This window comes from Taudactylus pleione, unplaced genomic scaffold, assembly GCF_031769625.1.
Source record: "Taudactylus pleione unplaced genomic scaffold, aTauple2 ptg000977l, whole genome shotgun sequence".
Taxonomy (NCBI): Eukaryota; Metazoa; Chordata; class Amphibia; order Anura; family Myobatrachidae; genus Taudactylus; species Taudactylus pleione.
Window position 1 is genome coordinate 4,096,604 of NW_028285378.1, and position 144,179 is coordinate 4,240,782.

The 144,179-nt window shown below is 47.0% G+C and overlaps 2 protein-coding genes across 5 annotated transcripts in view; one reads left to right on the forward strand and one right to left on the reverse strand.

Moving 5' to 3' along the window:
• Positions 1-13,683, forward strand: part of LOC148454586 (CD151 antigen-like) — a 103,200-nt gene extending 89,517 nt beyond the window's left edge. The window contains exon 6 of the mRNA XM_088460738.1: positions 13,600-13,683. Coding sequence (XP_088316864.1) covers positions 13,600-13,605 — 6 coding nt within the window. The 3' untranslated portion in view covers positions 13,606-13,683. The remainder of the gene's footprint in view (positions 1-13,599) is intronic.
• A 21,983-nt stretch (positions 13,684-35,666) lies between these two features.
• Positions 35,667-121,052, reverse strand: CCDC14 (coiled-coil domain containing 14). Of its 4 annotated transcripts, none has more exons than XM_088460726.1 (13): positions 120,795-120,975; positions 117,665-117,720; positions 115,619-115,694; positions 113,133-113,205; positions 112,930-113,052; positions 112,519-112,686; positions 112,348-112,430; positions 97,101-97,545; positions 96,424-96,562; positions 96,022-96,095; positions 83,701-83,919; positions 49,829-49,961; positions 35,667-36,656 (listed from the first exon to the last, which is right to left on the reverse strand). In XM_088460726.1, the coding sequence occupies exons 1-13, from the start codon at positions 120,813-120,815 to the stop codon at positions 35,744-35,746; spliced, it is 2,523 nt and encodes an 840-aa protein (XP_088316852.1). In that variant the 5' UTR covers positions 120,816-120,975; the 3' UTR covers positions 35,667-35,743. The 4 variants fall into 4 exon arrangements, with proteins under 4 accessions (XP_088316852.1, XP_088316853.1, XP_088316854.1 ...); XM_088460727.1 differs by having other exon boundaries at positions 120,866-120,953; XM_088460728.1 differs by lacking the exon at positions 115,619-115,694 and having other exon boundaries at positions 120,866-120,882.
• Between the last annotated feature and the right edge of the window lie 23,127 nt (positions 121,053-144,179).

Sequence of the window (144,179 nt, forward strand, 5' to 3'; positions counted from 1 at the left end):
CCCGAGGACTTGAACCGAAGTCGCAAGTAGAGCTTACAGCTTTCTCTTAAATTCAGGAAGTCATTTCGGTTGCTGGAGAACTGATCAAGCAAATGTAATTTTGGTTCCACAACCGTGGGAGCAGGGGCACCATGAATCACCTCTACAGGGAGAGAAAGTGCCTGCACCTATTGTGTCAGAATCTGGATCTGTCCAGCCAGAATCTGAACCAGGTTCTGACCATGGTCCATGATGGAGGATCACAATACCCTGAATAAAGGCCGGTGATAATGTTAAGGCTCAGGTCAGATAATTGGGTATTAGTCCCACTACAGCCTTGAGGGCTGGTCTACCTTGGCTTGATGCAGCCGTGTAGCAGCCTTGAGGGCTGAAGATAACTGATTGGCTGTGGCCTATGGGCCAGTAGAATAAGGTGCAGCCTTTGGGCCAGAAGCAGCCATGAGGGCTGGAGGTGCCTGGTTGGATGAGGCCTGTGGGCCTGTAAGATGACATGCGACCTTTGGGCCGGTAGCAGCCCAGGTTGGTTGTGGGCTGAGGGCCAGAAGGATGAGGTGCGGCATTTGGGCTGGTAGCAACCTCTGTGCTGTGTCGAAGCTGGATTATTGGCTGAGACAAGATCAGTTTAAAATTGAATCGCAGTGACGCCATCTTGCGACTGGCCGCAAGACGCCATCTTAGAAATGAAATCGCAAGATGCCATTTTGCGAATGGCCGCCCAAGCGCCATTTTGGATAAACTTACACTTTAGTACATGTGGCGATATTACTATTAGCATCATGCGATTGCATCTTACACCATTTCTCATACACACACTAGTCGCATATTAGTGAATACATAAGATCCTGTATGAAAACGCCGAATATTAGCTTCATGCACACGCATCTGCCCCAAGGTAACTAGCATCTTTACATCAAACCCCACATACTCACACATTACATATTCACATACAAGGTTCCATAAGCTTTAAGGTATAAGATTTAAGTATGCACAGTTACTATAATTGCTATGAAATAAAGATTATTTTGTAACTAAGGTTTTATATGTGATAAGTAAGCCATGTTTGGTATTGTACTGATGCGTACTCTCTCAACAGTATTCCGGTAAAATCGATGTAGAGATCGCAACAGGCATTCTCAACTTATGGACCGCAGAGACTTCAAGCAACAAAATGTACATTATATGACCAACTGTTAGGATTTGCATGAGGCAGGAAACCAGAGACCACCAGTTGTTAGAGGCTGAAATGTGTCTATTTGAACCAACCTGTTAGATGCCTTGCAACATATACCATTGGTCCTAAAGGATTCCTTTAGGACCAATGGTATTAGCAACAAACTTCTCTACTGTGTTGTCTATTTCTAGGGGGGGGTATAAATATGTGTGCTCTGACCCTGGGTTTCTAGTCTTCGTGCTGAATGCTGATTGACGAGGGGTTTCTTGCTGATGCCTACATCTGGTCCAGAGCGCTGTGTATGTATAACTGTACTTGGGTCTGTGTAATTCCTTTGCGCAAAATTGTACTTATAACTAGTGTGCAACTGACTGTACTTTTACTTGAATAATACTTTGTGCTTTGGAACCACAGGTTCTAGGTCTGGAGTCTTTATTTACTGTATAACTGCGTACGCAAAATAGCGTCACCCTTAGAGGTTTATAGGCAGGGTTGTATAGAGGTTCAAAGGCAGTATCATTAGTTGGGGGCTCATAGTGAAGTCACTTACCCATTCACATGGCACATACGGTTATCGATATCTCACCAAAGGGTGGAGTGTTTACTTGCAATCACTCGGTGCTGAGAGATCGCTACCCATTTTCATGTGAGCCAGGGACGCTGACTAGAATCCAGGGACAAGAGAGGGAAAAGTTTGTTTTCCTTTGTTGATAGAATCTAACATTTAAAGGGGTGCCGCAGTATTGAACACACGGCTGAGTCGCAGTTTTGCGCACAGTAAAGACGCACTTTTGTGTTCGCAGCTAAAGGTTGTCATACGGTTGTGTGGTAGTCGCATTATTGTGTATGCGACTGGTCGCACAATAGCGTATACGTACTTCTGGTTGTGCTGCCACATGTTTAAACAAAGCCATTGAGTTTACATTATCAATTGTTGCTAAATATCTGGGTTAATGTGTATTTTTCTGCGCAGGAAAAAAGGTGTGTAACTGTGAGTGTTTGTTTAGGGTGTAACAAGGGACCTAAATGTTAAGGGTATCAAAGGACCCTTAAGTGCTAGGCGCAGGAGTTGGCCTAGTGACTCGGTAGCAGCTTACTGTTTACTTTACACAAAGCAAGTGTATGGTTTGTTATTTTTTGTTAGGGTTCGGCCCCCAGCGTGATTATAGCGTTCAGTAATCAATGTGTGTGATCTGATAGGCTTATTTGAACACTATAATTGAACCACATAATCTTGGCTAGATTGTGATTGTGAGCTGGTGGGAGAGTGGACGAAATCAACTGGAACACAAAGGGTACTTTGCTGCCCCCTAGCAGTTGAGAAGTAGTCAAAAAGGGATTGCTGAGCGGAAGCGGCCTTTACTTCCGTAGGTGAGTGGAAGCGTCTAGAGGTCCTCCATAAGGTTTGCGAATACGCCTTTTTTCCAAGGCGTTCGCAGGTAAGTGAAAGTATCTTGACTGTCTTTCACCAGTTTAAATCTTTATTGAAAAACGTAGGGGTTGTCTCAGAATGGAAGCCACGCAAACAATAGAGATGTTAGACAATGATGTGCTGCTAATGGAAGCGCCGCTTGGATCGGCCCGTCGTATTATGCATACTAAGTACGGTACTTATGCAATAAGGTATTGTGATGTATGGTTTAAGATGGCGATGAAGAGTGTTAGACCGTTTCCCAGAATTGGTAGTTTTGATAAAGATGTATTAGATAATGTCCGGGATCACATCAGTCTGATGCGCTCCCGAGAGAAAAAGGTCAAAAGACGCAAACTAGCGTTGCGAGCGCATTGCCAGAGAATACATCCACGACGCTGAATTGCAATGCGGGCGAGCCACATAATGCCGCGCACGTGCAACAAGGTAGCATTGCGGAAGGTATTGACAGCAGTTCACGCGCACCACCCCCACCTTATGTGGATGGAGGTGCAAGTACAGTTATCAAAAATACCCATAAAAATGTAACAAGCAATTTGTACCCTCTCTTAAGCAACTATAAAGAAAATGTTCATGATATGGATGATGAGCCTATTGTAATGGCTGCCATTTCCCATGCTGTACAAATGATAGATGCTACGCCACGACTATCACGAGTGGTGCCGCCATCTCCATCGGTAACAGCAAGGGAAGTGCTAACACCCTCTGCACCCGTAGAGGAAGTTGTTAATACCATACGTAGCAGCAACAGATTAAACCCCCAGCCAGGTAACAAGGTCAAAGGTAGCAGCGCTACTGGTCTGCATCCCATTCGGACAATAACTGTTCCGAATCGAAATGCAGATGCGAACGGTGTAGTGCCCACAAGTGGTAATGAAAAATTGGAAAAATTGTCCTTGGACAAGAGTAGAACTAAATTCCATCATAAATGATTTCCCCGAACCCAAAAAGGAACTAGCCAAATGTCAAAGATTTTTGAGGAATTTGGGTAGTTCTCATGAGCCAACTAATAAAGATTGGCGGGTGGTGTTAAGGGCCTGTCTACCACGCAATACCGACGTGACAAAATTTATCACGGATTGTGTATTGGATGGTGACATTCCCTTAACAGACCAAGTAAGCCAAGGTAATATTTCCCACATTGTAACTCAATTGGGTATATATTTTCCGGTAGTAGTTAACTGGAACAAAATTTTCGCCATAAAGCAAAAGGAGAGTGAATCTGCAGAAGAGAATTGCGACCGGGCTCTGCAGGCTATCACTCAGTACACTGGGATAGAAGATATTAAAGATAGCACTCACCACAGGGGAATGATAGTCACGGTACTCATGGACGGTCTTAAGGAAAACTTAAAGACTCAGGTTCAGACCTCACAACCTGGCTGGAGGGGAGTCACAATAGATAAACTCATAGAATCTGCCATAGAACATGATAAGAACATCTCAAAGAAGAGAGAGATCCAGAGCGAAAAACTAATGGCTGTCAGTATTCAAGCTCTGGAAGGAATGACAGTAACATCACAGCCAACAGACACACTTGCATCAACACACACACCTACACCTGAACAGTTATATGCCTTCACTAATCCCACACAACCGCAAACACAGCTCTATTCTACTAACCCTACACAACCACAGGTCCCACACTACTCACAAACTTCATATCCCCCACAACACCCTTATCCTCCATATCCCTACCCATAGCGACCACCTTTTCCTCCTGCTCAAACCTCACAACAACCCGTGTCTTCATCCGATCCACAAATATGTTTTAATTGTAACCAGCCAGGACATTTAATTAAAAACTGCAGAGTAACAAGGTAGGACCCCCAAACCAGAGAGTACCTGGATATCCCCATAAGGGATATGCACAGAGAACAGCAAATGTCCAGCAGACACCAGCTCCAATTGTGGCCGTTAATGCTTTATTGGAGAATGGTAGCCAACGCTAGGGGTCAGGTCATACCTGTAGTCTACAGATAGTCAAATTAACGGGAAGTACTAGGGAAGAACCGGTCATGATGGTTGATGTAGCTGGTACTGAATATCCTTTTCTTGTAGACACAGGGGCGACCAGGTCAGTGATAAAATCTCCCGTTAATTTACAAGTGAGCAACGAGACAGTACCAACAATGGGTGTAACAGGTAAAGTGGAACATTATCCTTTAACAAAGTCCACAGAGGTTACTATTGGGCTGTTGCATACCAAGCATTCTTTTCTTTTAGCTGCTGCGGCTCCTACTAACCTGCTGGGCAGAGACTTGTTATGTAAGATGGGATGTGTTATATATTGCACCCCTGATGGTGTATTTTTAGATTTCCCTGAGAGAGTTGCGCACGAGGTGCGGGATATGTTGGACACTCCCCGAAGGATAATGTATCTCTACCAGTTAAAATGAAAATCCGTCCCAGGTAGATCAAATGTTGTCCCAAATTCCAGATTCCCTTTGGACTAAGTATGGACAGGACACTGGATTAATGGCAAACGTAAGCCCCATAATGGTAAATTTAAAAAGCGGTAGGCAAGCTCCAAAAAATCCCCAGTACCCACTAAAACAGGAGGTAGAATTAGGGGTTTTTCCAATAATTGAGCGACTATTGCAACAGGGAATTTTAGTCCGTACAGCTAGTGTAGCCAACAGTCCCATCTTTCTGGTGAAAAAGAGTGGTGGGAGGGGTTATAGCCGGCTCCTTCGTGCGCATGCGTGAGACCCGCTACGACCGACAGTGCCGGTCGTAGCGGGTCTCTTTCCAAAGGGGGCGAGCTGTTGGTGTTGATTGACAGCTCACCCTGTTTGGAAGGCGTGCCGGGGGGGGTGGCAGCCCAAACGGAGGTGTTCCCATGGGAACGCCTGCTGTTTGGGGGAGGCCCCACTCCGGGGCTTACGACAAGTGAGACCCTACCCTAGGGTCTCATTGTAAACCCCGATGGTCGCGATGGTCTATGACCATCGCGACCATCACCCTAGCGGTCGTTAGAGCTGTGGGTGTAAACTCACAGCCTAATGACCGAAACAGAGGTGGCCGGTCAGGATGCAAGCGGCCGCCTAGTTGTTGAGCGACCGCTTGCATCCTCCGACCGCCTCTCAATGAGGGCCTTAATCTCTTCCTCAAAGCCCGATCGTGTCATACACACAGAGGAATCAGAGCAGGCTTTCCTTAATCTTAAGGATAGTCTGACAAAAGCACCTGCATTGGGAATACCAGATTATGAAAAACCTTTTGATTTGTATTGTACGGAAGCCGATGGTTGTGCTGCAGGTGTCCTTACACAAAAACATGCCAGTAGGCCCGTAGCATACTACAATGCCCAATTGGACACTGTGGTGAGATCACTCCCCACCTGTTTGAGAAGTGTAGCAGCTACCACTCTATTGGTGAGTAAAAGTGAGGACGTAGTATTGGGTCATGATATGATTGTATACACTCCCCACACTGTATCTGCTCTGCTGAATTCTGCTTAAACCAGACACGTTTCTTCGGCTAGGTTTACCAAATGGGAACTAGCTCTAATCGCACCTGCAAACATCACTGTTAAATGTTGCGGCACGCTGAATCCAGCGACATATTTATCATATGTACAACATGATGTACAAAGGGTGGAAGGAGACGAGTTGCTGGCGGGGGTGAATTCAGTGGACATAATGATACACATGATTGTATGGAATATCTGAATCAGACCTTTACTGCTAGACCTGACATACACGACACACCTTTTTAGAGAAGGTAGATGTGACTTTTTACATGGATGGGAGTTGTCATAGACAAACAGACACAGGTGAATTATGTACAGGTTATGCTGTTGTAAATGACACAGACATCATAGAAGCTAAACCTCTTGGTCCTCCTCACTCAGCCCAGGTGGCAGAGTTAGTAGCACTAACTAGAGCGTGTGAACTGGCAGCAGGCAAATCTGCTAACATCTACACTGACTCGAGGTATGCGTTCAGGGTGGTGCACGATTTCGGGGCTCTATGGCGTCTGAGAAATTTTATGACAGCAGCAGGCACACCAGTTGCACATTCCCGACACATAAAACATCTTTTAGGAGCAATCCAACTGCCTAAAGCGATGGCAGTAATCAAGTGTAAAGCCCATACATGTGAGGATGATCCGGTGTCATTGGGCAGCAACAGAGCCGATGAAGCTGCAAAATGGGCAGCAGGGTTAAAAATGTTTTCTCCCACTGAAAAAATTATGTCTTTCCAAACAATTGATATGCTGAAATTAATTGAGATGCAAAATGTGTGTTCAATTCAGGAAAAGTCCATTTGGAAGTCCTCCGGGCTCTGGAGGCATGGAGAAGGTAAGCCAGTAGCCCCCAAGGCATATTACCCCAGCCTGGCTGAGGCAGCACACGGTCTGACTCATCTGGGAAAGCAAGGTATGTGCGAGTTGGTGAGAGCATACTGGTGCGCACCAGGTTTTTCTTCACAAGCAGAAAAGAAAGCAATGTCCTGTCTGACCTGCTTGAGGAAGAACATAGGGAAAGCGATCCCTACCATACCGTCCCACATTTCACCGACTGATGGACCTTTCCAGGTGATACAAATTGATTTCATCCAATGACCACCCTGCAGCAATCTTAAGTATGTATTGGTGTGCACTGACGTATTTTCTAATTGGGTTGAGGCCTACCCAGCGGCCACTAATACTGCTGCGTTTACTGCCAAGAAAATAGTTCAGGAATTTGTATGCAGGTACGGTATCCCTAAAATCATTGAGAGTGACAGGGGTACACATTTCACAGGTGATGTTTTTCAAAATATGTGGAAGCTGATGGGTATTAATAGTCAACTTCACACCCCCTACTGACCGCAAGCCAGTGCCAAGGTAGAGAGGATGAACGGGACTATTAAAAATAAGCAAAGTAAAATCATGGCAGAGACTGGACTAGGATGGCCAGAAGCGTTACCTTTGGTCTTACATAGCATAAGGACCACTCCTAGACCCCCTCTAAATCTGTCCCCATTTGAAATACTGTTCGGTAGACAACCTCATTTGATTATAAGTCCACAGGAAGCCTTGAAGGGTAACAACGAGGTAACTGTAAAGTATCTTATATCAATGAGTAAGTAGTTAAAACAACAGCAGCAGAAACTGAAATTGTTGTCCAATGATATGCCTGAAACTAACTGTCATGATGTTGAACCAGGAGAATATGTTATGATCAGACATTTCTTGTGTTCAGGTTGTTTGACTGATCGGTGGGAAGGTCCGTACCAGGTGCTGCTGACAAGTACTACATCTTTGAACGTGGCTGAGAGAGATACCTGGGTCCATTCCACTCACTGCAAAAAGGTCAACCAACCGGTGGAGAAACGAGTCGGAGACAAGGCTGATAGCATGGACCTGTCGCTCATGAGCTTGTTCTGGGAGAATTGAAAAGGTTGCAGTGAGATACCTGAACTAACAGAAATCTGCAGGTCTTGTTGTGGCAATGGACGGGCTTGCTGTGTACATTTTCATGTTCTCTTTTAGAGTGTTCACCATCCTGGTCGGTTCGGGAATGTCCAGTTTCTGTGAAGGGGGACTGATTGTGGAGAGGGGAGTTGATGGCAGTGCTGATGGAGTGGAGTCAGAAGGAGTGCAATGCCAATCAGGGGAGTATCTGACCAATCTTAGTACTGTTATTGTTAAGAGAGCTGTTATTCCAGATACTCGCGGAAGGTGTGGAGGTTTATCGTTTGAAGATTCCTGTATTTGTGAGCTTTGTGGGTCCCTAGTTGATGAGAATTTTATCCAACGGTGCCAGCCTAAATATAACCCTTACTGGGGTGGGTATCCTTTAGAGGATTATCATAGCATGGTAGGCAAAGTGTTAAATCAAACTGATTGCTGGGTGTGTTCACATGTGCCACAGGGACAGCATAATGTAGGGTTAGTGCCATTTCCACTGAATATCACAGAAATTTTAGAATTACAGAAAGGGAAGACATTGGATGGAAAATTCCTCTCATCCAAACCACCTCATTTCAAACTCTATAAATTCCAAGTAGATAGATCACTTTTGTGTTTAACCATAACCAACCCCAATAAACCCAGGAGTTGGGAAGTGACAGGGAATAATCAGATGATGACCTTCTCACAAAGAGCTGATAATGAGTCCATAAACCATGGTCTGATACACTCAATTAAATCTAGTGGGAGACATTTTAGGTACTGGTATACATTGAGTTCCACCAAAGAAATTATTGGTAAGGTACCAGATGGTTATTGTGCTAAAATAATACTGCCAGAGAGTTGCATGTACCATATGGAAGACCCAGAAATAGGATTGTTTGCAAGGGAAATGTGCTTACCATTCCTTATGTTCTCCCTGATAATGTATATTTTATATGTGGAAGAAAAGTGTATAAGTGGCTCTCCCCGAGTTCTGAAGGTTTGTGTTACCTGGGAAGAGCAGTCCCAGAAGTTATGACCCTCACACATGTTGAAATGCTTGGTATACATAAAAACACACCATCACCATATCTTCGCATGCAATATGAACACAGAGGCAAACGAAATATGATACCTGGTGACATACATAAAGCCACTCAGTTAATTAGTGAGACAACTGGCTTTCAAGTTTTAGTAGCATTGGATCCCACCAGGATTGCTCGGGGTACATTAAATTTTAGATATATTCAGGAACTTGCTAAATTAATAGATAATATCACAGAGATGTACGATGACACATTCAGGTATACAGGGAGAGAATTGCAAGCGTAGAAGAAAGAACTGGTGCAACACAGGCTACTTAACTGCTGTTACTGGATTGTATTGCATAATGTTGGCCACCCAATTTGAAGTAAAATGTTGCACCTATGTCACCAATGATACCTGCGACCCTAAGGAAGTGATAGACCGGAAGATGGATGAAATTCTTCAGCTAAAATGGGAATTTTGTAAGAACCATAATGCTTCAGTGGCTGAAGTAGGGGAGAAGATAGAAGGATAGGTTTCATGGCTGAACCCAGTGAAATGGTTATCAGGTCTAGGGGAATGGGTCCAGGAAGTGATCGCCAGCATAGGCAAATTCTTAATCCTTATACTGATTGTCATCTTAATAATTGGCATATGTGTCCAGTGTGTTCCTATTGTGTTGAAGTGTGGAAAATGTAAAAATAGAGAAAAATGAAAGAACGAAATTATGATGGTGGTCAGTATGAATACTGAGGTAAATACAGAACTGCAGTACAACCCTGAACTAGGAAATACCATCATTTAATGTTTTATATTTAGACAAGCATAGAATATATTATTGAAATGTTATTTTAAAACACCTCAGATAATGTAAAGTCTCAAATTTCCCCTTCAAGACTGCCTTTATAGGACTGGTGTATCCCCACACCTTTCATATGATCTTCCAAGATCCGTGGTGTGCGTATAATAGTAGTTTTATGTCCCCACTCAGAGACACATAATTGATGGATTAAGAACCACCTTGTGCCATCCCATAATAAAACTAAATAGTATATAAATGTAAGCCTAAAGATTATATTTTAAAATCATATTGTGATAGCATGTTGTTCTCTATCAAAGGGTGGACTGTCAAAGCTGGATTATTGGCTGAGACAAGATCAGTTTAAAATTGAATCGCAGTGACACCATTTTGCGACTGGCCGCAAGACGCCATCTTAGAAATGAAATCGCAAGACGCCATTTTGCGAATGGCCACCCAAGCGCCATTTTAAATAAACTCACACTTTAGTACATGTGGCGATATTACTATTAGCATCATGCGATTGCATCTTACACCATTTCTCATACACACATTAATACGCACAATTGCGCAGTTAACTAGTCGCATATTAGCGAATACATAAGATCCTATTTGAAAACACCGAATATTAGCTTCATGCACACGCATCTGCCCCAAGTTAACTAGCGTCTTTACATCAAACCCCACATACTCACACATTACATATTCACATACAAGGTTCCATAAGCTTTAAGGTATAAGATTCAAGTATGCACAGTTACTATAATTGCTATGAAATAAAGATTATTTTGTAACTAAGGTTTTATATGTGATAAGTAAGCCATGTTTGGTATTGTACTGATGCGTACTCTCTCAACAGTATTCCGGTAACATCGATGTAGAGGTCGCAACAGGCATTCTCAACTTATGGACCGCAGAGACTTCAAGCAACAAAATGTACATTATATGACCAACTGTTAGGATTTGCATGAGGCGTGAAACCAGAGACCACCAGTTGTTAGAGGCTGGACTGTGTCTATTTGAACCAACTTGTTAGATGCCTTGTAACATATGCCCTGTACTTTAGGACCAATGGAATAAGCAACAAACTTGTCTATTGTGTTGTCTATTTCTGGGGAATATAAATGTGTGCTCTGACCCTGGGTTTCTAATCTTCGTGCTGAATGCTGATTGACGAGGGGTTTCTTACTGATGCCTACATCTGGTCCAGAGCGCTGCATTTGTATAACTGTACTTGGGTCTGTATAATTCCTTTGCGCTAAATTGTACTTATAACTAGCGTGTAACTGACTACTTTTACTTGAATAATACATTGTGCTTTGGAACCACAGGTTCTAGGTCTGGAGTCTTTATTTACTGTATAACTGCATACGCAAAATAGCGTCATCCTTAGAGGTTTATAGGCAGGATATCAGAAGGTATAGGCAGGGGTGTATAGAGGTTCAAAGACAGTATCGTTAGCTGGTTGGGCCTGAGGGCCAGTAGGATGAGGCGCGGCCTTAGGGCTGGTAGCAGCCTCTGGGCTGGTTGTGGCCTGAGGGCCAGTACTAACAGTCACTGAAAGGAGTCATATCCAGCCTTTGAGGCAGACTCCAAGCTGTGCAGCAGCCTTGAGGGCTGGATGAACTTGGCAAGTAGATGCTAGGGTGTGCTGAGTGCCACCGGGATGACACTAGCGGTTGTACACTGGGTAGTGTACTCTGGATGCTGTAGTGTGCACCGGGATGACACCAGCGATCGTACACAAGATTGCATACTCAGGGCGCTGAAGTGCGCTTAGTGCCGCCGAGATGACACCAGTGATTGTACACAAAATTGCGTACTCGGAATGCTTAGGTGCACTTAGTGCCGCCGGGATGACATCAGCGATAGTACAAAAGACTGCATACTCAGGATGCTGAGGTGTGCCCATGCTGCCTGGATGGCACAAGCAGCAGGAGACAGGAATGCAGACTGAACCACTCAGGTGACACAAACGGCTGGTAATACTTATGGCAGATCGTGCCACCTAGATGACACAAGCAGCTGGTACAATGGGGCTGACTAGACACAGGTAACTCGACTAAAAACAGGAGACCACACTGGAACCAGAAACACGTGGAACGCTACGGGGAATATCCAATTGGGCGCAAGGTTTAGCGAGGTAGAAACCTTGCGCCCAATTTAGAAATACAGCGGGTATGCGTGCTCCCGATACCCGAGGTATTCAATTCCAAAAATACTGATCCCAGGGTTTTGAGTTCTGAAAACCCGAAGGTGTGTATTTTTTACTGAAAAAAAAAACACTTACCTTACAAGGGGTCTCCAGTAGTCTCCGCGGCTACCAGCGGCCTCCCCTCTCTCTTCTTACCGGAGAGGGGGCTGCTGGGAGTCCCAGGGGCTGCTGTGAGATGTAGTTCTCCCATCACCCATATCGGGGGCCACACTAGCTCTGCGGGGGCACAGTGACAGTGGGACACACACTCATACACACTTACATACACCACACACACTGACATACTCACCACTGCTGCAGAAGAGCCAGCTCCCGACACAGGATGAAGAAGACAGCGCTGCTGGAGGTAAGTAATTAAGGACTAATTAAGCTAATTGGATACTTCCAATTGCTTAATTAGTCCTCAGGAGGAGCGCTGCAGGGGTGTCAAAGCAAGTGTCGGTGATTTAACCTAAAATCAACGATTTTAGGAAGAATCACGCTTGCTCAGGAGGTGCGTGGAAAAAAACTCCTGACGCATGTTTATTTAAAAACCACGCACCTAATAGAATAGCAAAAAAAACGCACCTGCAGGAAAAAGCTAGCAGGTGCTGTTTTTTTGCTAATCTCGCAGCCTATTGAATATGCCCCTATGACCGGCATGGAGGGAAGGGCTGGCTGGCATTTAACAGAAACAGAGCCCAACCAGAGCAAGTCTCCCTAATGACAGACCAGTGAGCACCTGGGCTGTGCACAGACAGGAGAATCACTCAATGTGCACCTGATAGTGCACACAGACAGGCAGTAATTAGTGCAGAGGCTCAGTAGCAACCAGGACTGGAACTGCAAACAATATGCTGCTAACCACAGATCCAAACAGGAGGAAGGAGGAGACTTCAGCGAACGCTTGCCCGGCGTTCACCCCGCACAGCATCGGCAGCGCGCCGGCTTGTGACAGATATTTAACTAATATGAATATTCATTACTGAATAGTGCTATAAGATTTATGATGGACATATGCGCATGCATCCTATGAATAAAGACACCGAACGCCGGCACAACACAAGTGTTTCTGCGAAACAAATTTAATATCCTCCATCTCCTGTATCGAGCATGAGTCATGTATATAGTTATAATTATCTAAGATATAATCCAATTGTAGCGTTCTGTGCCAGCAAATGAGTTCATGCTGTGAGGATATAACCTACGGATTAAGAGTAGGCAGATATATATGTGCCCTATGATAAAGGACATCCAGTGCTGGTATAATAGATCATTTCATTTACACATCATTGTACCAGGAGACAGATTAGGGTGCTGGGATACACCTACCAACTCCTCCGCTGTCTTCTCTTATTACAGCTACATGGCAATGAGTAGATATTGAAGACTTGTAGGCTGAACTCCAAAGTCCAAGTAGATACAAACAGCTTGTATATTACGGTTGATGTGGATACTGATATTATCAGGATAGCTTGGCAACATTGTTTATAATATGTGGTTACAATTTTTCTGATTAATTTAGAAACATTATTGCAGTCCACCAAGCTACAAGATAATTCAATTGAACTGTTCCTTTTTCCCTTTCTCCTCAGAGATAATACGATTCGGATTAATCAAACGTGTATACAGAAATAAAGCACATTTATTTATATAAATAAATGTAAACACACAACGGGACCTTTGTTTTAATACACAGCTTATTTTTGAATTTTTGTCTTGTCAACACAGTATATGTAAATTAATGTTTAGGAACAATGTGTTTCTTGAAATATATTTAGCTGTCTGTCAATATATTTTACTGTATATACTTTACTATATACTCCGGGTAAGTATCCTCTGATTTAGAGGAGTGTACGCGGCCCCCAGCTCTCCAGAGCTAGGACCGCTGTTCACTCACCACCTCTCATTACCTGCTGGTATACTCAGACACGCGCACGGACCTAACTCTGGTAACAGGGATAGTGTCCGTGAATGCGTAGTCCAGAGCACCGCAGTGCAGAGTGATCCCGTTGCCAGCCAAGCCAGCCACCACCGTACCATTGCAGCATCACCCCGGACCACGTACACCATCAATAACCAGGACGCTTGAACACTTCATTGAGGTATCTTCTATTGAGAATAGCGGGACGCCGCTATATCTCATTTTCTGAGATCATAGACATTGTATACATCCACACGAAATAGAGGTGTAATACAGGTATCAGGTTGGCACATGACTTAACCCCTTCTATTGTATTATATCAATAGATCAACGGGCGATCTCTCATATTGATTTTGCACGGATTACCACAAGGCGTACAGTAGGGTATACAGTGGTTTTTTGTACTTACCATATTGTATTGATTCGCCTTTGCTATTGATATATTTTTATATATACATACATTGTTGTACTTTACTGCATGTATTTTTCTGAGATCAAGTAAATTATTATATCTATACTCATTGTGTTCAGCATCACTTCCCACACATTGTATATGTTTATTAGATTGGTCAGGTAGAGATCTCTGCTACATCCACTACAATACATTTAATGTATCCTTAGCCTTTCTAGTTCTAAGAAGATATAAGTTGTGCGCAGCACTTTAACCCACTTTTTTCTTGTTTGAATATATGTTCAGCATTTCAATGGACAATACGGGGTTTCCAAGTTATTACAAATAATTAATAATTATATTACACTAGTGCAGCAATCTCCTTTTTTTCTTTTGTTTAACAAGTCTACTGTACAACAATAAGATACTTGTGATTAAAACTATATCATGTTATTTAAACCATGTAGTTTGCACTGAAGCATGCAATATGATTATGGGCAACAGATCTTTAATCTCATAGACAAGTACTCGAGTACTTAGAATAGCTAGTGTTCCAGAAGAAACTGTAATGTTCTGGTTTAGTTGTGGACCCGGGCTGGTGACAGGAGCAGATACAGAAGTGGATTTAAATAAAAAGGTAGAATCTTTAATGAGTGATTTAGCAGACATGGGAATGGCAAAAGTAAAAGTCCAGGTTTAGCACTAAAGTGCACTTGAAAACTGTAGTGAAGATAATGGGAGAATGTCCAGATAGCAGCAGATAAGAACAGTCCAGTATGCAGGTTAGTGAGCTGAAAAAACACAGGCAGAGGTGATGAGTCCAGCTGGGAGCAAAGTGGAGGCAAGGTGCAGGGTGTCAGCAGACTCAGGCACTCAGGCAGGGAAAAGGTAGTAGAGGATGCAGGATAGTCCAGCGGGTTTTTGGAGCTGACAAGCAGGTTGGCAGCTAGCGTTTTCACAGGTAACAAGAGGTGAGCACAGAGAACTCCCTCTCAGCTAGGCTGAGATACACGTTGCACTGGCAATGAAGGAAGGCTCTGAACCTTCCTAAATACCCCATGCCGCACTATGACTGACTGAAGGGAGCACATGACTCACCAAGATTGGGCAGTTGAATCACATGGTCAGAAGGCAAGATGGTGGCGCCCATGCCAAACGGAACGGAAACAATGCCAGGCCCTACCAGCCCTGAGTGACAATGTGCCAACACAGAAACACGCACAGCCAATGCCCCTCGCCAAACACCAGCGTCACCGCCAGACACCCCCCACCATAGTGACCTCACATGCAATACCCGATGACCACCATGCTGAGAAACCCTGGCCGTGACAGTACCCCCCCCTCCTTTTGGGTGGCCTCAGGACACTCACCAGGCTTCTCTGGATGAGCAAAATGGAACTTCCTGATGAGTGCAGGAGCATGGATGTCTCGGGCATTGGTCCAACAGCGCTCCTCCGGACAGTAACCTATCCAATCCAGCAGGTATTGCAAACGTCCTCTGCGAAGACGGGAATCCAGGACCTGGGAGACCTCAAATTCGAATCCTCTTTCCGTCTGGACTTGGGGAGAAGCAGGCAGAACTCTGTGGAATTTGTTCAGCACCAGGGATTTGAGTAAGGAAATGTGAAAGGAATTCGGAATTTTCAGATATGGGGTCAACTGTAGGCAATAAGCCACAGGATTAATGACTTCAATGATGGTGAAGGGACCGATAAAGTGTGGGGCAAACTTCATAGATGGTACTCAAAGACGAAGGTTCCGGGTGGACAGCCAGACTTGGTCTCCAACTTGCATGTGTGGTACCTTCCTATGCTTTTTATTGGCCTGGATTTTATAACGGGAGGATGCCTTCACCAAGTCAGCATGCACCTGAGTTCAGATGGCAGCAAAATCCTGCACCGTATCTTCTACAGTTGGGACATCTAAGACAGGCAGGTTTGAAATTCCAGAATGCGGGGGTGAAGACTGTAAATGATCTGAAATGGAATTTGATTTGTTGAAGAGTAATAGGAGGCATTATGTGCGAACTCGGCCCATGGCAGCAATGCAGCCCAATTATCTTGAGACGATGTCATAAAAATCCTCAGGAAGGTCTCTAGGTCTTGATTAACCCACTCAGTGGAGCCATTGCTTTGTGGGTGGTAAGCCGTGGAAAAATTTTATTTCACCTGAAGAACACCTGAAGGTTCTCCAAAACTTTGCAGGAAACTGAACACCACGGTCAGAGACTATCTCAACAGGAAGACCATGAAGACGGAATATGTGTTGAACAAACAGGTGAGCCAAGTCATGGGCAATAGGCAGCTTCTTTAGGGATATGTAATGGACCATCTTTGAGAATCGGTCTACTACGACCCAGATAGTAGTGAACCCTTGTGAGTTTGGCAGATCTGTGATGAAGTCCATGGAGGGATGCATCCATGGACGTGATGGGGTCGGTAGTGGCAACAATTCACCAGCCGGGGCCTGTCAAGAAGATTTATGCTGGGCACAGGAGGAGCATGAAGAAATTAATTCAAATACGTCCATTTTCATGGATGGCCACCAATAGTTGACCTTTAAAATCTCCAAGGTCTTCTGGGTGCCAGAATGCCCTGCTAAGTGAGAGGAATGTGCCCAAGTGAGGAGCTGCTTCCTTAACTCCGGGGCCATAAACGGTTTCCCATTAGGTGGCTGGACCTGTAAGGTGGCGAACACTCTTGACTCCAAGACAGGGGTATTGTGTTGATTCTCTAGTTTGTCATCACAGAGGAGGGATCTAGATAGAGCATCTGCCTTTTGATTGAGTAACCCAGACCAGAAGGTCAGAGTGAACTGGAACCTGGCAAAAAATATTGCCCATTGGGCCAGATGAGGACTTACACATTGAAGATTCTTGAGGAAAAGAAGATTTTTATGGTCAGTAAACACAGTGAATGGAAACTTTGCTCCTTCCAGCAGATATCTCCATTCTTTTAATGCCAACTTCACTGCCAGGAGTTCTTGTTCACCTATGGTGTAATTTCTTTTGGCAGGCGAGAATTTCTTGGAGAAAAACCCACAGGGATGAACTCGATTGTCCTCATAATGCTGGGATAGGACTGCTCCCACAGCTTCTGATGACGCGTCCACTTCCAAAAGGAAAGGCCTATCCAGATCTGGCTGTCGAAGGACTGGAGCAGAAATGAAGGCCTGTTTTAGGAGCTGGAAGGCAGATTCTGCTTCAGGTGACCACAGGGCAGGATTGGCACCTTTACGGGTCAGGGCTGTAATGGGAGCCAGTAATGACGAGAATCCCTTGATGAAGCATCTGTAGTAGTTGGCAAACCCCAACAATCTCTGGATGACCTAGGATGATTTCTTGAGAAGCCTTTGGTATCACTAAGAACCTTAAAGACTCAGAATGAAGTGCTCCAATTTGGACTACAACTGGTTGAGTCTCCTTGGTGACTATTCCATTCGTTAGAGGACGTCCATCTACAGAGGTGAGGGAAATAGCTTGATTGAGAGGTGTACATGGAATCTGTAATTTATTGATCAAGCTGGAAGTCATGAAATTTCCGGCTGCTCCAGAGTCAAGAAGAGCAGTAACAAAGACAGGTTTAGGTTTGAGATCTAAAGCTAAAGTAATTTAAAATCTTTAGTATTTGAGAACGGGCTCATAACGCCTAACTTGATTCCCCAGGGGTCAGTTAGGATTTGGCATTTCCTGGTTTACGGGGGCAAGAGACTACCAGGTGACCTGACTCTCCGTAGTACAGACAGAGGTTTTTTTGTAATCTTCTCAGCTGTTTCTCTTTGGAGAGGTGGGTATGATTCACCTGCATTGGCTCTTCATCTGTAGGGGAAGGAATAAAATGGGTAGGAAAGGAAGGGGTTAATGACCTTTGCCGGTCAGTTCTGTGCTTTTCAGCCTGACGTTCTCTGAAGCGCAGGTCAATTTTATTACAAAGTGAAATCATGTCGTTTAAGTTAGTAGGAAGCTCCCGGGTGATCAGGTCATCTTTTAGTCAATCTGACAGGCCATGCCAAAAGGCTGAGGTGAGGGCTTCCTCATTCCATTTCAGTTCTGATGCCAAAATTTTAAACTGCACGGCATATTGGCTGACAGGATGGATTCCTTGTCTCAGTGTCATGATGCTAGACGATGCTTATACAGTACATCCAGGTTAATCAAAAATCCTCCTAAATTATGACACAAAGCCTGCGTAGTTATCCAGTAACGGATCTGAACGCTCCCAGAGTGGTGAAGCCCAATCCAAGGCCGGGCCTGACAGTAGAGAGACAATGTAAGCCACTTTGGTTTTTGCAGTTAAAAAGTTATCAGGCTATAGAGTGAAGTGTATATCACACTGATTTAGGAATCCGCAACAGAGTTTAGGATTGGCGTCGAACTTGCTTGGCATAGGGAGATGTAAGCGGGGAGGCAACCTGCCTCCTGTATTCCCAGATGCTGAAGCAGATGTAGTTGCTGGTACTCCAGGGGTGGATAAGGAAGTTTGTAAATTATCCTGTTGCTTAGACATCTCTTGCAGAAATTGAGCCATTTGATGCTGCATAGTTTCCGGGTTTTCTAGACGACCAGAGATGCATCGGAACAAATCCACTCCAGACTCCTGTTCCATGGCCGGATCCATGAGGCCAGTGCAAACTGTAATGTTCTGGTTTAGTTGTGGACCTAGGGTGGTGACAGGAGCAGATACAGAAGCGGATTTAAATAAAAAGGTAGAATCTTTAATGAGTGATTTAACAGACATGGGAATGGCAAAAGTAAAAGTCCAGGTTTAGCACTAAAGTGCACTTGAAAACTGTAATGAGGATAATGGGAGAATGTCCAGATAGTGGCAGATAAGAACAGTACAGTATGCAGGTTAGTGAGCTGACAAAACACAGGCAGAGGTGATGAGTCCAGCTGGGAGCGAAATTGAGGCAAGGTGCAGGGTGTCAGCAGGCTCAGGCACTCAGGCAGGGGAAAAGGTAGTGAAGGATGCAGGATAGTCCAGCGGTTTTTTGGAGCTGACAAGCAGGCTGATAGCGCGATGTGTTTTGGATAATGTTTATAAACCTTACTTATTATAAGAAGAAATTAAATAATTCACACCAATACCAACTCTAAAATAAATAATAATGTTTTACTTAAAAGCAAATTAATTATACATGTATTATTGTCAAAGCAGACTTACAACTTAAAAAAACATAGGTTCAGCAGCAGTAACAAAATGATTATTTGCAATGCCTAGCATAGACTCACAAGGTGACAATCAGCCCTGTTTATACTTACAGCCCAGCGCCCCGCGACTCTCTCGACCTACGATCTCTCCTGCTCAACCCGACTGACCAACCCCTCCCCTATTTGATCAATCTTTTATACTTTTTCCCTCTCTGCTACTGACATATTCTAAAATGATGAATATTAATTAATTAATTCAATATTCATACGCACTAAACATTTCACCGATAATATGTTTTAATCATAACAAAACCTATAATCTCCTTTCTATGTTCCCAAAATACTGGTGACCGCTTATAGGCCAAGGCTATCCCGATTAGCTCCCTTCTTGTTTATACGGATCTGGAACCTACTGTCTCCTAGTCTGTTCATATTCAACTAACCCATTATTCTCTCTTACTAAAGAAGAAATGGGTTTCATCAGTTCTGATTTATAGCTATTTCCGTTATAACACTTATACCTTTAGATTAAACAATAATAACTGTTGCTTCAGACACACACCTGCCTACTTTAGAGAGAGGGTAGACCTCATCTCTAGGCCTGAGGCCATTTGACACATGTGACGGTCCTCCGCAACTTACAACTAATATATATTCTGAATCCATTCTATATACTCTAAATTGCAATGAAAATAATGAAAGACATAAGCATGCATATATTCGTGAATTGCTGAAGGAATATGTACAGTCACATATTCCGGCGTTATCAGGTAGTGGAGGATGCAGGATAGTCCAGCGGGTTTTTGGAGCTGACAAGCAGGCTGGCAGGTAGCGTTTTCACTGGTAACAAGAGGTGAGCACAGAGAACTCCCTCTCAGCTAGGCTGAGAAACACGTTGCACTGGCAATGAAGGAAGGCTCTAAACCTTCCTAAATACCCCATACCATGCTATGACTGGCTGAAGGGAGCACATGACTCACCAAGATTGGGCAGTTGAATCACACGGTCAGAAGGCAAGATGGCGGCGCCCATGCCAAACGGAACGGAAACACCGCCAGGCCCTACCAGCCCTGAGTGACAATGTGCCCGCACAGAAATACGCACAGCCAATGCCCCTCGCCAAACACCAGTGCACCGCCAGGCACCCCCTGCCATAGTGACCTCACAGGTAATACCCGACAACCACCATGCCGAGATCCCTGGCCGTGACAGAAATGGTTAAACAGTCGGATCTTGAACTAACCAAACAACAGAAATTATTTGTAATATGTGCCCTAATTTTTTAGGAAAAATATAAATATAAAAAGGAATTTGTCCTCTACCATATTATATTATAAAATTAAAAAAACAGCTAAAGATCTGTGGCTCATATTCAATACAGATCAAGAGTTTCCCACCTTGCCAAATTCTAAATTACACTGAAGTGCCAAAAGTCATGACCCAATTTAGCCCGGCGAAGTGCAGTAACTCGACGTGGCAAAGATTACAAAAGTGGACGGAAAACCTCTGGAAAGATATTGATCCATGCCATCTGGATAGCTTCCCACAGATCCCTGATATTTGTACTGTAGGTGCAGGATCTTGGGTGAAAATAGACCTCTCCACCACATCCCATAAATGCTCAATTAGGTTCATGTCGGGCTAACATGGTGGCCACACCATTCGTCGGAACTCTCCAGAATGCACTTGGAATATTCCAGCAAGACAATGCACCACGTCATCATTCACAAATTGTCCAGAATTGGTTCAATCATTGTGGTACATGAAGTCAGCTGACCCAACCCATGCCACGTGAACATTCCCCACACCATTATGGAACCACCACCAGCCTGCATGGTGCCTTGTTGACAACTGGGGTCCAATTTAAATGTAAAATTTTTTAAAAAGTGGTCGCGGGGTTTTCAGCTCTGAAAACCCTGCGCTGCATAAAGGAAAAAAAAGAATTCTGCGGCTCTGGGAGTACCGGGGGCTGCTGGGAGGCTCCAGGGGCTGGTGGGAGGGACAAGGGCTGCTGGGAGATGTAGTTCTCCCTGCACCCATTCCGGGGAGGCACACAGTCACTGGGGGTGCCACACAAACCGGGGGTTACACACACTCATGTACACACACACTCACACATACTGACATACTCACCCTGCTGGAGAAGACCCGGCTTACAACGCTGGATGAAGAAGACAGCACTGCAGAAGGTAATTAACTAAGAACTAATTAAGCTAATTGGAAACTTCCAATTGCTTAATTAGTCCTCATAGGGGGTACCACCAGGTTGCCAGAGCAAGTCCAGCTGGTTTTTCCTAAAATTAATGATTTTAGGAAAAATCACACTTGCTCTGGAGGTTCGTGATTAAAAATATCCTGGCGCATAAAAAAAGGAAAAAATTTGCACCTATTTGAATAGCAAAAAACCCGCACCTGCAGGAAAAACCTTGCAGGTGCAGGTTTTTTGCTATTCTCGCACCCAATTAAATATGCCCTTAAGTTATTTATATAGAGCGCACATATTATGTGATGCTTTACAAAGAATACTTAACCAAGATGCGACCACGCCAGGCTGGGCTTTCCCTGTTATGATCGCTTCTGATGCCGGAAGTTTATCCTCCAGCAGCCACCAATCTCAGAGGGACCTCCCACTTCCTCTTCCCCCACAGCTCCACCACCAATTTATGCCGATCATTGTTGGCCACAATGATCGGGCATCCCTGACTACTTCTGCAGTGCAGCCGTGACTCCTGGTAGCCGCAGCTCTGCCCACAGTGTGTCTCAATCACTGAGGCCACAGTGAATGGGAAATTCAAACACACTCCCCACCTGGTGTTGGCAGTGGCTCCGCCTCCAGAGTGTCCCAATCACTGCAGCCACAGTGATGAAGCAGTCCAGCATCTTCCAACTGCAGTGCGCCCACGGCTTCACTCTGCCCCCAGTGTCATGATCACTGCTGGCAGTGTCTCTGCCCCCCATTCTGCCATCCACTCTGTCCTGCCCCCCCTCCCCTGCTTTTCCACAGCCGCTAAATTCCGCCCCCCTTGCTCCATCACCACCACTGACACTGTAGTTTTTTTATTTTTTTAAATTATAACTATTCAATTTAAAAAATATCCCCAAAATGAAAGTTTTATTTCATTAACACAGTATGTAAATAGCAATTTAAACTTGATTAAAGCATTTTGTTTATATATACACAGTCGAGTCACATTATTATGACCACCTCCTACATTTGACGTTGGCAGCGCATAGCCCATGAAGTATGTCACATGCTGTGCGCTGGCTTGGTGGGTATATAAGGTGTGCGATAGGCCATCTGCACACATATCACTTGTTGTCATGGGTAAAAGGGGAGATTTATCAGAGTTGCAAAAAGGGATGATTATTGGCTTTCGAGCCAAGGGTGGCAGTATTTCTGAAACAGCGCAGTTTGTAAACTGTTCACGTGCTGCTGTGATGAAAGTGTATCATGACTGGACAAATGGCGCCATTACGAATAACTGGCGTGGAAACAGTGTCGTCAATGCGAGAGGTGAACATCTGCTACAAAGGTGCGTTTGGGTCGACCGACATGCTACAGTGGAGCAGCTCACCATCAAAAGGAACCTGGGGGCCACCAGACGTGTGTCTAAAATGGCAGTTCAGTAAACCCTGCTGCGTATGGATGGTCACTGCATCTATGCTAACGAAGGTGCATCGGTGGAAAAGGCTTCAATTTTCACGCCTGTATCGAAATTTAACCTCCACTGATTGGCGAAGGGCTGCATTCTCTGATGAGTCACGTTTTCTGCTTCATCGAACGGATGGACGTTGGAGTGTCAGATGAGAAACATCGGAGAACAAACACTATGCAACCATTGCTGGAAGAACACAACCTGGTGGTGGCAACGTTATGGTCTGGGGAATGTTTTCATGGCATTCTCTCGCCCACTCATCCATGTGGAAGGCACTCTCAACCAATTTGGTTATGAATCCATTCTTGCAGAGAACGTACACCCATACATGTCGATTGTCTTCCCTGAGGTGGATGGGATGTTCCAGCAAGACAATGCGACATTTCACACGGCTAGAAATGTCCGACAGTGGTTGGACGAGCACGACCAAGACTTCCAAGTACTTCCCTGGCTCCCTAACTCCCCAGACTTGAACCCAATTGAACATCTGTGGAACTCCACCATGCATCCTCCAGCAGCTGTGGGATGCACTGCAGTCAGCATGGCTCCAGATATGTGCCAAACTACCAGCACCTTATTGAGTCACTCCCAGCCCGTCTAGCTGCTGCCCGTGCTGCACACGGCGGTTACTCTGGCTATTAGCTGGTGGTCATAATAATGTGACTCGACTGTGTGTGTAAATATATATATATATATATATTAGAGGTGAGCAGGTTCAGATCTCAGAGATCCAAACCGCCCTGAACTTAGGGGATCCGAGTCAGATCCGAGCTGGCTCGGGTTTTCCCGCCTGACTCGGCATCATCCCGCTGTCGGATTCTCACAGGTTTTGGATTGTATAAAAGGTCCCACGATCGCCGCCATTTTTCATTCCGGCTGTGGAGAGAAAAGAGGGAGCTGTGTTGTGCTGCTGTGCATAGGGGCTGGCTACAGTTGTTTTGTCACTCAGGGGCTGCCTGCTTAATGCCCATAGAGGCTGGCTCTTGTAAGGTTGTCCTGTCCATACAGGCTGACTGGCTGTTGTCCATAAACCATATAGGGGCTGGCTGGCTGTTCTGCTATGTTATCCAGGGTGTGCTCCGTCCATCAGGGGTGCTCTTCACCCCCAGTGTGAAAAAAATAAAAATATATTTTTATTTCTGTGTGCATTAGCCACACTTCTTATCAGCAACGTAGGTGCACAGGTGTGCTGCCTGTGTCATTTATCAAAGGGCTGCTGAATGATTCAGGGGTCCTCTCCCCCCCCCAAAAAAAATGTAAATAAAAAATATTGTGTGTGCGTGCTAACAATCCGCACTTATCCACAACGTAGCTGCACTAGGGGTGTTGCCCTAAAAAACAAATTTTTGCGTGTGCGCATTAGCCACACTTATCAGCAACGTAGGTGCGCAGCGATGCTGTGCTGCCTGTGTCTCATTTATCAATGAGCTGCTGCCTCGTTCAGGGGTTCTCCCAATGTGAAAAAAATAATAATTTTTTGTGTGTGTTAGCCACACTTATCAGCATTGTAGGTGTGCAGGGGTGCTGTGCTGCCTGTGTCTCGTTTATCAAGAGGCTGCTGCCCTGTTCGGGTGCTCTCCCTCCCAAGTGGCCGAAAAAAATGTATTCAATCAATTTTTTTTGTATGTGTGTGCATGTTAGCCACATTTATCAGCAACGTAGCTGCGCAGGGGTGCTGTCTGTCGTTTATCAAGAGGTTGCTGCCTCGTTCGGGTGCTTACCCCCCCAAGCGCCCCCCAAAAATAATCAATTGTTGTTTTTTTTTGTGTGTGTGTGTGCACGTTAGCCACAATTGCTGGTACCTCGTTTGGGTGCTCTCCCTCCCAAGTGCCCCCCAAATAATAATGAATCAAAGTGTTTTTTCTTTCTGTGTGTGCGAGTTAGCATCACAAACGCCTCTGCTGACATTTGCATAAACAATTTCAAAGGTGAAAATAGAGGATATGGTTTAAAAAATGGAATAAAGCAGCTAAAACTGATTATAGTGTTCCAACTCCCTACCCATGGCCCCTCTACCTGAATTTCAGTGAGTCAGAGGGGCAACTCCATGCAACCATATTCCAGAGTGCAGCTGCTCCACCTGTAGCCCAGATCAGATGATGTGTAGGGGGTGTGGTGATGATATGGACTAAAATGTAGCTCACATCCACTAAAGTGGACAATGAATCCCCAATCTAACAGGGAGTGCAGCTGTAATTTATACACAACACAGGACAGGATGACAATATAGGCTTGGGTGATGATATAATCTGGGGTGATGTATACATCATCTTTTTCACACAATATTAATTTGTCCTCGCTGAAATCCACCATTACAGGTGCCTCTGTAATATTTGCACGTACTTGACAGTAAAGGTCTTTCTTGTAGAATTTGTAGTTAATTTTGATGGGCATCATCTTTTCCACATTTTGGGAAAGTAGGCTCCTAGGCCGATCACTGACCAGGTTCCCAGTTGTGCTGAAAACTCTTTCTGAGTACACACTGGAAGGTGGGCAGCTCAAGTAAAGCAAATGCAGTTTTGTATATGGGCCTCCAAGGGGTATATTTACTAAAGTTTCTAAATATGAAAAGTGTTCATGTTGCCCATAGCAGCCAATCAGATCCTGTCTATCATTTTCTTGAATGCAATAGAGAAATTATATTGATGACTACAATCTGATTGGTTGCTATGGGCAACATGAACTTTTCATTTTTGGAAACTTTAGTAAATATACCCCCAAATTGCCTCTTTTTCCTGCCAGTAGTTATTTACATGCATCTCTTTCTCTTCAGATCTGTGTCCGTTGAGAAGAAAAACAATGTCTTCATCCTTTGTGGGATGAAAATCCACTCCCAGTAAGCAGGCATGGCGCTCAAGACTTGCCAAGAAAGACACAACGTAAGACTTAAACCTTAAATCTGAAATGTGCATTTAATCCTCTGTTCCACTTGTTCACATATCTGATCTGGTTAAGTGGACAGTGGGAACAACGGCAGTTTGAAGGCCACTAAGTAACTATGTTTTTTTTAATGTCCCTGTACAGGTTGGGAAATGCCTTTACGGAAGGTTTGCAAAGGATTATTTAATTCAGTTGTTTTTGGAAAGCACTCTCCCTGGTCCCCTTCTGGGATGAAAATCCACTCCTAGCCGCAAAAGCAGGCGCAGGATTCTCAAGAAAGATACAACGTAAGGCCTTAAATCAGGGGTAGCCAACCTCGGTCCTCGAGAGCTACTAACAGTTCACATTTTCCAGACCACCTAGCTGGTGCACAGGTGTATTCATTACTCACCAACACATTTGGAAAGATCCACAGGTGGAGTTAATTACACAGGTCTGCAAAATTTAAGGTATTAAAAGCTTTTTTTAATAATAATTTTATATTCTTAATTATACTCCTGTGTACATCAAGAAATAGTATATTGAAAAAAATTACCACATTTACCTATAAGGCATATATTTTTAAGAAAAAACAAGAAGTTTAATTGTTTTTGACATATTTATTGTGAAATACAAAGAAGTGTAGATGATATCACTGTTTTTGTCTTAATTACATAATAAAATAACAGTAAAATCAAATAGAAACAAAACCATAATTATTGAAAAAAATCGTAAAAATAACTTGTTTTTTTGTCTTCAAACTTCGTTTTCTCGCTTTTCGCTTATAAGCTTTTTCTGTGTTGTCTCTGTGTATCATCCAGCAGTAGTCAGCCATCATGCTGATGTCCCAACGACCCTGGTATCTTCTTTCTACATCTTTAACGTCTTGGTGGAAACGTTCACCCTGTTCTTCACTGTAGTCTCTAAGATTATTCGGGAAATGCTCAATATGGGAATTAAAAAAAATGTACCTTTGAACTCATATTGCAGGAAATGTTTCTGTAACTATTAAACATTTCCCTGATAATTTCTATATAGTTTGGATCCTTGACATTGCCTAAGAATTTTGAAATCACTTGTTTGAACGAAGTCCACGCCGAAAGTTCCAGAATATACATTACATGCCCGAAATGTTCATTTTCTATTAACTTTCTAATGTCAGGGCCTATAAAAATGCCTTCCGGGAATTTGGTGCAAAGATATTTGAAAGTTTCTCCATCTTTAGGCAGTGCTTTTACAAATTGTGGTGTGTACTGCATATGTACTGTGTGTGGTATGTGGTGGTAGGCAGGGGTTAAAATGAGCCGGCACAGGGCAAAACTGTGTTGCATCTGTTGTATTCGGTTCCACCTGCGCCAGCTCACCTTGTAGTTGTGTGTGTGTGTGCAATGTTCCTTTAGATAGTATGGGGTTTAGGCCCTTTGTAAATTTCAGCTCTGGGCCCATGTGGACCTTAATCTGGCACTGGACATGGGGGGAAGTTTTTTGACGAGAACTGAATTACAACGTTCTATACTACCGACTAAATTCATTTAAGACAATGTTTTATAATAAATGTAGGCAGAATACACTTATTACTTTAAAGAACATGAAAAAAAAATGACATTCATAAATACATGTTTTGCAGAAAAAAGTGATGTGCTATGTAAAATTGGGAGTGATTTTCGTGTTCAGAAGCCAAAAATCTATAAATTATAAATCTATAAAAATCACAAATTCGTTAAACAAACCTTTTTCATCGCAGACCTGTTATTTATTACACTTGTGATTCCGTGAGACCTGGAAAACCTGCACTGTTGGTAACTCTCGAGGACCAAGGTTGGCTACCACTGCCTTAAATCACAGAGCTTACGCTATGTTTTTTTAATGTCCCTGTACAGGTTGGGAAATGCTGTTTCATGTGAAAAGCACTACTAGAAGTCTTCCTGGTCCCCTTCTGGGATGAGAAAATCCACTCCCAGCAGCAGGCATGGCCATCAAGGATTTTTCTAGGGCAAGGACTGATGTGAATGTGTCAAATATTTTTTTGTAAACACATCCTCCCTTCTCCCTCATAAATTTTCTTCAGAATCAAAAAAATTAAATAAAATTTACTACCAATCAACCCTTCCTGTCCCTGCCCTGCCTTCAACTACATACATACTGTACTCCAACTCCCTCAGGCCTCTCTTGCATAATAAAAACGTTTGTTTCCTGATGTGCCATGTTGGAAGTTTAACTGCTACGTTTTACTGCCGCATAGCTTAGTCAGCCAACTAGCTTGGTGCAAATTTTGGGCCTAAACTGGATGAAAACAAAATAGTGAGCTGTGACGTGGTCAAAATTGACAGGAAACGAGTGGAAATAAATGTTATTGAGGTTAATAATACTGTAGGAACAAAAACCGGCCCATTTTATGTTATTTTAGCTGTTTTTATGATTTTTTTTTTTTAAGGAAAAATCCAGATCCAAAACACAGAGGTGAGGTTTGGAAAATACAATTCCAAAACAAAAATACGGGGGTCGGCGCACGAGAGAGCACGCGAATATACATATTCCTTTGGGCTAAGGCTGTGTTATACTTGCACTTAAAGGTTGTTGTGACTGGCTGCGGGCTTGATAATGGTCCTGGTGTGACCGAAACGTCACTATCTATATGCTGTCATAACCTGCTGCTATTGTGCTACTCTAATCATGGAATAAAAGTAATTGAACGGCTATGTCTTCTTGGTTAGTGCGTCCTTCTGGAGAGAGAGAGAGAAAAATCAGGTTTAAATAGCTGTTATTTACATAATTTTGATTTGATGAAAAATATTAGCCAGTTAAATAGTTAATAATTCAGGCCATGCAGAAGTGGAGTTTACAATAAGGGGTCGGCAATAAGCAGGTCTCCAGCTGTTGTTGAACTACAAATCCCAGTATGACTTGCAACAGTTTTAACATGGCCATATAGCAAAAGTGTGGCAGGGCATGCTGGAATGTGTAGTTCTACAACATATGGGGAGGGTTTGCACTTATTGTCTACCCCTAATCTACAGGGTTGATATAGCAAGTAGTGAATATGATAGGTAAAAGGTGAATAGTAGCTACAGTATGGGCAACTTCTACACTGGTCCACTTTCACTGCTTGATACATCAACACATAGGGGTAAATTTACTAAGAATCGTGTTTTGCCTGACTTTGTGATTAAACACAGGTAGGAACAATCATACACAGGGGCTTATTCTTAAATAAATTCGGAAATTTACTAAACTCCTGTGTTTGACAGGATCTCATTTTCCTATGATGTATGCCACTACCCGTGTTTCACTAGCCTAATGGGGGGTATCCACTAGACGATAAAGTTGAACGATAATGATAAAATCGTTCGAACATAGTTTGAAAATTTGGTCTTTTAGACATCTATCATCGTGCAAACATGCTGGTCAACCTGATGATATCGTCAGGCTCAGCATGTTTCCAGATGATGGATGACCCTGCACTGAACGTCTGCTCGTTCAGTGTAGGCTCATCACACGACTGACAAACGACTGCACGATTACAATGTCGTAATCGTGCAGTCGTTTTCAGATCTTGTAGTGGATGCCCCCATTACACTCCCGAAAAAGCAGCCTGCACATATCAGTGAAATAGTTGCAGGCTGCTTGTGTGTATTAAAGAATAAAAGAAAGGGTTCATTTAAAAAAAAAAAAAATGCACCAAAATTAAAACTAGGGGTGTAATGCCACAGCCAGGTGACCCTTTCACTGGGTCACCCCGGTCAAAGCATTAACACCCCAAGCTAGTCTCGAAAAGGAGAAAACTTAAGCGCCCTAAGGACTGAAGTCCCACGGTGCCACCGGAGGAACAAAGGGGGCTTTACATGGAGGACTCCGAATAAATGTCCTAACGTAAGGCAGCAACGCACTCCACCTCCGAAAAAGTACAGAGGGGGCAGAAACCTGAATCTTCAGGGACGAAAGGCGAAGACCCAAATCCAGGCCCACCTGCAGGAAAGAGAACCCGGGAGAGACGAAAAGGACCAAGGGTTAAAGGCCCCTGGCCGAACACCAAGAAAAATAAATTCTCCAAACCCAGTGATAAATCCTAGCTGAAGTGGGTTTGCGGGCACGAAGCATGGTACGAATTACCAACCTGGAACTACCCCTGGCCCTCAGGACAGATGTCTCAATAGCCACCCTGTCAAAGCAAGACAGGCCAGATCCGGATATAAGTACAGGCCGTGAGACAGGAGATCCAAACGTAATGGAAGACACAGAGCAGCGTTGATAGAGAGGGCCTGAAGATCCACATTCCAAGCTCTCCGTGGCCAATCAGGAGCCACAAGGATCAAGGTGTCACCCTCCAGTTTCAATTTGCAGAGGACCCGAGGAATGAGTGAGATCGGAGGGAATATGTACATGAGACGAAAGACCCACCGAACTCCCAAGGCGTCCACGAGGAGAGTTCCCGGATCCCTGGTGCGAGAACCATATCTCGGCAGCTTGTGGTTGTGTCGAGACGCCATCAAGTCGACGTCTGGAAGGCCACAGCGATGAACCAGAATCTGAAAAACATCTGGATGAAAAGAACACTCATCCGAGCCTAAGAAAGTACGCTTCCCAATTCTGGACTCCTGGAATAAAGACCGCCGACAGAGCTGAAAGATGGATCTTTGCCCACCTGAGAATGCAACTCGCCTCCTTCATGGCACAGAGACTGCGAGTGCCACCCTGATGGTTAATGTAGGCAACGGCAGTCGCGTTGTCGGACTGAACCTGGACCGGACGATGTAGGGAGGAGCGGCTGTGCTAAACAGAGCCCGAAAGACCGCTCAGAGCTCCAGAGTGTTGATCAGAAGACAACTCTCCTGAACTGTCCACCAACCCTGAAAAGACTTCTGGCAGGTTACCACCCCCCACCCATGCAGACTTGCGTCAGTGGTAAGAAGGAAGGGCCAGCCCCTGTCCCACTGGGACCTCTGGAGCCACAACAAGAGGGAGAGCCATACATCCCGAGAGAGGATGATGGTCTGCGACCTGATCAGGAGATATGAACGGTTCCATCGGAACAAAACCTCCCTCTGAAGTCAGGAGTGAAACTGGGAATATTCCACCATGACGAAGGTGGAGACCAGGGAGCCCAAGATCCGCATACAGGAGTAAATGGACACTCTCGGTGGTGATGTAAGAATTTGCGCACCTTGACCAGAGGGTCCTAAATCTTGTCTTCCGGAAGGAAAACATTGAGTCTAGTAGGGCCCCCAGGTGGAGTATCTGCTGAGAGGAGGACATTCCCCAATTTATAATCCACTCGTAAGATTGGAGCAGATCTATCGCCAGACGAAGATATTCACCGAGAACATCCGGAGACAGGGCCAGGTTAAGATCATCCAGGCAAGGGAGAATCCTAACCCATCAGCAACGTAAAAGAGCCGCCATAACTTTCGTGAAGATACGAGGAGCTGTGGACAGACCAAATGACCGGGCTCAAAACTGGTAATGTCCGCGCCCCCCCTCCCCCCCCTTGGACTGCAATCCGGGGGAAGCGCTGGCAGCTTAGCCGGATAGACACATGCAAGTAAGCATCCTGAATGTCTAGGGATGCCATGAAATCTCCCTGGCTCCAGCTCCAGAATGGTAGAACACACAGGAGATTCCATGTGAAACCTGGGGACCCGCAAGAAGCAGTTGATAGACTTCAGGTTCATTATTGGCCGAAAAGACCCATTTGACACTTTGGAGGTTAGGTTAGGTGTCAAGAGCTGCCTCGTCCAGCTAGGAAGCCACTTCCTTGACATGCGCCACTAAGGACAACTGGTTCCTGGAAGTACCAGAGGAGACACCCACCTCTAGGGTGTCCGTCCAACTGCTGATGGCCTAAACCACCAAAGCGGAGGCCATAGCTGGATGTGCAATAGCACCTGCATGGGAATAAATCACCTTGTCGCTTGAAAACTGGGGCCTTGAACCTAGGAGTCGGCTCCTCGTCCTTAATCTGCAGAACCAGTTTAACTGCCTTAATCCAGGCCTCTACATCTACTTGAGATGAGGCTTCCCCATGTAAAGCAACAGACCCGACCTCCTCCAGGTCTGAGGAAATCTCTGAAGCATAGGTTAATTTAAGGGGTAGTACCTTCCCTCCTGGATTGTCCTCGTTTGGAAGTACGGTCCTTATCCAGCATCTGCTGGAAGGAGGCGGACACCTGCGCCACACCCTGAACTGACTGGGAGAAGGAACTCATCCATGGCAGTTCCAAAACAGGTGGCTGCAGATTTGACTGCAGAACCGCTGTCGGGTGCGGCCCCATCGGAGGATATGCTGTCAAACGATCAGCAAGCTACGTCATTACCTGTGACAGCGAGGTAGCTCAAGCGGGCTCCTGGATGGACTCTCTTGTTGCGCATCTGTGCAGCAGCGAATATAGAGACCATCCTGGACTGGATCCTGCAGAGAGAGACCAACAGAACAAGATCTATAGGTGTGTAACACAGTAGCTCCCGTCTCCTTAAACACCTCTTTAGGTGTTTTGCCACTGGAATACATAGTACAATCCAAGGCAATCCCCACACACAAGGCTGTAGTAACAGACGTGTGCAACAAGAGGAAAGTGCAATGAATGTAAGGCCGCGCACAGTAATAATAATAAGTGGGGCATAATAAAGAGGTCACAGTGAATCACTCACCCTGTTAATACAAGTTTTAATTGCCAGCACACAGATACTGTACGGTGTTAAACAGGACAGAAAAAATGACAGGCAAAGGGATATAAAATAAAATACCTTTCTATAAGAACAAGCACACAGTACATTCAATGCAAAATAGTATAATGGGTAGTGAGTGCTCAACAGTCCAAGCCCCAGTCGGCTGCAAGGAAATAAACTGGATAACCTAACCTGGGAGGGAGGTATACAGGGAGACCAGCTCTCCAGAGATCAAGCTTCAGCCAGCTGATGTACATAAAATGGCCGCTCAGGAATCTCTTGTGGGAGGGAGAGGAACAACCCTCTGGTGGGAAGCCTCCGTTGAGGACTGCACCAGGTGCCCGGGGGAGGCACTAATGGGGAGAGCTCACCTCCCCTACGGACATGGATCCCCCAGGGCAAATGGTCACCGCTATGCAGTGCCCAGTTACCTTTATATGCTCTGGTAGTAAAGCGGGAGTGTGCGCGGGCAGCCCGGCCCCCTGGTCTCCAGCGTCGGCGGGTGAAGCTGCAGCAATGCGGCTTGTCTGGCTGGGGTCCTCCTTGTGTAGCCACCGGCGCCGGGAGTTGATGGGAAGACAGCCTGAGCGTCCTATAGGACAGACTGCGCTGCCCGCTCAAATAAAGTAAAAAGAAAAGATTAGCGGCTGCAATGGCAGCCCTGCTTCAATGTGCCCGGCTCCTGCCAGCACCACACTTGAACTGGAATGCCTGGGGCTGGGTGTAGGGAAGAAGGAGGCTGCGCTGCTCTGAGTGCAAAAGATTAGCTGGTGCCCAGTCCTCCTGTACAGCCCTATACCCCAGCATTGTCCCGTATGGACAAGAAAACTTATGAAAACATGGGGTGAATAAACAGATAGGGCCCAGGTTGGAATCAAACCCATGCCCTAAAACTGTAATGCAGCAATGCAACTCACTGTGACATCATGCTGACTGTAAATATTAACAGCCCTTCCAAAGAGCTCATCCTTAGCACTGGCCTAGAATGTAAATGTTCCTATATTATATACAGGAGACTGACTCAGCATCACTGGATATGCTTGGAGTCTCTTGATTGAAATATCTGCCATGTTAAATAAATCTCATTTATATACAGTCAGGTCCAGAAATATTGGGACATTGACAGAATTTTCATATTTTGTCCTCTATTCACCACCACAATGGCTTTGAAATGAAACAAACAAGATGTGATTTAACTGCAGACTTTCAGATTTAATTTGAGGGTAATTACATCAAAATCAGGTGAACGGTGTAGGAATTACAACGTTTTCTATATGTGCCTCCCACTTTTTAAGGGGCCAAAAGTAATGGGACAAACTAAACAATCCTAAATCTAACTTTCACTTTTTAATACTTTGTTGTAAATCCTTTGCAGGCAATTACAGCCTGAAGTCTGGAACACATAGACATCACCAGACGCTGGGTTTCATCCCTGGTGATGCTCTGCCAGGCCTCTACTGCAAATGTCTTCAGTTCCTGCTTGTTCTTGCGGCATTTTCCCTTCAGTTTTGTCTTCATCAAGTGAAATGCATGCTCAATCGGATTCAGGTCAGGGGATTGACTTGGCCATTGCATAACATTCCACTTTTTAGCCTTAAAAAACTCTTTGGTTGCTTTTGCAGTATGCTTCAGGTCATTGTCCATCTGCACTGTGAAGCGCTGTCCAATGAGTTCTGAAGCATTTGACTGAATATGAGCATATAATATTGCCTGAGACTTCAGAATTCATTCTGCTGCTTTTGTCAGCAGTCATATAATCTATAAATACAAGGGAACCAGTTCCATTGGCAGCCATACATGCCCACACCATGACACTACCACCACCATGCTTCACTGATGAGGTGGTATGCTTTGGATCATGAGCAGTTCCTTTCCTTCTCTTCTCATCACTCTGGTACAAGTTGACCTTTGTCTCATCTGTCAATAGGATGTTATTCCAGAACTGTAATGGCTTTGTTAGATGTTGTTTGGCAAACTGTAATCTGGTCTTCCTGTTTTTGTAGCTCACCAATGGTTTGCATCTTGTGGTGAACCCTCTATATTCACTCTTGTGAAGTCTTCTCTTGATTGTTGACTTTGACACATATACACCTACCTCCTGGAGAGTGTTCTTGATTTGGCCAACTGTTGTGAAGGGGTTTTTCTTCACCAGGGAAATAATTCTTCTGTCATCCACCAAAGTTGTTTTCCGTGGTCTTCCGGGTCTTTTGGTGTTGCTGAGCTCTCCGGTGCATTCTTTCTTTTTAAAAATGTTCCAAACAGTTGATTTGGCCACACCTAATGTTTTTGCTATCTCTCTGATGGGTTTGTTTTGATTTTTCAGCCTAATGATGGCTTGCTTCACTAAAAGTGACAGCTCTTTGGATCTCATATTGAGAGTTGACAGCAACTGATTCCAAATGCAAATGTCACACCTAGAATCAACTCCAGACCTTTTACCTGCTTAATTGATAATGAAATAACGAGGGAATAGCCCACACCTGTCCATGAAATAGCTTTTGAGTTGATAGTCCCAATACTTTTGGCCCCTTAAAAAGTGGGAGCAACATATTGAAACTGTTGTAATTCCTACACCGTTCACCAGATTTGGATGTAATTACCCTCAAATGAAATCTGAAAGTCTGCAGTTAAAGCACATCTTGTTTGTTTCATTTCAAAACCAGTGTGGTGGTGAATAGAGGCCAAAATCTGAAAATTCTGTTAATGTCCCAATATTTATGGACCTGACTGTATGTACAGCATTTTGAGCATTGCTTTTCTGCTAGACTTTATTTGCACAATATTACTTCTGTGAACATTTTCATCCATGTCCTCCAGTGTCTCGTGGTGTATAACAACTTATGTTAGGATTGTTATATTCCTATAGTAATTGGCCTGAGAAAGTGATGGACAAGGTTACTGCCATTATCAAAACCTGAATATGCAGCACTCCATAGGAAAATAAAAGCAAAGTATATTTCCAAATGACGATAGTTCTTCAAAACGATTGTCTACCAATCCCCATTTTACAACAAAAACCATTTGTGCAAGTCACACATTATTTTATTATAAATTAATTTAAACATTAAAACGCACATGGTTTGCACACTGTATAGTACTACTTTTTAACAGTACTAATTTGTAAAGTCTGCTGCAGTTTAGCAATATTGGCGTCCAAAGCAGCAAGGCCGTTTCTAAACTCATGCTCATCGTGTGATGTAAAGGTGGAGAAAGAGGAGACTGTCCAATCTGATTGCCCAGTTCTACAGTCTAACAGTGAGTGGTTAGTCTGCTGCTCATCGCCGACCTCCAAATTTCTCATCTGCTGCAGGATAAGTGGATATGTCCGAGAATAGTCTTTAGGTAGAAAGGCAGTTTCGATACAGGATTCCATGGTCAGAATTTCAGAGTGAACCTTGGTGATTTGATCTAATGTGTCTGCGATATTTGTTGAATCCTTTGGGACCTCAGGGCATTTTTCTAAAGTGCTGAATATCTCATTAGTATAGGCAGTCTCACTGTCTCTTCGCACATTACAAATCTTAGGCGGGGTACACATCCTCCCCTGGGATGAAACAAAGTTTCCGTTATGAGGGCTGCTTGCTATGGGTAGGTATGTAGTTTCATCTGGCTTATACTCATCACTGGTTAAATAACATGATTCACTCCCTAATTCCAGACTTTGTTTTTGGAGGTTACAAGGAGGTACTAGGTTCTGAGTTTTTTCTGATCTCTGATTAGAAATGTGAACTTTGCCTACTGTAAAATCACTGGGGTCAGATGTTACCCCATTACTGTACTTTATTTGGGCTGTTGTAGTTGGAAGATGTTTATCAGTGCTAGTGAACACTTGGTCAGTCTCTAATCTATGCAGATAGTTCATTATAGAAGAGCTGGCAGGACACTGGTCATGCTGGAGCTGTTTTTCATAGTTGTCCAGTACATCCTGCGTCAGATTGCTCTCACGTTTTGGCTTAGGTTTTTCCTTGCCGAGGTCGCAGAGAAGTTTGGCCATACTGGCTTGAAGAGATCTGTAACGACAGAAACACATAAGAATCAAGTCTGTAGATTATATGGTTCAATAACAGATGAGAATATAAAGATAATTCACAACAACTAGTCAGATTCTGCCTTGTTTTCAGTACAAGTTAAAAATGAAAACAGTTATCAGACTGATTGCTATGTTTACATCACATGTGCAGCTTGCAACCAGTTATTAAATAAGCCTCTTAGAGCAGAGAAAAAGTGAGTACACCAACATATACTAATTTTCCTGTGAAATAAAATATGATTTTAGTACTTACCATAAAATCTGTTCCTCTGAATCCATTTGGGGGGACACAGCTGTACCTCAGGGTATATAGGGTGCTAGTGCAGAACAGGACACTTTCAAAAACATAGGCTTGTCGAATGGTTGCAAATTAGACTGTTTCGAAGCAGGCCAACTTCTCTCATCATAGAAGACCAAAAGAGTGTGGGTCTTGTGCAAGGAGGTATTTCTCTAATTACATCCAAGATATTATGAAAGTGGACACCTCAGACTGATCAGGCAAAAAAGCCGGCATTACAATTTCATGAAGAGATTAAATATGTGTTTGGGTTGACCAGGAGGGTTTGGTGTAAACAACCTGTATTTGTAAATGTGAGATAAGGAGATTATAAAACAAAGCTGCCAGCTCTGACACACTCTTTGCTGATGAGACAGCTAACAAAAAGTAACTTTCCAAGTGAGCAATTTCAGCTCAATTGACTAAAGCTGAGTACACACTGAGAGATACATTGGCCGATCAATTGATCGGCCAATGTATCTGCTGCCCGTCGGGTAGTGTGTACCCGAGATATGTCGGTGAACTTCGGCGTTCACCGACATATCGCATTGGCTGTGCTGCACAGCCGATGGACAGATATGTCTGCAGACCGCCCGTACACGCACACAGCGGCAGCCACGAGGAGGGGGGCGGGACATGCCCCGCTGCTGCCAGGACACGCCCCCTGGTCACCGGGACCCGCAGCAAGACACAGATGATGGCCATTCAGTGTGTATGAACGACCATCATCTGCAGATATATCTGGAGATCACTCGTTCTGCAGATATATCTGTCAGGTGTGTACCTACCAGGAAGCTTGAGTGGAGACTACAGCATAGCAGCGAGTACCTACGAAGTCCTTAGGGTCCACAGGGATACCTTGGGGTATAGGCATGGGCTTGTCTATGGGTTAAAGCTGTCATCCCAGGATGCACCAAGCCCCCTCCTATACCCAGCCGCCTCAGTTTTAGTAGCAATACATAGGCCGGAGGAGGAGAACAAAAAGGTAGAAGAAAGTCTGGAACACACAAGAATCACATTGTGACCAGAATAACACCCTACAGAAGCACAGGGCATCAGGGCGGGCGCCCTGTGGACCCTAAGGACTGGGTAGAAACAGGGATAACAAAAGGTAAGTTCTTACTATATCTCGTTTTCTACTCCAGGGTCCTTAGGGATCCACAGGGATACCTTGGGGATGTCCCAAAGCAGTATCCTTCAAGGGTGGTGATGCTCCTGAGCAGAAACGAGAATCCGCCGCCCGAAGGAAGCGACCTGAGAAGCAAACATGTCAAAGGCGTAATGCTTGACAAAAGTATGGATAGAGGACCACGTAGCCGCCTTGCAAAGCTGAACAGCCGAGGCGTCATGTCGAGCTGCCCACAAAGGACCCACAGACCTCGTAGGATGCGCCTTCACAGAAGGTGGCACTGGATAACCCACCTGAGCTTAAGCTCGGAGATCGCCAGGCAAATCTACTGCGCCAAAGTCTGCTTATTGGCAGGAAAGCCATACAGGACAAACAAGGAGTCCGATTTTCGTAAAGAAGTGGTATGGTACACATAAATCCGCAGCGCCCGTACCACATCCAATGAGGACTCACCAGCCGAGAGATCCGAGGAAATAAAGGCCAGGACCACTAGTTCCCCATTAATATGGAAACTAGACACCACCTTAGGAAGGAAATCAGGGCGGGTCCGAAGAACCGCCCGGTTTAAATGAAAAATCAGAAAACGGGCGACAAGAGAGAGCCCCCAAATTCGACACTCTTCTGGCCGAAGAAATAGCCAGAAGGAACACTATCTTTGTTGTAAGCCATTTCAACTGCACGGAACCCAAAGGCTCGAATGGAGTACCTTGGAGCACCCTCAGAACCACAGCCAAATCCCAAAGGAGCCACTGGAGGAACAAAGGGAGGCTGGATGCGAAGGACACCCTGCATAAAGGTGTGGATGTCAGGCAGCGTAGTAATCCTACGTTGAAACCAAACCGACAGGGCAGAGACATGCACCTTCAGTGAGGCGAGGACCTAGATCCAAGCCCGCCTGTAGGAAAGCCAGCACTCTGGATATCCGAAACTCCTGAGGATCGTACACTCTAGGGCGACACCACTCAAAATAAGTATGCCACACCCTGTGATAAATTCTAGACGAAGCCGGCTCCCTATCTCGGAGCATGGTATTCACCACTGATCTGGAGAAACCCTTAGACCTTAAGAGGGAAGTCACAAGAGCCACGGCGTCAAAGACAGATGACTCAGGTCCGGGTAGAGGCAAGGACCTTGCGACAACAGGTCCGGGTGTTGAGGCAACAGCAATGGAGTGTCAATGGACAGACACTGAAGATCCGAGTACCAATGCAGTCTGGGCCACGCAGGAGCCACCAGCAGGATCTTGCCTCCTTCTTGCTTGAACTTTCAAAGTACTCGAGGCAGAAGGGAGAATGGAGGAAAGAGGTAAGCGAACTGGAAGGTCCACCGTAGACAGAGCGCCTACCTGGAGAGCCTCTGCATCTCTTGTTCGTGATCCGTACGCCCACAGCTTGCAGTTGTGTCTGGAAGTCATGAGGTCTATTTCGGGAAGGCCCCACTTGTCCACCAGGAGTTGAAATACCTCCTGGGGAAGTGACCATTCCATCGGATGTACATCGTGACAACTGAGGAAGTCAGCTTCCCAGGTGAGTACTCCTGGGATGAACACTGCCGAGATGGCTGGGAGATTGCCTTCCGCCCAATTCAGAATGCTGGATACCTCCTTTAGAGCCGCCTGACTTAGAGTTCCTCCTTGACTGTTCATGCAAGCCACCGTGGTGGCGTTGTCTGACTGAATTTGCAAAGGTTTTCCCTGCAGAAAGAGTCTTGCTTGTTGCAGCGCTCTGAACACTGCCCGAAGCTCCATTATATTGATCTGCAGGAGCGACTCCTCTGATGTCCACCGGCCCTGGAAAACGTGTGGGCCCGTCACAGCACCCCTGCCCCGCAGGCAGGCATTCGTTGTTAGAAGGACCCAATCTGAAATCCAAAACGGACGTCCCCTGTTGAGATGAGACTGTTGTAACCACCAAGTCAGAGACAGGCGTACCTCCGGAGAGAGCACGATCATCTGTGTCTTTATCAGACGGGGAATTCCGTCCCATCTGGAGAGGATCAACATCTGCAGAGGCCTGGAATGGAAATGGGCATATTCCACCATGTCAAACGTCGACACCATGGAACCTAGTAACCTCATTGCCGAGTGAAGAGACACTCGACGACTCTGTAGACAATTGTGTATCCTGGACTGCAGCAGGGCTATCTTTTCTTCCGTCAAGAAGATCCTCTGCTGCTGAGAGTCCAACATTGCTCAGAGAGCAAGGGAATAGATAGATTTAAGGCACACTTCCACCTTACGGTCTGTAGCGTCCGTCAGAGAAGACATTGACGGCATAGGTAGAGTCGCGCTCTTTACTAAGCGCGTCACATGAGAATCCACCTGAGGGGGAGATTCCCATTTAGTGAAATAATCCTCCGCAAAGGGGTATGCACGTGCCAAGCGCTTTTGAGGCTGAAACCGGAGATTTCCACTCCTCCTCCAAGTGATCCACTAGCTGACCAGATAGGGGAAAACTGCTGCAGCACCTCTAACATCCTTAAAATAAACATGTGTAGGTGTTGCAGGTAGGTTGTCGTCTGTAATCACCATGGCCGTACGGATAGCCCGTATGAGAACTGGAATATATATTTTGGACTTAACCTTCGCCCCTAATTGAGGAGTGTCAGTGTCAGACAAATCCAGAATCTCTCCATCATCAGACGACCCGTCATCATCATCAAACTGTGTAGATGGAAATGACAGTAGCGGTCTCTTAGCAGGCCTTGGATCCTGCTCTGTAATATTCTTCTGTCCCAGAACCCCTAATACGGGGGAAGGGACAACTGCATGCTGCGCAAACCCTAATTGGGGAAACGCAGGGGGGGCTGCTAACCTATTCACAAATTCAAGGCTTGTGCAAAGGAAGCCCATGGGAGTTCCTGTGCGGTGCTGGGTACAGCAGGGGCACCAGGAAGGGTCAAACATGCAGTACATATACCATCCTGAAGTACCGTCCCCTCCCCCACACCTGCCTTACGCCTACAGCAGGAAAACAGGAGAGGTGCACCCATAGACACAGAGTCCTCAGTGGACATATTTTTTATGTGACCTTCCCACCGTAATAAACACTTGAAACTGTGAGGTAACTTCCCACCCTGACAGTACTGGCACCGAGAGGGCTGAACAGGAAAAAATAAGGATAGTAAAAATGGCTGATAGAAAGTTATCAGACACACAGTGCTAGCATGATAGTCACATACAATGCAGAAATTGCCTGGACTAATTGCACTTCAACTACACAGACCAGCATTCCAGTAGTGATAGCGCTACACACGCTGACCTAAAATTATGGAGGAAAGGTATGTAAGGGGGACCCAGGCTCCGCACAGGCACCAGCTACAAAGCGCATCCAAGATGGCCGCCGGAGTAAGCAAAGGAGGCGGGCCCGGGAGAGGATCGTTCCCTCAGCCCGTCAAGCCTCTGTGGAAGGTGCTGAGAGCAGCAGGGGGGTTTCTCCTGTACTAAACAGGGAGGCCGCCTTCCCCTGGCAGGCCATTAACCCCCAGGATGCAGCTCCGATGGGTAATATATCGGTAGCGGTATTAACCGTCGCTGCCAGCATCGGCAAGTGTTTATGCACTTGCCGATGCAGACACCCCTGCCGGGTCCCTACGCTAACTAGGTTGTACACACTAGACATAGTCTAGGGTGTACCGGCCTTAAGAAAGACAGGAGTCTCAAATCAAAAAGAACCAGGAACTCCATTCTTTGTACACCATACAAGGTACACCGTCCACACACAGTGATAATCTAAAAGAGGTTTGTTTGCAAGTCTACATGATAGTCTGAATGACCTGCTCTAACAACCCTTTTGTTCGCAAGATCATGGCCTCCACAGCCATACTGTCAAATCTAGATAGGTCAAGTCCTGATGGGAAAAAAGGGCCTTGACTTAGCAGGTCATTTTTACTGGCAGCCACCACAGACACTAACTAGGATTTAGATATAAAGGACTGTCATGGTGTCTTTTAATTACACCAACCGGTCTTGAGATAGTGTACAGTAGCAATGCAATTTGTGGTTTAGCTGAGAGGTCATCATGTCGAGCTCTAGCTGTGCCAACCTTCTGTTATTTGCTAAAAAATTCTGGGTGAAAAGACCCCTCTCCAGGGTGCATGGTATGCCAACTGAGGAAGTCTACTATGCAGAAGTCCACTTCTGGAAAGAAGACGGACAAAATGGCTGGAGCATGATGCTCTGCCAAATGCATGATTTTGATTTTTAGACTCTGACCACTGTATTGTTGACTGAGCATCTGTAGACGACTTGATTCAATGGTCTCAGAAGCGTAGCAGACAGGACACCTCAGAGGAGACTGGGTGGGGTGAGATCCCTTAATGCAGATTGTTTGCAGGCTTGCATCCTTGGTGCTTGCCTGACCACACATCTTCCTTTACATGAACCGTTCTGGAAGAAGAGCTTTGACCCTTGTAAATTAACCGTTCATCCTGTCTGACTGTCAAAAGGACTGAAGTCTTCACCCTTAGCGTTTGGGTGTATTAACAGGAATTAATTAACTTTCTCCTCAGTGACTTAAGATTTTTGTTCAGTTCTGGGACAAAAAAACACTAATCCGCCATACGGTAACACCTCCAGGGTCTTTTTTAACTCTGAATTTGCTTCTGGGAAAAACATAGAAAGACCCAGGTCAGTATCAAGAATAAAGTCACCTAAGTATTCTGATGCTTTCTTGGTATAAACCAGTGGCGGGGAGCCTTTTTTCTGCCGAGGGCCATTTTGATATATACAACATTATCTGCGGGCCTGGTGCAGGCCACACCCCCTCCATGTGACATCACATGGGGCGGGGGCACAAATGCGGTCACCTTACTATAGCAGTGGCGGGTGCTAGGGGGCACTGGGGCAGAGCGGATGCCGGGCAGTCCTGTGGTTCTCATGTTTAAATGTGTGTCCTTAGCAGTTTTTCCTCTTACCTGATATATGCATGCGCAGACATGAAGAGAAAAAAAAAAAAATAGGAGAGTTACGGTAGACTTACCTTTGTTAACTCTTTCTTTGAAGTCCATAGGGTCCACAGGGGAGACAATGGGGTATAGGTGGTCATTAGGAGGACCAGACACCAAAACTTTTCTGTTCCAGGATGCTCCTGTCCTCGCCCCCTATACCCCACCCAGAGCCTGAGGCAATTCAGTTTTGTCACAAAGCCCAAGGCAGGAGCAAGATAGGAGAGAAGGAAGACTGGTACACTTAAGATACACACTCTCACATAATAGAGAAGGAAACCAGTGACCAAGAGAAGAAACCCATAGAAGCCAGGTGCGTCAGGGCACCTTCAAAGAGCATTAATGGTCAGTTTACCATAACTCTCGTTTTCTTCTTCAGGGTCAATAGGGCTCCACAGGGGAGACAATGGGGGATGTCCCAAAGCATTTGTTCAAGGGCGGGGACGCTCCAGAGCTGAGAGGAGAATCCGACATCCAAAGGAAGCATCCTGAGATGCAAATATATCAAAGGCATAGAACTTAAGAAAGGTGTGGACAGAAGACCACATGGCCGCCTTGCATAGTAGTTCGGCAGACTCATCACGGCAGGCTGCCCACGAGGGACCCGCAGAGCGAGTAGAATGAGCAGATACTGTATCCAGCACAGGAAGGCCAGCCCGTATGTAAGCCTGTCAAACAGTCATGCGAAGCCATCTGGCCAGAGTCTATTTGTTAGCTGGCCAGACCTTCTTTTGGAAACCATATAGGACAAAGAGGGAATCCTCTGTGGAGTAACCTGCGCACTCGTTGCTGAAGTGCAGAGATTTTGTCTGCTGTCAGGAAGAATTTCTGAACTTGAGAATCCAGAATGGTTCCCAGATGTACCATCCTTTGGGAACGGGTCAGGAAAGACTTTTTCCAGTTGATCAACCAGCCGTGTTTTTGTAGAAAGGCCATGGTTATCTGAAGATGGCGGTGAAGAACCTCTGGAGAGTATGCCAACGACAAGAGGTTGTCCAAGTATGGGAGTAGTCTTACCCCCTTACGACGAAGGTCGGCCGCCATAATGGTCATGATCTTGGTAAAGACCCACAAAGCTATAGCAAGCCCAAAAGGCAGTGCTTGAAATTGGAAATGTTGCTGTAGGTGTAGGACTACAAACCGGAGATATAGCGGATGAGAGGGCGATACAGGCACATGTAGGTAAGCGTCCTGAATATCCAGAGACACCATAAAGTCCCCAGGTTTCATAGCGATGACAATTGAGCTGAGGATTTCCATGTTCAGAGACTGGAGATTGTGGGTAGGCCGATGAAACCCATTGGGCTTCTGAACCAAAAAAAAGGGTAGAGTAAGAACCGGTCCCTCGCTGTGACAACGGGACCAGCAGAATTATCAACCCCGAGTGCAGCAAGGACTGAATGGCCATCTGGAGGAGCAGGGCTATGCTCGAGTCTGATAGAGGACCTGTGTAAAAGAACTGCTGGGGGGGGCCGTTTCAGGAATGAGAGGGCGTACCTGTGAGAGACCACCTCTTGTACCCAGGCATCTGTGGTGGTCTGACGCCAGAACTGGGTGAACCGAAAAAGTCTGCCTCCCACCCTGGGATCCCCAGAGCTTGTCCTCGGATTTGGCAGCTGGACGTCTAGTGGCCCAGGCCTGCTTGATCCTGGGCTTGGAGGCATTTGTGGTAGCTGACTACCGTGGAAAGGACTGACCTTTAGGTTTTTCCCTGGGGACAAAGGACCTAAAGGATGACATCTGAGGCCTTGGTGTAGATGCTGAGGGCAGGAAAGCAGTCTTAGAAGCTGCCAAGGTAGCCACAATCTTGTCCAACTCTGGGCCAAACAGGATCTCCCCAGTGCAAGCCAGTGATTCCAAGGCCTTCTTAGAGTGCGTGTCAGCCTTCCATGAACGAAGCCAAATGATACAGTGGGCTACCACAGAAGTAGCAGATGCCTTTGAAGGTAGGAGACCAGTATCCAAATCAGTTTCTCCTAAATAGTAGGCTTCATCCCTGATGTGCGAGATGTAGGTCAGCTGTTCCAAAGAAGCATCAGAGGGAAATGAGTCCTCAAGAGCACAGGTTCTCAAACTCTGTCCTCAGGACCCCCAAACAGTGCATGTTTTCCAGGTCTCCTCAGAGAATCACAAGTGAAAAAATTAGCTCCTTCAGTGGAACTTTTAAAATGTGTCGGTGAGTAATGAATACACCTGTGCAGCTTCTAGGTGACCTGGAAAATGTGAACTGTGTGGGGACCTGAGGACTGAGGACCTCATTCAGAGTTGATCGCTTGCTGCAAGCGATCGCTCTGAATGAGGGCGGCCACTTACTTTAAGTGCCGCCTTCTGGTCGATCGCTAGGCTGTGGGTTACCACCCACAGCTCTAGCGACCGACCAGGGTGATGGTCGCGATGGTCATCACCATCGCGACCATCGGGGCTTACGACCAGACCCTAAGGTTGGGCCTGGGCTCTCGTAAGCCCAAGGGAACTTCCTGCTCTGTTTGAGCAGGAAGTTCCCCACTGACATCAATTATGTAAGTGGGGCCAGCCCCAAACGGCAAGCGTTGCGACTGGAACGCCTCCGTTTGGCCGGGCACGACCCCGGCCCGCCCAGCAAACGGGGCGAGCTGTCACTCAACATCGACAGCTCGGCCCGTCTGCTAAGAGACCCCTAGCAACGGAGCGCCCGACGCTAGCCGGGTCTCCCGCATGCGCACGACGGAGCCGGCTCCGTCGTGTGAATGCTCTGTGGGGACCATCGACCCGGTTGCGAGCCCATCGGCGCTTGTGACCGGGTCTGAATGAGACCCTGAGTTTGAGAACCACTGCTCTAGAGCATCTGCCCAGCTCTAAATGGCAGTAGCCATGGCTGGATTAGTAATAGCTCCTGTAAGAAAATACATAGATTTGACGCAAGCTTCAATCCGTTGATAAGGAGAATGCTGTAGAAACAGGTAAAGTAGAGCTTTTAACTAGACATGTCATGTGGGGATCCACAACTGGGAGAACTTCCCATTTAGCTCAATCAGCTGCTGGAATAGGATTACAAGAAACCAGGCGTTTTGGCAACTGGAACTTTTTACTTGGAGTATTCCATGCCTCGCTCATGAGTTCAGAAAGCTGATCAGAGTGAGGAAACTCCACCAAAGCCACTTTGTCGCTTAAAGAGTGTCTCTTTTGCCTCAGGAATGGGCTCTGCATCTTCTATTTGAAGAATTCACTTGAGAGCACTGACTAGTGCAGGTACATTCAATTTGGACTGAAACTCCTCCACCCGAGGGGGACTCAGTGAGAGATCTGCGTCTTCTGCCTCCCCAGATGATACCTCAGAATCTGAGAACAGTAAGGATAATACAGCACGTTTAGTAGTTTTACTGGGTAAGGGCCTCTCACTTTGCAACATTTGTTGAAAAGCTGTAGAAGTAGCTGCTAGACATGGAGGAGGCATAGGAGTTACTGGTATCGGTGGGTGTACCTGTTGTAGCAATCCCATAGAGGGAGCTACCGCTGTGGCTGCTAGGTGTACTGCAAATTCTGCCAACACCTGTAAAAAGGAAGCCCAGGGGGGTTCCTGAGCAGGGGCTGGAGGGGCCGACGGGCCTGGGGCAGTATAACAAGATGCACATAGACCATCTTGAATTAAATCCTGCTGGGTTAATCCTGCTGACCAGGACCTGTAAGAGACCAGTATAGGAGCAGCAGCCTGCTTGTTACCCTTGCCTTTGCTAGACATAGCTGCAAGGACAGTATAACACACAATACAGCACTGAGCAGCGTGCAACAACACGCAGTAACAGCCTTCACAAATACAGGTAGATGTGAAGTACAGTGAACCCCCTATACACCAGTATCCCAGGGTTATTGTGAAAGAAAGGGAAAGGTATAGCTGACAGAGAAAAAAAAAAAAAAAGACAGCAGCGCTAGCACAAGTCACATACAATGCAGAGTATGAAATATAACTGCAATGGGCACTAGATTCAACTACACAGACCACAGTGGCTGGTAGGAAATACTGTAGCACTGTATAACCTGGCTCCTAGGAGAGGTATACAGGGGAGACTGGACCCAGCGTTTCCAGAGACCTGTGACTGCTTTGAAGAAAATGGCTGCCGAGCAGGGGGAGGATGGAAGAGGAGCAGCTCAGGGGTGGCAAAACCGCAGTGGAATGGCGCCTTGAGCTGTGGGAGGGGTTGCAGGGAGAGGGCTGACCTCCACTATGCTGACATCAACTACCGGGTCCCGGCCTCTGTTTATACCCTGCACCAGTATAATTGTATGCCCTGGTGATCTAGTGGAGTCCCGGACGAACCAGTGTCTACATGAGCACCTCCAGGTCTGTCTCCTGAGACCGAAGGTAAGACTGCACATAGACGCGGATTCCCGCGAGCGGGGACCCGCCTTACCTGTCCCCCTGTGTCCCGGCTGCAGTCTGGGGTCCTCCCATGGAGTCACGCTGGCCAGGCCCCCCCGTAAGTACCAAGCCTGGGGCTGGAACTGCGGCACCGCAAAGGGGTGATGGGGCAGCAATGTTGGCGACCAGAGAACTGCCTAGCGCTGCCTGCTCTTCAGTAAAACCAAATAAAAGAAAACATTAAATAAAGCTTGGGCTGCTTAAAAGCAGCCCCACTGTGTAAACGGTGATCCAGCTCATGTCGGACACCAACGACAAACTGAATTGCCTCAGGCTGTGGGTGGGGTATAGGGGGGGGACCAGAGCATCCTGGGACAGAAAAGCTTTATCTGTTGATGTCCAGTCCCCCTAACCACCACCTATACCCCACTGTCTCCCCTGTGGAGCCCTATGGACCTTGAAGAAGAAAAAAAAAAAAGTTAAGTCAATAAACTACAACAAAGACCCAGGACCGGATTATAGGTGGGGCGGTCACCCAGGGGCCCCTAATGCTGCAAACATTGACAGGAACCTGGCCGACTCAGCTGCATCACACAGCACATTCATTCACTGATGGACCTGACCGTCACTGACTATGGAAGCCCAGCCCCTCGCTGACGTAATGGCGTGCTTTACGGGTGTATGGGTAGGGGGCGGGGCCTAATGCCTCTATCACTCCTTGTCCCTCCCTCCCATATATCAATATTAATAGCCGGTATGCAGCTTCCTCACATTCATAGGGAATTAGTATCCATGCATATATGTCCTCAACTAAAATAGGAACACTATTCAGCCTCAAGTGTCCAAATGTTTGCACCAATGTCCTAATGTTCAGACCGCTGCTCGGGTAAACAAACTGTCAAAAGAGAACAAGGGGTGCTCCATAGAGTAAAAAATATTTAATTCAAAGTACACATTAAAAATTAAGGTGTCTATGTACTAAGCAGTGATAAGTGACAAAGTGAAAAGTGATAAGTCTGTGATAAGTGCCAGCCAATCAGCTTCCAACTGTCATCTCACAGGCTGTGTTCGAAAAATGACAGTTGGGAGCTGATTGGCTGGCACTTATCACAGACTTATCAATTTTCGTACAATTTAGTACATAGACCCCTAAGTCTCCATGAGCGGATGTCGGAGTGTGTTGTGAACCCGAGATTCAAGCAGCGGAGATGATCCAGTTCGCCAGTGGAGTATTTATCATTTAAACCATGGGGTAACCAGTCCATCCTCTTTAACACTTGATTCGTGTCCACATTACCTTGTCTGCATTATTTTTTAGTGTGTACTTTGAATTAAATCTTTTATGCACTGTGGAGCGTCCAGTTTGCTCTCTTTTGACATATAGATATCTATATCAGGGTGTCGGAGCGATTTTATGCTGGGGGGCAATCTAAAATCGTTCCTGCGCCTCTCTTACCTGTTGCTGGGCTCGCAGGGATTGTAGCAGTGGCCGGTCAGGTGCTATGCTTTATGGCAATAGGCTGCACAGCCCCTGCACTGCACGGAGGAGGGCTAATGTGTGGTGTTGTAACTTAAACACCGCACATTAAGCTGATGCGATCTATAGCGGAAATTAGCAATTCTGTACCACACATCTTCATGAATAGACCCACAGGGAGAAGTGGTTAGGTGATTTTGGCAGGAAACGAACAGCAGCAGCAACTGCCAAAGTGGAGAGCCAGGAGCCCATTGGTGGAGAGCCGGGAGCGGCAGAACGTCAGCTATCAGTGCCGGAGCCCATGCTCTCAATGCAGGTGTTCAGTTGAAGACCTCTAATGTAGTGAATTAAATGTAAAATATCCTACTTAGAAGAAAAGCTGTGCCCTACTCTATGTGCACAAATTTAAAACTTAAGTATTTCCAGGAAATGGGCATAAAGGGGGGGGGGGGGGGGGGGGAGGAGTCGCAGACCAACAAGTCTGTAGTGTAGTTGTGCCCGCTCCAGCACTAGCGCCCTCTATACTCCAAGATACAGCAGTGACTCCTAATATAAATGGAAGATCAGATGCGAAAAAAAATAATTAAATCGCCCCCTAAGAATCTAAGGTAGCCCTAGATCCATGAGTTCAGTATTACTCAGTAATAGACTGAAGCTCCTGAGACATATTCAGCACAGTGCACCGATAATCTCCATGGTTTCACCAGAGTTGCACTGATATCACTGGCCCTACACCTTTGTAAGACCCAACCAATTCATGCATCTGTGCACAGTGTCAGTCTCTGTGGGCTAAGGTAGACAAGCAGAGTCTTATAAAATTGCAGGAGGCATACAACACTGAACAGCAAGGACACTGGCGGAAGGTTCAGTTAGCTTTACTTTAATTATTACTAAACGTATAGTTAAAAAGAAAGGACAATAGACAGTGCAGATAGAATGATTTAGATTAAATCTTATAGATTAAAGGGTTAGGGAAAAAAATAGTCTACCGTGTAATTTCTCGGAGTCGACTGACTTCCATATCGCGCTGCCTCAAAGATATCTCCAGAATCTGATTCTCTTTTTCTGAAGCCTCCAACTTAAACTGGACCCTCTTCATCTTCCCCGCAGCCTCTTCTACTTCTGAAAGAAAGATAATTTTCTAAATTTACCAACACACTCTCTACATTACTCAACCAGAGATCTGTATTTACACATTGAAAGTACAATAAAAATGTATTGTGATACATGCTCGAGTGACCATGCTTTCATTATTTACCAGAGTTTCGTAGCACCATACATAGGGGATAATGAGAGATATGGTAAGAACTTACCTTTGTTATCTCTCTTTCTTCGAAGTCCATAGGGTCCACAGGGTTGACCTTGGGGTATAGCTGGATCTGGATCCACGGGCAACACGCAGTTAAAGCTTTAGCTCCCAGGATACACTGGGTCCATCCTCCTCTATACCCCGCCCCCGAGCCACAGGCACCTCAGTTGGTAAGTAGCCAAGGCCGGAGGAGGAAAACAGAGAGAAGAAAGACTAGAACACCCGAGAATCACACTCACAGAAAGGGAGACTGAAAACCGGTGACCAGTAACACAGCCCATATGAAGCCAGGTGCGTCAGGGCGGGGTCCCTGTGGACCCTATGGACTTCAAAGAAAGAGTTAAAGGTAAGCTCTTACCATCTCTCATTTGCTTCTACAGGGTCCATAGGGGGTCCACAGGGTTGACCTTGGGGATGTCCCAAAGCAGTTCAACTAAGGGCGGGGACGCTCCTGTGCAGAAAGGAGAATCCTGCGCCCGAAGGATGCATCCTGAGAGGCAAAGGTGTCAAATGCATAGAACCTCAAAAACGTCTGAATGGAAGACCAGGTGGCTGCCTTACACAGCTGAACGGCAGAGGCGCCACGGCTAGCAGCCAAAGAAGGACCCACAGACCGAGTGGAATGAGCCTTAACAGAGGCTGGAACAGGTAAACCTTCCTGTGTATAAGCCTCACAAATAACAGAACTAAGCCAACGGGCTAAAGTGTTTTTGTTGGCAGGCCAACCCCTCTTGTGAAAACCGAAGAGAACAAACAACGAATCAGACCTCCTAATGGAACCCATCCAGTCCACATAAACTCTGAGAGCCCGGACAACATCTAAGGAAGCCTCTCCAGCCGAAAGATCAGGTGACTGAAAAGCTGGAACAACAATTTCCTGATTAATGTGGAATTTGGAAACTACCTTAGGCAGAAAATCAGGACGAGTGCTAAGCACTGCTCTGTCCTGGTGAAAAACCAGAAAAGGAGGGCGACACGAAAGTGCCCCCAATTCTGACACCCTCCTGGCTGAAGCAATTGCCAGGAGGAACACAGTCTTGAACGTTAGCCACTTGAGCTCCACAGACTCCAAAGGCTCAAAAGGAGGACCCTGCAGGGCCCAAAGAACCACCGCCAAATCCCACGGGGCCACAGGAGGCACAAAGGGTGGCTGGAGTCTTAGAACACTCTGGAAAAAGGTGTGCACGTCCGGTAAAGTAGCAATCATGCGTTGAAACCAAACCGACAAAGCAGACACATGCACCTTCAGTGAGGAAAGACGTAATCCTAAATCCAAACCCGACTGAAGAAAAGCCAGAATCCTTGAAACCCTGAACACTTGGGGATCATAGTTTCTGGACTCGCACCACTGAAAGTAAGTGTGCCACACTCTGTGGTAAACCCGTGCGGAAGCAGGCTTGCGTGCCCTCAGCATGGTGGTAATAACGGAGCTAGAAAAGCCCCGGGACCTTAGGATGGCTGTCTCAAGAGCTACGCCGTCAAAGACAGTCGACCCAGATCCGGGTGAAGGCAGGGCCCTTGAGACAACAGGTACCGCCGCTGAGGTAGAAGGTACGGAACGTCGATGGACAGACTCCGCAGATCGGAGTACCATGGGTGTCTTGGCCACGCTGGGGCCACCAGTACCAGAGTGCCTCCGTCCTGTTTGAACTTGCACAGGACCCGAGGTAGCAGGGATATCGGAGGGAACAGATATGCCAACTAAAACGTCCATTTTACCGACAGAGCGTCCACCAGGCTGGCGCCGGCGTCCCTTGTCCTTGACCCGTACACTGGCAACTTGTAATTGTGACGAGAGGCCATCAGGTCCAGCTCTGGCAGCCCCCATTTGTCCACGAGTGGTTATAATACCTCTGGATGAAGCGACCATTCCCCGGGATGCACGTCGTAATGGCTGAGGAAGTCCGCTTCCCAATTGAGGACTCCGGGGATGAAGACTGCCAAAATCACTGGAAGGTAGCACTCCATCCAAGTTAGGATGTGAGACAACTCCGCCATCGCAGCCCTGTTGCGAGTTCCTCCCTGGTGATTGATGTACGCCACCGTGGTGGCGTTGTCGGATGCACCTGTATTGCCCTTCCTTGAAGAGCGGTGCCGGACGACTGTAGAGCCCTGTACATGGCTCTCAGTTCCAGAATATTGATGGGAAGAGCGGCTTCCTCCGCTGTCTAGCGGCCCTGAAGTGACAACGAGCCTGTCACCGCCCCCCAACCCCGGAGACTGGAATCCGTCATGAGCAGAACCCAGTCCAGGATCCAAAAGGGGCGCCCTTTGAGGAGATGGGCTGTCTGCAGCCACCAAGCCAGGGACAGCCGTACCTCCGGAGCCAACACCAGCATCTGAGACTGGATCCTGTGTGGTAACCTGTTCCATTCCGATAGAATCAGCCTCTGCAGGGGCCTGGAATGGTACTGGGCAAATTCCACCATGTCGAATGCCGACACCATGGACCCCAGAACTCTCATTGCGGAGTGTACCGACACTATGCCACTGCTCAGGCAACTGTGTATCCGTAGCTGTAGTGAGGAGATCTTTTCCGGAGTCAAAAAGATCCGTTGCTGACGAGAGTCTAACAGGGCCCCCAAATGAACCATCCGCTGTGATGGAATCAGGGAGGACTTTCTCCAGTTTATCAACCATCCGTGCGCTTGCAGACAAATGATTGTCAGGTGGAGATGTTGAAGCAGTACCTCCGGGGAGCTCGCCAGCAAGAGGAGGTCGTCCAAATACGGTAACAGCCGTTCACCTTGGCTCCGAAGGTGGGCAGCCATAACTGCCATCACCTTGGTGAACACCCTCAGTGCTGTGAAGAGACCAAAGGGTAGAGCCCTGAACTGGTAGTAATGGTGTAATATAGCGAACCGCAGATACCACTGATGTGAAGTTGGTAGGCATCTTGGATATCCAGGGAGACCATGTAATCCCCCGGTTCCATCGCCAGAATGATGGAACGCAAAGTTTCCATCCTGAACTTGGGAACTCTAAACTTGTTCAGAGACTTCAAATTGAGGATGGGGCGATGGGAGCCATTGGGTTTCTGCACCAGAAACAGCGTAGAGTAGTACCTCTTCCCACATTGAGGCTGTGGCACGGGTACAATGACCCCTGCAGTCAGCAAGGACTCTATAGCTACCTGAATCTGCAAAGCCTTGGTTTTGTCCTGAGAAGGACTCGTGCAGAAAAACTGATGGGGCGGTCTATGCCGAAAAGACAGGGTGTACCCCTGGGAGACCACTTCTCGAACCCAGGCGTCTGGTGGTACTTAGCCAGCACTGGGCGAATTGAAGTAGTCGGCCTCCCACTCTGGGGTCCCCAGAGGGAGGCCCGTCCCATCAGGCGGACTGCTTATCTTCCTGTTTGGAAGAAGGGCGCCTAGCACTACAGGCTTCCTTTTTGGGTTTAGAGGTGGTCTTAGCCACCGACTGCCTCGGGAAGGATTGACCTTTTGCCTTACCCTGAACCTGAAAGGAACGAAAAGCCGAGCTCCGGACCTTGGCAGGTATTGCAGCTGAAGGCAGGAAAGCTGACTTGGATTTAACCAGAGTATCCACTATTTTGTCCAAGTCCGGACCAAATAGCAATTTTCCATTAAAGGGTAAGGCCTCCAGGCCTTTCTTTGAATCAGCATCCGCTCTCCAGGACCTCAGCCATAAGAATCGGCGGGCAGACACTGCTGCAGCCGATACTCGAGAGGTCAGCAGACTAGCATCCAAAGAAGCTTCTCCAATGTAGGAAGCAGCGCCTCTCATCTGTCCTAAAAACGCTCTCTGGACATCCGGAGCATCGTCCGGAAAGGTATCCTCTAATGCGTTGGCCCAACCGTCAATGGCCTTGGCCACCCAGGAGATGGCCATGGACGGGCGGGCCACCACCCCTGAGAGGGAGTAAATGGACTTTAAGCAAGTCTCAATTTTTCTGTCCGTGGGATCCTTCAGCGAGGATATAGATGGTAATGGCAGAGTAGCGCTCCCGATTAAGCGGGTGACAAGGGAATCCACCGCCGGTGGAGTTTCCCATTTTTTACAATGTGCCTCAGGAAAAGAGAATTAGCAGCCAACCGCTACTGAGGCAAGAATCTCTTACTGGGCGCCTGCCAAGCCACTGCCATATGATCCGTCAATTGATCAGACAGGGGAAACACCACAGAAGCCACCTTAGCCTTTTTGAAACTAGGATACTTCGACTTAGGAGCTGGTGCCTCATCCTCTATTAGAAGAATGGCTCGCACATTAATGGACGACTTGGTATCTACCTCCTGGACCGAGGTGTCCGTGTCAACATGTATCTCCCCATCACCCGAGGACCCATCAGTGTCTGATAAATTCGCCGCCTGCACCATTAGTGTGCGTTTTGACGCCCTTGAAGGCATGCCACTCTGCAACATTGACTGAAAAGCCGAAGACGCGTCTCTGGCAGCAGTCCAGGGAGGTCCCCAGAGTCCGGCTAGTAAGGAGTCTGGTCTCCCGCCACAATCCCCAGTGCAGTACTGGCGTCGCGGCGCCAGCGGAGAGTAGGAGCGGCAGCGTGGACGTCTGTATAGACAGTCCGTCACTGCCGCTCTGAAGAGCCAAGTCCAACAAAAAAAATGTATTAACTGACTCTAAAAAAAAAAAAAAAAAGCTTTTTGGGGGCTGCTCCTGCAGCCCCCTAAACTGAGGTGCCTGAGGCTCGGGGACGGGGTATAGAGGAGGAATGGACCCAAGTGTATCCTGGGAGCAGCTAAAGCTTTAACTGCGTGGTGCCCGTGGATCCAGATCCAGTATACCCCACGGTCAACACTGTGGGCCCCCTATGGACCCTGAAGTAGAAATCCTAACAACAGGGAGACTAAGGCACCACTCTAGAACACTTCCGGTGAGTGGACCCAACCTAATGGCCACATTTTAAAAGAGCCCCCCACCCCTGTGAGAGACAAACATCTGGGGATAAGTCCTGGCAAAGTGCAAATATATACACTGGCTTCCAGCTAACCCTTGCCAACAGCTGAAAAACGGACGACCATCTGAGAGGACTACAGAACAGTACTACCCTCTGTGGCTACCGCGCTGGCCGCTGCTCACAATTTGGGAAAACGCAGACAAAAGGGTGGAGGGATATACAACCCCCCCATCCATATACGTGCTCAATCTGTTGCCCTCTCTAAGGTAACCAACAATTCCCTGCTCCAAGGCTGCTGACTCTGACTAACACCACGCTCTCCATCCCCTCTACCGTTCTGGGTGTAATATACAGCAATTCGGTGTCTATATCTACAAGTGGCAACGTCGTCTAATTCACATACCACATTTCTATTATATTATCTCTATTTCTCATTGACAGACCTTTAGTATCCATACACGAAACCATGGAGAAACAGGTTGGGAGAATGCCTCGTGGTCCTAAAGGCTCTCAGAACGTCAAGTCCAAAGCTGGAGAAGAGATAAAGCTACAACTTCTGACTCATCTCACTCCCCAGCCTCTCCCAAGGGAGATGACTCGGTAGATGCATTATTCGACACTACCAAATATAGCTCTCTGTCTGTGAAAAGGGCCAAAGAAATATCTGAAATAATCTCCCCTCTTCTGGATATTAAACTAGCCCCTCTGACAGAGGCAATCAATTCTGCCACCATGCAGATTTCACAACACACTAAACGGTTAACTGAGGCCGAAGATCGTATCTCTACCCTGGAAGATTATTTACATGAGGCCAAATCACAACTGCAATCTCAAGACTCAAACCTAGCCGCTCTAAATGACAAAATTGAAGATTTGGAAAAACGCAACAGAAGAAACAATCTTCGCCTCATTGGTCTCCCGGAAACGGTGCGATCCAAAGATCTTCTTTCCTTGGTCTCTAACTGGCTCCGAGACCCTGGGAGTCACATCAGTACCGTCAACATGCATGGTAGAACGGGCACACCGTATCGGACCAGAACGCCAGTCCTCACAACAACGACCCAGACCAGTCATTTTTAAGCTACTAAACTACCTTGACAAGGTGAAACTTCTGGAAGCATATAGCAAACAAGTTAATCTCTGCTATGATGGATACAAATTACTTCTTTTTCAAGACTTTTCTTTCCAAGCATCATCAAGACGACGAGAATTTTCCCCAGTATGTAAGGAACTCTTCTCGAAAGGAATCCGTTTTGCCCTACTGTATCCCGCAAAGCTACGGGTTATAAACCCCGGAAAGCCATACTACTTTGACTCCCCGACACGGCAAAGACCTTCCTTACTTCTTTGAATTCTGCTTCTCCTGGTTCACAGATGGATGACAATGACTGACCACATAGAAGATTGATAAGTATCGTTTAGATATCTGTCTTTTATAGTTACGTTCATGCCTATAATATTGCTATTGCGGCTTAATACGGTATTCTTAATATTATTGATGTTGTTGAGATACAATGTTTTATATTTACCCTGGGTAATTAAGTGGAGTGGGTCCATTCTCTCACTCGTGTTCTTTTCTCACTACTTACTAATTTTCTCTAAACAAGAAATTTTTCTTTTTATGTAATGACGATATTTGAAATAGTCCTTTTGGGTTAAAAAAAAAATTGTAAAAGTTTTGACAGGTCACAATTTGTTTGAATTACTGGTAACATTACACACACTGAGGTACACAATTATATATCACAAAGTTTAACGTTCATGTTTCTTAAAATTCTAAACGACTTTGCTAGCTGGGACGGGCGGATCGTGTTTATAATGTGGCTTCGCCCTTCTTACTTCCATAGACTGGGTATTGGTTGATGTCAGTGACACCTGATGGTGCTGTTTCTGACACAGTTGCCAAAAATACTTTCAAACTAGTCTCTTGGAACGTGGAAGGGTTGAATACCCCAATTAAAAGAAAGAATATTAAAACATTTAAATAAATTTCGCCCTGATGTGGTGTTCTTGCAAGAGACACATTGGAAAGCGGATGATCCTAACACATTAAAAGACACCTGGATTAGTGAATACAAATGCGCATCTTTTGTCACAAAATCCTGTGGCGTACTTATTTTATTTGGCAAATCTTTACATTAAGAGATTAAAGATGAATGGATAGACTCTGAGGGAAGATTTATATTCTTAAAAGTTGATATTGAACACAAAATGTTTACTTTGGCCTGTGTTTACGCCCCTACAGGCCCAAACGCCACCTTTTTTTCAGACATATTTGTTCATTTACAGTGCTGGATAGAGGGCTTTTTAATTTTTGGTTGCGATCTAAATGCTATTCTTGACTCTTCCTTAGATACCTCAGGTGGTCCTAGACAAATGGAATTCTCGTAATGCTCCACCCACATTATCTTTAATGATTGAGTCACTGCAATTATTAGACCCATGACGATTTTTACACCATCTTTCTAGAGAATTTTCTTTTTTTTCACACCCACATAAATCTTTCTTTAGACTAGACTATTGGCTCATATCAAACTCATTGTTACATAGTGTCAAAGATTCAAAGATCGCCGAAATCCTCCTCTCTGACCACACACCCATTAGTCTCACAATATATTTAAATTCACCATGCTACAGCTATTTCAATTGGAGATTTCCTGACTACCTAGCCTCCTCTGACGACATTAAAAATCATCTACTCCAATCTTTTCATAATTACACACAAAATAACCAAGCTCATACTGAGAACAAAAAGAGATATAGTAAGAACTTACCTTTGTTATCTCTGTTTCTACGAAGTCCATAGGGTCCACAGGGTTGACCTTGGGGTATAGCTGGATCTGGATCCACGGGCACCACGCAGTTAAAGCTTTAGCTGCTCCCAGGATGCACTTGGGTCCATCCTCCTCTATACCCTGCCCCCGAGCCACAGCACCTCAGTTGGTAAGCAGCTAAGGCAGGAGGAGGAGACTAAACAGAGAGAAGGAAGACTGGAACACACAAGAAACCATACTCACAGAAATGGGAGACGGAAAAACCGGTGACCAGCCACACAGCCCATTTGAAGCCAGGTGCGTCAGAGCGGGCGCCCTGTGGACCCTATGGACTTCCTAGAAACAGATAAAGGTAAGTTCTTACCATCTCTCTTGTTTTCTACTTCAGGGTCCATAGGGGGTCCACAGGGTTGAGCTTGGGGATGTCCCAAAGCAGTTCAACTAAGGGCGGGGACACTCCTGTGCTGAAAGGAGCACCCGGCATCCGAAGGATGCATCCTGAGAGGCGAAGGTGTCAAACGTATAGAACCTCAAAAACGTTTGAATTGAAGACCAAGTGGCCGCCTTACACAGCTGAACAGCAGAGGCGCCACGTCTAGCAGCCCAAGAGGGACCCACAGAACGAGTGGAGTGAGCCTTAACAGAGGCTGGCACAGGTAAACTCTCCTGTGCATAAGCCTCACAAATAACTGAACGAAGCCAACGGGCTAACGTTTGCTTGTTGGCAGGCCAACCCCTCTTGTGAAAACCGAAGAGGACAAACAATGAATCAGACTTCCTAACCGAAGCAGTCCGGTCCGCATAGATTCTAAGCGCCCGGACTACATCTAAGGAAGCCTCACCAGCTGAAAGATCAGGTGACTGAAAAGCTGGCACAACTAGTTCCTGATTAATGTGGAATTTTCAGACCACTTTGGGCAAAAACTCAGGACGAGTTCGGAGCACCGCACTGTCCTGGTGAAAAATCAGAAAAGGAGGGCGACAGGAAAGCGCCCCCAACTCAGACACCCTCCTGGCAGATGCAATTGCCAGGAGAAAAACTGTCTTAAACGTTAGCCACTTGAGTTCCACCGACTCAAGCGGCTCAAAAGGAGGACCCTGCAAGACCTGTAGCACCACCGCCAAGTCCCAAGGAGCCACAGGAGGCACGAAGGGAGGCTGGATCCTGAGAACACCCTGGAAAAAGGTGTGAACATCTGGCAGTGTGGCAATCCGTCGCTGAAACCACATGGACAAAGCAGACACATGAACCTTCAGAGAGGCAAGGCGTAAGCCAAGGTCCAAACCCGATTGAAGGAACTCCAAGATTCTGGAAACCCGGAACACTTGAGGATCATAGTTTCTGAATTCACACCACTGAAAGTAAGTGCGCCACACCCTGTGGTAAATCCGTGCGGAAGCAGGCTTGCATGCTCTAAGCATGATACCAATGACCGAACTGGAGAAACCCCTAGACCTCAAGACGGCTGTCTCAAGAGCCACGCCGTCAGAGACAGCCGACCCAGATCCGGGTAAAGGCAGGGCCCTTGAGACAACAGGTCCCGACGCTGAGGAAGAAGGTATGGAGCGTCGATGGAGAGGCACCTCAGATCGGAGTACCAAGGACGTCTGGGCCACGCCGGAGCTACCAGCACGAGCGTGCCGCCGTCCTGCTTGAATTTCCGCAGAACCCGAGGAAGTAGGGATATCGGAGGAAACAGATACGCCAGGTGAAACGTCCATTTCACCGACAGTGCGTCTACCAGACAGGCGCCTGCGTCTCTTGTCCTTGACCCGTAAACGGGCAACTTGTGATTGTGACGGGAGGCCATCAAGTCCAGCTCCGGCAACCCCCACCTGTCCACGAGTAGCTGAAACACCTCTGGGTGACGCGACCATTCCCCGGGATGCACGTCGTGACGGCTGAGGAAGTCCGCCTCCCAAATGAGGACTCCGGGAATGAAGACTGCCGAGATCGCTGGAATGTGACACTCCGCCCAAGCAAGGATGTGAGACACCTCCGACATCGCTGCCCGACTGCGAGTTCCTCCTTGGTGGTTGATATATGCCACCGTGGTGGCATTGTCGGACTGCACCTGAACCGCCCTTCCGTGAAGAGTGGGACCGGACGACTGCAGGGCCCTGTATACTGCCCGCAGTTCCAGAATGTTGATGGGAAGAAGTGCTTCTTCCGCAGACCAACGACCCTGAAGCGACAACGAGCCGGTCACTGCCCCCCAACCCCGGAGACTGGCATCCGTCGTGAGCCAACCCAGTCCGGGATCCAAAAGGGGCACCCCTCGACCAGATGAGCTGTCTGAAGCCACCAAGCCAAAGACTGCCGAACCTCCGGGGACAACACCAGCATCTGAGAGCGGATCCGGTGAGGTAACCCGATCCATTCCTATAGAATCAGCCTCTGCAGGGACCGGGAATGGAACTGGGCAAATTCCATCATGTCGAATGTCGACACCATGGAGCCCAGAACTCTCATAGCCGAATGGACCGACAGGCGGCAACTGCTCAGGCAACTGTGTATCCACAGCTGTAGGGAGGAGACCATCTCCGGGGTCAGGAAAATCCTTTGCTGACGAGAATCCAGCAGGGCTCCCAAATGAACCATCCGCTGAGATGGAATCAGGGAGGACTTTTTCCAATTTATCAGCCACCCGTGCACTTGCAGGCAAGCGATCGTCAGGTGGAGATGCTGAAGCAGTACCTCCGGGGAGCTCGCCAGCAACAGGAGGTCGTCCAGATACGGCAGCAGCCGTTCATTCTGGTTCCGAAGATGTGCAGCCATGACTGCCATAATCTTTGTGAATACCCTCGGTGCCGTGGAGAGGCCAAAGGGTAGCGCCCGGAACTGATAGTGGTGTTGAAGGATAGCGAACCTCAGATACCGCTGGTGCGAAGGTGCTATCGGAACATGGAGGTAGGCGTCCTGGATATCCAGGGACACCATGTAATCCCCAGGCTCCATCGCCAGAGTGATGGAACGTAACGTTTCCATCCTGAACTTGGGAACCCTGAGGAATTTGTTCAGAGACTTCAAGTTGAGGATAGGGCGATGAGAACCATTGGGTTTCTGCACCAGAAACAAAGAAGAATAGTACCCCGTCCCTCGTTGTAATTGAGGAACGGGAACAATGACCCCTGCTTTCAGCAAGGACTCTATAGCTTCCTGAATCTGTAAAGTCTTGGTCTTGTCCTGAGAAGGACTCGTGCAGAAAAACCGGTGGGGCGGTCTGTGCCGAAAAGACAGGGCGTACCCCTGGGAGACCACTTCTCGAACCCAGGCATCCGTGGTGGTATTGTGCCAGCACTGGGCAAATAGAAGAAGTCGGCCTCCCACTCTGGGGTCCCCCAGAGGGAGACCCGTCCCATCAGGCAGAAGGTTTATCTTCCTGTTTGGAAGAAGGGCGGCTGGCACTCCAGGCCTGCTTCTTGGGCTTAGAAGCGGCCTTGGTCGCCGACTGCCCCGGGAAGGACTGACCTTTGGCCTTGCCCTGAACCCGAAAGGACCGAAAAGCAGAGCTCCGTACCTTAGAAGGTGCAGAAGCCGAAGGGGGGAAGGCAGATTTAGATTTAGCCAGAGTATCCACTATTTTGTCCAAGTCCGGACCAAATAGCAGTTCTCCATTGAAAGGCAAGGCCTCCAGGCCCTTCTCTGAATCCGAGTCCGCTCTCCAGGACCTCAGCCATAAGGATCGGCGGGCAGACACCGCTGCAGCCGATACCCGAGAAGTCAGCAGACTAGCATCCAAAGAGGCTTCTCCGATGTAGGAAGCAGCGTCCCTCATCTGTCCCAACAACGCCCTCTGGACATCCGGAGCGTCGTCCGGAAAGATATCCTCCAAGGTGTTGGCCCATCCCTCAATGGCCTTGGCCACCCAGGAGATGGCCATGGATGGTCGGGCCACTGCACCTGAGAGGGAGTAAATAGACTTCAAGCAAGTCTCCACTTTCCTGTCCGTGGGATCCTTCAGCGAGGATATAGACGGCAATGGCAAAGTAGCGCTCCGTATTAAACGGGTGACGTGAGAATCCACCGCCGGTGGAGTTTCCCATTTCTTACAATGTGCCTCAGGAAAGGGGTAATTAGAAGCCAACCGCTTCTGAGGTAGGAATCTCTTACTGGGCGCCTGCCAAGCCACCGCCATATGATCCGTCAACTGATCAGACAGGGGAAACACCGCAGAAGCCACCTTAGTTTTTTTTAAAACTAGGAAACTTCGACTTAGGAGCTGGGGCCTCATCCTCTATCAAGAGAATGGCACGCACCGCCCTAACCAGTGCTCGCACATTAATGGACGATTTGGTATCCACTTCCTGGACCGATGTGTCCGAGTCCGTGTCGTCATGTACCTCCCCATCATCTGAGGACCCCTCCGAGTCCGATACTTGTGCTGCCTGCGCCATTAGTGGGCGTTTTGATGCCCTGGAAGGCATGTCAGTCTGCAACATAGACTGAAAAGCCGAAGACGCGGCCGCCAAATTTTGTACGGAGCTGGAGAGCACATCCACCCAGGGTGGAGGAGCCGCCAGAGGGGCCTGGAAAGGCACCACAGACTGCTGCGTCACCGGGGAAGCCTGTACATACATAGGCAACCCCACATAAGGTCCAACCGACTGAGACCCTGGGGGGCTGCGCAATAAGTGCGGAACACCCGGGGAATGGGGGATGGCCGGCTGGGACAACGCCCTAACAGGAACCGCAGTCGGTACCGACAGACGGTCTGCAATAGACGCCAGCACCTGAGAAAACATCGCCCATGGTGGCTCCTGCGCTATAGGAGGTTGTGAGGGGCCAGGAATCACCTGGCACCGTCTACACAGGCCATCCAGTGACAAAACCTCCTTATCCACTCCTGCAGAACTGCGTCCACAAGAGACCAACATCGGAGCCACGGAGTGCTCAATCTCCTCGTCCGACATGACAAAATATATTTTACAAATAAATATATCTGGCAACAGAGCCGAAACAAGCACACTCACCAGTGTGCTGAACAACAGCCCACAATATGGTACTGTGTAGCGTACAACTGTATGTGAAGGACCTCACAAATACGTGATTTATATAGGTCTGTAGAAACGCCCCTCCCCCACAAATAAGCACAGGCAGCACTAGCAAAAGTCACATACCATGCAGAGAAGATATATTCACTGCACCTTTCCACTATAATCAACCTGCCCAGATTCAGTGTCTGGGAGGGCTATAGTGCTGTGTACGCTGTCCTTGATCAGGGGAGAGGTACACAGGGGGACGGGTCCGCGTGCTCCCTGCGAGAATCTGCGCTGCCACAAGAAAATGGCCCCCAGAGACCTCAGAGGAGGAGTGGCCAAGTAATTTGCAGCTCAGCGACGCCAGACTACGAGCTGAAAGGCGCACTGAGCTGAGGGGAGGAGCCGCTATACAGGGAAGGCTTTCTCCCCTGGCTAGCCATTAACCCCCGGGTTGCCGGCAGCCAGCTTGCCAAGAATTAACCCTGGTGGTCTAGTGGACTGACGGGGTATTCCTCATTAGAGGGGGAGCCCGCCGCCACCGCTAGCGGCCCCCGGTCTGTCCCCTAGAACCGGGGGCAAAGGACTGCATAGTCTGGCAAGACCCGCGAGCCGCCGCTAATCGGCGACTCGCGGCTTACCTTGTCCCCGGCAGCAGTCCAGAGAGGTACCCAGAGTCCGGCTAGTACGGACTCTGGCCTCCCGCCGAGATCCCCAGTGCGATACTGGCGTCGCGGCGCCAGCGGGGAAGAAGAGCGGCAGCGTGGGCGACTGTATAGACAGCCCTTCGCTGCCGGTACAGAGCCAAGTTACAAGAAAAAAAACTTAACAGGCTCTTTTTTTTTTTTTTTTTAAATAAATGAAAAAGCTTTTGGGGACTGCTCCTGCAGCCCCCCTGCGCAGGGTGAGCCGACTCCGGCCGGGCACCAACTAAAACTGAGGTGCTGTGGCTCGGGGGCGGGGTATAGAGGAGGATGGACCCAAGTGCATCCTGGGAGCAGCTAAAGCTTTAACTGCGTGGTGCCCGTGGATCCAGATCCAGCTATACCCCAAGGTCAACCCTGTGGACCCTATGGACCCTGAAGTAGAAATTAACCTGTTTTGGCAAGCGTCAAAGCCAGTATTGAGAGGTCATTTACTGTCCTATGTGGTTTCAAAGAAGAAACAATTCCGACAGAGGCTTTCCCAAGCCACCCGTGAGGTAACAAAGGCATACTCAAATTTATTGAGTAACCCCTCAGAGGCTCATAGATTGCTATATAAAGATGCTAAATCTGTCTATGACACACTATGTACTGAACAAGCACAACTCCGTTCATCATACCAGAAAAATAATTTTTTCAGATGGGGTAATCGCCCAGGGAAGGTATTAGCTGGTTGGGCGAGGCCCTCTAATGTTTATAAATGTATATCTTCCCTCTGGAATGCTCAGGGTGTGACTAACTGACACAGTACACATTAACAAATTATTTTGGGAATTTTTTGAATCTTTGTATACAGCTCCTTCTGATTACCCTATTCAAGTTTTAACATTTCTGAAACAAGCAGAACTCACAACACTCACTACGGCAGATAGATAATTACTCATATCTCCAATCACTGAAATGGAAATAAACACTATTATTTAGTCTTTACCCACCGGGAAAACACCAGGTCCTGATGGCCTTTCGGCCTCTTATTACCAAATCCTCTCTTCCCAGATACAACCCTATCTCTCTACACTATTCAACTCTATTCTCACCGGCAACCCTGCTCCACCAGATTTTAACACTGCCAGAGTAATATTGATTCCCAAACCGAACAAAGATTCAACACTCGTTTCCTCATACATGCCAATTTCCCTGTTAAACCAAGATTTCAAAATCTTTACGAAAATTATGGCCTCTCGTCTACAGTTGATATTACCTAGACTATTGCACCCAGCTCAAACAGGTTTCCTTAAAAACAGACTGTACATAATGTTTGCAATTTACTGGCAGTCATGCTCCACACATAATTAACTAGAACAAGAAAACATCCTTATCAGCTGTGACGCTGATAAAGCGCTTGACAGAGTGTCCTGATTCCATCTAACCAGAATTCTCCATCTTCAGGCCCTGAGTTCCTACATGTATTTCACACAATATACCAGACACCAATGGCTTTCCTGATCATAAATGCTCAAAATCGTTATTTTAATTTATCCCGAGGCACGAGACAGGGATGCCCACTGTCCCCACTATTAATTTGGTGCTTGACCCCTATTTCGACACTTTCTAAAGAAGGATAGATGGCAAGGTATCCGACTGAAACCTTTAGAAATTAAATTTTCGGCATTTGCCTATGATATACTGCTTTACTTCAGGAATGCACGGGCCGCTATTCCTCATCTATTAAAGATATTAGAAATGTTTAATTTGATATCTGGATTTAAAATTAATTATAATAAGACAGAAGAACTAGCCTCTTTTCCATCTGCAAAATTGAGATGGGGTACCTCCTTTCCATTCCACTGGGCCACTGCTAATTGTCTTACCTACTTGGGCATACAAATTCCTAATCACCCTTCCAAAATATACACTCCAAAACTACTTGCCTCTTTTTACCAGAACTTATTCTGACTTTACAAAATGGGCCCATCTACCTCGGACACACACAGGCCAATGTAATTTATATAAAATGATCTGTTTTCTGAGATTCTTATATGCACTACAAATGCTTCCTATTTACCCATTCTCAGATACAGGAGAAATATCCTTCACTAACTATCCCATTATTTCAATTCTTACAAGCAAATAGTTATATTTCAACTATCCTTTCATCCTTAACTGATGAAGACAGAGATTGTTGGTTGGATGGGATGGTGCGACGTAAAACGAGGACTTCCTTTACCACCTCTCTTATCTACACTCACTCCGGTCCAAACAATTAGTTTCTATTTCCTTACACTGAAATGCATCGAAAAATTCTACATAGATCCTATTTCAAACCCAAATTAAAATTCCTTATTGACAACGCTCCCAACTCTAACTGCTACAAATGTGGATCACCAGAAGCAGATATTGTACATTGCTTGTGGACTTGTCCACAGGTACAGACAATATGGGAATCGCTTCAAACCTATGTCACTGGTGAATTAAAAATCCAATTCACTATCAATAAAACTTGGGCTTTCTGGGGAATCTATCCCAATACACACTCTAATACCTTGACAAAAAGCAACTGCATCTTGCTTAATAAGTTAGCTGCAGCCACAAAGAAAACCATACTTTCCCAGTGGATTACTCCTGAACCAATACCCATCTCACTAATGTATCCTAGGCTTTCATTCTTATTTTCAATGGACTGGACAAACACCACAATACAAAAAGAGAAATTAGCAAGGAAATTTTTCGACATCTGGCTTCCTTATATACACACCCTATCAGCTACACTAAGAGAAGCCTCACATCCTGGTATAATATGGAAATACTGAGCTCTGGGAACCCTTTTTGAAAATTTAAATCTCCTTTGGAATTGTTTTTGAGTAACTTGTTTAACACCGATTTTGCAAATTTTTTGACGATTATATATATATGACCCGCTTATATTTGTTTTGAATGTTTTCAACACCAATCTGAAAATATAGACCTGTTGTTCTTTCTATTATGATGTAACATTATTGTTATATTGACGTACTTTGGTTGTGTACTCTGTACCTTGTGATAAATACCGGTCAATAAAAAATATTGAAAAAAAAAAAAGAAGTCCAGGAGCAGAGCATTTTGTACCTAATGTAACGGGTCATGTTGGAGGGTCTGCATACGGTACTGGCATACTTCATATAATTGAATGAAGGATGAAAGGAAAAAAAATTACCATTATTGATAAAAATCTGCTGCTATCTACCAGGATGCTGAAGATGAAACAAGGGTGGACATTTCAGAAAGACAATGATCCCAAACACACAGCCAAGGACACTCAATTGGTTTCAGAGAAAGAAAATACAGCTGCTAGAATGGCCCAGCCAATCACCTGACTTGAATGCAATTGAAAATCTATGGCAAGAACTATAGATCAGAGGAGCCGATTCAGACCTGCTCGCTAGGATGCGTTCGGTTGTAGCTGGCCGATTGACGCTTTCTGCGCACGAGTACACATCGCAATGCAGGTCAAGCAGCTTGTGGGTTGTAACAGGCCACTAGAAACGGGGGAGTGTCTCAACGCAGTTTCAGAGGCGTTCATAATTAACAGGCAGCGTCATTGTACACGTCACCTGATTGAAATACACACTGAAGTGATCGCAGTGCTTGCGGCAGGGTATAGTCAACCTCAAGCGCTGTGATCGCATCCGATGGTGCTCAATGTACCAATGGTTTCATGCACTTCCATGAGATGACGTGCGCAAGTGGGCGTTTTATGAATGGCTGGTAGGTGTCTTCATTCACAAAGTGATCGCACGCCAAAACATAGCGGGCGTGCTAATGCCTTGCTGTGTGATCACCTGCCTTGTGCTGGATTTGCATATGCAAGGTGCGAGCAAACGCATCTAGCGAGCGGGCCTGAATGAGCTCCAGAGTTCATAGAAGAGGCCAACAGAACCTTCAAAATTTGAAGATTATTTGTGTGAAAGAATGGGACAAAAATCACACCTGAGCAATCCATGCGACTAGTTTCTCCATACAGGAGGCGTCTTGAAGCTGTCATTACCAAAAGTAAAGATTTCAATATCTCAGTCATGCTAAAAATATTCCGTATTTCGGAATATTTGGATATGGGAGACTCAACCTGTACTGATAAAAATGTTGATGTGTTCATGTTCAATACTTATTTTACCCGCTGTATATATATCAAATATACTATATAAAATATACTATATAAAACACCTATATACTTACACGCACACTAATATATATATATATATATATATATATATATATATATATATATATAGATATATATACACACACAGAATTTTCATATTTTGGCCTCTATTCACCACCACAATGGCTTTGAAATGAAACAAACAAGATGTGCTTTAACTGCAGACTTTCAGATTTCATTTGAGGGTAATTACATCCAAATCAGGTGAACGGTGTAGGAATTACAACGGTTTCTCTATGTGCCTCCCACTTTTTAAGGGGCCAAAAGTAATGGGACAATCTAAACAACCCTAAATCTAACTTTCACTTTTTAATACTTTGTTGCAAATCCTTTGCAGGCAATTACAGCCTAAAGTCTGGAATGCATAGACATCACCAGACACTGGGTTTCATCCCTGGTGATGCTCTGCCAGGCCTCTACTGCAAATGTCTTCAGTTCCTGCTTGTTCTTGGGGCATTTTCCCTTCAGTTTTGTCATCATCAAGTGAAATGCATGCTCAATCGGATTCAGGTCAGGGAATTGACTTGGCCATTGCATAACATTCCACTTTTTAACCTTAAAAAATTCTTTGGTTGCTTTTGCAGTATGCTTCAGGTCATTGTCCATCTGCACTGTGAAGCACCGTCCAATGAGTTCTGAAGCATTTGACTGAATATGAGCATATAATATTGCCCGAAACACTTCAGCATTCATTCTGCTGCTTTTGTCATAAGTCACATCATCAATAAATACAAGGGAACCAGTTCCATTGGCAGCCATATTTGCCCACGCCATGACACTACCACCACCATGCTTCACTGATGAGGTGGTATGTTTTGGATCATGAGCAGTTCCTTTCCTTCTCCATACTCTTCTCTTCCCATCACTCTGGTACAAGTTGATCTTTGTCTCATCTGTCCATAGGATGTTGTTCCAGAACTGTAATGGCTTTTTTAGATGTTGTTTGGCAAACTCTAATCTGGTCTTCCTGTTTTTGAGGCTCACAATGGTTTAAGTCTTGTGGTGAACCCTCTATATTCACTCTTGTGAAGTCTTCTCTTGATTGTTGACTTTGACACATATACACCTACCTCCTGGAGAGTGTTCTTGATTTGGCCAACTGTTGTGAAGGGGTTTTTCTTCACAAGGGAAATAATTCTTCAGTCATCCACCACAGTTGTTTTCCGTGGTCTTCCGGGTCTTTTGGTGTTGCTGAGCTCTCCGATGCGTTCTTTCTTTTTAAGAATGTTCCAAACAGTTGATTTGGCCACACCTAATGTTTTTGCTATCTCTCTGATGGGTTTGTTTTGATTTTTCAGCCTAATAATGGCTTGCTTCACTGATAGTGGATCATCGTTTTGAGAGTCGACAGCAACTGATTCCAAATGCAAATGTCACACCTAGAATCAACTCCAAACCTTTTACCTGCTTAATTGATAATGAAATAACGAGGGAATAGCCCACACCTGTCCATGAAATAGCTTTTGAGTTGATAGTTCCATTACTTTTGGCACCTTAAAAAGTGGGAGGCACATATAGAAACCGTTGTAATTCCTACACCGTTCACTGATTTGGATGTGATTACCATCAAATTAAATCTGAAAGTCTGCAGTTAAAGCACATCTTGTTTGTTTCATTTCAAAGCCATTGTGGTGGTGAATAGAGGCCAAAATATGAAAATTCTGTCAATGTCCCAATATTTATGCACCTGACTGTATGATATATAGATATATATATATATATAGATAGATATATATATATATATATATTCATTCTATCTATCTTCCCTCTGGCATGAGTGTGCACCCATGCACTAGTAAAGGAAGGCGGCACTCCGATTGGTGAAAACGATGAAAGTGTATTCAAACAAGCGAAATCATCATGGCAAATACATGTGTCGGCATTACAAGGCACATAAACTGTTTATGTCCTGATGAAAAGGCCTATGTCCTGATGAAAAGGCCTATGTGCCTTGGAACGTCGACACGTATTTGCCATGATGATGTCGCTTGTTTGAATACACATCTTTTTCACCAATCGGAGTGCCGCCTTCCTTTACTAGTACATGGGTGCATACCCATGCCAGAGGATTTCTTTATACATTACCATTAGGAGGGCACCCGCTTTTTTAGCTGTACCATCCTGAGTGGCGGACAAATTCTACTATTAGTTCAATATATTATATATTTAATACACTAAGGGTAATGTGGATGGATGGATGTATTATATTTTTTTATATAGCATTCTATAGCTACTCACATTTAGGGCCCGATTCAGACCCGCTCACACGGTTGGAACCTGGAGATTTGCCAGATGTAATACCACACGGAGGTCCCTGGAGAAAAGCTACTCATAGGTTTGGGAATACTACAAAGAAAAGCTGGCTTCCTTGAAGGTCTGGTGAGCTCATTCTGATATATTTCCGGCTAATATACTACTGGCCAATGTAAGGATTACATGCACCCCCTGTGAGGAGTCATGGAACGGTTTTAATAAAGTCTGAAGAATTTTAAACATACATCTAATGATTTGGATTTGAATATAAACTATGCTTCCCGATATGTGCTATAGTACTTTGTGGAGTGATGGAATTTTGATATGAATTCTGTTTCTATAAAGGGAGGTGTACCTTCTTGAACTGTGTGTTCCGGACAAGGATATTTTATGGGCAGTCGGTCTCTGGAAATTATAGCAGCAAACCATAGATTAAATCTCTGAAATTTCTACCTCAGGTGTGGAAAATGCGTATGAAGAGGAATATGAACAGCGCTGGCAGCGCTGTTCATTTTCATTCTTTATATTTTGAGATTTGCCAGCAAGGTTCCCACCTCGTAATAGACTTGAGAAAATATGAGCAGTTGTTTTGGGTGTATTTCTTGGGCCATGCTGCTGCTAATTGTCAACTTACCTCTGTACATATGCAATGTGATATTGCTTATGTGAATCGCAGAATATCTTTCTTTGCTTAGGTAGCCTGTACTGCAGACCAACAGACTGAGCCAAATAAACAAATGTGCAAAATCACTGTAGAGAGCAAACGGGTAGAGGCTCTGAGATTCTTGTAGCCTGCTGAACCCCTCAAAACATCAAGGAAAAACTGATGTACCCTATATACACGGGGATACTCAAAATTATGTTACTGCTGAAGTGAACATAGAAACAGTGTGGTCCTAGTGTAGTCACTGTGGGACTAGTTCCTTCTTTGATGTGTGATGCTATATTGGGAAGAGATTTTTCCCACTTCGGGAAGCTGTGGAAAACCCAATTTATTACAGAAGTAAATGACCCACACCAATTTGATAAGGTTGCCGATAAAGTGGCAGTGGGAATGTTCCCAGAGTCTGAAGTGTTCCCTTTTCCAAGCATAATTGGGGAGTCAGAAAACAACGAGAGCAGCAGTGGAGCTCAAAATGATGTACCCCCCTAATGAAGTAGAAAATATTGTTGAACCAGTTGACTGTATGCCTGATCTTGAAGTAAGAAAAGAGATCTTTGCCTCGGAGACATTAAAGACCCTACTCTGGAAAAGGCTAGAGAGAATGTAAAAGTGTTTGACGGAAACCCAGTAGTGTCATACCCACACATGGCAGTATATAAATAGTTTTTCTATCAAATGTCTAAAAAGATAGAAAAAAAAAAAAAAAAAAGAGACAAGAGATAGTGGAACAATTGATAGCTCATAAGGCATATAGAAGAAGGGTGATGGATCTGGCTCATGGTCACATAACTGTGGGACATCTAGGGGTAGAGAAAACCTCGGAGAATTTTGTAGCGCTTTTTGTAGACAGGGGGCCATATAGATGTATCTGACTACAGTGAATCCCGCCCTGAGGCCACATTATAGAAGTCGACTTGCCCATTATTGAGGTCCCGTTTGAGAGAATAGCTATGGATTTGGTTGGACCTCTAATAAAGTCAGAGCAAAACACAAAATCAGGCGCTCCAGGAAAAACTGAAAAATGCAAATCTAAATGCAGCTCACCACTTATGGGGTAGGCAAACCCCAAGAAAACTTACAAGAAATATAGAAACAAATGTGGGAGCGCTTAATGATTTGTTGCTGTAGCACACATGTAAATAATGAAAAAAATAAACTCACATTTATTGTCTCAATGACATAAAATAAATCAATAAAATTATTTGAAAGATGTATCTATACAAATCAGCAGATAAATCGATCACATAAAAAATAGGATAGGAAGGTAATATAAAACGGTAATGGAATATGATTATAGATACGAAATATGATATGTTCTCATAATAGAGTGAAAATGTCTCAGAGTAGTCCTTGATAACCTCTGAAGTTTATTTGCAGAAAGTAGTCTTACACTTAGGGGCATATCCAATTACCCGCGGGACATAGTCCCGCGAGTAATTGGGGCTTGACAGTCCCGCGGCGCGGGGTTAAGCTATTCAATAAAATAGCTGTTTCCCCGCGCCGTTAACTCCTATGTCGCACGCGGGAACACACTGTTTCCGCGAGTAACGCGGAAACAGTGTGTTATAGCATCTAGCGCGAGCCCTATTAGGACGGCTATACGCATATTTTACCTCGCACCTACATGAGGTGCGATGTACAGGCCGACAGCGGGGACTCGCGCGCGGGGTCTCGGGGACAACCGCGCGTGCAATCCCCGCTAATTGAATTACGTCAAGCGCGATAATTAGCCGCAGGGTTTAATTGAATATGCCCCTTAGTCAGTTATTTGATCATCCAAAAATAATATAGGCAACAACTGTATTAGAATCAGATAGCCATCAAGACATTTGAGAACTATCTGATTCTAATACATTAAGCGCTCCCACATTTGTTTCTATATTTCCTCTAATAAAGTCTGCCTAGGGTCATACGTATATTTTGGTGGTAATGAATTACAATACGAGATACCAGGAAGACATACCATTGCGCAATACGGCAACAAAGCCAATTGCGAGGGAACTAGTACATGTCTTTACACAGAGTGGGAATACCTAAGGAAATACTAACTGATCAGGGTACCCCATTTATGTCATTAATCATGAAAGAGTTGTGACGCCTGTTTAAGGTTGCTAATCTGGGGGACCTCCAAGTATCATCCTCAGACTGATTGTTTAGTGAAGAGGTTTAACAAAACTTTAGAGAATATGCTAAAGAAAGTGGTGAAAAAATGAGATATGGTAAGAACTTACCTTTGTTATTTCTATTTCTACGAAGTCCATAGCACAGAAGACCTTTGGGGTATAGACGATGGCGGAGACATCGGACACCTCACAGTTAAACTTGTCATCCCAGGATGCACCGGGGCCCCTCTCCTATACCCCACCCCCAGACCAAGGCACCTTCAGTTACGTAATAAGCCAAAGGCCGGAGGAGGAGAACAAAAGAGAGAAGAAAGTCTGAAACACACAAGAATCACATTCAGAGAAGGAGACGGAAAACCGATGACCAGAGAAAAGCCCATCTGAAGCACAGGTGCGGCAGGGTGAGAGTCCTGTGGACCCTATGGACTTCGTAGAAATAGAGATAACAAAAGGCAAGTTCTTACCACCACTCTTATTTTCCACCTCAGGGTCCATAGGCCTCCACAGGAGGACTTGGGGATGTCCTAAAGCAGTCCCGTTAAGGAATAACGTTAATCTGCCGCCCAAAGGAAGCATCCTGAGAGGTGAAGGTATCAAATGCATAATACCTCACAAAAGGTATGGACAGAGGACCACGTGGCCGCCTTACAAAGCTGAACAGCCGAGGCTCCACGGGGAGCTGCCAACGAAGTACCCACAGACCTAGTAGAATGAGCATTAACAGAGGGCGGCACAGGAAGGCCCTCATGAGTGTAAGCCTCAGAGATTGTCATACAAATTCACCTAGGCAAAGTTTGCTTATTGGCTCGCCAACCCTTCTTGTGGAATCCATAGAGGACAAACAATGAGTCAGACTTCCGAAGGGAACTGGTACGGTCCACATATATCCTGAGAGCACGTACCACATCCAATGAGGCCTCACCTGCCGAGAGGTCTGGAGAGTTAAAGGCCGGTACTATAATTTCCTCATTAATGTGGAAACTAGACACTACCTTAGGAAGAAACCCAGGGCGAGTCCGAAGCACCGCCCTGTCCTGGTGAAAAATCAGAAATGGAGAGAGCCCCCAAATGAGACACTCTTCTGGCAGAAGCAATAGCCAGAAGAAACGCAGTCTTAGTCGTAAGCCATTTGAGGTCCACTGAGCCCTGGGGTTCAAATGGATGGCCCTGGAGAGCCCTAAGTACCACAGCCAAATCCCAAGGAGCCACAGGAGGGACAAAGGGAGGTTGAATGTGAAGGACCTCCTGTAGGAAAGTGCGGATATCAGGAAGAGGAGCAATCCTTCGCTGGAAACACACAACACACTGAAAGGGAAGAGACATGCACCTTCAGTGAAGCAAGGTCCAAACCTACCTGCAGGAAAGCAAAAACTCTGGATATCCGAAACACCTGGGGGTTGTAACCTCTGGGACGACACCATTCAAAGTAGGTATGCCACACCCTGTAAGTCCGCTTCCCAGTTGAGTACTCCTGGTATGAACACTGCTGATATGGCAGGAAGATTGCCTTCCGCCCATTTCTGAATGCGCGACACCTCTGTCAGAGCTGCCTGACTTCCAGTTCCTCCTTGAAGGTTGATGTAAGCCACCGTAGTGGCGTTGTCTGACTGAACCTGCACGGGCTTTCTGTGAAGTATGAGTATGGCTTGCTGTAGAGCCATGAAGACCGCCCGAAGTTACAATATGTTTATTGATAGGGCAGACTCCTCTGCAGTCCACCTTCCCTGAAAGTGTGGACCTGTCACTGCGCCCCAACCCCGGAGACAAGGGTCCGTCGTCTGGAGGACCCAGTCCGGAATCCAAAAGGGGCGCCCCTTGGTGAAGTAACCCATCGGAAACTACCAAGTCAGAGACAGACGCACCTTTGTTGTGCCTGTTGGTCCTGTTCCAAGTGCTCTCACACTGTCTGCACCACTGCAGCTATTCTTTCCTGCATCTAAGAAACATGCTCCATAACAGTTTAATAAGGCAGGGTTACCCATCCCATGTCTCTTTTGCAATATCAAGCAATCCCCATGGGTGTATCCCATACAGCAAATCAAAAGACAAGAACCCCGTGGATGATTGTGGAACCTCTACAGGGGAGAGAGCACCATTGTTTGTATCCTTATCCGATGTGAAGATCCATCCCACCTGGAGAGGATCAATGTCTGCAGAGGCTGGGAACGAAACTGGGCATACTCTACCATGTCAAAACCACGGAGCCCAGCAACTGCATTGCCGAGCGAATCGACACTCGGCGACTGTGCAGGCATCTGCGTACTCGCGTCTGTAAAATAGAGATCTTGTCCTTGGTCAGGAAGATCCTCTGCTGTTGAGAGTCCAACAGTGCCCCGAGATGGAGCATCCTCTGGAAGGGAGTCAAGGAGGACTTCTTCCAGTTGATAAGCCAAACTTGAGTCTGCAGCACTTAGATTGTAAGCTGTAGATGGTGGTGAAGTACCTCTGGAGACCCAGCTAGCAGCAGAAGGTATCGTTGTTTTCTGACTCCCCAATTATGCTTGGAAAAGGGAACATTTCAGACTCTGGGAACATTCCCACTGCCACTTTATCGGCAACATTATCAAATTGGTCTGGGTCATTTACTTCTGTAATAAATTGGGTTTACCACAGCTTCCTGAAGTGAGAAAAATCTCTTCCCAATATAGCATCACACATCAAAGAAGGAACTAGTCCCACAGTGACTACACTAGGACCACACTGTTTCTATGTTCACTTCAGCAGTAACATAATTTTGAGTATCCCCGTGTATATAGGGTACATCAGTTTTTCCTTGATGTTTTGAGGGGTTCAGCAGGCTACAAGAATCTCAGAGCCTCTACCCGTTTGCTCTCTACAGTGATTTTGCACATTTGTTTATTTGGCTCAGCCTGTTGGTCTGCAGTACAGGCTACCTAAGCAAAGAAAGATATTGTGCGATTCACATAAGCAATATCACATTGCATATGTACAGCGGTAAGTTGACAATTAGCAGCAACATGGCCCAAAAAACACACCCAATACAACTGCTCATATTTTCTCAAAGTCTATTACGAGGCGGGAACCTTGCTGGCACATCTGGCAAATCTTAAAATAAAAAGAATGAAAACGAACAGCACTGCCACCCCTGTTCACATTCCTCTTTATACGCATTTTCCAACAACAGTTATTAGACATTACATAATCACTGACCCTGGGGTTGAGTTCAACCTAAAGCCCTATAGAATTCCAGAAGCCCATTGGGAATCAATGTATAAAAACAAACAAATGTTAGAATTAGATATAATTCAAGAGTCATATATAGTGAGTGCTCAAGCCCCTTTGTACTCTTCCCGAAATCAGAAGGGACACTACGCTTTTGCAATGATTTCCGTAAATTGAATAGTATGTCTAATGCCTTGTGTATATGAACTTGTTGAAAGGCTGGGAACAGCACAGTACTTAATCACTCTAGACTTAACCAAAGGTTACTGGCAAGTGCCACTGACAGACAAGGCAAAAGAAAAAAGAGCTTTTACTGCATCGGAGGGTCTGTTCCAATACAAGAGGTTGCCATTTTGATTACAGATAGTCCCCCCACCTTTCAGAGGATGATGGATAAAATTCGAAGGCCCCATTATACAGTATGCTGCTGCTTATCTCGATGATGTAGTCATCTATAGTCCTGATTGGAAGTCTCACTTGCCCCAGGTACAAGCAGTGTTGGACTTCATCCGTGATGCAGGATGGACAGCCAACCCAAAAAGAGTGTTGCTTAGGGATGGAAGAGGTGAAGTATCTTGGATACACCATAGGCAGAGGTTTAATAAAGCTCCAACTTAATAAAATTGAGGCAATACAAAATTGTCCATGACACCTAAATAAGGTGAGCTTTCTTAGGAATTACAGGGTATTCTAGAAGATTTATAACCAGTTTTGCCACCATTGTTGCCCCTTTGACTGACCTTACCAAGAGTAAACAGTCAGTTATAGTTAAGTGGAATCCTAAGGCAGAAAAGGCTTTTCATGCATTGAAGGTAGCGTGCACTCAACCAGTATTGATGACACCTGAAATTTGTTGTGTAGACAAATGCAACAGATGTAGGGATAGGTGCTGTGTCTTAAAGCAAAGGAGGTAAAGATCATCCATTTAAGTAGGAAATTGAGTATACATGAGAGAAATTCTACCACTGTCGAAAAAGCAGCATTGGCAATTAAGTGGGCATTAGAAACACTGAATGTACTACCCTTTATGGCAAAAATGTATATTGATTACAGGTCAAGTTTCGTTGAAGTGAATGGCTGAGAATATAGAGACAAAATGAGAGAATAATTAGATGGTTCTAGGCATTGCAACATTTCAGGTTTTCAGTAGAGCAGAGGCCAAAAAGCCAGATGCTTTGTCCTGTCTTTTTGCTTATGGGCCACAGACCAAAATAATATGAGATATGGTAAGAAGTTACCTTTGTTATCTCTATTTCTACGAAGTCCATAGGGTTCCACAGGATACCTTGGAGTATAGGTGATGACGTCAGGCATCGGGCCCCATAGAGTTAAGTTTTCAGCCTCCCAGGATGCACTAGGGTCCCCCTCCTATACCCCGCCCCCGAGCCAAGGCATCTCAGTTACGTACCAAGCCATAGGCCGGAGGAGGAGAAGGAAGAGAGAGAAAAAAAGAAGATCTGGAAACACACACACGAATCACATTCTCACCAGAGGGAGACGGAAAAACCGGTGACCAGAGCAAAGCCCATCTGCAGCACAGGTGCGACAGGGCGGGAGCCCTGTGGAACCCTATGGACTTCGTAGAAATAGAGATAACAAAGGTAAGTTCTTACCATATCTCATATTTTCTACTTCAGGGTCCATAGGGTATCCACAGGATACCTTGGGGAAGTCCCAAAGCAGTATCCTTTAAGGGTGGGGACGCTCCTGTGCTGAAAGGAGAATCCGCCGCCCGAAGGAAGCATCCTGAGAGGCGAAGGTGTCAAACCTGTAATACCTCACGAAGGTATGGACAGAGGACCACGTAGCAGCCTTGCAGATCTGGACTGCAGAGGCACCACGTCGAGCTGCCCACGAAGGACCCACAGACCTAGTGGAATGAGCCCTCACAGAAGGTGGAACCGGCAGGCCTTCATGAAGATAAGCTTCTGAAATTGCCATACGGATCCAAGCTGCCAAAGTTTGCTTTGAAGCAGGCCAACTCTTTTTACGGAAGCCATATAGGACAAATAAGGCGTCCGACTTCCTAAACGAAGAAGTGCGGTCAACATAAGTCCTTAAGGCCCACACAACATCCAAAGTGGCCTCACCCACTGAAAGGCCAGGTGAGTTAAAAGCCGGCACAACGATTTCCTCGTTAATATGAAACCGGGAAACAACTTTGGGAAACAATTCAGGATGAGTGCGCAGCACTGCCCTGTTCCCATGAAAAATCAAGAAAGGGGGTCTACAAGAGAGAGCCCCTAAATTAGAAACACGTCTGGCCGAAGCTATGGCCAGAAGGAAAACAGTCTTAGCTGTTAGCCATTTAAGATCCACTGAGCCCAGTGGTTCAAACGGCGGTCCCTGGAGAGCCTTCAGGACCACAGCCAAGTCCCAAGGCGCCACAGGTGGAACAAATGGCGGCTGAATTCGCAGAACACCTTGCATAAAGGTGCGCACATCAGGGATTGTAGCAATCCTATGATGGAACCAGACAGACAGGGCAGAAACCTGCACCTTCAAAGAAGCAAGGCGAAACCCATGGTCCAGTCCCGCTTGTAGGAAGGCTAGCACTCTAGCACTCTAGACAGACGAAACTCCGGAGGTGCATAACCTCTTGGTCGACACCACTGGAAGAACGTATACCACACACGATGGTATATTCTCGCGGAAGACGGTTTCCGAGCTCTTAGCATGGTTCGCACTACAGAGCTGGAAAACCCCCTGGACCTTAACATGGCCGTCTCAACAGCCATCCCGTCAAAGACAGCCGAGTCAGGTCCGGGTGAAGACAAGGACCCTGTGACTGAAGGTCCGGTCGTAGCGGCAACCACAGAGGACTGTCCACGGACAGACCCTGAAGGTCTGAGAACCAGTGCCATCTGGGCCATGCGGGAGCTATCAACAGGAGCGTCCCTCCTTCCTGTTTGAATTTCCGGATTACCCGAGGAAGAAGGGAAAACGGAGGAAACAGATAAGCGAACCGGAACCTCCACCGGACGGAGAGCATCCACCAGAGACGCCTTTTCGTCTCTTGTGCGAGACCCGTACACCGGCAACTTGTTGTTGTGCCGGGACGCCATGAGGTCGATCTCTGGAAGACCCCACCTGTCCACCAGCAGTTGAAAAACGTCCGGGTGCAGGGACCATTCCCCCGGATGAACGTCCTGGCGACTGAGAAAGTCCGCCTCCCAGTTTAGCACTCCCGGGATGAATACTGCTGATATGGCCGGGAGATTGCGCTCCGCCCATCCCATGGATTCGGGACACCTCTACGAGAGCCGCCCGACTTCGGGTTCCTCCTTGCCGATTTCTGTAGGCCACGGTGGTAGCGTTGTCCGACTGGACCTGCACTGGGTGACCTTGGAGAACCCGATGTGCCTGCTGGAGAGCATTGAACACCGCGCGGAGCTCCAAGATGTTTATTGGAAGCTCTGTTTCCCCCTGAGTCCACCTGCCCTGGAACAAGTGTGGACCCGAGACTGCTCCCCAGCCCCGAAGACTGGCGTCCGTTGTCAACAGGACCCAATTCGCCACCCAGAATGGACGACCCTTGTTGAGATGGATCGTCTGCAACCACCAGGCTAGGGACAGGCGAACCTCCGGAGTGAGAACCATCGTCTGGGATTTTAGACTCTGAGGCAGTCCATTCCATTTGGACAGGATCAGGTGCTGCAGAGGTCTGGAGTGAAACTGGGCATATTCCACCATGTCGAATACCGACACCATGGAGCCCAGTAACCTCATCGCCGAGTGCAGAGACACCCGGCGGCTCTGCAGACAACTGCGCACCCTCAACTGCAAGGCAGAGATCTTTTCCTCCGTCACAAAGATCCTTTGCTGTCCAGAGTCCAATAAGGCTCCGAGGTGCAGAATCCGCTGAGACGGGATCAAGGTGGACTTCTGCCAGTTTATCAACCAGCCGTGCCGTTGCAGTACCGCAATGGTCAGGTCCAAGTGGCGTAGAAGGAGCTCTGGAGTTCCTGCCACCAACAGAAGGTCGTCCAAGTACGGCAACATGCGGACTCCCTGCAGTCGCAGAGAAGCCGCCATGACCGCCATCACCTTGGTGAAAACACGTGGTGCTGTCGCCAGGCCAAAAGGTAACGCCCGAAACTGAAAGTGGTCGCTGCGGATCGCAAACCTGAGGAACTGTTGATGGCGCAAAAGAATAGGGACATGCAGGTAAGCGTCTTGTATGTCCAATGACACCATGTAGTCCCCAGGTTCCAGCGCCAGAATGATGGACCGTAGGGTCTCCATCCGAAACTTCGGCACCCGCAAAGACTTGTTGAGAGCCTTGAGGTTGAGAATCGGACGATACGACCCATTGGATTTCTGCACCAAAAAGAGATTGGAATAGAAACCCTGGCCCCTCTGGGAGAATGGAACAGGCACTATAACTCCAGCCTGGAGCATAGTGTGCAAGACCTTCCGCAGCTCCGTGGCCTTGTTCCGGTCTGATGGTAGACCTGTGGTGAAAAATCGAGCCGGGGGTCTGTGCCGGAAGGAGAGGGCATACCCGAGGGAGACCACCTCGAGAACCCAAGTGTCTGTCGTGGTGACCGACCAACACCGGGCAAACTGCAGCAGGCGGCCTCCCACTTTGGGATCCCCCAAAGGGAGGCCCGGACCGTCAGGCCGCAGGCTTGTCATCTGGCTTAGGGGCCGGACGTCTGGTACTCCAGGCTTGCTTCCGGGGCTTGGCCGATTTTTTGGGACTAGTCTGTCGGGGAAAGGACTGCGCTTTAGGCCTACCCTGGGCCCTATAAGGCCGAAAAGGACGACATACCTGAACTGGAAGGAGCTGCAGCAGACGGGAGACATGCCGATTTGGCTGCCGCCAGTGTGGCTACAATTTTGTCCAGGTCCAGACCAAATAGAACTTCTCCATTAAAAGGCAACGCTTCCAAGCCCTTTTTGGAATCAGCGTCCGCCTTCCAAGATCGCAACCATGAGGTGCGACGAGCAGCTACAGCTGCCGAAGAAATCCGAGACGCCAGGGTACTGATATCCAAGGCCGCTTCGTTGATATAAGTGGCCGAATCCCGGAGATTGCCGATCAACTCTGTCTGTTCAGCCGAAATCGAAAGACGCCTCCAAAGTTTCAGCCCAGCGCTCCATAGCTCTGGCAACCCAACAAATGGCCAGAGCCGGCCCAGCTGCCCCCCCCCCCCCCCCGCAAGGGAATAAACGGACTTTAGGCAGATCTCCACCTTGCGGTCCGTAGCATCCTTCAGGGAAGACATGGAGGGCATGGGTAATGTGGCACTACAAACTAGGCGTGTCACATGAGAATCCACCTGTGGAGGGGATTCCCACTTAGAAAAATAATTATCCGCAAAAGGATAGGCCACCGCCAAACGCTTCTGTGGCTGGTACCGTTTGCCAGGCTGTTTCCACGCCTCCTCTAAATGGTCCACCAACTGACCCGAAAGAGGAAACACTGTGGCGTCACCCTTAATATCCTTACAAAAAGGCATATTTAGATTTGGACACCGGAGGATCTTCGTCCTCAATCACCAAAGCTGTGCGGACTGCCCGAATAGGTCCAGGAATATACACCTTGGACCTAGCGTCAGCGTCCTTAGTATGGAGAGGTTCCTGGTCCGAAAGATCCAGAATCTCCCCATCATCAGACGTCACATCGTCATCCTCATAAGGAGCAGACAGAGACGCCACTGGCCGCAACACAGACTCCCCTTGTAACACATCCGACAAGTGCTGTACAGAACTAGTCAGGGAATTAACCCAAGCAGGCTCCTGAGAGACCTGGGGAGGGGAAATAGGGAGACTTTGGGGTTCCATCAATTGCCTCGGGAAACCCTGCATGGGTGACGACACCACTGATTGCTGGGACAATCCTATCTGTGAGATCGCAGGCTGCGGAGCTAACTGGCCCACCAGGGTTGTAAGCGCTTTGGCGAAACAAGCCCAGGGCGGCTCCTGTACCGGTGCTGTGACAGTAATTAGCCGCGCCAATAAATAACACTGCCGGCATAGCCCCTCCGCGCTACCCTCCCCCTCCGCTATAGGTACTTTACACGTAGTACACAGAAGCTGGAGAGGAAAGTCACTCTCAGACATGATGGTAAGTATGTGACCCCCTCTCACCAATACTTGTTAGTATAGCGAGAGACCACCCTGCAAGCACCGCACGGGCTTTAGCAGAAAGAACAGGGACAGTGATAAGGCTGACAGTAAGAAATTAAAAGTACAGGCAGCAGCGCTAGCACAGTCACATACAATGCACAGAAAATTAAATCCTGCACTATCAGCGCTGATACTCAACTACGCAGACACAGAGTCTGGTTGGACACAGCGCTGCATACACAGACCTGACCAAGCGGAGGAGAGGTATGCGGGGGGACCCAGACCACGATGCCTCCGTCTTAGGCTTCCAGCAGCGTTCACCATGCGTTTATTGAAGATGGCTACCGAGGAGCATAGAGGAGGCTGGCCTGGGGGAGGAGCGCTGCCACAGGGCCAGTCAGCGTGTGCAGAGAGTGCTGTGTGCAGCGGGGGAGGCGCCAGCTGTGAGACAGGGAAGGCGCGCTCCCCTGGCATGCATTTAACCCCTGGGACGCCGCAGTGCTACCGCTCTGCCGCAATCCGCTGTCCCAGGGGGTAGTGGAAGCGCAGGTTAATACCTGGCTCCACGCTGCAGCCAGTCCCCAGGGAGCCCCCTGCCTGGGGACTTTGGCCCATGTTCAGCAGGGTCCCACCGCGGGACCCCTGCTGCTTACCTGTTGTCCCCCTTAGATCCGGCCATGGCCCAAAACATCTGGGGTCACCCCTAGCTGATCAGTACCGGCGTTCTGGTACCGGCGGGGGTGTAGGGAAGACAGCACGGACGTCAATACTGACTGTCCATGCTGTACTTCCAGATGTGCAGCCACAGCTGCAATGAAGAAAACTTCAGGGGCTCTTCTAAGCCCCCCTTCTAGCAGGTGCATCAGACTCCGGCCGGGCACCAAACGAAACTGAGATGCCTTGGCTCGGGGGCGGGGTATAGGAGGGGGACCCTAGTGCATCCTGGGAGGCTGAAAACTTAACTCTATGGTGCCCGATGCCTGACGTCATCACCTATACCCCAAGGTATCCTGTGGATACCCTATGGACCCTGAAGTAGAAAGAAGGGGGTGATATGCAACCAAAACTTTGGAAAGGTTGTCAAGGGGAAATATATATGCCCCAGGTTTTTAGCTTCCGTCTGGTAGACAGAAGCTGATTAGTAGTCTTGATTACCAGACCACCTGCAAGAGGCTGATAAAGAGTGTGTCAGTCTCTATTGTCAGTCACTCACTGCCTGAAAAACAGGTCAGGGGCCTGTTGAGAGAGACTGTGATTACTGTAAGTGCTTGCTAAGTACTTCTGTTTTGTGAGATGGAGGTTAGGTCCCACCACTCAGAGAGGGAATAATTTTGATTAGTTTGAGTCGGAAAGATCAGGATTTACTTTTCTGCTTTATTTTAGTGCTGCTAATAAAACTAGCTGCCAAGGCCCTGAACTGGTGTACTACTACTTAGCTGCTGCAGGACAATTGCAACCATTTACCTAGAAGGCAGCACCCTTACTCTGATCTTGTCACAATAAACGGAAGTTACATAACTATGTAGGAGACTATAGGAAAGAGATTACAATCTAGAGGGGATTTAGGTGGACACAAAGAAAGGAGAGGAGAACAGCAGGAAGAGGGATGGTAGGCTTGAATTAGGTTTGAATTAAGAGCTAAGTTTTAAAGGCATGTTTAAAGTTTGGATGAAAGTCTAAATAGGTGAGGGAGGGCATTCCAGGAGTTGGGAGTAGCACCATATATAAAAGGGGGCTGTGACCTAAATATGAACAAACGCCACACAAAACAGGAACGTACCCGTTTTCATTTTAGCATAGGTTATGTCATTCTGCTGCCTAATTTTAAGTATTTCTTGTTCCTTTTCTTGGATGATTTGTGTCAACTTCCCATTTTCATCCTTTTGGAAGTCGATAATTCTCAGATGCTCCTCATTTTTACACTGTAGAGACCGGAGACATGTCTGAGACTCTTCCAGTTGATGTTGTAGTTTCTCATTCAGCGACTGGAGTGTAGTCACTGAAATAGAGGATAAGAAGTTACATGGCTGCAGCTCACGTGTGTAGGTTACAGGTCAAAGCTTAAAGTCACTTAAAACCCAATTAAAATAAACAAGAGATATGGTAAGAACTTACCTTTGTTATCTCTGTTTCTACGAAGTCTATAGGGTCCACAGGGTGACCTTGGGGTATAGCTGGATCCTGGATCCTTGGGCACCACGGAGTTAAAGCTTTTAGCTGCTCCCAGGATGCACTTGGGTCCATTCTCCTCTAAACCCCGCCCCCGAGCCACAGGCACCTCAGTTGGTAAGCAGCCAAGGCCGGAGGAGGAGACGAAACAGAGAGAAGGAAGACTGGAACACACAAGAACCATACTCACAGAAATGGGAGACGGAAAACCGGTGACCAGTCACAGAGCCCATATGAAGTGAGGTGCGTCAGGGCGGGTGCCCTGTGGACCCTATGGACTTCGTAGAAACAGAGAGAACAAAGGTAAGTTCTTACCATATCTCTTGTTTTCTACTTCAGGGTCCATAGGGGTCCACAGGGTGACCCTGGGGATTTCCCAAAGCAGTCCAACTAAGGGCGGGGACGCTCCTGTGCTGATAGAACCCGGCGCCCAAAGGATGCATCCTGAGAGGCAAAGGTGTCAAACGCATAGAACCTCAAAAAGGTCTGAATGGAAGACCAGGTGGCCGCCTTACACAGCTGAACAGCAGAGGCACCACAGCTAGCAGCCCAAGAAGGGCCCACGGACTGAGTGGAATGAGCCTTAACAGAGGCTGGAACAGGTAAACCCTCCTGCATATAAGCCTCAATAATAACAGAACGAAGCCAACGGGCCAGAGTCTGTTTGTTGGCAGGCCAACCCCTCTTGTGAAAACCAAAGAGGATAAACAAAGAATCCGACTTCCTCACAGAACTAGTCCGGTCCACATAAACCTGGAGTGCACGGACAACGTCTAAGGAAGCCTCCCCAGCCGAAAGATCAGGCGACTGAAAGGCTGGTACAACAATTTCCTGATTAATGTGGAACCTGGAAACCACCTTAGGCAGGAAATCAGGACGAGTGCAAAGCACCGCTCTGTCCTGATGAAAAGCCAGAAAAGGGGGACGACAGGAAAGCGCCCCCAAATCCGAAACCCTCCTGGCAGAAGCAATTGCCAAGAGGAAAACAGTCTTAAAAGTTAGCCACTTGAGCTCCACTGACTCCAAGGGCTCAAAAGGAGGACCCTGTAAGGCCCGAAGAACCACCACCAAATCCCACGGGGCCACAGGTGGCACAAAGGGAGGCTGGATTCTTAAAACACCCTGGAAAAAGGTGTGTACGTCCGGCATAGCAGCAATCCTGCGCTGGAACCACACCAACAGAGCAGACATGTGCACCTTCAGTGAAGAAAGACGTAATCCTGAATCCAAAGCCGACTGAAGGAAAGCCAGAATACGCGAAACCCGGAACACCTGGGGATCATATTTTCTGGCCTCGCACCACTGAAAGTAAGTGTGCCACACTCTGTGGTAGGTCCTCGCGGAAGCAGGCTTGCGCGCCCTCAGCATGGTGGTAATAACGGAGCTAGAAAAGCCCTGAGACCTCAGGACGGCTGTCTCAAGAGCCACGCCGTCAAAGATAGTCGACCCCAGATCCGGGTGAAGACAGGGCCCCTGAGACAACAGGTCCCGCCGTTGAGGTAGGAGGTACGGAGCGTCGATGGACAGGCTCCGCAGATCGGAGTACCACGGCCTTCTGGGCCACACTGGGGCCACCAAGATCAGTGTGCCTCCGTCCTGCTTGAACTTGCGCAGGACCCGAGGCAGCAGAGATATCGGAGGGAACATGTATCAGACTTGCACCTGATCCCTTGTCCTTGACCTGTACACGGGCAGCTTGTGATTGTGATGGGACGCCATCAGCCCCCACTTGTCCACGAGTAGTTGGAATACCTCTGGATGAAGCGACCATTCCCCGGGATGCACGTCGTAACGGCTGAGGAAGTCTGCCTCCCAATTGAGGACTCCCGGGAAGAAGACTGCCGAGAGAGCTGGAAGATAGCGTTCTGCCCAAGCCAGGACGCGGGACACCTCCGACATCACAGCTCGACTGCGAGTCCCTCCCTGGTGATTGATGCACGCCCCCGTGGTGGCGTTGTCTGACTGCACCTGAACGGCCCTTCCGTGAAGAGCGGTGCCGGACGACTGCAGCGTTCTGTACACTGCCCGCAGTTCCAGGATGTTGATGGGAAGAATCGCTTCCTCCGCCAACCAACGACCCTGAAGTGACAAGGAGCCTGTCACAGCCCCCCAACCCCCTGGAGACTGGCATCTGTCGTGAGGAGAACCCATTCCGGGATCCAAAAGGGGCGCCCCTCGAGGAGATGAGCCGTCTGTAGCCACCAGGCCAGGGACAGACGCACCTCCGAGGACAACACCAGCATCTGAGAGCGGATCCTGTGTGGCAATCCATTCCATTCCGAAAGAATCAGTCTCTGCAGGGGCCTGGAATGGAACTGGGCAAACTCCACCATGTCGAATGCCGACACCATGGACCCCAAAACTCTCATCGCTGAGTGCACCGACACTCTGCCACTGCTCAGACAATTGTGAATCCGCAGCTGTAAGGAGGAGACCTTCTCTGGAGTCAGAAATATCCGTTGCTGACGAGAGTCCAGCAGGGCCCCCAAATGAACCATCCGCTGTGATGGGATGAGGGAGGACTTCTTCCAGTTGATCAACCACCCGTGCGCCTGTAGACAAGCGACCGTCAGGTGGAGATGCTGAATCAGTACCTCCGGGGAGCTTGCCAGCAAGAGGAGGTCGTCTAGATACGGTAGCAACCGTATCCCCTGGCTCCGAAGGTGAGCCGCCATGACCGCCATCACCTTGGTAAATACCCTTGGTGCCGTGGAGAGGCCAAAGGGTAGAGCCCTGAATTGGTAGTGGAGAATAGCAAACCGCAGAAACCGTTGGTGCGATGTTGCTATAGGCACATGGAGGTAGGCGTCCTGGATATCCAGGGAGACCATATAATCCCCTGGTTCCATCGCCAGAATGATAGAATGCAAAGTTTCCATCCTGAATATGGGAACCCTGAGAAACCTGTTCAGGGACTTCAAATTGAGGATGCGGCGATGAGAGCCATTGGGTTTCTGCACCAGAAACAGCGTAGAGTAATACCCCATCCCACGTTGAGATTGTGGTACGAGTATAATGACCCCCGCCGTCAGCAAGGCCTCTATGGCTTCCTGGACCTGCAAGGCCTTGTTTTTTTTCTGAGAAGGACTCGTGCAAAAAACTGGCGAGGCGGCCTGTGCCGAAAAGACAGGGCGTACCCCTGGGAGACCACTTCTCGCACCCAGGCATCCGTGGTGGTATTGTGCCAGCACTGGGCGAATTGAAGAAGTCGGCCTCCCACTCTGGGGTCCCCCAGAGGGAGGCCCGTCCCATCATGCAGAAGGCTTATCTTTTTGCTTGGAAGAAGGGCGCCTAGCACTCCAGGCTTGCTTCTTTGGCTTTGAGGCGGTCTTGGTTGCGGACTGCCTCGGGAAGGACTGGCCCTTTGCCTTGCCCTGAACCCGAAAGGAGCGAAAGGCCGAGCTCTGGACCTCAGCAGGTGTCGTAGCTGAAGGGAGGAAGCCTGACTTGGATTTTGCCAGGGTATCTACTATTTTGTCCAGGTCCGGACCAAACAGTAACTCTCCATTAAAAGGTAAGGCCTCCAAGCCTTTCTTTGAATCTCCAAGACCTCAACCACAAGGATCTGCGAGCAGACACTGCTGCCGCCGAAACCCTAGAGGTCAGCAGGCTAGCATCCAAAAATGCTTCTCCAATGTAGGAAGCGGCATCCCTCATCTGTCCTAACAACTCCTGATGAGGCGTGTTACATGGGAATCGACCGCAGGCGGAGTTTCTCATTTCTTACAATGCGCCTCCGGAAACGGATAATTGGACGCCAACCACTTCTATGGCAGGAATCGCTTACTAGGCGTCTGCCAGGCCACCGCCATGTGATCCGTCAACTGATCAGACAAGGGGAACGCTGCAGATCAGACAAGGGGAACGCTGCAGAAGTAACCTTAGCTTTTTTAAAACTAGGATACCTCGACTTGGGAGCGGGTGCCTCATCCTCAATCAGAAGAATGGCCCGCACATTGATGGAAGACTTAGTGTCTACCTCCTGGACTGAGGCATCTGAGGCTGAGTCATCCTGCACCTCACCATCATCCGAGGACCCCTCAGAGTCCGAAAAATGCGCAGCCTGCGCCATAACTGAGTTTAGACGCCCTGGAGGGCACGTCACTGCGCAACATCGACTGAAAAGCCGAAGATGCTGCCGCCAAATCTTGGACAGTGTGGGAAAGCGCATCCACCCGGGGTGGAGGAGCTGCCACAGGAGCCTGAAACGGCACCACAGCCTGCTGCGCCACAGGGGTGGACTGTATATACATTGGCAACCCCGCATAGGGACCAACAGGCTGAGACCCCGGGGGAGTCTGCAATAATTGTGGGACACCCGGGGAATGGGGGATGGTAGGCTGGGGCAACGCCCTAGAAGGGACGGCAGTCGGGACCGATAGACGGTCCGCGATGGACACCAGCACCTGGGAAAACATCGCCCATGGTGGCTCCTGCGACATATGAGGTTTAGACGTACCAGGGACCGCCTGGCAACGTCCGCACAGGCCGTCCTGTGACAAATCCTCCCTATCCACTCCTGCAGAACAGCGCCTGCAGGAGAACAATACCGGAGCCACGGAGTGCTCAATCTCCTCCTCAGACATGACAGACTATATAATTAAATATACAGTTATGACATAGGAAGAAAACGTGCGCACTCACCAGTGTGCTGGACAACAGCCCACAATATATCCCTGTGTAGCACACAACTGTATGTGACGGACCTCACAAATACGTGATCTATTTAAGTGAGGTCAGTAGAAACACCCTTCCCCCGCACACCTGTAGGGCTTGTAGGAGAAGGAAAGGGATAGGTATAGGCTGACAGTAAGTAGAAATTAGCACAGACAGGCAGCACTAGCAAAAGTCACATACCATGCAGGAAGATATACTCACTGCACCTTTCCACTACAATCAACCTGCTCAGATTCAGTATCTGGGAGGGCTATACTGCTGTCTACACTGTCCTTTTGCAGGGGAGAGGTACACAGGGGGACCGGTCCGCGTGCTCCCTGAGTATCTGCACTGCCACTGGAGAAAATGGCTGCTGGAGACCTCAGAGGAGGAGTGGCCGAGTATCTGCAGCTCAGCGACGCCAGACTACTAGCTGAAAGGCACGCTGAGCTGAGGGGAGGAGCCGCTAGACAGGGAAGGCTTCCTCCCCTGGCTAGCATATTAACCCCCGGGTTGCCGACATCCCGCTTGCCGCGTTATTCACCCTGGTGGTCTAGTGGTCTGGCAGGGTATGCCTCCAATGGAGGGGGAGCCCACGCCACCGCTAGCGCCCCCGGTCTGCCCCCTAGACCGGGGGCATGGGACTGCGTTTAAAAGGAACCCGCGCACCGCCGCTAATCAGCGGTGCGCGGCTTACCTTGATCTCCCCGGCGTCTCCGGCAGCAGTCCCGGGGAAAACCAGAGTCCGGCTAGTACAGACTCTGGCTTCCTCCGCCCCGATCCCCAGTTCAGTACTGGCGTCGCGGCGCCAGCAGGGAGGAGCGGCAGCGTGGGCGTCTGTACAGACAGCCCATCGCTACCGCTCTGGAGAAAAAACCGGTAGTAAAAACAAGAGATATGGTAAGAACTTACCTTTGTTATCTCTGTTTCTACGAAGTCCATAGGGTCCACAGGGTTGACCTTGGGGTATAGGTTGGGAACCAAATCCGGGCACCACGCAGTTAAAGCTTTTAGCTCCCAGGATGCACTTGGGTCCACTCTCCCTATAACCCCACCCCCCAGCCAGAGGCACCTCAGTTTGTAAGTAGCCAAAGGCCGGAGGAGGAGAGAAAAAGAGAGAGAAAACTGGAACACTCTAGAACCATACTCACAGAAAAGGAGACGGGAAACCGGTGACCAGTAACACAGCCCATATGAAGCCAGGTGCGTCAGGGCGGGCGCCCTGTGGACCCTATGGACTTCGTAGAAACAGAGATAACAAAGGTAAGTTCTTACCATATCTCTTGTTTTCTACTTCAGGGTCCATAGGGGGTCCACAGGGTTGACCTTGGGGATGTCCCAAAGCAGTTCAACCAAGGGTGGGGACGCTCCTGTGCTGAGAGGAGAATCCGTCGCCAAAAAGGAAGCATCCTGAGAGGCAAAGGAAACCAATGCCTAGAACCTTAAAAAAAAAGGTTTGGACAGAAGACCACGTGGACACCTAGTAAGGCAAAACAGCCGAGGCGCCACAACGAGCCGCCCACGAGGGTTACATGACCCGAGAAAAAACAAGCCTCAACGACAGAAATGCCTACCTATGGGTAGGCCCCTGAGGAAGACATACGAGGCCATCCAGCCAACATTTCATTATAGGCCGGCCATCGTTTCCTGTGAAAACCAGAAACCGCAGACCACCAATAAGGAGTCCGATTACCATAAGGAACTTGAACGGATCATATAAAGCCAAAGAGGCCGGACCACAGTCAATGAGGCCACACCAGCCGAGAAGACTGGGGACTGAATGGCCGTACCATAAGTTCCAGAATAATATGGAACCTAAAAACCACTCTAAGAAGAAATACAGGGCGAGAGCAACTCACACCCTGACATGATGCCCTCCAGAAGAGGGAGCCACATGAGAACGCTCCCAATTCAGACACTCTCCTGGTTGATTTAAACACCCTGAGAGAGAGAGAGCTTAAACAATAGACCATGTAATGGCTATCACAACCAGCAGTTCCATTGACTGTCCCCGGACGGAACAAAGAACCACTACTAACTCCCCAGGAGTCCCTAGGGAGGACAAGTGGAGGCATAATCCAGAAAACACTCCAAAGGATGAACTGGATACCAGAGCGGAGCAATTCCATATCTTAACCATACCGACAGTGTAGAGATCCGCACTGTCAGGAAGGCCAGGCCAAGGGTGAAACCCAAGCCAGCCGGAAGGAATGCCAGAATATCTGAAAATCCTGGACACCGGAGGATCGTATCGACAGGTACGATACCATAAGAATTATGTGTGTGCCACAGTCCGTGGCAGATCCCAGCAAAGTCTGGCCTATCTGCTCTAAACATCTCAATGAAGACAGAGCCAGGGAAGCCCTAGGACCACAGTAGGGGCGCAGTCAAAGACAAACGATCCAGGTCCAGGGAAAAACAAGGACCCTGAGACAACAGGTCCAGATAGTGAAGCAGTAGGAACGGAGTATCGATGAGGAGACTCCGAAAATCTCAGTACCAGTGATGTCTGGGACGAACTGGAGCCCCCAGAAGGAAAGCCCCTCCGTCTCGAATTAAACTTCCGAAGACCTCGAGGAAGAAGGGAGACCGGAGGACACAGGTACACAAAGTGGAAGGACCACTTCACTGACAAAGAGTCACTGAAGGTAGCTTCAGTACTCCTGGAGCTGGACTGTAACACCGGTAATGTGTGATCAAGTCAGAAGGCCATGAGGATCAATCCCCTCAGGGAGGCCCCCTCTGCTCACCAGGAGTTGAAACCTCTCTTGGAGAAGAGACTAGTCCCCGGGATGCACGTCGCAACAGCTGAGGAAGCCCGCTTCCCAATGGAGAGCTCCGGGAATAAACACTGCAGAGTTAGCCAGGAGAAGACCCTTGGACTATGCCAGAATGGATGACATACCTGACATTGCCACCCAACTACCAGTGTTGCCTAGATGGAAGTCACTGTTGTGACACTGTCGGACTGAACCTATTCAGGTTTACCGTGACATATGGGTTAGGCCAGAGTGAAGGTCCAAGACAGCCTAAAGCATCAACAAGTTAAGTGGCAGGACAGAAACGACAGACGTCCAACTGCCCCGAAACGAATGCGGACCAGACACTGTCTGTAGCAAAGAACACCCTGGACGAGATGGCCATAGCCACCCGGACAGAGACCAACTCGCCTCTGGAGAAAGTATCATCGTTCGAACATCGATCCGATGGGAAAAACTCGATCCATCTGGAGGGGAGTCAATTATGGCAAGGTCTGGAATGGAACTGAGCACATTCCACCCTACCAAAAGGTAGACACTCTGGTAGACCGCGCATCACAAAGAGTAATGACATATGTCGAATGCGTAGATATCCGCACACTCCAAGTTGAAGAGTGGAGATCTTGTCTTACGCCAGAAAAATTCTCAGAGTCTGAGAATCCAGCAGTGCTCCCAGATGAAGAAAACCCTGTGAGGGATGTAGGGAGGACTTTTTCTCCGTTGACTAATTATCTGTGCCGAGAAGAAGCCACGGTTATCCTGACCTGGCGGTAAAGTACCTTGGTGATCCTGCTAAAAGCAGGAGACCGTCCAGAGAAAGGAGCATTCGGATACCCTGAACAGGTGAACTGTCAGAAAATCCATAAGGCTGGTAAACCCCGGTGGAGTTGAGGACAGTCCCAAAAGGCAGAGCCCGAAACTTACAAGTGTTGCTGTGGCACAGCAAACCTGAACCCCTGCTGATGAGATGGCTCTGTACGTACCCGTAGGTACGTATCCTGAATACTCAGATATACCCTAAAATCCCCAGGTTCCAAACGTCGGATGATGGAGCATGGACGATTCCACCTGAGTCCAGGCACCGTTGGAATCTGATTCAGGGATTTGAGACAGAGTATAGGCAAATGAGGACCAGTCGGTCACCGCCCCAGAAAGAAAGTAGAACAACCAGTCCCTCACTGAGATAGTGAGGTTGGCCGAAATAGCTCTGCTTACCACAAAGACTGTATAGCTTTCTGGGACTGTAAGGCCCTGATCAGGTCTGAAGAAGGGCCCGTGTAACAATGCCTGTGAGGAGGCTGCCTGAGCAATGAGAGGCCGTTGAGAATCAGTACCTCACTCTGGAAATTCCCCAGATGTAGACCTGTCCCGTCAGGCTGAGGGTATATCCTCAGGTGTAGAAACAGGGTCGTCCGGAAGTCCAGGACTGCTCGGTACTGGATATGGTGGCCCCCATGGAGGCCGACAGCCTAGGAAAAAAACAGGCCTTTAGGCTGACCCTGAGGACAAAAAGACTTAACAGAGTTAGTCCGAATGTAGTGGGAGTAGCTAAAGACGGTATCTCCCCATTAGTGATACTGCCAATGATGCAACGATCTTGTCAAGGTCAGGACCAAACAAGATCTTCCCCATGGAAGGAGTGTGCACCTCTGCTTTCCCATAACGCAGCCATAGGGTACTGCGGCGGATACAGACGCCGCCGAAACCCTGAAAGTTAGAAGACCGGCATCCCATGAGGTAATCCCACATATGACCACTGCATATTTTATGTGAGCGGCAAAAGATATTTGAACCTCAGGACGTGTTGGAGGGGAAAAACGTCACAAAAGCATCACCCTGCGATGGCCATGGTAGGACGGGCAACAGGCCCTGAAAACGAGTACATTGATTTCAGGCAAAGTTACCACCTACGGATCCGTAAAATCCGTCCAGGCCGGGATGGGAGGCGTATTAATGCCTGTAACCCGATGATTAACATACAAATCCATCCCAGAAGGGGATTTCCATTACTTGTGAGGACCCTCAGGGAATGGGAAACAGGAGGCCTTTGTGACTCCTCGTATCTGGCGACAGCCAGACTCCCGCTATGAGATCCACCCGCTGGGCAGAAAACGGGAGATGTATGATACTGGTGCAGGATCGACATTCTCTATATCTAGAATGAGCCTGGCTACCAGCCCCAAAGCAGGGATAATAATACTTGAAATCGGCTCCCCCCATGTGAGAGGGAAAGAGCCGAATATACCATCCAGTTCACGGCAGAGCCACTGGTCAGTAACCACAGGGCATATATCACGCCAATTAGTATTTCTATAAAACAACATCCACCAGGGTGGCCGTTGTGGTAATCCCTGCAAGGGGAATGACAGACCGATGTGGTATCGGAGGTAATTCATGTACTGTGAAAAACCCCGGCGGGGAGCGACAGTCTGTTGCACAGGGGTAAATTGCAAGAAATTGCAAGATACCCCGAGTTCAAAAGGGCAGTATGGTGAAGTAACTCCAAGCGAGTGACGACAATGGGGCCCGCCCGGCGATCCTCAAAGGAGAGGATCCTGAGAAATAAACCGCCCTTTAAGGGGGTCGTGCAAGGGGCCCGCCACCAGATGGCGCCGCATACATAAACCTTTCTGAGTTAAAATCCTCCGCACTAATTCCTGCAGGCTATGACTTGCAGGATAGCAATAATGGGTGCAGTATCGTGTGCAATCTCCTGGTCAGATATATCTGACTATCTTGACGGAAATATTAAGCAGCGCCATACCGGTCCTGACTGACGCTAAGATTAGCTGCAGGGACCCATTATCAGCGTATGCAACTCACAGTTCCATCTAAAATATGGCAACGTGCAGCACGCAACAGTATGTGACAAACCTCACAGATATTAACAAATATATATATGTGAGGTCTCAGAACCACCCCAGGTACACCTGTATTAGGGCAGATAAAGAAAAGGGATAGATATACACTGACAGGTGAGAGAAAAAGCAGACAATCAGCACTAGCAAAAGTCACATACAATGCAGAAAAATATATATACATACATAAGCATGACATATAATATACTGCACAATGTCGCTACATTCAACTGCCCAGATTCAGTGTCTGGGAAGGCTATAGCGCTGTGTACACTCACCCAAATGGCCAGGTACGCAGGGGGACTGGGCTCACTGTCCTCCTAGGAGTTCTGCAGCACCACCGAGAGATAATGGCCGCTGGAGACCTCAGAAGAAGCGTGGCCCGCGCAGGAAGCAGCTCAGCGACGCCAGACTGTAGTATTGAAAGGCGCGCTGAGCTGAGGGGAGGAGCCGCTAGACAGGGAAGGCTTCCTCCCCTGGCTAGCAATTAACCCCCCGGGATGCCGGCTCCCGCTGCCGCTATAATCCCTGGTGGGCTGTGGACACGCGGGGTATGCCTCCATGGAGGGGGAGCCCGCCGCCACCGCTAGCGCCTCCGGTCTGTCCCCAGAGACCGGAGGCATAAGGCTGCATATTCACACGTGGATCACCGCAAGCGGTGACCACGCGACTTACCTGTCCCCGTCGATCCGGCAGCAGCCCAGGGATTCCTCCAGAGCCCGGCTAGTACAGACTCTGGGGTCCCGCTGCGATCCCCAGATCTGTACTGGCGTCGCAGCGCCGGCGGGGTGTAGGAGCGGCAGCTCAGACGTCCATTGGACAGTCTGATGCTGCCGCTCTGAAGAGTAGTAAAAAATAATAAAATAAAACTCTTTTAAGCTTAGGGGCTGCTAAGCAGCCCCCCTGCAGTAACGGTGACCCGACTCCGGCCGGGCACCAACTTAAACTGAGGTGCCTCTGGCTGGGGGGTGGGGTTATAGGGAGAGTGGACCCAAGTGCATCCTGGGAGCTAAAAGCTTTAACTGCGTGGTGCCCGGATTTGGTTCCCAACCTATACCCCAAGGTCAACCCTGTGGACCCCCTATGGACCCTGAAGTAGAAAATAAATTTAACTAAGTTAAAAAATAAAAAGTTTCCCGACTCCGGCCGGGCACCAGCTTAAACTGAGGTGCCTGTGGCTCGGGGGTGGGGTATAGAGGAGGATGGACCCAAGTGCATCCTGGGAGCAGCTCAAAGCTTTAACTCCGTGGTGCCCGAGGATCCAGCTATACCCCAAGGTCACCCTGTGGACCCCTATAGACCCTGAAGTAGAAAGGACAATAACTGTCCTGCTCCTTTTCTTACTGTGCTAACGCAGACAGTTTATTTATAACCCCTCTTGGCTCATTCAGTTGCTTAGTTATATGCAATTTGGTGTTCTCCAAGGAAGCTTTCCATGACTGACTACATCAGAGACATCATACAACAGCAACATAGAAACCGCTCCCAAGAGAGATCTAGGTTGCATCAATAACTGAGCATTGGGGTCATGCAGTAAGAGTACTTTGCAATAAATACATTGTTTATTTCTATGGTTAAGGTTTTTGATTTTCTTTCATAACTTCGCAACAACACAAAAGAGAACAGTTGTGTGGATGCAGAGATTCCCCAATAACTCACATTCGTAGTTCTGCTCGTCAGATCTCATTACCCTCTCCCGATCTCGAAGCTGCTGGTTTAAAATTCGTAGTCGCCTGAAAAATTGTTACTTGAAATAAGTGATTGGCACAATGGTTTACTCTGCTTTATTATCACTGAAAAATCCTTGTATCCAATGTGACATATCCTTCTTTTACAGTAATAAACACAGTATATCCATTACACACACCTACTGGGTCAGATTAAGTTCCCCAGAAGAAAACCATTTTAAGGATATCATGAGATTTCATACCGCCAGCAATAATCATTGTAGACCAGTAATCTTACTTAGTACAGAATAAAATGTAGCTGTCACACAGACTTGGTTAAGCACATAATATTAAGTCTGTGATATAACATTTGGTTGTACTAAAGATCAGTTACCTCCGAAGCTGAGCATTCTCACTTCTCAAGGGCTGCAGAGCAATAGCAATCTCCGCATGTACATTGCTGCTTCCGACTACATCAGGCAGCACAGACATGTGTTCCAACTCCTCAACCAGTCGCAGCGCCTCCCCGTCATCTGTAAGCACAGAGAATTGGGAGACAGAATTGACATAATAAACAAACTATTCTTTGAGAAAACAAAGCTACAGAAATACAATGAGGCTTCCCTCCAGAATAATTGTTTAAGCCCTTATTTTCCTGGGACATTCAACAGCTTCTTCTAAAAGTCATAATTTGCCTTCCACATGAGAAAAGTTGCCAGATCTGCCATATAACATCTCAGTTGGATATCAGAAAGGTCCTGCCCTACCCATCATATTGTTTCACTTTCTGTCTGTGTTGATATGCAATTCCCACCTATTTCTATTGATCAACTCTCTTGTAACAGCCTGAGATCCGGGACAGTGACATAAGGTGCTTTGGATGAGTAGGATCACAAAATAGAATGTTTGATGAAGTGTCATATTGCTTCATCTAAATTATTCCCGCTTGTATTGGCTTACAACCTTCTCATACCCAACGTTTACATATGACTTCACCCAAATAAATACGTTTATAATGCTATAGGGGAATATTATTACACTATTCTATTTATAACAAAACCTTCTCCGTACCTTGATCTGCCACTAATGCCTTTATCTCTCCCAGCAGATATTTCACAGTTTTTATTTTTTTTTCTGTTCTCTTTGGGCTTTTTTTAGACTTGATGATGCTGGTCTGACAACTGGTATCTCTCACAGGAGCCACGTTCATATCAGAGTTACCCTCCTCACTAGATGTGTTATCGGTCTCTTTTGTCATGTGTTCTCTCACACACACATGTTCCAGTTGGTTTGGGGCAGAGTTCTCAGAGCATTGCAGCTGGGCCAAGTGAGCAGCCACACATTGCAACAAATCAGAGTCCCGGATCTGATTTTTGTAGTTATTAAGCTGCGTCAATAAATCAGAGTTATATTGCACAGTTGGTTTTATATTGTGCATTGCAGAGGGGGCAGTGTGGGCCGCGGATGTTGTAGTCATGGGAGAGTGAAGGCGAGATGCTCCTCCTGGTGGCAGAGTCTGGTGGTAATACAAAATATAGAAATAAACTGCGCTGGTATGTAATTGGGAAAGCTGCTCAGTTAACGTGATCTCATGGTAAAAATTTGTAAAAACGAGCGCTCATGTTCATGGTTAGGAAAGGGTGGGAATAAAAGTAGCTGGGAGAAGATAAAGGAAAAGAAGACAAACTGAAGGGATAGAGAAAAATAATACAATTAAAGAATGGTAGGAAATTTTTTTTAATAAAAATATGCACATCTGATACCAATAATGAAAAGATACCTTTGTTAACTCTTTCTTCGAAGTCCATAGGGTCCACAGGGAGAATTTGGGGTGTAGTGATGGGAACCAAATCCGGGCACCACACAGTTAAAGCTTTCAGCTCCCAGGATGCACTGGGTCCACTCTCCTTACACCTCGCCCCACCTCAGTTTGTAAGTAGCCAAAAGCCGGAGCAGGAGAGAGAGAGGAGAGAGATAGAGATGAGAGAGATAGAGAGAGAAAGAAGACTGGAACACTCAAGAATCACACTCACAGAGAAGGAGACGGGAAACTGGTGTCCTGTAACACAGCCCATAAGAAGCCAGGTGCATCACGGAGGGTGCCCTGTGGACCCTATGGACTTCTAAGAAATAGAGTTAACAAAGGCAAGTTCTTACCTTAACTCTCATTTTCTTCTTCAGGGTCCATATGCTCCACAGGGAGACCTTGGGGATGTCCCAAAGCAGTCCTTCCATCCAGAAAGGTCTGGATGGAAGACCACGTGGCTGGCTTACAAAGCTGAACAGCCGAGGCGCCACGGCAAGCTGCCCCACGAGGGGCCCACAGAACGAGTAGAATGAGCCTTAACAGAAGCCGGAACAGGCAGGCCATCCTGCGTGCAAGCCTCTGAGATAGTCATACGAAGCCATCTAGCCAATGCTTGTTTATTGGCTGGCCATCCTTTTTTGTGAAAACCAAGGAGCACAAACAAGGAGTCCGATTTCCGAAGGGAAGTGGTATGGTCCACGTATATCCCGAGAGCACGGACCACATCCAATGAGGCCTCACCTGCCTATAGGTCTGGTGACTGAAAGCCCAGTACAATAATTTCCTAATTAACATGGAAATTAGAAACCACTTTTAGGAAGAAACTCAGGGCGGGTGAGAAGCACAGCCCTATCCTGGTGAAAGATCAGAAAAAGAGGATGACAGGAGACAGTTCCCAGTTCCGACACCCTCCTGGCTGAAGTAATTGCCAGGAGAGAGAGAGAGTGTCTTAGCTGTTAACCACTTGAGGGCCACCGAATCTGGTGGTTCAAATGGCGGACCCTGGAGGGTCCGAAGAACCGCCAAATCCCAAAGAGCCACGGGGGGAGGGACAAAGGGTATTTGAATCCGGTGAACACCTTGAAAAAAGGTGTGAATATCCGGGAGCAGAGCTATCCTTCGTTGGAACCACACTGACAGTGCAGAGACATGTACTTTCAACGAGGCCAGACGTAGGCAGAGGTCCAAACCAGCTAAAAGGAATACCAATATTCTGGAAATACGAAACACCTGAGGGTCGTAATCCCGAGAGCGACACCACAATCTGTGGTAGATCCTTGCTGAGGCAGGTTTACGCACTCGAAGCATTGTACTGATGACTGAGCCAGAGAATCCCCTGGACCTTAGGATGGATGTCTGAAGACAGACGACCCAAGTCCGGGTGAAGGCAAGGACCCGGAGATAACAGATCCGGACGCTGGGGGAGCAAGAACGGAGTGTCGATGGAGAGACTCTGAAGATCTGAGTACCAATGACGTCTGGAGCCACCAGCAGGACCGTGCCTCCGCCCTGCATGAATTTCCAAAGAATTCGAGGAAGCAGGGATACAGGAGGAAATCGGTACGCAAACTGGAAGGTCCACTTCACTGACAGAGCCACCAAGCTTGCATCGGCATCTCTTGTTCTGGACCCGTACACTGGTATGATTGTCACAGAAGGCCATGAGGTCCACCTCTGGGAGGCCCCATCTGTCCACTAGGAGTTCAAACACCTCTTGGTGAAGAGACACCATTCCCCTGGATGCACGTCGTGATGGCTGAGAAAGTCCGCTTCCCAATTGAGAACTCCCGAAATGAACACTGCCGAAATGGCCGGGAGGTGACACTCCGGCCATGTCAGAAAGTGGGACACTTCTGCCATTGACGCCTGCCATCTGTTGATTGGGAGAATTGCTTCGACTGCTGTTGCACGCCCCTGAAAGGAGTGAGGGCCGGTCACTGCGCCCCAGAGAGACTGGCATCCATTGTTAGGATTACCCAGTCCAGGATCCAAAAGGGGGCGACCCATGATTAGACGAGGTGTCTGTAGCCACCAAGATAGAGACAGACACAACTCTGGCTAAAACACCATTGTCAGAGCTTTGATCCGATGGGGTAACCCGTTCCACCTGGAAAGGATCAGCCTTTGCAAAGCCCTGAAATGGAACTGAGCATATTCCACCATGTCGAAAGTGGACACTATGAATCCCAGAACCTGCATTGCTGAGTGGATCGACACTCGGCGACTGTGGAGACATCTGCGTACTCTTAGTTGAAGTGTGGAGATCTTATCTGATGTCAAAAAGATTCTCTGATCCTGAGAATCTAGCAGGGCTCCCAGATGAATCACTCTGTTAGGGATTCAGGGAGAACTTTTTCCAATTGATTAACCATCCGCGCTTGTGCAGGAAAGCAATGGCTAACTGCAGATGGCGGTGAAGCACTTCTGGAGATCCTGCTAAGAGCAGGTAATCCAGATATAGTAACAGTCGGACACCATGACCACGTTGTTGGGCCACAATGATAGCTATAATTTGGGTGAAAACCCGTGGAGCTGTGGATAGTCCAAGGGGCAGAGCCTGAAATTGGAAGTGTTGCTGTATAGCAAACTGGAGATATTGCTGATGTGAGGGCGCTAAAAGGTACGCATCTTGAATATCCAGAGATACCATAAAGTCCCCCAGACTCCATTGCTAGGATGATGGGGCGTAGGGTTTCCATCCTGAAACTGAGGTCCCTGAGGAATTTGTTCAAGAATTTGAGGTTGAGGATAGGAAGTCATCCCATTCGGCTTCTGAAGTAAAAATAGTAGAATAACCAGTCCCTCACTGAGATAGTGGGCCGGCACAACTCCACCTGCTTGCAGCAAGGACTGTATTGTAAGGCCTTGTTCCGGTCTGAAGGAGGGTCTGCGTAAAAAAACTGGTGGGGAGGCAGTCTGAGAAATGAGAGGGCGTACCAGTGAGAGACCACTTCTCTTACCCAAGCATCTGTAGTGGTTTGACACCACCACTGGGCAAAATGAAGAAGTCGGCCTCCGGCTCTGGGATAGCCTCGGGTTTTGAAGCAGTCTGGTGTTCCAGGTCTGCTTGGTTCTGGGTGTGGCGGCCCTAGTGGAAGCCGACTGCCTAGGAAAGGACTAACCTTTAGTCTTTCCCTGAGGACGAAAGAACTTAAATGATGTAGTCCGAGGCCTAATAAATGCAGTTGCTGAAAGCAGAAAAGTAGTTTCTGATGCTGCCAACATGGTTACAAACTTGTCAGGGACTGAGTCAAACAAGATCTCCCTATTGTAGGTTCTAGGCCTTTCTTGGAATCCGCATCTGCGATCCATGAGCGTGGCCACAGGGTACGGTTGGCAGACACAGCCGCGGCCGAGACTCTGGAGGTTAGGAGACTGGCAACCACCGACGCTTCTCCAATATAGGAAGCTGCATCTCGAATGTGAGCAACAAAAGACATCTGATCCCTAGAAGCATCTGAGGGAAAAAAGTCTTCAAAGTGCGTCAGCCCAGTTCTCTATAGCTTTAGCCACCCATGAAACAGCCATGAGTGGACGGGCAACGTCCCCTGGAAGAGAGTATATTGATTTCAGGCAAGCTTCCACTTTCCTATCCGTAGGATCCCTCAAGGAAGTAAGCCTAGGAATAGTCAACTTAGTGCTTTTAATTAAACGCGTAACATGTGAATCCACTGCAAGGGGCGTTTCCCATTTTGCACAATGAGCCACAGGAAAAGAGAAACATGAGGTTAGTATGAAACCTCTTACCAGGCGAATGCCAGGCTGCAGCCATGAGTTCAGCTAGATGATCAGATACAGGGAATTCTGCTGAAGTTACTGTCGATTAAACAGAGGGTGCTTGGATTTAGGGGCTGGCTCGTCATCTTCTATTATTAAGATGGATCTGACAGCTCGCACCAAGCAGTAATAACAATTTCTGACCGACTCTCATCCTCCTCCAGAGCGGAGTCAGGGTTAGAGAGATCAGCATCTGTGACGATAACACAGGACGTGTAAAGGGTTTACTGGGTAGAGGTTCCCCACCTTGCAACATGGTTTGAAAGGCATGAGATGTAGCCATCAGACTCTGTACCGAGTTAGAGAGTGTGTCTTCCCATGGTGGCTGTACAGGAGGGACCTGTATCTCCTGAACTTGATGTGACAACCTCAAAGAGGGCATTACATCCTGCTGTCATAACCCCCTCGGGAGACTTACAGCGCCGGATTCTATATATATTATACACAGTCAGGTGCATAAATATTGGGACATTTACAGAATTTTAATATTTTGGCCTCTATTCACCACCACAATGGCTTTGAAATGAAACAAACAAGATGTGCTTTAACTGCAGACTTTCAGATTTAATTTGAGGGTAAGTACATCAAAATCAGGTGAACGGTGTAGGAATTACAACGGTTTCTATATGTGCCTCCCACTTTTTAAGGGGCCAAAAGTAATGGGACAAACTAAACAATCCTAAATCTAACTTTCACTTTTTAATACTTTGTTGCAAATCCTTTGCAGGCAATTACAGCCTGAAGTCTGGAACGCATAGACATCACCAGACGCTGGGTTTCATCCCTAGTGATGCTCTGCCAGGCCTCTACTGCAAATGTCTTCAGTTCCTGCTTGTTCTTGCGGCATTTTCCCTTCAGTTTTGTCTTCATCAAGTGAAATGCATGCTCAAATCGGATTCAGGTCAGGGGATTGACTTGGCCATTGCATAACATTCCACTTTTAACCTTAAAAAACTCTTTGGTTGCTTTTGCAGTATGCTTTGGGTCATTGTCCATCTGCAATGTGAAGCGCCGTCCAATGAGTTCTGAAGCATTTGACTGAATATGAGCATATAATATTGCCCGAAACACTTCAGAATTCATTCTGCTGCTTTTGTCAGCAGTCACATCATCAATAAATACAAGGGAACCAGTTCCATTGCAGCCATACATGCCCACGCCATGACACTACCACCACCATGCTTCACTGATAAGGTGGTATGTTTTGGATCATGAGCAGTTCCTTTCCTTCTCCATACTCTTCTCTTCCCATCATCACTCTGGTACAAGTTGATCTTTGTCTCATCTGTCCATAGGATGTTGTTCCAGAACGGTAATGGCTTATTTAGATGTTGTTTGGCAAACTCTAATCTGGTCTTCCTGTTTTTGAGGCTCACCAATGGTTTACATCTTGTGGTGAACCCTCTATATCCACTCTTGTGAAGTCTTCTCTTGATTGTTGAATTTGACACATATACACCTACCTCCTGGAGAGTGTTCTTGATTTGGCCACCTGTTGTGAAGGGGTTTTTCTTCACCAGGGAAATAATTCTTCAGTCATCCACCACAGTTGTTTTCCGTGGTCTTCCGGGTCTTTTGGTGTTGCTGAGCTCTCCGGTGCGTTCTTTCTTTTTAAGAATGTTCCAAACAGTTGATTTGGCCACACCTAATGTTTTTGCTCTCTCTGATGGGTTTGTTTTGATTTTTCAGCCTAATGATGGCTTGCTTCACTGATAGTGACAGCTCTTTGGATCTCATATTGAGAGTCAACAGCAACTGATTCCAAATGCAAATGTCACACCTACAATCAACTCCAGACCTTTTTGCCTTGATAATGAAATCAATCTCTCTCTCTCATATATATATATATATATATATATATATATATATATATATATATATAATCCTCCTCCTTAAGCCTGCAGCCCATAACTTGCCTGATAGCTGTATGGGGGCAGATGCCTTTTGATACTCCTGCCTTTGCTAGACATAGCTGCAGACTAAATGGCATTGGGTATAATGCAACCACCGTGTATGTAGGATACTAGTAGGAAACAATATACAGGTCCTGTATTATGCCTGGGTAAGCTGCAGGAGCACACTTCCTAAGTATGCAACACACCGGTCCTGTCTGACACTTTGGTAAGCTGCAGGAGCCCTTTGCCTAAATATGGCACAGTGCAGCACACAACAGTATGTGTCAGACCTCACAAATATTATCTTTTATATATGTGAAGTAAAAGAACCACCTTAACTACACCTGTATTAGGGCAGAATTAGAGGTATAGATATATGCTGACAGTTAGGAAGAGAGACACAGACAGGCAGTGCTAGCACAAGTTACATACAATGCAGAAAGTATACTGCAAAGTGGAACTACATTCAACTACCCAGATTCAGTGTCTGGGAAGGCTATAGTGCTGCACCTCAACCCAAGGGATAGGTATGCAGGGGGACTGGACCACACACTGCGATAAGCCACCAGAGAAAATGGCCGCCGAAGACCTCAGAGGGGCTGTGGCCACAAGAGGAGACAGCTCAGCAAAGCCATACCGCAGTGGAAAGGCACACTGAGCTAAGGGGAGGAGCCACTACAACAGGGAAGACTGACTCCCCTGGCTGAATATTAACCCCTGGGATGCTGGCTTTCCGCGCTGATACTGTCCCTGGCGGTCTAGTGGAAGCGTAGGGTATGGGGGGCCTGCGTCCACCTCAGCGCCTCCGGTCTGTCCAGAGACCAGAGGCAATGACTGTTAATACCTGCCTTACCTTGTCCCCGTACATCCGGTCGCAGTCTGGGAAGTCCGCGGGGCCCAGCTAGCCAGGACCCCGGGGTTCCGCCGAGATCCCCAGATCGGTACTGGCGGCGCGGCAGCACAGACATCCAATGTACTGTCTGTTGCTGTGCGCTCTGAAGACAGTTAAAAAAAAAAAAACCATCAAATCAGAAAATAAATAAAATAGCTTTAGGGGTTAATAAGTAGCCCCTCTGCGTTAACAGTGACCCAGCTCCTGCCAGGCATCAACTCAAACTGAGGTGCCTCTGGCTCAGGGACGGGGTGTAGGGAGAGTGGACCCAGTGCATCCTGGGAGCTGAAAGCTTTAACTGCGTGGTGCCCAGATTTGGTTCCCATCACTACACCCCAAGGTCTCCCTGTGGAGCCTATGGACCCTGAACAAGAAAATTGTTTAAGCTCTTTTGAGTGAGGTATGAGGCAGGTCCAGATACTGTTGGTAAATGTCCTGATATGGACCAATAAACCTACACTGTCCCTACCTTTTCCTTTGTTGTCAGCACTTGATCCCGGTAGGGTAGCGGTGGCTGTCCACGGCGGCCGAGGATGACGTCACTTATCTGCAGGACTAGTGACGGCTGGTCTGCTGGTAGTGTCCGCTTCTTCCTCCCCTTGTTCAGTCTTTGTCCAACGCGTTTCGTACCTGGCTTTGGTACTTTTTCATGGATAAGATTGCTTCAGAAATCTACTTCCTTTTATATGGAAAGCTTTAGGAAAAAAATATTAAAAAACTAACGGAAATGTTCCAAAAAGAGCGGAAAGCTCATGTGCTGATATTCATTTTGAAATCACAACGCTCCGTTTTTTTATATTTTTTAACAGCTTTCCATACAAAAGGAAGTAGATTTCTGAAGCAATCTTATCCATGAAAAAGTACCAAAGGTAGGTTGGACAAAGACTGAACAAGGGAAGGAAGAAGCAGACACTACCAACGGACCAGCCATCACTAATCCCACAGATTAGGGACGTCATCCTCGGCCGCCGGGGACAGCGACCGCTACCCCGCTGTGACCAAGTGTACGTCTCTGCACTTGACAAGCAAAGCGAAGACTGACATCAAGCACTTGCAACAAAGGAAAAGCTAGGGACAATGTAGGTTTATTGCTCCATACCAGGACATTTACCAACAGTATCTGGACCTGCCTCATACCAATAAATGTTTAAGCTCTTTTGAGAAAGGTATCAAACGTGCATATTTATTTTTATTTCAATTTATTTTCCTACCATTCTTTAGTTTTATTATTCTTCTGTATCCCTTCAGTTTGTCTTCTTTTCCTTTATCTTCTCCCAGCTACTTTTATTCCCACCCTTTCCTAACCATGAACATGAGCGCTCGTTTTTACAAATTTATACCCAGAGTCTGGTGGTATCCTTCATTGATACAGTTCTACAATACAAGCATGGTTAAGTTTAGAGAACACATCAAATGATATACAGTATATGACGCAGATCAGAACGATATATCGTACACACTGTATAGTGTGTACGCTCGATCCATCATTCCCGGCCATCGTTCCATTCAATTAACGATGCAATGTAGTTACATACAGAATGTAACGATACATTCCGCCATCATACGGCAGACTGTGTGTACTGAACATGAGGTGTATCGTTACACCGCTCGCCGCATCGTTGGGTTGCACAGTCATAACATGTGTACCCAGTTTTACAGTATGCATACAAAAGATTCAAATAAAAAATTAGATATGGTAAGAACTTACCCTTGTTATCTCTCTTTCTTCAAAGTTCATAGCATAGGGTCCACAGGGTTGACTTTGAGGTATAGGTTGGGAACCAAATCCGGGCACCACGCAGTTAAAGCTTTCAGGATGCACTGGGTCCACTCTCCCTATAACCCCGCCCCCAAGCCAGAGGCACCTCAGTTTGTAAGTAGCCAAAGGCCGGAGAAGGAAAGAAAGAGAAAAGACTGGAACATTCAAGAACCATACTCACAGAGAAGGAGACCGGAAATCGGTAACCAGTAACACAGCCCATATGAAGCCAGGTGCGTCAGGGCGGGTGCCCTGTGGACCCTATGGACTTCGAAATAAGAGAGATAAGGGTAAGTTCTAACTATCTCTCTCATTTTCTTCTTCAGGGTCCATAGGGGGTCCACAGGGTTGACCGTGGGGGAGGTCCCAAAGCAGTCCTTGTAAGGGTGGGGACGCTCCTGCTCTGAGAGGAACATAGAACCACAGAACATAGAAAGGTCTGGACAGAAGACCACGTGGCCAGCTTGCAAGGCATAACAGCCGAGGCGCCACAGCAAGCTACCCACAGCCCGAGTAGAATAAGCATCAACGGAAACAGAAAGGCCTTCCTATGTGTAGGCCCCTGAATAAGTCATACGAAGCCATCTAGCCAATGTCTGTTTATTGGCCAGCCATCCTTTCCCGTGAAATCCATAGACCACAAATAAGGAGTCTGATTTCCTGAAGGAACCTTAACGGACCACGTACATCCTGAGAGGCCGGTCAATGAGGCCACAGCAGCCGAGAGGACTGGAGACTGAAAACAATAAGTTCCTGAATAATATGGAACTTAAAGACCACTTTAGGAAGAAACACAGGTCAAGTGCAACTCACAACCCTGTCTTGGTGAAATATCCAGAAGAGGGAGCCACATGAGAACACTCCCAATTCCGGCACTCTTCTGGCAGATGCAAACGCCAAGAAAGAGAAAGTCTAAGCCCTAAACCACGTAAGGGATATCAAATCTAGTGGTTCAAATGGAGGCCCCAGGAGGGCACGAAGAACCACTGTCAAATCCCAAGGAGCCCCTAGGGGAGATAAAGGGAGGTAGAATAAAGAAAACACCCTGAAGTAGGGTCTGGATACCCGAGAGTGGAGCAATTCCACATCCGAACCATATTGACAGTGCAGACCTGCACTTTCAGGAAGGCCAGGCAGAGGGCTAGACCCAAGCCAGCTGGAAGGAGTACCAGAACTTCTGGAAATACTAAAAACACCTGGGAGGTTCGTAGCTACTAGTACGATACCATAAGAATTATGTATGCCATATTCTGTGGTAGATCCCAGCGAAAGCTGGCCTACGAGCTCTAATTGTCCCAATGATGGCAGAGCCAGAGAAGCCTTAGGACCACAGTAGGGACTCAGTCAAAGAAACGATCCAGGTCCAGGGAAAGGCAAGAACCCTGAGACAACAGGTCCGAATATTGAGGTAGCAGGAATGGAGTGTCGATGGAGAGATTCAGAAAATCTAAGTACCAGTGACGTCTGTGTCAATTTGGAGCCACCAGCAGGACAGTACCTCCGTCTCTATTGAACTTCCGAAGAACTCGAGGAAGAAGGGAGACCGGAGGAAACAGGTACATAAATCAGTACCTCTAGTTCTGGACCCTAACACCGACAGTGTGTGATATAGTCAGGATGCCATGAGGACCATCTCTGGGAGGCCCCCTCTGCTCACTAGGAGTTGAAACCTCTCTTCGAGAAGAGACCAGTCCCCAGGATGCACGTTGTGATGGCTGAGGAAGTCCGCTTCCCAATGGAGAACTCCCGGAACGAACACTGCAGAGATGGCCGGGAGGAGACCCTTGGTCTATGTCAGAATGTGTGACATTCCTGTCATTGCTGCCCAACTACGAGTGTCTCCTAAATGTAAGCCACTGTTGTGACATGGTCGGACTGAACCTTTACAGGTTTACCGTGAAGTATGAATTAGGCTAGAGCAAGGGCCCAAGACAGCTTGTAGTTCCAATAAGTTGATTGGCAGGGCGGTATCAACAGACGTCCAACTGCCCTGAAAGGAGTGCGGACCGGTCACTCCGCCCTAGAGACTGGCGTCCGTTGCAAGGATTACCCAGTCCGGAATCCAAAAAGGGGCGACCCCTGGTTAGATGAGATGGCCATAGCCAGCCAGATAGAGACAGACGCACCTCCGGAGAGAGAATCATCATCTGAACAGTGATCCGATGGAGAAACCTGTTCCACATGGAGAGGATCAGTTTTCGCAAAGGCCTAGAATGGGGCATATTCCACCCTTCCTAAAGTAGACACCCTGGATTCCAGAACCTGCATTACAGTGTAATGCACTCGTAGTTGAAGAGTGGAGAACTTGTCTGACGTCAGAAGGATTCTCCGATTCTGAGAAACCAGCAGGGCTCCCAGATGAATCATACCCTGTGAGGTATTCAGGGAGGACTTTTTCCCAGTTGATTAACCATTCGTGCTTGTGAAGTAAAGCAATGGTTAACTGGAAATGGCTGTAAAGTATATTGGTGATCCTGCTAAGAGCAGGCGGCCGTCCAGATACAGGAGCAGTCGGATACCCTGAACAGGTGGGCTGTCATAAAAGCCATAAATCTGGTAAACCCCGGTGGGGCTGTGGACAGTCCATAGGGCAGAGCCCGAAAATAGAGCAAGAAGTTCACTACTGACATCACTGGTGCTGTCAGTAGGGCCACCCACAAACAGCAGGCGTTTCTTCAGGTTTGTCCAGCCACCCCCCCCAGCACGCCTACAAAACAGGGCGAGCTGTCAATCACAACCGACAGCCGCCCCGTCTTGTAGTGAGTCCCGCAGCGAGTGAAAAGTCACTCGCTCTGGGGGGATCACGCGTGCGCACTGCCTGGCCATCGACCCGCTTGCGAGCGGGTCTGAATCAGGCCCTTAGTCCGAGGCCTTGTAGTGGGAGTAGTTGAAGGGGGCAATTTGCAGTTAGTGATACTGCCAACGTTGCTACAATCTTGTCAAGGTCAGGACCAAACAAGATCTCCCCAATATAGGGTATCCACTTTAAGGCCTATCTTGGAGTCCACCTTTGCCTTCCATGAGCGCAGCCATAGGGTAATGCGGTGGATACAGTCGCAGCCGACACCCTGAAAGTTAGGAGACTGGGATCCAATGCTGTTACTCCAACATATGAAACTGCATTTTGAATGTGATCAACAAAAGGGATCCCCAGAAGTTTTTGAGGGAAAAAGTTGTACAAATGCATCAGCCCAGAAGTCAATAGCATTAGCCACCCATGCGATAGCCATGGTTGGATGGGCAACAGCCCATGAAAGCGAGTATATTGATTTCAGGCAAAGTTACCACCTAGTGTTTCGTAGAAACCGTCCGGGCAGGGATGGGAGGCGTAGTAGCACTCTTAGTGAGACGAGTAACATGAAAATCCACCCCAGGAGGTGATTCCTATTACTTGCAATCACTCTCAGGGAATGAGAAGCATGAGGCCAAAAGCTCTTGTGATACCGCTCATCTGGCGATAACCAGACCCCCGCCATGTGATCCACCCGCTGGTCAGAGAAGAGGAAAACAGCCGAACACACCTTAATGCTTAAACTGAGGGCGATTTGATTTAGGTGCAGGTTCGGCATTCTCTATAACTAGGATGGACTTGACCGCCAGCACCAAAGCAGGGATAATAATACGTGATTTAGGCGTGTGAGTGGGATAGGAGTCCGATATATCATCCAGTTCACCCTTGGCTAACGATCTATGTTAGACAGTGCAGACTGGGAAGTAACCACAGGGCATTTATTATGCTATTTTGTGTTTCATAGAAACAACATCCACCCAGGGTGGCTGTTGTGGTAATCCCTGCAAGGGAAATGACAGACTGTTGTGGTACCTGAGGGAATTGCATGTACTGTGAAAAACCCCAGTAGGGAGAGATAGTCTGTGTCACAGGGGTAAACCGCAAGAAACTGCGAGATATCCTGAGATGGAAGGGTAGCATGTTGAAGTAACCCCAAGTGAGTTACAACAATGGGGGCCAACAGGCGATATGCAATGGAGGCCAGGGTCTTGAGAAACAAACAGCCAAAAGTAAGGGGTACGGCACATGATGGCGCTGTATACAGAACCCTTTCTGAGTCAAATCCTCCGTACTTATACCTGCAGTACATGACTTGCAGGATAGCAAAAATGGGTGCAGCATTATGCTCTATTTCCTGGTCAGACATATCTGACTAACAATATACTGGTCCTGACTTACGCCAAGATTAGCTGCAGGGACCCACTATCAGCATATAAAACACACAGTTACATCTAAAATATGGCAACGTTCAGCAGGCAACAGTATGTGACAAACCTTACATATAGTGACAAGTACACAGAGTCAGGTGCATAAATATTGGGACATTGACAGAATTTTCATATGAAATAACAAGGGAATAGCCCACACCTGTCCATGAAATAGCTTTTGAGTTGATAGTCCCATTACTTTTGAAAAGTCTGCAGTTAAAGCACATCTTGTTTGTTTCATTTCAAAGCCATTGTGGTGGTGAATAGAGGCCAAAATATGAAAATTCTGTCAATGTCCCAATATTTATGCACCTGACTGTATGCGTGAGGTCTCAGAACCACCCTAGGCACTCCTGTATTAGGGCAGATTGTAAAGAAAAGGCATAGATGTGATATACACTGACAAATGAGAGAAAAAGCACAGTCAGTCAGCGCTAGCATAAGTCACACAGAATGCAGGATATATATATACACACACACACACACACACACACATATATATACACACACACACACACACACACACGCACATTACATACAATATACTGCAAAAGGCACTGCATTCAACTGCCCAGATTCAGTGTCTTGGAAGGCTATAGCGCTGTGTACACAGACCCAAAGGAGAGGTACACAGGGGAACTGGACCAACTGCCATCCTAGTAGATCTGCTGCACCAGAGGAAAATGGCCGTCCAGAGACCTGAGAGGAAGTGTGGCCCACGGAGGAAGCAGCTCAGGGACGCCAGACCTTGAGCTGGGAAGGCACGCTGAGCTGAGGGGAGGAGCCGCTCAACAGGGAAGGCTGCCTACCCAGGGCTGCTATTAACCCCCGGGACGCCGGCTCCCGCTACTGATAATTAAGACCCTGGTGGTCTAGTGGACACGCAGGGTATGGGGGGAGCCCGCCGCCACTGCCAGCGCCTCCGGTCTGTCCCCAGAGACCGGAGGTAACAGACTGCAGAAATGCGCGGATCACCGCAAGCAGTGATCCGCGACCTTACCTGCTCCCCGTTGATCCGGCCGCAGTCCTGGACGCCCGCAGAGTCCGGCTAGCACAGACTCTGGGGTCCCGCCGAAATCCCCAGATCTGTACTGGCGTTACAGCGCCGGCGGGGTGACGGAGCGGCAGCTTGGACGTCCAATGCTGCCGCTCAGAAGAGTCAAAAGTAAAAATAAACTTATCACTCTTAAAATAAAAATTAGCTTAGGTGCTGCTAATCAGCCCCCCCTGCGATAACGGTGACCCGACTCCGGCCGGGCACCTACTCAAACTGAGGTGCCTCTGGCTTGAGGGCGGGGTTATAAAGGAGAGTGGACCTAGTGCAGCCTGGGAGCTGAAAGCTTTAACTGCGTGGTGCCCGGATTTGGTTCCCAACCTATACCCCAAGGTCAACCATGTGGACCCCAAATTGACCATGAAGAAAAAAAAAACAAAAAAAAAACAGTATAAAACATACATAAGTAGAAGAAAATTTTTTTGCATGATTCCTAGTTGCTCAGGCCACTGTAGATGCATTGCTTCTATTACTGAACACTGCAGAGCAGTTGGTAGAAGGTGAATAAAACCTACTTTGCAGTATACATAGAGTACAGTACACAGTAACCGGTATCCAGTGCCACCTAGTAGAGGCTTCAGATTTGGAATGCGGTCAGAGAACATCATATATAGCGTTCCCGCTAGGCTGTTTTAGCGAAGCGCAGCGACCCTGCCCTATTTCTAAGGCACCCTGCCCTCCGGCGCGTCGCCCCGCTGAAACAGCCTGCGGGTTCAGACCCGCGGGTGGGGAAAAACTGCAGTATAGTGGTCACCACCGGTGAATGGATGCCTGGCACATGCATCCATTCACACTGACAGCAGCTCTTGGGGGCAGCCCAGCGTAAGTGCCAGGCATGCCCACAACAGTTACGAAAAGGGGACGTGCCCGGCGCCGGACCTAGAGTGAACATTAATATTTTACATGGATTTCATACCTGAAGGTTTCCTGAATATTGAGGGGATAAGGCCGGGGTGGATGTGGGCAATCGGCAGTTATATGGTGCCGCAGCTTCAGGACCTATGGTTAATGGAATAAGAATGAGTGCTGGTATCAGACCATTAGGATATCACTTGGACAGTCCTGTGTCACATGGGGTTATACATACTCTGCTCTGACAGTGATGGCACCTGTGAAGATGTTCTGTGAAGATGTTGCATTTGAGTGTGTACATAGTCGCAGTTTGTAGTAGGCATCACCGGAAATTGCACACTAACAATGGGTTTCTGTACATCCATGTTACAGCTCCTCACAGGTGCAGACTTTCTCAGAAATCCTACAAAGGTGAATCAGTTTAAATTAAATGGAAATACAGGACATAAGGACCAGCAAGATCACTGATGTATTTCATGACTAGGAGCAAATTCCCAAAAATCTGGCAAATTATATATTCATGAAGCCCTGTTCAGGGAATAGGTGCTCCAAGCCCTCCGTAAGTAGTTTTTATAGGGTCACCTTAATATGTGACTAGGGTGGACACCTCAATTTATGTAAATTATACCAACCATGCAGCACTCACCTCTCTCCTTATACACATAAGGCGTGGTGGTCGGCTTCTTCAGAGCGCTCTTCTTCCCTTTCGCAGTAGACAACCTCACACTGCCTTTAGAAATAGTCATTTTCTGAGACTTCAGTGTTTTCTCTATATCGATATAACAAAAGGAAGTGTAAGTGTGCCCAAGAATATGCAGAACGCTCACAGCAACTAGAAGTCTTTATTACCAGTCACATCAGTCTGCAAGATGTCGTGTAGCAATGCAGCACATTGATCCAGCCCTTTATTAATGACCAACACCTGGAGCAAGAGCAACAGATTACATTATATTAGCATAAAGCACAGTCATGTGGAGAATGCAACCCATCTGTATCAAGAACATATCTTTGAAATTACACCAAATAATATGTGTAAAAGGGGGGTTAGGTCATTCATTTGACAAAAAAAGATTAAGGTGCCTGCACACTTACCGATTTATTTACACGATCTGGCCGATTCCGACGAATCGGAACGATAGATCGTGTAAAAAATGCCCAAATTGTGAGTCCCCACTCACGATCACAACGCAATGCGTCTCCCCTCTAGTCGCACATCGCATCGTCAGATCTGCCGTGCTGTAGGGCAGATCTGCCAATCTGGGACACAAATGCACTGGAAAGGCACGATAGATCATTTGTAAATTGGACACTTTAAACACCAAATCGTGTGCAGAGCTGCCGTGGAGGAGTTTCAAGGGATATCTTACACAATGTCGGATCGTGTGCAGATCGGTAAGTGTGTAGGCACCTTTAGTACCGTCTCCATTTTAAAGGACTTTGTTGAAAATTTACATATCATTATTTAAATGGAGCTTTTATATTCTTATAACAGTAGTTAGGTTTGCATATTTTATATATTATATACAGTGCCTTGCAAAATGTATTCACCCCCCTTGGTTTTTACCTTTTTTGTTACATTACAACCTGTAATTTATTTATTTTTTTAATCTGAATTTTATTTGATGGATCTGCACAAAATTGTCTAATTTGGTGAAGTGAAATGAGAAAAATATATATAAAAAAAGAATCTTTATAATAAAAAATTCTGAAAATTGGCATGTGCATATGTAATCACCCCCTTTGCTATGAAGCCCCTCAAAAGTTCTGGCGCAACCAATTACCTTCAGATGTCATAATTAGTGAAATGAAGTCCACCTGTGTGAAATCTAAGTGTCACATGATCTGTCAGTATAAACACAGCTTTTCTGAAAGGCCCCAGAGGCTGCAACACCACTAAGCAAGAGGCATCACACCATGAAGACCAAGGAGCTCTTCAAACAAGTCAGGGACAAAGTTGTTGAGAAGTACAATTCTGGGTTGGGTTATAAAAAAATATCCAAATCTTTGATGATCCCCCGAAGCACCATCAAATGGTACATGGTACCACAACAAACCTGCCAAGAGAGGGCTGCCCACCAAAACTCACAGACCAGGCAAGGAGGGCATTAATCAGAGAGGCGGCACAGAGACCAAAGGTAACCCTGAAGGAGCTGCAGAGTACCACAGCAGAGACTGGTGTATCTGTGCATGTGACCATAATAAGCCGTACACTCCATAGAGCTGGGCTTTATGGAAGAGTGGCCAGAAAAAAAGCCATTACTTAGTGATAAAAATAAGAAGACACGATTTGAGTTTACCAAAAGGCATGTGGGCGACACCCCAAATATATGGAGGAAGGTGCTCTGGTCAGATGAAACTAAAATTTTACTTTTCGGCCACCAAGGAAAACTCTATGTCTGTTGCAAACCCAACACATCCAATCACCCCAAGAACACCATCCCCGCAGTGAAACATGGTGGTGGCAGCATCATGCAGTGGGGATGTTTTTCAGCAGTGGGGACTGGGAAACTGATTTGAGCAAAACCTGTTTCAGTCTGCCTGTGATTTGAGACTGGGACAGAGATTCACCTTCCAGCAGGACAATAACCCGAAGCATACTGCTATAGCAACACTCGAGTGGTTTAAGGGGAAACATTTAAATGTGTTGGAATGGCCTAGTCAAAGCCCAGATCTCAATCCAATTGAGAATCTGTGGTCAGACTTGAATATTGCTGTTTACAAGCGTAAACCATCCAACATGAAGGAGCAGGAGCAGTTTTGCCTTGAGGAATGGGCAAAAATCCCAGGGGCAAGATGTGGCAATCTCATAAGAGACTTATCCAAAGCGACTTGCAGCTGTAATTGTCGCAAAAGGTGGATCGACAAAGTACTGACTTTAGGGGGGGTGAATAGTTATGCATGCTGATATTCAGTTATGTCGTCCTAAATGTTGTTTGATTCACAATATAAAAAAACACAACTTCACAGTTGTAGGCATGTTCTGTGAATGAAATGATGCACACCTTCAAACAATCCATTTTAATTCCAGGTTGTGAGGCAACAAAACATGAAAAATGCAAAGGGATGTGAATACTTTTGCAAGGCACTGTAGATATGTTTATTAGGTGACCTTTGTATAGACTCCATAGTATTACATTGTTATTTATAATGTGAATAAGCCAGCAAACATGTATTCATGAGCCATGTGGCTCTTCTCACAACAAACACAACAGTCCTCAATAATGTGTTCAGGGATATCCCTAATTCACATAAATTTTACTGGATTAACATCACAATGTGACACCTTTATCTGTAATACCAAATACTTCCAGGAAATATTATTAGCCTCTTTGTACCTGGTCTTCAGAATCAGTGGAGCATAATGAGTAACCAGAATCTAGAGATGTGGTAGATATTTTCCTTACTGCAGCCCTATGAAGACGACAGAGTTGTTTAGATTAATGTTATAGGGACAGATATAGGGCATAAAACTAAATAGATATAATTATTTACACTGTGAGTGGGAACAAGTCCGTACCTTGAGCACACAATTTGTATACTATGGGCCTGATTCAGAGATGGACGGAATTGCACAGCAGCACACAAGTGGATGTGCAATTCCGTCCATTTAAAATGCAAATGCAGAAGGAGGTGTCACATACGTTCTTGCTGCATTTGCGTGATCCCAGCACTGCGACCGACTTCGCAGCCTGGGGTCACCATCGGAACAATCACGACCATCGGTCACGATTGTTGTCGATGTTCCTTTTGCCAGGGAACACCTCCACTCCGCCTCCCAAAAGCCGCAGTCTGTCAGTCAGGCTGTGGCTGGGAGACACTGCAAAAGGAATCGCAGTTGGATGGCTGCACATGCGCAGTACACCTCAGTAGGCGGGCTGCACATGCGCAGTTGTTGGAATCTGTCTAAGTATGCCTCAGAGACGTGACCTGTTCTGTCCCTGCTCCAGGCCCCGCTCCCAGTCCAGTTACCTCTTAGCACTATATTGGTATTTTGCATGCATGCGCAAATCATTTCACTAGATGTTTCTATCTAATACTTTTGATGCAATGGTTACTTAACATTGCATTGAAAGTTTTGATGGCGGAAGCCCAGCCATCATTTGATGGTGAGCTTCAGATGTCCATCCCTAGTCTGCACTACTGTTAGGATGTTCGAAGTACTGAGTACTAAGGGCCTGATTCAGCAGTGCATGCAAGTGCACTGCTGAACGCAGATTCCCGATGTTTGTGAATCTGTGCAGACACCAGACACGTTCTGCGCATGTGCAGAACGGGTCTGCGAGGCTGCACGCAAACTGGCAGCAGACTGTCAGTGATTGACAGTCTGCTACCGTTTGTGAGTGGGGAGGGGGCAGCGATGCCCTTCGTTTCCTGAAACGGAGGCGTCGCCACCATTGCGTGGAAGGGAAGAAGCCAAGATCTCCGTCGGCTGACTGAGATTTCCTTTTCCCCTAAACTGCGGCAGTCGGCTGCGGTACCCCATGGGTCACCGCAGCTGGCCGATGGTACGCAGATTAACTGATGCTGCGTTGGACAACGCAGCTCAGTTAAGTAATGCACGGGAGGCGTGATGCCTCCTGCTGCATTACCATAATTGCAAGGATCGTAATTGCAAAGCTTTTTGCAATTGCAGTCCTTGCTGAATCAGGCCCTAAGTACATCTTCTCTGTGACCAAACCCCTGGTGTGTGTATTATTATTATCTGTGGATGAAGGAGGTGTATTAATGCGTGTGGGGGTATATTAACATGGTCTGTGGATGGAGGTAGAATATTAATGTAGTGTGTGAGGGCATTAATATTAGGTCTTATAAGGCAATCACAGATGTTCTCTGTGTTATATGATGGTCACAGATGTCTAATGTTCACTTTAGGCTACCACAGAAGAGCGCTCATCTGCGCGTGTGCCCGAAAAGGAGACTGGTCACTCAGAAAGGGAGCGTGGCCTTGAGGAGCGCCCCATTTTCACCACTACAGGGGGCATGCCCAGCACAAGCTCTCCTTACAGTGTGAATAGATGTGCACAAAATCTATTTACTTGCTTGCATCAGCAGGTGGGTACGACTGTTTCAGCTGGGTGCCGCCGTAAGGGTAGGGTTCATGTCAGCAATTCAAATTGGTCAGGATGCGGCGCGGCGCTGAAACAGATGTTCTCTGTATTATATGGAGGTCACTGGTGTTCTCTGTATTATAGAAGTAACAGATGTTCTTTGTATTACATGGAAGTCACTAATTTTCTCTGATTTATGGTAGTCACTGACATATTCTCTGCATTATATGACAATCATTGATACTGTCCGATTTATCTAGTCAAGGTAATTTTCTGAGCCAAGTTTCTTCCCTGGGTAACAGAAATCCTAGCTTCAAACCTGTACCCACTTACCTTTTCTTACAAGACATCTGTCTCACAGGGACTGTCAGGTGCCCAGAAGGTATAACCTATAGCAACAACAGATCAATAAAATATTAGCACAATATCCTCTTTCCAGCTGCATGTCTCTCTCCCCACCAACAGTCTGCATATCACTCTGCTCGCAGTCACCAGTCGGCATGACTCTCTGCTCTCTCCCCCAGCAGTCTGCATGTCTCTAAGCTCTCTCTCCCTACCTCCAGTCTGCATGTCTCACTGCTCTTTCACTACCCCCCCAGTCTGCAAGTCTCTCAGGTCTCTCTCTCCCCCCAGTCTGCATGTCTCTCAGCTCTCTCTCTCCCCCCAGTCTGCATGTCTCTCAGCTCTCTCTCTCCCCCCAGTCTGCATGTCTCTCAGCTCTCTCTCCCCCCAGTCTGCATGTCTCTCAGCTCTCTCTTCTCCCAGTCTGCATGTCTCTCAGCTCTCACCCCCAGTCTGCATGTCTTAGTTGTCTCTCTCCCTTCAGTCTGCATGTCTCTCAGCTCTCCCTTTCTCTCCCCCAGTCTGCATATCTCTCAGCTCTCCTCCCCCCAGTCTGCATGTCTCTCACCTCTTAAGGTGCGTATCCACTAGCAGATATTGTAATCGTACAGTCGTTCCTCATAAAGTGCAGTGCCTACACTGAACGATATGTCATTCAGTGAAGGCACCCTCCTCCCTCATCCCCGAACATTCCCAATCTGTCGATATCGGCAGACTGACCTGTATGTTCAGATGATAATTGATGTTGGAAACGAGCAGCGGAAGCGCGCATCCCTGGTCGATTCCGACATTATAGTGCACGATTAATGCACGAGTAAGAGGTCGTAATCGCTCATTTAAATCGCCTAGTGGATACGCGGCATTACTTTCCCCCAGTCTCCATGTCTCTACCTCTCTCTTCCCAGTCTGCTTGTCTGCACCCACGCAGACTCTGGCCTCGTCTCCCGGAAACCGGGGCGACACGCCCCCGTTTCCGTGAACGCTGCCAGGGAACACCCCCACTCCGCCTCCCAAAAGCCGCAGTCTGTCAGTCAGGCTGTGGCTGGGAGACACTGCAAAAGGAATCGCAGTTGGATGGCTGCACATGCGCAGTACACCTCAGTAGGCGGGCTGCACATGCGCAGTTGTTGGAATCTGTCTAAGTATGCCTCAGAGACGTGACCTGTTCTGTCCCTGCTCCAGGCCCCGCTCCCAGTCCAGTTACCTCTTAGCACTATATTGGTATTTTGCATGCATGCGCAAATCATTTCACTAGATGTTTCTATCTAATACTTTTGATGCAATGGTTACTTAACATTGCATTGAAAGTTTTGATGGCGGAAGCCCAGCCATCATTTGATGGTGAGCTTCAGATGTCCATCCCTAGTCTGCACTACTGTTAGGATGTTCGAAGTACTGAGTACTAAGGGCCTGATTCAGCAGTGCATGCAAATGCACTGCTGAACGCAGATTCCCGATGTTTGTGAATCTGTGCAGACACCAGACACGTTCTGCGCATGTGCAGAACGGGTCTGCGAGGCTGCACGCAAACTGGCAGCAGACTGTCAGTGATTGACAGTCTGCTACCGTTTGTGAGCGGGGAGGGGGCAGCGATGCCCTTCGTTTCCTGAAACGGAGGCGTCGCCACCGTTGCGTGGAAGGGAAGAAGCCAAGATCTCCGTCGGCTGACGGATACGCTAGTGGATACGCGGCATTACTTTCCCCCAGTCTCCATGTCTCTAGCTCTCTCTTCCCAGTCTGCATGTCTCGGTTCTCTCTCTCACCACCCCCCCAGACCATGTCTCTAGCTCTCTCTTCCCAGTCTGCATGTCTCGGTTCTCTCTCTCTCTCTCTCTCTCACCCGCCCCCCCAGACCACGTCTCTCAGCTCTCTCTCTCCCTCCAGTCTTGAGCAATCAGTATGAATGATCAGATCCTGACAGTGAAAATCCCAACAGGGGATTTAGGTAAGTATAACTAACCCTACCCCCCCACCCCCTCTGAACCCCCCTTAGGGATACCTAACCCTAACCTCCCCCCTAGTGCCTTACCCCAACCCCCCTCCCCCATCCCCGCAGCCTACACCTAAGTCTCCCGGGGGTGCCTAACCCTAATCCACCCGAGGGGGGGGGGATCACCCTAAGTCCCCCCCCGGGAGCCCCTAACCTAACCCTCCCCCCCGGCGGCTGTCTGCGCCCACCGCCCGGCTTACCTTCGTTCGGTATGCCAGGCTCCCAGCGTAGGTATAATGACAGGCGTCAGGATTTCGACGCCTGTCATTAGTACCCTGGAGGGATTTGACAGTCGGGAAGCCGGCAATCGGCATTTCGACCGTCGGCTTCCTGACTGCATCCCTGTCTTGATGTCTCTCAGCTATATCTCCATCCCCCCCAGTCTGCAGGTCTCTCAGCTATCTCTCCATCCCCCCCAGTCTGGAAGGTCTCTCAGCTATCTCTCCATCCCCCCCAGTCTGCAGGTCTCTCAGCTATCTCTCCATCCCCCCCCAGTCTGCAGGTCTCTCAGCTATCTCTCCATCCCCCCAGTCTGCAGGTCTCTCAGCTATCTCTCCATCCCCCCCAGTCTGCAGGTCTCTCAGCTATCTCTCCATTCCCCCCAGTCTGCAGGTCTCTCAGCTATCTCTCCATTCTCCCCAGTCTGCAGGTCTCTCAGCTATCTCTCCATTCCCCCCAGTCTGCAGGTCTCTCAGCTATCTCTCCATTCCCCCCAGTCTGCAGGTCTCTCAGCTATCTCTCCATCCCCCCCAGTCTGCAGGTCTCTCAGTTATCTCTCCCCACTCAGGCTGCATGTTTCTCAGCTTTCTCTTTCCTCTACTCCACCCCCCCCCCCCCCCAGTCTGCATGTCTCTCAGCTCTCCCCTCCCCAGTCTGCATATCTCTTAACTCTCTTTCCCCCAACCTGCATGTCTCAGCTCTCTCCCCCCCCCCCAGTCTGCATGCCTCTCCGCTCTCTTCCACAGTTTGCATGTCTCTTAGATATCTCTCCCCCATTCTGTATGCCTCAGCTCTCTTCTTCCCCCCAGTCTGTATGCATGTCTCTCAGCTCTCTCTCCCCCAGTGTGCATGCCTCTTAGCTCTCTCCTACCGATTGTCCCTCTGTCAGCCTGGACCCCTAGCATCCCTCACCCTGCCTCCGGCTCTCGCCATTCCTCTGTTACTCAAGCTGAATGAATCTGAAGAGAAGAACTTCGACTCACGGATCGTCTCCTTTGGATTCTCCTGTGCTATCTGTCCCGCGCCGGAAGTGTTGCCTTGGCAACAAACGACTGCCGAAAACAGTGAGCGACGCGGCAGGAAGTGGCGGGAAAACGCTGCTATTGTTGTACTAGTAGTAAAAGTCTGAGACGGGTTGGCTGATGATGCGTCCATATTTTTTCAGGGCAGCAGATGCTGGTGTGAGCGCTAGAGTTTCCATACCATTCGTTCTGACTTCCACGTTATAATCCCATCAGCACTGACTATTCTATATAGGCATCTGCTCTGACAAGCAGATTCCTATTACAGACTCCTTAAACTGGGTGCACACTGACAGACATATGGGGCCAAATGTAATAGGGTGAGAGTTTAGAAAAGTGAGAGTTTCTGACGAGGCTGAAGTTGGCTTCTTATTAATTTCTTATTCACTTCTTATTCAAGCTCCAGCTTCTTATTCAGAAAATGTTACATTAAAACATTAAAGTAAAGTTAGATCACTAAACTAACACTATGTAAACAAAGAATTGTGTCCCTCACACAGTTTACAATTATTATTTTCCTGGTACAATAAGGATTTTGGCATGAATAGGGCAGTAAAGCGGGCACAGGCACCACATTTTGTCATTTTGAATAAGAAGCTGTAGTTGTGCAGGGGTTAACTAGCTTCGGTCATCAAATGTTACACTTGAAACCCACAGAGGGTGGTCTGATACATATGACCCACTTGCCATTTCACTTGACCAACAAGGATTTTGGCATAAATATGGCAGTACAGTGGGCACAGGCATCAGATTTTGTCATTTTGAATAAGAAGCTGTAGTTGTGCAGGGGTTATCTAGCTTCGGTCATCAAATGTTACACCTGAAACCCACAGAGGGTGGTCTGGTACATATGACCCACTGTCATTTGCCTTGACCAACAAGGATTTTGGCATGAATAGGGCAGTAAAGCGGGCACAGGCTCCATAATTTGTCATTTTGAATAAGAAGCTGTAGTTGTGCAGGGGTTAACTAGCTGCGGTCATCAAATGTTACACTTGAAACCCACAGAGGGTGGTCTGGTACATATAACCCACTTGCCATTTCACTTGACCAACAAGGATTTTGGCATGAATAGGGCAGTAAAGTGGCACAGGCACCATATTTTGTCATTTTGAATAAGAAGCTGTAGTTGTGCAGGGGTTAACTAGCTTCGGTCATCAAATGTTACACCTGAAACCCACAGAGGGTGGTCTGGTACATATGACCCACTTGTCATTTGCCTTGACCAACAAGGATTTTGGCATGAATAGGGCAGTAAAGCGGGCACAGGCTCCATAATTTGTCATTTTGAATAAGAAGCTGTAGTTGTGCAGGGGTTAACTAGCTTCGGTCATCAAATGTTACACTTGAAACCCACAGAGGGTGGTCTGGTACATATAACCCACTTGCCATTTCACTTGACCAACAAGGATTTTGGCATGAATAGGGCAGTAAAGTGGCACAGGCACCATATTTTGTCATTTTGAATAAGAAGCTGTAGTTGTGCAGGGGTTAACTAGCTTCGGTCATCAAATGTTACACTTGAAACCCACAGAGGGTGGTCTGGTACATATGACCCACTTGTCATTTGCCTTGAGCAACAAGGATTTTGGCATGAATAGGGCAGTAAAGTGGGCACAGGCACCATATTTTGTCATTTTGAATAAGAAGCTGTAGTTGTGCAGGGGTTAACTAGCTTCAGTCATCAAATGTTACACTTGAAACCCACAGAGGGTGGTCTGGTACATATGACCCACTTGTCATTTGCCTTGACCAACAAGGATTTTGGCATGAATAGGGCAGTAAAGCGGGCACATCCTCCATAATTTGTCATTTTGAATAAGTAGCTGTAGTTGTTCAAGGGTTAACTAGCTTCGGTCATCAAATGTTACACTTGAAACCCACAGAGGGTGGTCTGGTATATATGACCCACTTGCCATTTCCCTTGACCAACAATGATTTTGGTATGAATAGGGCAGTAAAGTGGGCACAGGCACCATATTTTGTCATTTTGAATAAGAAGCTGTAGTTGTGCAGGGGTTATCTAGCTTCGGTCATCACATTTTACACTTGAAACCCACCGAGGGTGGTCAGGTACATATGACCCACTTGTCATTTGCGTTGACCAGCAAGGATTTGGGCATAAATAGGGCAGTAATGTGGGCACATGCACCAGATTTCTTAATTTTGAATAATTACCTGTAGTTTTTCAAGGGTTAAATATCCTTGTTCAACAAATTTGACAATTGGGGTCTTTCCCTAAATTAGTAAAAACCCCACACCTCTGAGCATGGTCTGGTATTGGAATACAGGAAAAAAAAATCTGTGTGGGGTTCACCTTTTATACCGATAACCAGCCCTAGGTTGGTTATAGGGAGGAAGGGGGTAACACTATAGCAGGGAGATACACTTAGCGTGGTGACCTCCTGCCATCACATTATCCAGCACTAGGCTGGTTATAGGGAGGAAGGGGTAACACTATAGCAGGGAGATACACTTAGCGTGGTGACCTCCTGCCATCACATTATCCAGCACTAGGCTGGTTATAGGGAGGAAGGGGTAACACTATAGCAGGGAGATACACTTAGCGTAGTGCCCTCCTGCCATCACATTATCCAGCACTAGGCTGGTTATAGGGAGAAGGGGGTAACACTATAGCAGGGAGACACACTTAGCGTAGTGCCCTCCTGCCATCACATTATCCAGCACTAGTCTGGTTATAGGGAGAAGGGGGTAACACTATAGCAGGTAGACGCACTTAGCGTGGTGCCCTCCTGCCATCACATTATCCAGCACTAGTCTGGTTGACACACTTAGCGTGGTGCCCTCCTGCCATCACATTATCCAGCACTAGTCTGGTTATAGGGAGAAGGGGGTAACACTATAGCAGGGAGACGCACTTAGCGTGGTGCCCTCCTGCCATCACATTATCCAGCACTAGTCTGGTTATAGGGAGAAGGGGGTAACACTATAGCAGGTAGACGCACTTAGCGTGGTGCCCTCCTGCCATCACATTATCCAGCACTAGTCTGGTTGACACACTTAGCGTGGTGCCCTCCTGCCATCACATTATCCAGCACTAGTCTGGTTATAGGGAGAAGGGGGTAACACTATAGCAGGGAGACGCACTTAGCGTGGTGCCCTCCTGCCATCACATTATCCAGCACTAGTCTGGTTATAGGGAGAAGGGGGTAACACTATAGCAGGGAGACGCACTTAGCGTGGTGCCCTCCTGCCATCACATTATCCAGCACTAGGCTGGTTATAGGGAGAAAGAGGGTAAGAATATAGCAGGGAGACACACTTAGCGTGGTGTCCTCCTGCCATCACATTAACCAGCCCCAGACTATTCAGCGCGTTTCTGGAATCTCTCGGAAAGCTGGTACACCGGCAGTGGCGTAATAAGGGGGTGCGTGTGGGGCACTTTGCCCTGGGCACCATCTGACAGGCCCAGCAGAGGGGGGAGCTGATGTCCAGTGCTCAGTGGCGTAACTAGGGCAGGGCCGCCGCGGCCAGTGACGCCCCCGCACCGCCGGCCACGGTACTGGCCCATCCTAGTTAAACAGTGTAGTGCCGACCGCAGTGAGAAGCTCATTCAGAGTCGGTCGCTGCTGGCGGCCGCTCACTCTGCATGTGGGCAGGTGTTTTTTTTTTTAATCTCCGGACGCTCGCAAAGCTGTGGGTGACCGTCGAGACCCTGGGGTAGGGTCTAGCTGCCGCAAGCCCGAGTGTACTTCCTGCTCTAATAGAGCAGGAAGTTCGCTACTGACATCACTAGTGATGTCAGCAACCCCTCCTAAAAACGCCAGATGTTCCTAAGGGAACGCATTCTGTCAGTCAACATCGACAGCCGTCCCGTCTTGTTGTGAGCCCCGTAGCGACTGACCTTCAGTCGCTCAGCTAGTCTCGCACATGCACCTGCTTTACGCGGCGCATACTCAAACATCGAGCCGCTTGCGAGCACTGTGCGCTCGTGACTGGCTCTGAGTGAGCTCCTGAGTGCGGTCAGCATTTACTCAGGATCGGCGCTAGGCTTCCCTGCGCCCAGCACTGTGCTGCACAGCCGCGCCCCTTCTCTCCCCCTGAGCGCTTACCTAATAGCGCCAGGCAAAGGGTGGGAGGTGGGCTCAGGATAGCCCATAGAGCCGCCAGTGCATTTACAGCAGCCAATGAGAGTCAGACAGACTCTCATTGTCTGCTGCTGCTGGGCCCACTGCAAGAGCTGGGCTGGAGCTCACTCATGAGCTCCGCCTTCCAGCTCCTGTAGTGGGTTATGGGAGAGATGTCATGACGTCTCTCCCATAATGCAGAGTGCACCAGCCCGGGAGGACTGCGGTGGTGCGGACGGCGGCATGAGCAGGAGCGGGGATTCAAGTTAGTTTTTTTTTTTTTACTTGAGTGTTTGTCTAATGGGGGTACTGCATCAGGGGGGGAGGTGACCTCTACTAGGGACTACTACTAACGTATGGAGGTAACTACTATTGGGGGCACTGCATCGGGGGAGCTCTACTGGGGACTACTACTGGATAGGGGGATCACTACTGGGGGCCTGCATAAGTGGGACCACTACTGCGATCTGCATAAGGGGGACCACTACTGGGGGCACCGTATAAGGGGAACTAATGGCGGGCTGCATAAGAAGGACTACGACAGGGGGAACTGTGTAAGGGGCACTGCATATGGGGGACCACTACTAGGGGTACTGTATAAGGGGCACTACTAAGGGCCTGCATAAGAGGGATCACTACTGGGGACATTGTATACTAGGGGTACTGTATAAGGGGTACTACTGGGGGCCTGCATAAGAGGGACCACTACTGGGGGCACTGCATAGGGGGGACTGTATAAGGGGCACTGCATTAAGGTGCATATGGAATGGAAAGGAATGTTCAGAGTATCGAGATAGGGATGTGTGTCATGTTGACACGCCCCATTTTTAAGTGTCCGCACCCATTTTTTGTCACACGCACATAAGGGGGGTCCATTTTTAAACTTGTCCTGGGCTCCATATACCCTAGTTACGCCACTGCCAGTGCTGTGACCAAATGCTTGATCCCAGCGCCTTAGTCCTGCAGTCCGGTGAGATGTATCCCCAGCAGGACACATAAGTGTCCGATGCTGGGACAGTATGTCTGTTTTCAGTGCTGGTCAAGGCCCAGCAGTGGCTGACATGTGGCGCCAGCTAATAGCTGAGTGCAGCTCATTGACCGCCGGCCATTGAAGAGGGGTGACAATTTGAAGTTGAGAGAATCACAGTGGTGACAATTTTGACATTCTGAGCCAATCACGGCGTGCACCGGCAGCCAATAGAAATCGGCCACAGTGAGCCATTCGTTGTAAGCCGCATCATGGCTGGCTACGCCCGTGGTGTCTAGCGTCAGATGTCTCTGGGAGGAAGAGTCAATTTGGCGGTAATGGGTGAAGAGTTCCAGCGGCCGTGGAAGAGTCCAGAAGACACCGGGCTCAAAAGAGAAGAGCTCCGGCGGCTGCAGAAAACGTTAGGAGACACCGGGCTCAATAGAGAAGAGCTCTGGCAGCGCCGCTACTGGCCAGAATGGGCCAGCAACAGAAGAATGCGGCTGAGGACCGGAGAGTACTGCGGTGGTTGGGAAGTAAAAGAGCAAATGAAGATCCTCACTGCATCCTCTCCCACCCGACAGGTAGACCCTCTTTGAGGCCTTACCATCATTAACCCCTCCCTAGACCATCAGATTGTTAGGCAGTAGGCACGTAGGGATCATGAGGCCTTCAGCCTGTGGCAAAAATAGGCGGGCATTAGGCCCGTGCTCCTAAAGCTATAATTGACCCTGGGCAATAGGCCCAGGTCATATAAATAAGCGAGGTGCCAACTTGTCATCTTGCCCTGGGCACCAAACACCATAGTTCTGCCCCTGGACCTTGGTCACTGCTACCTGGGTGAAGACTGCTGTGGCAGTGGGAGTTTGCCAGCTCAAGGTGAAGACTACAGGAAGCACTGAGATCGTGGGAGTTGGCCCACCTCGGGTGAAGAACACATAGTAATTGTGGATGAACTAGGCTTAGTTCAGCCAAAGACTACTGGACTGGTAAATCTAATTGCATTGTATTTTCATTCAATTGCATGCTATTTTAATTGTCAGGCATTAGGCCCGTGGCCACTGTGGGCGTTAAGCCCTAATCAGCAGGGACGGCCTTTGTTAGGCGGACAATAAGCCTGAGCCAGAAAGGGCACTAGTCCCACAAGGTATAAGGAGCATTAGGCCCTATAGGGTTAATTTGGGTTCCACATCATTAACCCATTGTTAGGTGGGCAATAGGCCCTACATAGTGTCATTGATCCCCTAGAAGGCAGGCACTAGGCCTGAGGCAGCAGAAGATGATTAAGCCCTGTAGTACTGTTTGATTTGATAAGAATGTATTGAGGTTTGTAACCTTGTTACCTCGTCATCTCAGCTACTACAATCAGACCTCCATTAAAAGGTAGGCTGTAGTAAGGTACCTGTTTGTGATTATTGTAACTGCATTATTCCCTTGTCCTGTAACAATTATTGCATTATTGGTGTAGATGCATTGTTGGGGAGCATAGGGGTAGCATGGTGATATGGAGTGCACTACATCCACCCTGTATTGCTTTTGGCAGGGTGCTGATGTATGTATGAGCAGTCAAGTTGGTGTGTGTGGTCAGAGGCGTCACCTACCTTGGTGTCACCTGGTGCGGATGCTCTGAGTCCTCCTGCGCGCCATAGGCGTGCGCTCCCAGAGGGGCATGGCTTCGCAGGAAGGGGCGTGACTTCGCCTGTGAAGCGACACCCCTTATGTGAGCCGATCTTGGCTGCGTTACCGCCTCCCATTCTCGTCACACAGTGGGCTTCCCCAGTCCTCCTGCAGCTGTTGGAGCAGCCCACAGTCTCTCCCTGCCTCTCTCCGCGTCCTGGCATCACGGTGACACCATCCGACCATGGTGACGCCAAAATAGCAGAGCAGCTCTGCTATTTTGGTGTCAAACCCTTCGGATGGTGTCACCCAGTGCGGCCCGCCCCCATTGGCGGTTCTAGGGGCGGGCTAACAGGGCAGTCGCCCATAGCGTCGGCCCCTAGAGAGCGCCACTGATTCCCCAGGAGGGCAAAAATAAAAATCCCATAAGAAAAAAAAAAAAAACAGCGCCTGTCCCCCCCGCATTGATATTTGTTATCAGCGGGCACCCGGCTCCCTCTCTGCAGCAGCAGTCGAAGCTCACTCCAGAGCTCCGGCTCCCGCATAGAGCACTATGGGAGGGACGTCATGACATCTCTCCCATAGATCCGTGGTGGAGCCGCGGTCGGACCAGACGGCAGCGGACGCAGGAGCGCGGCCTAAGGTAAGTATTGTGTTTGTATTTTTTATTTTTCAGAAGGGAGACATAGGGCATTACTACTGGGGGCATGTCTATAAGGGGGCATTACTACTGGGGGCATGTCTATAAGGGGGCATTACTACTGGGGGCAGGTCTATAAGGGGGCATTACTACTGGGGGCATGTCTATAAGGGGGCATTACTAAAAGGGGGCACTAATATAGGGGGCACTAATGGGGGCATTCCTACTGTGGGCACTACTATAGGGGGCATTCCTACTGTGGGCACTACTATAGGGGGCATTATTACTGGGGGCACTACTAATGTGGGCACTACTATAGGGAGCACCACTATTGGGGGCATTACCAATGGAGGCACTACTATAGGGTACTTTACCAATGGGGGCATTAACACTGTGGGTACTACTGAGGGCACTGCATTGGGGGGCACCAATACTGGGGCCATTGTGTAAGAGACACCACTGCTGTGAGCATTCTATAAGAGGCACCACTACTGTGGGCATTGTATTAGGGGCACTACTACTCAGGTCTGTGGACCTTGTGTATAAGGGGCACTAATTTGAGCATTGTGTAAAAGGGGCACCACTGTGTGTCATAACATGAATAAGGGACTAATGTGTGGCGTAATTTGAATTGGGGATACTGTATTATAGAGGGAATTAATGTGTGTGGCACAATGTATTATACAGGGCATTACTGCGTGTGACGACATGTATTATACAGGGCATTACTACGTGTGGCATAATGTTTTATACAAATTCTTACTGCGTGTGGCATAATGTGTTAAACAGGGCATTACTGCATGTGGCATAATGTGTTTATAAAGGGCATTACTGCATGTGGCATAATGTGTTATACAGGGCATTGCTGCATGTGGCATAATGTGTTTATACAGGGCATTACTGCATGTGGCATAATGTGTTTATAAAGGGCATTACTGCATGTGGCATAATGTGTTTATAAAGGGCATTACTGTGTAAGGTGCATTACTGCACATGGCAATTAATCGTCACGAGGGGAGAGCTTGAGGGGAAGCCCAGCACCTTCGTAAGTGCTGGGCACGCCCTACAGTGTGATGAATTCGGGGTGTTCCACAAGGACACACCCCCTTTCCGGAAGTGCGTACGCTTTCAGCGCAAGCTCAGGAACATCTTCTAAATAAAGTTGGCAACTGTGAACTTTCGCCCTAAGCTCCACAATGTCTAGAACCGGCCCTGCCCGCACCCCCCTTGTGACGCCAGTGTGTGTGGTAAACACCAAAGAAAGAAGTCAGTATAGTGAAGCCGTGTAGGTGGCGGTTGTTTTGTGTTTATGCGCAGGTACCAAGATACGGATCATTTGTCCATTGCCCAAATTATTTATGCCAAAATCCTTGTTGGTCAAGGGAAATAGCAAGTGGGTCATATGTACCTGTGGGTTCCAAGACTCAAATTTGTTGACCAAAGATATTTACCCCTTGCACAACTACAGCTACAAAGCAAGAGAAAAGAAAAAGAACTCTCTATTTGGGGTCACTCTTAAAATCCAAGTAAATTAATATATAACATTTAATAGATATGCATTAAAATGGTTGCCACGTTACAGTTCCTTGATGGCAATGGACAATGACATACAGGAACGAGACAAAACGAAACATATAACAATGATATATAAAAAAAGCAGGGTGAAATAATTAGCAACGGGGTAATGTCAGAAAAAAAGATTTAAACATGTAATCTTTTATTACACCATATATATACAGTGTTTATATTACATTATCCTGTGCTCATCTAAACCCCTCCGTTCCCCTTCCCTTGGCATTCTTACAACTACAGCTACTTAGTCAAAATGACAAAATCTGGTGCCTGTGCCCGCTTTACTGCCTTATTCATGCCAAAATCCTTGTTGGTCAAGGCAAATGACAAGTGGGTCATATGTACCAGACCACCCTCTGTGGGTTTCAAGTGTAACATTCGATGACCGAAGCTAGTTAACCCCTGCACAACTACAGCTTCTTATTCAAAATGACAAATTATGGAGCCTGTGCCCGCTTTACTGCCCTATTCATGCCAAAATCCTTGTTGGTCAAGTGAAATGGCAAGTGGGTTATATGTACCAGACCACCCTCTGTGGGTTTCAAGTGTAACATTTGATGACCGAAGCTAGTTAACCCTTGCACAACTACAGCTTCTTATTCAAAATGACAAAATGTGGTGCCTGTGCCCGCTTTACTGCCCTATTCATGCCAAAATCCTTGTTGGTCAAGGCAAATGACAAGTGGGTCTTATGTAGCAGACCACCCTCTGTGGGTTTCAAGTGTAACATTTGAAGACCGAAGCTAGTTAACCCTTGCACAACTACAGCTTCTTATTCAAAATGACAAAATCTGGTGCCTGTGTCCACTTTACTGCCCTATTCATGCCAAAATACTTGTTGGTCAAGGCAAATGACAAGTGGGTCATATGTACCAGACCACCCTCTGTGGGTTTCAAGTGTAAAATGTGATGACCGAAGCTAGTTAACCCCTGCACAACTACAGCTTCTTATTCAAAATGACAAATTATGGAGCCTGTGCCCGTTTACTACCCTATTCATACCAAAATCCTTGTTGGTCAAGGCAAATGACAAGTGGGTGATATGTACCAGACCACCCTCTGTGGGTTTCAAGTGTAACATTTGATGACTGAAGCTAGTTAACCCCTGCACAACTACAGCTTCTTATTCAAAATGAGATAATCTGGTGCCTGTGCCCGCTTTACTGCCCTATTCATGCCAAAATCCTTGTTGGTCAAGGCAAATGACAAGTGGGTCATATGTACCAGACCACCCTCTGTGGGTTTCAAGTGTAACGATTGATGACCAAAGCTAGTTAACCCCTGCACAACTACAGCTTCTTATTCAAAATGACAAAATCTGGTGCCTGTGCCCACTTTACTGCCCTATTCATGCCAAAATCCTTGTTGATCAAGTGAAATGGCAAGTGGGTTATATGTACCAGACCACCCTCTGTGGGTTTCAAGTGTAACATTTGATGACCGAAGCTAGTTAACCCCTGCACAACTACAGCTTCTTATTCAAAATGACAAATTATGGAGCCTGTGCCCGCTTTACTGCCCTATTCATGCCAAAATCCTTGTTGGTCAAGGCAAATGACAAGTGGGTCATATGTACCAGACCACCCTCTGTGGGTTTCAAGTGTAACATTTGATGACCGAAGCTAGTTAACCCCTGCACAACTACAGCTTCTTATTCAAAATGACAAAATATGGTCATGTGCCCACTTTACTGCCCTATTCATGCCAAAATCCTTGTTGGTCAAGTGAAATGGCAAGTGGGTCATATGTACCAGACCACCCTCTGTGGGCCAATCAAAAGTTTTCTCTGGCCTTTATTAAAACTGTTTGTTGTTAAAAAAATCATTGCCATCATGAGAGCCTCCGCATTTACCACACGGGAGCTGTTGGTCCTCACCGAGGTCATGGACCGGAGGATCACCAGCCAGCCTCCCTCCATCACCAACCGGGCCAAGCGATCAGCCTATGTGGAGGTTCGCCACCACCTGCGCTCCTTCGGCTCACGCCGTAATATCGGCCAATTAGAGCGCAGGTGGATCGCTGCAAGTAAGTTTTTTTTTTATTTTTTTAGGATTTGTTTTCGTCCCTATCTGCGTGTGCTTGTTTCCAGTATATCCCTGTTTGTTTATTGCGGCCCTATCTGCGTGTGCATGTTTGTTTACAGTCTAGCCCTGTTTGTTTTATGCGGCCCTATCTGCGTGTGCATGGTTGTTTTCAGTATAGCCCTGTTTGTTGATTTTTGACATGTCTGTGTGTGCATGTTTGTTTTCAGTATAGCCCTGTTTTGTTTTTTTGGACATGTCTGTGTGTGCATGTTTTCCTTTTTTGGAATGTTTGTAATTTTTTTGTCTTGTAAATTTGTGTTCCACCCCCCCCTCCAAAAAAAACCCAAAAACATTTTTCATTAATCATTTGGGGGCTGAACGCAGAAGCCGCCCTCGCTGCAGAGTTCGTCGCCGGGCTCGGCCCCTGACGCCGATGACCAGTCCCAGCCCATCTCCCCAACCTTCCCCCAATTCCCCCTCCACCCCTGCCTGGCCAATAGCTGAGTCCCCTCCATCTCCCAATTTGCACCCCCCCAAAATTCCCCCTCCCCTCCACCCCCCCTCTCTTTTCTTCCCCCTCCCCTCCACCACCCCCTCTCTTTTCTTGCCCCTCCCCTCCACCACCCCCTCGATTTTCCGCCCCGTCAACCCTTTCCGCCATCTCCCCTCCCTCAACCCACCAGCACTGGCCCACCTCCGAGGAGGAGGAGGATGGAGGGGCTCCAAGACCATCAAGCCCAATGACCGGTATGTTTCCCTTTCTTTTGTTGTAAAAATAAATTTTGAATAGGATATACAATGTCTTGGTTATTTTCCACTGATACATATCACACATGTGAAAACACTCATTCTTGGGGTTTTTTGGTTTACCCTAACAAGGGTACTTCGTCCTTTTTGGCTCGCCTTTTTGTGTGTTCATTTATAATTTAGTATTGATACCATCTTTGCATTTGCCAGTACTTGTTTTTTTTCGGCAAAACTGGATCTTGTTTGCAACTAGATTTTTTTGTTTTGTTTGTTTATTAAACTTATAATGTAAGGTGTCATTTCATTAAAGATCCCTTTTTTTTTTATACCAACAGAGGACCAGAGGCGGATGCATGGTATGCAGGAGGGCTTGGCCGCCTTGCGTGGCCACGTCACTGCCATGCTAGTGGTCCTGGACCACATGGCGGCGCTCCTTCGGAGTTGATTTTATTTTGGGGGTTAATTCTGTTTTGTATTATTTGTATAATAAAATAGCGTTGTATGTTAACGAGTCTCATTTCTTGCCTGAAAATATTACATTGTTTAACCTTCCATAAGTCCACTATTTGGTCATGTTCTTTAAAGTAAGGTAAATTAGATTGTACAAAGCGCTAGAAAGTATGTAAGCTGCCACATTAAACACCTCACCATACCAATAGGTTGGTTGAAAAACCAACAATTTGTTGTTTTTCTTGTGGTGGGAAATGTAAATAGAATCTGAAACCTGCTTAGGCCTATTTTTAAGAAACTACTGATTCACCCTAATACCTTTGTTGTTTTTTCTAAGCCACAAAGCATGTTCAAAGAATTAACCATTTCACACATTACAGGATTCGGCATTATGAAAGGTGGCATTTTTTGAGCCAGGTTACACGTGCTTGTAAGGTGTAAATAAACAGTCTTTTTAACGGAAAAGAAAACTTTAATACACAGCAAACAGAAAGTGAATTGTGACAAGCAATTCACACAGTGAAAACACACTACAAAAAACAACCTACACCAAACTCAAAAAAAAAAAAAATACACTCAAGAACTGATGAAATAAGTAGCAGGCCAACATGAATCCACAAATGAGGCGATGAAATAATTTTTCAAAAAGTTAGTTCCAATGTGGCCACATGTAGACAATTTAGTGGATCAGGTAGTAGGCATCGTTTTTACATGGTTTGAAAAGGAGGACAAGAAAAATAAAATAAAAACAAGATTAAAAAGGCACATTACAATCGTACATGTAGACATTGGGACAATTAAGTAAATGTTTGTCAATAATTACCTGAAAAATCGGGCCACCACATCATCGCGTATGGCCCCCCCACATACTGACCTCCGACCAACCTCGGGGGGGCCATCCTCAGGTAAGGCATCCTCTGGCTGCATTGTGACACCACTCCTTATGGCGATGTTGTGAAAGATCCCACACAGGACCACAATTTTCAAAACCATAGCCGGCAAATACATGAGTTCGCCACCAGAGCGGTGGAGGCATCTGAATCAGCATTTTAAAAGGCCGATACAGCGCTCCACCACCTGCCTGGTGGCTGTAAGTGCGGAATTATACTCACTTTGTGGCCCTGGTGTGGGAGCCAAATAAGGAGTGAGCAGCCAGGGTGTGCAAGGGTAGCCACTGTCTCCTGTGAAAAAACAAATACAACAATCAGGATCACTGTGTATCAAGCTTTGCATTGGTTTCAACTAAAGGGCTCCACTTACCCAGAAGCCACGCATCACCAGCTTGTAGGTTGTCTAATTTACGCCAAATCCCTGATTGCCGGATGACGAATGAGTCGTGCACTCCCGGGTAATTTTGCATTCAGGGACAGGATCTGGAGGGAGGCATCACATACCACCATTACATTCAGTGAGTGATAGTGCTTGCGGTTCCTAAAAATTGCCTCCAGCCGTGCTGGAGGCTGAAGTGGTATGTGAGTACCATCCACAACCCCTATGATGTGTGGGAAGCCAGCTATTTGGTAAAAATTGGCCTTCGCCACACTAAGGGAACCCATATCCAATGGCATGTTAATAAAATGATGGAGGTGCTTGAAAAGGGCCATATTTGGACAGTAATGTCCAAAATATATGCGCAAACGAACACATCAAAATTGGAAAACCAGGAAAAAAGATAAACTACAGAAATTCGACTAAGAAGTCACAGTCCAAAAACTTCAATGGGGCCCAGCCAAAATAACTGTAAAAAAGTAAATATTAATTAAAAAAATAAGAACATTTGGTTTGTCGATCCCTTATTTTTTAAAGGAGTAGTAAAAAATACTTACTCCAAAAATAACCAACAAAGAAAATAACCGCAATAAAAAAAAGCGAACGGAAATGGTAAGCCAGCTAGTTAATGTTTGTTGAAAATGATCTTTCAAAAAAATACTTATCTTTGCCGCAAAATCCAAAGATGCTTACATGCCGGGGTATTGTCATGAGTGCAACAACCTACAGTTCAAAATTAGAAATTTGTATTAGAATTTTGGGGGGCCAAATTTGAATTTTTAAAATTTGGCTAAATGCGTTCAAAGATAGGGTGGAGCACACATTATTTGGAAAATGCACCCTACATTGAGAGGTCAAACAAAAATGCCCAAATTTATAATATAAAAATAATTCTGGCGCTAAATCGTTCGCATTTTTACATGGGGAATAAGGAAACATTAGTGCGCTAAATCGTTCGCATTTTTACATGGGGAATAAGAAAACATTAATGCGCTAAATCGTTCGCATTTTTACATGGGGAATAAGGAAACATTAGTGCGCTAAATCGTTCACATTTTTACATGGGGAATAAGGAAACATTAGTGCGCTAAATCATTTGCATTTTTACATCGGGAATAAGGAAACATTAGTGCACTAAATCGTTTGCATTTTTACATGGGGAATAAGGAAACATTAGTGCGCTAAATCGTTCGCATTTTTACATGGGGAATAAGGAAACATTAGTGAGCTAAATCGTTCGCATTTTTAAGGGATAAACAAAGGAAATATATTTGGCTAAACATTACGCTATATTTAGTGTTAATACATGATTGTTAAACTTAGAAATAAAACAGTAATGTCCAAAATATATGCGCAAACCAACACAGATAAACTTACAGAAATTCGACTAAGAAGTCACAGTCCAAAAACTTCAATGGGGCCCAGCCAAAATAACTGTAAAAAAGTAAATATTAATTAAAAAAATAAGAACATTTGGTTTGTCGATCCCTTATTTTTTAAAGGAGTAGTAAAAAATGCTTACTCCAAAAATAACCAACAAAGAAAATAACCGCAATAAAAAAAAGCGAACGGAAACTAAGGAAAAAACAACAACAACCAACTCCGACTCCAAAAACCCGCCTCAATCCACTAATCCCGCCAACAATCCACTACTACACACGAAACCTCCAACAATCATCACCCGCCACCTCGACTCGAGTCGCCCAAAGCAATAAATAGTCTTTATTTTCCCGCTCCAATTAAGGACGGATCATAGGAGCGCACAATCAATGATGCGGACGAATAATACGGACGCATGTATAAATACGTCACGGAAAAATCAAAACGGTCTGCTGTAGTTCAAGTTGGTGTTCTCAAAATGGCTACAGAGCAGCAAAACAATGGCCAAGAGGCGCCCGGTTAGTATTTGACTCTTTTGGCTTAAATGATTTTTTAGAACCAGAATTTAGTGAAAACTGAACATCTAAATGTAATCAATGTTTTGGCAAAAAGGTGTTGAGGATGCCATGGAAGAGGCTGCTGAGCCGAGTAGGCCCACAAAAGAAGCCCAAAAAAAAAGGCAGCCCAATTCACAAGAAAGGAGATGGAGGTTTTGGTCCAAATGTGTGTTGACATCCTGCCACAGGCAGATCAGAATATGGGTGCAAGCCAGAAGTGGAAAATGTGGGATGAGATAGCCAGTGCTGTCAATAGGGTGGGTGAGTTTGAACGTCTACCCCGGGATGTCAAACGCCGGTACGTAAAAACTACATTTTTGGAAAAAGTGGTTACAGGGCCAAATACTGCAGGAATAATGCCAACTTTTTCACCCACAGATGGACCGATTATAAATCTCAGCTGAAACAAAAACTGGCAGAGAGGGCTAGGCATGCAAGGGGGACAGGTGGGGGTCCCACCCCTGTGTCATTGGAGCTGAATGACTTGGAAGAGCTGGCACGGGTGTGTGCAGTATGAGGAGGTGTTTGGCGTGTCCAACATGGATACGGACATGCCAGACTTTGCGGCTCCTCATGTTGTCCCAGGTAAATGTTGTTATGTTACCAACTCTGAAATGTGTTTGTGACAATATGGAGATTCTAATGTTACTCTTTTCTCATTTTTCGCACAGAGACACAGGCGGATGAGTCTGCTCCAGAGGGGAGCCTTGGCCGCAGAATTTCTGCAGGGGAGGAAGCAGTAGATCCGGCTGGGGACCCTGCAGAAGCCAGTCCAGGGCAATCCCCTCGCAGGCAGTGGCCCTCCTCACGGATCTCAATTTTAAATCGGATCACCACACGGAGATTCTGCTGAGGATGGACGCCAGTCTGCTACGGGTGGCGGAGGCCATGGAGCAAAATGCTGCGGCCAACGTGACCATTGGTCAGGCCCTGGCGGAAAATACCAGGGCCAACATCCGAATTGCCAATGCCCTGGAGCAGCTCGTTCGCCAGCACATGGTGGAGCCGCCCTCCCTTCCTGCCGGAACATCAGGATCCTCCACCTCTGGCACAACAACAGCCATCCCTTCAAATGTGCCTAGCACTCTGCCTACACCAGAGGCCCCAACATCTGCCTCTGGAGAGGCCAGCCAAAGGACATCCCGGACCCGTTCAGACTCCCACCCTACCCCAGCCAAATGGGGCAAAAAGTGATGACAGCACTGGCTAATTTTCTCACAATCCTTCTGTGCTTGCCCCATATTCCTTAAGGGCCAAAACTTCCCTCTCCTTTCTTGTGGATTGTTTTTAATGTGTGTTATTTTATTTTTGCAAAATGCCACTAATTTTTTGTTTTCATTTGTTGGCACAATTATTGATGTAAGCCAGACATGCAAACTGGAAAATGCACATGAAATTATGAAAATATGTGTAAAAAATAAAAACAATTCAAAATCTGCTCCATTGTAATGTGACATTATTCTCAATATGGTTTTTAGGTAATCCCGGCCCCAAAAAATAAATAATAAAAAAAAAAACAGATTCCAAAGGGTTAAAAACCATTTAGGAGTTTAAAGGAACACTTTGCCCAAACCAAATGGATAAGAAATTTCCGGGACCATTAAAAATGTTGCTAAAACACAAACATGATGCCAATATTGTTGCAATAACACAAAACAAAAAAAATGAAAAATTGGTACGCTAATTGATTGTCTAAGCCAGAAATTAGCAGCTGAGTACTTCACCTGCGTACGGTTTTGTGCTACAAAAAAAAAACTAGTTGCTAGACACATTCCAAACTTGTTTTCAATTCTAAGTTGATTGCTTTTCTGGCCTGAAATGACAAATCGAAAAAACATTGAAGAGGCACGGGAAGGAGGACGAGACCATCGACATTGTGGTAGAGTATACCAGACCACAAGCTGTGCGAGCAGTTTGAACGAAAAGTGGATCAGACAGTGATGTATGATAACATTTGCCGTTCGCATGAGATATTTAGGGACGCCCACAAAATGCCTCGCCACGCCTGCGTTTTCGCATCTCCACCCCCGTCACCGCCCAAAAATGGGCTGTTCTGTCAATCACATTTGACATGTCACTTCCTGTTCGCTATTCGACGAACGACTTAAAAAAAGCTCGCAATCAGCCGTACGCACATGCGCAGTGTAACACCGGCGCATGCGTGGTTTCACAACATCGGAACGCTACGAGCGTACTGCTGCTTATGAGCGGCTCTGAATGAGGGCCTTAGGCCCTCATTCAGAGCCGTTCGTTAACAGCAGTACGCTCGTTGCGTTCCGATGTTGACTAACAGCGCATGCGTCGGTGTTACACTGCGCATGTGCGTACAGCAGATTGCGAGTTTTTTTTGTCTCGTTCGTAAAATAGCGTACAGGAAGTGACATGTCAAATGTGATTGACAGAACAGGGCGTTTTTGGGTGTTGACGGGGTGGAGATGGAAAAACGCAGGCGTGGCGAGGCGTTTTTGGGGCGTACATACATTATCAAATGCGAACGTCAAATGTGTTCGTACCAACTCATACGTCACTGGATGATCCTCTTTCCCTTCAAAATGCTCGCACAGCTTAGGGTCTAGATTACTCGACCACATTGGCGATGGCCTTCTCCTCCGTCCCGGCACTCCACGATGTAGCATCGATTAATCACGGCTTGTCAGAAAATCAATTAGTGTTGGATTGAAAACCGGCTTGGTATGTGTTTGGAAATCAGTTTTTTGGGTTAGCACAAAACCGTACGCAGGTGGAAATCATAGCTGCTAATGTCAGGATTACACAATCAATTTGCGTACATTTGTGGGGGTTTATTTTGGCCTCACTTTTTGGTTTTTGGCCTATTGTAACAATAATGTCATCATGTTTGTGTTTTTTTGGCCATTTTGTTTTTGCCTGGTGAATTTGCATCCTTATGTAAATTTTTAAACGTTCCTTAAAGAGCCCTTTTTTTTTTCATGTAAAATGTTGTTGTTGCACGTTGTTGCCTTGTGGGCCAGGGTTAAATGTAACCCATTTTTACAATAATGTCAGAATACAAAGTCGTACATTTTTTGAAAATTTATTGCTATAAAAAAACAATTTCATGCACATATTTTACACAAACATTTTTTGCAGTGTTCATTCCAAAATATTTAATAATTGTGCAAACATAAAAGTTTTTGGAAACGTAAAGCTAAAAATTAAAAACAATTCATAAGAAAGGAGAGGGAAGTTTTGGCCAGAAAGGAATATGAGGCAAGCACAGAAGGAGTGTGGGAAAAGTAGCCAGTGCTGTCAACATTTTTTCCCCCGTTTGGCTATGGGAGGGACGGCGCCAGACCGGGTCCGGGATGTCATCGGGCTGGCCTGTCCAGAGGCAGATGTTGTGGCCTCTGGACTAGGCACAGGGCTAGGCACATTTGGAGGATTGTGCCAGAGGCGGAGGATCCTGATGTTCCGGCAGGAAGGGAGGTCGGCTCCAGCATGTGCTGGCGAACAAGCTGCTCCAGGGCATTGGCGATGCGGATGTTGGCCCTGGTATTTTCCGCCAGGGCCTGACCAATGGTCACGTTGGCCGCAGCATTTTGCTCCAGGGCCTCAGCCACCCGTACCAGACTGGCGTCCATCCTCTGCAGAATCTCCGTATGGAAATCCGATTTAAAATTGAGTTCTGTGAGGAGGGACACTGCCTGTGAGGGGGATTGCCCTGGACTGGCTTCTGCAGGGTCCTCAGCCGGATGTACTGGTTCCTCCCCTGCAGAGCCAGCAGAAATTCTGCGTCCAAGACTCCCCTCTGGAGCAGACCCATCCGCCTGTGTCTCTGTTGGAAAAATGAGAAAAGACTCACATTAGAATCTACATATTGGCCCAATAACATTTCAGAGTTGGTGACATCACAATATTTACCTGGGACAACATGAGGAGCTGCAAAGTCTGGCATGTCCGTATCCATGTTGGACACGCCAAACACCTCCACAGCCTGCACACACCCCTGTGCCAGCTCTTCTAAATCATTCAACTCCAATGACACAGGGGTGGGACCCCCACCTGTCCCCCTTGCATGCCTAGCCCTGTCAGCAATTTTTTGTTTCAGGCGATATTTGAAGTCTTGCCATCTGTTGGTGAAAAAGTAGCCATTATTAATGCATTCTTTCCCCCAGTTTTTGTGGGTGGTCAAGTTTTAACTTACCGCCATTTGACATCCCGGGCTAGACGGACAAAATCACCCACCGGATTGACCGCAACGGCTACCTCCTCCCACCTTCTCCACTTCTGGCTTGCACTCATATTCCTGTCTGCCTGTGGCAGGATGTCCACACACTTCTGAACCAAAACCTCCATCTCCTTTCTTGTGAATTGTGGCTGCCTTTTCTTTTTGCCAGCTTTGGCCGGAATACTGGGCCCAGCAGCCTCTTCCATGTCATCCTCCTCACCTATTTTTTTAAATGTTGAGAATTGTAAACTTCACAACTTGCACTATATTATGTTACAAATTAATCATTGTTTACAAATGCCTGAAATACTTACCGCCAGACTGTTGCCCATTGTTTCCCTGGTCTGTAGCCATGTCTTAGCTCAAAACAAGAAATACACCAGAATTTTTGGTATGGCTCATGACGTATTTATACATGCGTCCTTATTTTTCGTCCGCATCATTGATTGTGCGTTCCTATGATCCCTCCTTAATTTGTGCGGGAAACTAAACACTATTTATGGCTTGGGGCGTCTCGAGTCGAGGTGGCGTTTCTGGATTGTTGGAGGTTACGTTGGTCGGAGTTGATTGTTGGCGGGTTTTGGAGTTGGCGTTGGTGGGAGTAGTTTTTGTTTGCTATATTTGCTTTTTGTTTTTCCGTTCGCATTTTTTCTGTTGGTTTTCTTTTTGGCATTTCTTTATTTGGTAAGTTTTTGGCAGTCTAACTTTTGATCAATTTGAGTCTCCTTCTTTTTCTGATTTTTCTAAAGTTTTTTGGCGTAATTTCATCTCTGTTAGGTTTTTTTTTGGCATTGCCCCAAAGACCTTTTGATCCGGAATCTTATATATTATCTCTTGGTAAGTTCATTTTTTCACTTGGTTAGTAAATGTTCATGTTTGTCTTTACGCAACTTTGTTGGACCTTACACTTGTAACCTTTGTTTTTCTTATTCAGAAATGTTTCTAAAATATTGTGTTTTTCTAGCTGCGTATTTTTTAACTTGTATTTGCGAACTAATTAGCGCATTTTTATCTGTTTCTATTGTGACTTGTATTTGCAAACTAATTAGCGCATTTTTATCTGTTTCTATTGTGACTTGTATTTGCAAACTAATTAGCGCATTTTTATCTGTTTCTATTGTGTCTTGTATTTGCAAACTAATTAGCGCATTTTTATCTGTTTCTATTGTGACTTGTATTTGCAAACTAATTAGCGCATTTTTAAATGCTTATTCATCCCGTTAAATTGTTTGTGTTTTCCCTTTAGCATTTGTTGCTTACATTTGGCCCCAATTTGACGTAGTGTGCGCAATGTCGTTTTGCTCTTTGGGCAAATGTGTGTTTCTCCCCTTTTATGTTTTGTCTTGCACAAAATTTTGAAACAGAAATGCCCAGCATAAATTGATGTATTTTTATATTGTGATTATTTACAGTTTGCACGTATCATGACAATACCCCGGCATGTAAGCATCAATGGATGGTATCATCAAGCTAAGTTAATTTCTTTTTTGGGGGGAGTTAAAAAGCCTTACATTCAAATCTTGCCATTTCAGGTTGATCTGGGTCGGATTGTTCTGGCCATGCTCCCGGAAGCCGACCAACCTCAATCTCCTCCCAGGCGTAGGCATCGTAGGCGTGCAAGGCCCCAGATATTTCGAACATGGGTCACCCTTTTTGGAATGCCCGATGATGAGGTTTTAAGACGCTACCGTCTTCCTCCCAAAATCATCATAGACACTCTCTCATTAATAGAGAGTGATCTTGAGCGGCAAATTGACAGTCCTACAGCAATACCACCACTTACGCAATTTATGGTGGTGTTACATTCCTGTGCCTCAGGATCGTTTCAAACAACGGTGGGAATAGTGGCAGGTATCTCCCAATCCTCCTTTTCCCGGATCCTGAGGGCAGTGATGGAGGCACTTTTCAAGCACCTCCATCATTTTATTCAAATGCCTTTGGATATGGGTGCCCTTAGTGTGGCCAAGGCCAATTTTTACCAAATAGCTGGCTTCCCACACATCATAGGGGTTGTGGATGGTACTCACATACCACTTCAGCCTCCAGCACGGCTGGAGGCCATATTTCGCAACCGGAAACACTATCACTCCCTGAATGTAATGGTGGTATGTGATGCCTCCCTCCAGATCCTGTCCCTGAATGCAAAATTACCAGGAAGTGCACATGACTCATTCGTCATCCGGCAATCAGGGATTTGGCACAAATTAAACAACCTACAAGCTGGTGATGCGTGGCTTCTGGGTAAGTGGAGACCTTTAGTACATAACAATGTTAATCTTGATACACAGTGATCCTGATGTTGTCTATTCTTTTTCACAGGAGACAGTGGCTACCCTTGCACGCCCTGGCTGCTCACTCCTTATTTGGCTCCCACACCAGGGCCACAAAGTGAGTTTAATGCTGCACTTACAGCCACCAGGCAAGTGGTGGAGCGCTGTATCGGCCTTTTAAAAGGCCGATTCAGATACCTCCACCGCTCTGGTGGCGAGCTCATGTATTTGCCGGATATGGTTTCGAAAATCGTGGTCCTGTGTGGGATATTTCACAACATTGCCATAAGGAGTGGTGTCCCAATGCAGCCAGAGGATGCCTTACCTGAGGATGGCCCCCCCGAGGTTGGTCGGAGGTCAGTATGTGGGGGGCCATACGCGATGATGTGGTGGCCCGATTTTTCAGGTAATTATTGTCAAAACAACAGTGTTTATACCCAATGTGGTACGGTTTGTTTGAGAACATCTAATTAATTGTTTTTTTTTTCTCCATCTTCTGTTTGTTTGCATAATCTTTGGCACTCCAACGATGACTACTTCCTGCTACCCTTGAAAAACCTTCATGTGGAAACTTTGGGAATATATTATGGAACCCATATTGCAACGCCACATTTGTGGAATCATGTTGGCATGGTCCTTCGTCAACCAGTTCTTGATTTGTTGTGTGTTTTTTTATAGTTTTTGGTATGTGTTGTATTTATGATTATCACTGTGTGTTTTGTTTGTGAGTGACCACTTTGTTTTTTTAGTTATGTTGTGAATAAATGTCTTGAGAGTGTAATTTTGTTCCTTTTTTTGCACGTTACTAGCAAGTGTAACCAGGTTCACACACGTTACATTTGCCTAAGGGGTAATCCAGTAATGACGCAAGTTGAGCTAAAATGTAATATGTTTTCTGGGTCCAAACCAACACCCAAAGGAATCCTGTACAATCAGTTGGCTTCGTAATATCGGCCTAAGCAGCTTGCCCCCCAAATAGGAACCTGTAAAATGTAGTAATATATAATTTTGACAACACCAAAAAAGGGAAATGAGATTGTTACTGTTAGGTGTTTCTTGTGCCTGTTTTCCTTAAAAATACAACACAATCTTAGTGACAATAATTGCAAATCCTTGCTGGAAGAGTCTACTTATGTCAGTGTAAACAATCTCTGATTTTGAAACAAGGAATGAGACAGAACGTTAAATTGAAAATATTAATTTATTTACATTTTGAAAAATAAAACAAAAAACTAGTTCCTAAGGAGGACCCACATATGGTCAAGGACCACCAGCAGACCGATGATGTGTTTCCGCATACGGCCCACACAGCCGGCTAATTCAGCCCTACGCCTCTGTTCCTCTGTGGGTTAGAAAAGTGTGGGGATTAATACATCAATAATGAAACCACATTAAAAAACAAGCAAACCAAAAATGAAAATATTGGGGCACAAAGCATAATTACACCGATAAAACCCAGCCCCCCAAAATGGTCTAGCCCAAAAATACAAGTCCAAAAAACAGATTCC

Excerpts from the sequence above, each read along its gene's own strand:
- CCDC14 (XM_088460726.1), bottom strand. The coding sequence starts at position 120,815 with ATGGCGAGAGCCGGAGGCAGG. Across the intron at positions 115,695-117,664 it reads CAGATGTCTTGTAAGAAAAG|GGCTGCAGTAAGGAAAATAT; the intron begins GTAAGTGGGTAC and ends TCGTCTTCATAG. Across the intron at positions 112,431-112,518 it reads GCCATCACTGTCAGAGCAGA|GTCCTGAAGCTGCGGCACCA; the intron begins GTATGTATAACC and ends CATTAACCATAG.